The sequence below is a fragment of the Anser cygnoides genome, chromosome 3, assembly GCF_040182565.1.
Source record: "Anser cygnoides isolate HZ-2024a breed goose chromosome 3, Taihu_goose_T2T_genome, whole genome shotgun sequence".
Taxonomy (NCBI): Eukaryota; Metazoa; Chordata; class Aves; order Anseriformes; family Anatidae; genus Anser; species Anser cygnoides.
Window position 1 is genome coordinate 84,443,324 of NC_089875.1, and position 144,179 is coordinate 84,587,502.

General features: G+C 40.1%; 3 protein-coding genes and 2 long non-coding RNA genes across 11 annotated transcripts in view; 4 read left to right on the plus strand and 1 right to left on the minus strand.

Moving 5' to 3' along the window:
* The window catches only part of SYNCRIP (synaptotagmin binding cytoplasmic RNA interacting protein), a 25,708-nt gene extending 23,714 nt beyond the window's left edge, over positions 1-1,994 (plus strand). For all 4 annotated transcript variants that reach the window (XM_066994575.1, XM_066994576.1, XM_066994578.1 and 1 more), the window contains exon 12: positions 1-1,994. This exon is cut by the window's left edge. The gene's annotated coding sequence lies outside the window, so the exon portion shown is untranslated.
* A 15,064-nt stretch (positions 1,995-17,058) lies between these two features.
* Positions 17,059-73,036, plus strand: SNX14 (sorting nexin 14). Of its 2 annotated transcripts, XM_066994571.1 has the most exons (29): positions 17,059-17,367; positions 17,528-17,648; positions 18,410-18,486; positions 18,584-18,662; positions 25,494-25,537; positions 30,797-30,884; positions 34,823-34,907; positions 37,278-37,434; positions 37,723-37,798; positions 38,486-38,530; positions 38,621-38,701; positions 38,839-38,953; positions 40,976-41,131; positions 41,370-41,494; positions 43,250-43,308; positions 46,422-46,448; positions 50,118-50,250; positions 55,652-55,853; positions 56,830-56,913; positions 57,049-57,149; positions 57,520-57,631; positions 59,492-59,532; positions 59,721-59,840; positions 66,445-66,568; positions 67,028-67,192; positions 68,256-68,351; positions 69,126-69,217; positions 69,386-69,442; positions 72,395-73,036. In XM_066994571.1, exons 1-29 carry the CDS (start codon positions 17,228-17,230, stop codon positions 72,431-72,433), a joined length of 2,841 nt encoding a protein of 946 aa, XP_066850672.1. In that variant the 5' UTR covers positions 17,059-17,227; the 3' UTR covers positions 72,434-73,036. The 2 variants fall into 2 exon arrangements, with proteins under 2 accessions (XP_066850672.1, XP_066850673.1); XM_066994572.1 differs by lacking the exon at positions 46,422-46,448.
* A 1,691-nt stretch (positions 73,037-74,727) lies between these two features.
* Positions 74,728-97,810, minus strand: NT5E (5'-nucleotidase ecto). The gene is made up of 9 exons (XM_048079886.2): positions 97,443-97,810; positions 92,997-93,219; positions 87,799-87,987; positions 84,133-84,330; positions 82,471-82,622; positions 79,336-79,444; positions 78,345-78,494; positions 76,592-76,792; positions 74,728-74,922 (listed from the first exon to the last, which is right to left on the minus strand). The coding sequence occupies exons 1-9, from the start codon at positions 97,770-97,772 to the stop codon at positions 74,765-74,767; spliced, it is 1,710 nt and encodes a 569-aa protein (XP_047935843.2). The 5' UTR covers positions 97,773-97,810; the 3' UTR covers positions 74,728-74,764.
* Positions 86,149-94,403, plus strand: LOC106035384 (uncharacterized). 3 transcript variants are annotated; one of them, XR_010830484.1, is made up of 5 exons: positions 86,149-86,445; positions 86,610-86,706; positions 86,824-86,909; positions 93,142-93,296; positions 94,170-94,403. It is a non-coding gene; the product is annotated as an uncharacterized lncRNA (long non-coding RNA). The 3 variants fall into 3 exon arrangements; XR_010830483.1 differs by lacking the exon at positions 94,170-94,403 and having other exon boundaries at positions 86,151-86,445; positions 93,142-93,377; XR_007169369.2 differs by lacking the exons at positions 93,142-93,296; positions 94,170-94,403 and adding an exon at positions 87,140-87,804 and having other exon boundaries at positions 86,152-86,445.
* A 43,347-nt stretch (positions 97,811-141,157) lies between the features above and the next one.
* Positions 141,158-144,179, plus strand: part of LOC106035368 (uncharacterized) — a 16,558-nt gene continuing 13,536 nt past the window's right edge. Inside the window, exons 1-2 of the long non-coding RNA XR_001206734.3 lie at positions 141,158-141,466; positions 143,707-143,842. This is a non-coding gene — a long non-coding RNA (uncharacterized lncRNA). The remainder of the gene's footprint in view (positions 141,467-143,706; positions 143,843-144,179) is intronic.

Consider the following 144,179-nt stretch of genomic DNA (forward strand, 5'->3'; position numbering starts at 1 on the left):
AGACTTCCTCATGACCATCATAACAGGCCTTGCTTTTGTCGTATTTTGTGGCTGAAAAAGCAGCCTTGCTTCTTCAGATATTGTAGTTATTTGGATGTATAATAGTTTAGCAAGATGTTACTTTTGTAAGACATCAGATGTTCAAAAAAGTGCATCAGCAACTTGTACTAAATACTGCAGTGTCCCTTTATAAAAGGTCAGACTAAAACTGACAACTGTACAGTGAAGCCTGACATTTGGATATTTTGAAGTTTTTCATAAATCATAGAATAGTATATGGCTGTAGTTTAGCTTTTTAGGTAAAAGGTATGTTTTCATTAGTGCATTTCTTATTGCTGATCACTGTAAAAACATGTGGATCAGCTTTCCATTTCTCTTATGCAGATCATGATAACCTGTAGAGTAGAGTAGAGTACAATCATTTGTGCTATGTTTTTAATTTTCTAAAGCACCTTGATGACAGTGAGTGTTCAGTGGTGAAGCATCCTCTATTGAACCACCCTTAAAAAAAAAAAAAACAAAAATGAAACAAAAACAACAAAAAAAGAACCTTGCCAAGTCCAACTTCATATAGGTAAAAGGTAGATAAAATTATGGCTTACTTTGGACTTGGCATAAAGAGCTTCCCTTAACCCCCTGCCCAAAGGGATACTGCAGTTATACTACATACCCATAGGCACCACAAGGAAAATTGAAGCTTATACCTAATTTAGGTTTTATACACACCAGTTCCCCCAGTAAATGCAAATTTTGACAAAATTAGACATGTCATATGTTGAAAATGCTCATGGCAAACAATCATTTTGCATTCCTGCAAATAAAATTGTTTTATACTGTAAGCTGGAGGCGAGTGTAACTTATTTTTGTAATAAAGTTTTTATTTTTTTTATGTGTCATTAATATAAATGTGTGTTAGTACAGAGATCTTCTGGTTTAAAAACTTAGAATCGCACACATTTCAGTATGTTTACTTGTATTTACATAATTTTTAGAATAGTGGTTGCCAATAGCCTGTATGTTTCACATTAATTGATTTTTTTTTTTTGTTATCTTAATAAACCATTTTAGTATGTTGTATGTCAATTACTGGGATAGCTGGGACATGAAGTGTAATTTAAAATTGTCAAGTATTCATTGGAATATGTAAATGTGCCTTGCCAGTTTTGAACTTTAAGACAAAGTAAGTGAATGATGGTGAAATGAGTAGTCAATGCATAAGAGACTTGCTACCACAGTTTCATATACTGCCCTTGCTAAAAAAAAAAAAAAAAAAAAAAGTAACTTTTTCCTCAGATTTGAGCATAAAAGTATGCAGTTGCATTAGCTTCTGAATTTTCAAATCTAGTGATAGAATATTAGGCTTATGGAAAGTGGGTTTGCTAATTGTAGCCTTAAGTATAATTTTGAATTTCAATGTAATCCTTGGTGCTGGCATTCCCAGTGCCAAGGAGTTTAAATGCTCCCTTCAAAGAGGTTGCCATGCCTACTGGCACTTTTACTGTCATATGGTTTTATAAGGAACACTGTCAAGGTATGGAAAGCAATTCTGAACTTGCTAGAAAATGAAAACACTGGGGGCTGTAGGAGAGGGGAAGTCCTCAGATTTCTTAATCTTGAAATCTCTCCATTGCTGGAAAACTTTAAACACTTGTGGGATCACAAGTGCTAGTGACCAGTTCTTAGTCTGGAAATGTGTTTAGGGGTGGGGGGGGTAATATATTTATGGAATTCTAACAGTTGATGGAAGTGCATAAAAACATTGCTGTTAAGGCACTACATGTGTTGAAATTGAGGATGATACCCTTAATTTCAGCTCTGATAAAAGCACGGGGAACTATTGCAAAAATGTCAAAATTGACAGGAAAGTGTTTGTTTTCAGTGGAATGCAAGCAATGGTGAGTGAGCAAAATATCAAGATCTTGACAGTGTTCCCTCTAATTATGAACTCAAGCCATTATAACTTTTAAAATTAAATATGATTTGCACTGTTCTGATATTGGTGCAGTTTTTTAGCAAAATGATCAGAAAACTAAATTGCATGTGGTGATTAATATTGTGGAAAACTAAAATCAAATAATGTTGTTTTCAAAGCTTTAAATTTGGTTGTGTAAAGAAAAACCCTTCATTATTAAGTGTGGAAAGACTGGTGAGAGTGGGCAAGTGCATTATCTACAGCATCGGTTCAGTTGCGCTGGGTGTTGGTAAACTTGAAATGTTCTCCAGTAACACATCTCTTGCAAGGTGCTTCAGCGACAAATGGGCACCTAACACGCAGTTCTTTTTGGCATGTTAAAGGCAAGTTTTGACCTACTGGATATGACCTATATCTGGATTATGCTGCCTCTGATTATTCTCATAGGAGGCCTTCTACACTGAAACACCTGCGAAGGTTTGAGCATAGCTAGCAAGAGTTCCACATTGATTTGTAATGCTTTCGTAAATTTGAAGCCTAATTGAGTTTAGTAAGAAATTAGAAACTGCTGCTTAACACTTCTGGTTTGTAAACACTCCGATACACTTCTTGAATTATACTTCTGTTTTAACATTTGTTTGTTTGAAGGGGTTTCATCCAGGTCGTACCACTGTACTTTTTTTTGCAGAGGAAAAGTGTTAGAACGTAAAACTTAGGTTTGTTTTTAGTGTTTGGAGAAAGGCTGTTAATACAGATACTAAGACCAGCTTCTGAAATTCTGCACAGTACAACTCATACCTAAATGCTGTCTTAAAATCTAAAATAAGGAATACAAATTCTTTTGTTGGCAGGGTTGTGGGTATGACAGTCTAAAATAAGCTTAGCCTCCTCTGAAGGTAGGATTCCCAACTTCGCGTTTTGTTCTAAAAATGTTTTATGTGGCTGCAACTTACTTTCCTTTGTGTCTTTGATAATTCTTCAGAGGCATCACACTTCTCGTTCAGCCTGGCAGTTTTGTCTTGTTGGTGCTTCTCTATGTCAGTGGCAACAGGTACAAAACCACTTATAAAATTTTCTGAAAAGCGTGTGCTCAAATTGATACATTCCACAAAATTACTACTGCTTGCTCCTTGCATTAGTGAAAGCTAAGTGGAAAATATTAGCCGTTTAAAATGGAGTGGCAAGGTTTGGAAGTAGGTAATAAGGCAGTAAATTTTGCAACGTAGTGCTTGGAGAACTGAAATCAGCAAAGCTGGAGTTTGTGTTTGTAGCTTGAAGCTTATGAATCCAAATTTCATGACTGGCTTTGATGGACTTAGTCTGTCTTCACTGAGTGTCTTGCCGAATTAACTCCTAGCGCTAGTGCATGACATCCCCAGGCTGGGACTAGCTGGTTGTGTTAGTTGGGCAGAGGAAACGCCAGACTGTACTTTCTGCACTTGCTTAGTCAGATTAAAATAAGTAAATGTGTTGTAACAGGAGGAAGAAGCCTAGCTGAAGATACTTGGATACCTGATACAGGTGTTGGTGGAAGAAGGAATAAACTATTAGGTGTTACTTTAGGGCAATTAGTGCAAACAAACAAAGCTTCCCAGAAAGTGATATTAAACTTTTTTTCTGGGAAACTGATTTTCACACAGTCATCTGATTGATTGATCAACACTTTCAAGTATTTAGTTTCACTTGTGTTATAAAATCCACAGGATGGAAGTGTAACTTTTGTGGTCCTGTTTTGTCTTGATGGTTACAATAGATAAATATGCTGAAAAGTAAATCTAGGGCTAGCTTGTAAGCTTACTTGGAATTTGGAGAGAGGGGTGATCGTCTCATGTAATGTCTCTTTCTTGCCAAGATATAACTGGTTAGATTTTTTTTCTACAGACTTAATCTGAAATGGCCAGTTCTCGAGTGGACGTTGCATAGCTGAGGCTATCTGAGAGCATTGGGTTAAATTTGTTTAAGGCTATCTTCGTGAGATCTTCTTTAGACTGTCAGGCTTCCAGGTACATGGTAAAAGCTTAAAGCATCTGTGACAATGTGGAAATAAGTCATGGGAGGTAGGGAGGTAAATACAGTTTTAAATTTTAAGTTTGAAGAATTAAATTGTTCTCTCACAAGATATATTCTATTTCCAAGTGTTGCTTTATACCTGAATGTTCATTATACTATCTGCTCCAAAGTCAGCACTTATCTTCTGACAGTCATTTAGGTAAAACAGCCATGTCAGAGATCTGGGTTCCTTCTTGTCTGAGACCGATCCAATTGTCTTGATGAATGGGAATAGTTCATGATCTCTGTTTGTACAGTTGGTATGGCAAAGAAGACCATTTTGCTTGTTTTGGCCACTTTTGCAGAAGAAAAAACATGGAATCTTACTCCTTAGTTTCCTTGCACTAAGGAAGTTACAAGCACATTCATAGTACTGCTACACACCCAATAGAGTAGCCTAAGCTGTTGGACTGCAGAGATGATAATGGTAAATAAAAATAGACATTCCAGTACTTAAATGACTTTCGGGACCTAAAATCTAGCTTCAGTACACTAATTGACTTCTTATCTGCAGGGATTAGGAAGGTTTTATGGTTTTTAACTTAAACTTTTGAGTGTTTACTTCAATGCTAAGTGAACATTGAGTGTAATCTCATACTGTTAAATACTTTCAAGCTAAGAATCTCTAGAAGGCTTCATATATATCCAGTAGATATTGTTGAACTGATGAGTTAGCAGTCATAGTTTCAAGGGAATTACCCATGAACACGTCATAGAAGAGCCAGGAACGTCAGGTACTGAGTTACTGGTTCCAAGGGTAGCATTTCCAGTATTGTTCTGCTATCTAAAGTAACTTTCTTTGAGGTTTCTTTTCTTCAGGGGAATGAAAAATGCACCTGTGATGAGCGTTGGTTATTTAAAAACTGTTTTATTAAACATAGCTAATTTGGGATAAAAAAAAAAGATTCTTCTGTGAGAATTGAACAAAGGAACTGAACTACATAGATACCAGTAAATTACTGCTTTTTCTAAGTGCTATTTCAGTATACTTAAGAATGGAGCTCTCTTATAAAATGCTAGTGAGAGCTAGTCCAAATAAAGAAGAATTCTATCATTCTCATAATACAAATATATCAGAAGCTGAAGGTGATTTTAATACTACAGCATTTAAGCTGACAAAAACATACCTGATCTCTGAATGTGGAAAAACTGGCTACCGAAGCACTGTTCCTATTTTAGGTTATGGCCAAAGGGTTCCATTACACTGTGCAATGAAACCTTTTTTTCTAGTTCAAACCTGTTTCTGATCCACCATTTTCAACAAAATTTCAAAATTTTGTGCACTTAAATTTATGCTTTGGGGGAAGACAAAACCTGCAGTAACAGTCGTTGGGGTATTCATGAGTAGTAGTTTCACCAGAAGCGCACAAGTTGACTTAAACTAGCCTAGTGAAACTGCTCTTAATTCATATTAACATACTTCTGTAAAAGTGTAGGCGATTTACTCTTGCTTTTGAATTAAAAGCTACTCTGAGAAAACTACAGCAAGGTACATTTTTTGAAATTGTCAAAATCTAAATGAAGCATGCTGCAGCTTTTGTGGTATCAGAATTAATATAAAGGGAAAAAACTGTCATAACTTGACTCACTGAAGGTACTGTAAACTTTGGATGGATTTAAGCTTTACCAGTGAGAATGGTGGAATCTGGCTCTGGCTTCATAATGCTAACAGAGAACCTCTTAAAAAGTGTTTTTTTTTTAAACAAACAAACTCATAATGGTTTAAATCCATTGAGTTTGATCCCCAAGTTAAATTTAGGAAGAACATGGAAGGTCTTAAATCCATTGGATTTAAAGCGGCTGTTCTGTTTGTGGAGTTTGCAACTTGGTTTTACCTATCGTTGTGATCTTACAATAGGAATGGTGTAATAAATGGTACTTCTTTTTAATGGCATGCTAATCTGATAAATACTGCGTTTGGTTTACTGGTCTTCTGAGCCATTTAGGTTGCCATGTTTCTATGTTAAAAAAAATCTTAATACTTCTATGGTGTTAGCTGATCAGTAAGTTTCAGGCCTAATAGCTGCTGCTTTCTGGCATACTCAGTCTTTTCTTAGGTTAACTGTTGAAAATAGTACAGATATATGATGGGAAGTATGGAGGCTTGTTTTTTGTAATGCTAGTGGGTAAACTGTTAGCCTGTTGCTCTCAGTGTAACGTTTCTAGGAGTAGTGCTTTTACTGAGTGATAAAATGAGAGAAGTACACAGATGAACTGTGAAAAAGCATTGCTGGTTAAGCATTTCAAAAGTGAAGCCTCCCAGTTTGTAACTGCACTCAGAGGTGCATTAAGGTGTACCCACCACACAGGTATAAATTGCACGGAAGTAAATTGGGTAGCAGTCACAGCTCAGCAAGGTTGGCACAAATTGCCCTCAATGATAGCTTATGTTAAAGTGGCTGATTTGGTACTGAATTATGCTGAAGTACTTGTGTAGTTCTGTTGTGCAGCCAGTAAAGAACAGCTGGGTTTGTAACTCCAGTGCAGCAGCAGGTAGAGGATCATCCACTTGTAGTCTTGGAGAAACAATAGATAGTTGTGATGCATAGTGTGTTTTAAACATCTTTTAAATTTCTGTGTCCCTTTGAAGCAGCCTTTTTTGACTTTAAAGCATGAAGATACAAAATTGTAAGGTTCAAATTCTGAACTCAAAGATTGAACGCAACTTAAAGATAGAAGGAAACGTTCGCAATTCTGGTGTTAAGAGCAGACAGTTTGGTGAAGTTAGAGCCCAGTAATCAAAGCACATATTTTAAAATTGTGTGGTAACTCTGTAAAGAAAGGACCTGTTATTAAACAGGTATTCACTTAGTCTATCTTAGAATGTCTGTATCTAGCACAAATGCACATATTGGGTAAGGAAGAGAAAAGCCAAAACCACAAAACAAAAACCTGTCTCTGAGAAGCGTGTAGGAGAGGACTTGAACATGCGTTACTTTCCAAAGGCGTGCAGGTTACTAGGTGATAGGTACTGAATTCTTGGATATGGGGTAAGTGAGATGGATGTGATAATGTTGGAACCTCTACCCATCAACCACATGAAAGAGATTACAAAGATATTTTAGGTTTCACAAATAAAATGAAATCATATTAGTCTCTAGTTTAAAAAAAAAAAATGTGGATTTGACTTGGACATCTTAAACAGGGAAAAATGTCCCTGTGAAAATTGAAACTTAGTCACCTGTAAATGCTTTTTTCCTTTTTTTTTTTTTTTTCCCCCCTACCCTTGAAGCAGTGATCGAAAGCCAGGTAGACTCCCCTCAGAGAAATACAAAGGAGTATGTTTGTCTGGTATTTAGATGGTTGATCTCTAGGAGTGATAAAATCACTAATAATTCCCTGCTTTGGAGAGTCCTCAACAAAACACGTTCTTGTCTGACTCAAGAGAAAACTTCAGGTCATGTAACAGCTGGAGAAAGAAATCATCCATCCACGGGCACAAGAATACTATTAAATGTGCCTCGACTACTGGCAAGTTTGTAGTCTAGGGTTAAAAACAAAATAGCCAGGTAAATAACCTGGCAAACCACGAGGTAGAAGGACTTCACTTAGTTGTGTTACAGCTTTGTGGAATCATTCTTGCTATTAATCAGTCTGTCCTTTTCCTGTGAAAGGTAGGTACACTCTAAAGCAGGCATCATCTAGCAGCCACAGCAAGATGTGAAGGGAAGGTCAGGTGATGGATCTTGCCCAGGTGCAAACATCAGGTTGAGAGCAGACACAGGGCCTTGGACTTCATGTGAAAAGGTAAGGAGATTCTGTCTGGGCTGGTGTAACCATTGGGGCCTCTTACCTCGGTAGAAGTTTGGGAAGAATGGCAGGAAGGTTGTGGGAACGTGTCCAAGAGAACCAGGGAATTCTGTCTGAAAGTATTCCTGTAACAAAGGAGGTTTCGAATACAGCAAAACAGAAAACCAGCAGAGAAAAACTCTTGCCATGCCTCAATTATGCTACTATTTCAAATGCCCTGTTTGGAGAGGTGAGTGATAGTCCTGTGGCTGGTAATCGTAAACCTGCTGTTTTGAAGTGATGGGCTAATAGCCTCAGCATCAGCGAGCAAGAGACCCTCCTGAATATCTGATGTACCTGTGCCAATGGCTGACTTGTTTTGTGGTATAGGTGAGGAGTTCTTCCATTTCTTTTTACTGGTATTAAAATTAAATTAATACCTTTAGTAATACTTTAAAGTGTAGTTAAAAGTAGGGTAATAAGAAAAACTTTTTAATAGGGCCTGACAAGACCTCCATATTGAGTGGTGCTTAGGGAAGGAATGTCGTGTTCATAGTGAAGCCTCATGTACCATCTTGATTTGAATGTCTTTTAATCCAGGGGACAAAGTGAGCGAATAGGTGTTCTGCTTGGGAAGCTGCGGCAAATCAAAGCCAACTCAACAGCCCCTTTAGAGGTATTCAAATTGAGGATGGGCCAAATGGGCTCCCAGGTACACCACCAGGTTTTTGCATGGGGTTGTTTTTTTTTCGGGATAAGTATCCAATACAAGCCCAGCATCCCGAGGGAGAGAAGCGGCTGGTAATTTCTCAGGACTCAGTCAGGACTTTGTTAAAGACTGGGTGGTGCAGGTAGATGAGCTGGGTATTTTCTACAGTGGAGGTGGTCTTCATGCTCAGAAATGAAGGTACATACAGGGATCGATACGTGCTTGAAAGCAGGAGCTCAAGAGATGATAAGGATGTTACCAATATGGAGGTTGCTAAACTTTGAAGATGTTCCAAGTCATGATAGAGCTTACATCTTTTGATACCAGAAAATACACTTTGTTAATGAAGAAAAGGGATTTTATTCTAAGCCTGTCAGATGCAAAACCTTGCATCAGGTAAGAAGGTAGGGGGAGGCTGGAAAAGGAGTAGGGCTAAGGCAGAATATATTTGCCCGATTTTGGTTTGCTCTCCTTACTAAGAAAAGCAGGTCAAGAATAGATAAGACTGTGCTGATGAACAAGGTACAGAAGTGGGCAGCTTGCAATAGGGGAAAGCTGTCATTTTCTCTGCAGGTGAGCAGCATCTTTGAAGACTCAGTGGGAGATAGGAACATTCCTGACTGTAGAAGTAATGGGAATTGAAGCGTCCAGTGGAGACCGGTGTGCATGTTCTAAGTTCTTGGTGAAACTCAGGTGAGCAGCTTTGAACTAAGAAACCTTGGGCTATGTTCAGCACTTCTGTGTCCCCTCACAGCCAGAACTGCTCCTCCATATAATCCATGACCTTGTTCCTTTCTTTGTTCTGGCTTTTAACTGTTGCCTGTGGGCTTCAGGGAAGGAGAGGAGAGAGCCGTTAAGACTTTTCCAGACCTAATGAACAGGTAAAGGAAAAAAAAGGAGAAGGAAGCAGAGCTGTGCATTGGTTCCTACCATTGTGGTCCAGGAGAATCTCCAGATAGACTTGTCAGAGTTGAGACTGACTGGTATTCCAAGTTTCCTGAACATAGCATATCCCCAAAATAACACTGGATGCAGACAGTACACCACAGTATGATGATAGGTTAGAACTCGATCTACAATTTGCTGTGTCCAAAGTGGACGATAATGTTCAGTGGAGAACTTACTGCTATTCCTAAACAAACGATGCTTTTGAGGGTCTTATACAGGCCCCTAGGAAACCTATATGGTATTAAAGCATCCTTTCTCTGTTTTCTTATGAAGCAAAATCTACTTTTTTGAGGGGAAAAAAAAAGTTCCTTCCCTCTTGTATCTGAAATGCACTGAACCCAACTTCGGGTTTACCTGATGCCACCCAGGTCCACGTGCAGTGTTGAGAGCTATCTTACATGCATCTGTTGAAATTCCAAATCTCGATCATTGTAATTCCTGGTGGGGGTGCAGAAACTGGATGTACAGAGAATACTCTGAAGTCCGGAGATAAGACTGGAAGACATGCAGCTTCTTGAGGAGAAGAGAACATCATTCCTTGCAGTTTGGTACGAAAGATGGTAAGCTGATTTTCATATTAAGAAGCCCATATATTAGTATATATTTACAGATATTTATATATCTGTGAAAGGGGGAGCCTCATGCCTACCTAGCATTTAAAACATTTTTATACTTCAGTAGAAAAATACAGATAAACCAGGTAGATGATGTAGTAGTAAATCATTTGGTCACATATCAGAAACAGAAAGTTGCAGATTTATACTGAATGATGATAATGTTCCCTCATACAATCTCAGTTCCTAATAGCTCCAATGCCTTTCCCAGCTAGAATACTAGTTACTTAAATAAAATAAAAAGCAAAGCAAGACTTTAATTAGTGCAGAACTTTGATGCTTAACTAGTAAATAGATCAGGCTCAGATCTAGATGAAATGTTCAGTTGGTCTGAATTCATTTATCCAGAGGAAATTTGTCTATCCTATGAACTTCAGAGAAACTATTCTATAACTTGTTCAGGTAGTCACATAAATTCCACTACAGAAAACCTACTGATAGTACAGATAGCTCTTCCAAATAGTCTTCATTTCTTGATTTTACAATTTGTCCTGAAAATACAGTTCAGAGTCCTCTTGTCTGCCTAAGCATGCACGCTCCCTTCCCAAAGGACTATTTAGGGAAAACCACTGTGCAGGTGGCAAGCGTGCACCAGGAACTGCATTGCAGAATATCAGGGAGGAATCGCAAGCAGCTGTTCTTCACTGTTCTGGAAGAGAGACTCTTGAGTTTCTATCCTACTAAGGTATGTCTGCTAATAGGCCCCTGGAGGGATCATCTGCTTCCACAGAAGCACCAGTGATACCAGGGCTAGAAGTGAAGTGGTACATAGCAATACACCATAGTACCACTTTTCTATTAAATGAGACAGCATTTTGGGGGAAGAATGGTTTGGCGTACCTTCAGGAACGCGAGTAGCAGCTGTCTGGTAAAGGTGGCGTTGATCAGTTGTGAACTGTAAAGAAGCTTGGCCTTGCAGAGCTCACTACTGAATCCTAAAATTATCTAATTAAAATCATATTCCTCTTACAGTGGAGCTTTACCATAGGGCTGTGTGCTCAAGTTATACCGCAAAATGTCATACTAGCAAGCTGCCCATATGCTTCAAGAAGTTCCTACAAAAATCTTCAGAACTCATCCTCACATATGAAGAGGAATAACACTCTGTTCTGAGTCTCTTTCTCTGGAGATATTCAAGGCCCGTCTGGACGCCTACCTGGGCAGCCTGCTCTAAGGAACCTGCTTTGGCAGGGGGGTTGGACCTGATGATCTCTGGAGGTCTCTTCCAACCCCTGCAATTCTGTGATTCTGTGTGATTCTGTTCATGCTCTCTCCCAGTATCATCCTGTGCATCAGTCTGCTAGCATAGAATTATTTTGCTTTTGTCATGTATCCCATATTCTTTCAGGGAAACTTAACGTATATGTCCCATTGTTTTTTTCTGAAAACATTTTTTTGCTGTGCATAGAATCATAGATTTATGATTCATCATACATAATGATTCTACATCATTTAAATGAAGGGAAAATGTCCATTGTATACACCCTCAGCCAACAAATGATAAATAAAACAACCTTAGTTATACAGCTCATTCTGTAACAATTTCTGTAACGTGGTGGTTGAAAGACTTAACTGAAGCACAAATAACTTTCTGAGGGTGATAATTGATGTTGTTTAGCTCTTAACCTATACCACTTTTAAATACTTCTTGTTCTCGGAGAAACTGGTTGCTCAAACTAAAAATATCTCTGTGGAATTCTGACCTGACAAAAACACTCAAGGCATTTACTGCTGTACCTACAGAAGCTAAAGCAGCGGAGTTCAGGATACCAGCTTGCCTGTCACCATTTAAAAAGGAAAAAAAAACTAATTTCTGCATGTGAGTTTACACGATCAGTATCAGGAGGCGCAACAGATGTTAGTATCATTAGAAAGCTTTTTCTGATACAAGCTGGCTTACAACAGCAATCTTCAGTTATAATCAGGCTTTTTTTCTAGTTTTGGGAAGTTCTGAGCGTTGACCAGAAGTTATTGATTATGTGATGACTTGAAGTTGGGGGAATTTTTGTCGCTGTTCTGCTCCTAAGGTGGAAATTGTGCCCAAAGGAGGCAAGAGGATCATAAATCTTTGTAAAAGGCAGACTGTTCAGGTGGTCAAAGTCATTTGATACAATGATAAGCAGAGTAAGGAATGAGTTTTCACCATCTCTTTATAAAATAGTCAGTGAAAGTTCTTTGTGAGATTGAAGGTACATATGAATATTCAAGGAGGATAAAGTGGTGGAACTCCTTGCAGTTCAAAAAGCAACTTGAAACTCAGGGAAAAAAATTCCTTCTCAGGATATCCCCAAGATGCAAATCGGAGTCAAAGAATGTTCTGGGAAAGTATTATATTCCTGCTGTGCTTTTAGAGCTCTTTCTTCTAGGTATCCCCTGTTGGCCGTTGTCACAAACAGGATGTTCACCTGGCTGAAGAGCTGCTGACCCAACACAGCTGTTCTGCGTATCCATCAAGTGTCTGTGGTGGAAAAACTTGCACTACCTTTGAATCCTCCAGGTCTCATCATAGTTATGAAAGGCACAGGTGCTGCACCGCTTTGCAGCTTTTACCAGAAACACATCTTACAAGTATTTTCTTGGCACTTTCTAATTCAGCTGAATCAAGGGAAACTGGCTCACGTTCCTCCTCAAACTCCCTACTTGAGAATTTCCCCCATTAACCACAAAGTTGTCTGGAAACTCCCTCAGGACCTGACATAGCTATTTTCACAAAGTGTGTATCCAGGGCAAGGTTTTCTTTATGCCCACTGTAAACATCTTAATTTTCATTTAGACTGAGCTCTTAAGCTGTGCTGTGGCGTTCACTTAACTATTTGCATTGGTACAGCTCCTTATTTCTTTCACAAACTTTTTCTTACATTTTCTTACAAATTCTCAAATCCAGCCACCATGAAAATCTTCCTCCTTGATCAGCCCAGGTTTATGGAAGGAATTTACGGCTTCAGATAAGTAACTTTCCAAGTCTTCCCCACGCATACCAACCAACTCAGCTATCTCAATACTAAGTTAAATCTCACATCCAAAGAGCCTCTCTCTTGCTCTGGTGGAGGAAAAAAAAATTACAAAAATTCTGTAGACTATAATTTTGCCAAATGTTTACCACACACCTAATGTTCATATCTTTAAGCATTTCTCCAGTGTGTCCTGTATAGGTCTAATGCCTCCCTTTATGCATATTCTTTAAATTTTTTGGCCTCTGTCTTCTGCACCCACCTTGCAATTTTCCTTTCAATATCTTTCTCCCTTAGTTTGTCCTGTACAAATGGTAATTTATGGGACATTATTTTCATCTCTAATATCTTAATGCTCTCCATTATCTAGTCTTTAAAAGAATGCATTCAGAACAGTCCTCTTCATGCAAACAATTTGGAGAAACACTCTAATGTTGCTCTGACCCTTTTCATTTTTTCTCCTTGAGAGTTACAAGTTCCTCAAGACAAAACTGCCTCTATTATCTAGCCATTTTTTTCTTCTTCCCAATGGTACATTTTCCAAAATGAACCTTGTTTGTCCTGGTGAAATTCCAACGTGTTCAGTATTTCCTCAATGTCTGTGCACCTTTGTTTTCCCAAGCATCAGTCCTGTTGCACATAATAAACTGACCTTCTGGACATTCACTCAAAGTAGGTTCTTTCACTTGAATTTCCTTACCAGAGCAGTCTCTGTGCCTTTTTTCCGGGCCAGTCTTTATTCTGCCTGGTACTTATCTGTGGTTTCATGACCTCAGTTCTTCTATACCACAGCTTGGTATAGGTATTTTCAGTTCATTTACATGAATTTTATTTTATACTTAAAGGAATGATGAATTTTGGGTGGCCTGTTACAACTGATATCCCTTAGCCACCCAATTCAATTTCCTGCTGAATCTTTTTATTTAAAACAAAACATTAAATCTCTAACATCGTTGGTCTCCACGCTTAGGGAAAAAATGAATTGCCAGCTGATTTTTTGAGAAGCATCATCTATATATTTTTTTTAAGATGATTTTTCCTTTCATTCTACTGTTATGCTCCTCATTCTCCTGGAGCAGCTGACCTCCCCTGTTCTTCTAAAAAACAACTTGTGTGCGATTTTACCCAGTAATCCAAAGCCTCTGTTGCTGTGTCCAGCGGGTACTTTTAACCCCAGCTTATCATTTCCCATCCACTTTGCTTTAATCTTGTAATACCGTGGATCAGCTCATGGTCCATAATGTGGTGGTCCAGGAAGCAAATGTAAGAACCTAGAACCACCACTGGCAGCACGCATTCCCATGCAACTGAGAAGCGCAGGTCTGTGAGTCTCAAATACAGTGAAACTCATTATTAGCAGACTATTAACTCGCTAACAGACTAATGAACATTACTGCATTTGTAACAGTAAAAACAGTTTTGTTTACCTAAATGCTAATAATTATCATCCTACCCAAATCAATGAAAACTGGAAATAGTCAGCCTCTGCTTTCCCCTAAAGCTCGAGTGTTCTTTCAAGAGAGAGGCCAACAAGCCTGTGCTAATAAAAAATTTCACTTCGTTTTTGAATGCAGCTGAATTACCTGAGTTCATCAGCTGAAACTGGTAACTGTTGGTGTATGCCCTTTAAGTTTTAAATTGAAAAGTTGAGCCTAAGTTGCCTACTAAAGCTTAATTTTCTTGGGATTTGAGTCCACATTCACTTCTTTATTTCTTACCTGTTCCCTAAGTATTTGCTTAAAATTAATTTCAGAGATTGCTTAGGAGAAAGCTGTTGAAGTTAAAAGTTAATATGATTCCTTTGGATTAAACTTCTGGAAAGGACCCACAAAAATGATAAGGGACTTGTGGGGAATGATTTATAAAGGAAAACTAATTCCTGATTGGGTAAAGATGAAGGATTATATTATGGAAGTTAGCCTAGAACAACCATATCCTTGAGGAAAATAAGTAACTTGAAGAAGGAGGCATTATAGACTGGCAACTTTTTTTTTTTTTTTTAAGATACTGGAGAGTAAAAGCAGACTGCTTGCAGAATAAACTAAATGCAATCAGCCTGTGTGAATCTGTATTACAGTTCACTGCCTAAAGAAACAACTGAGTTTAAGCTTAAAAAAAAAAACCACAAAAACAGTTAAATAGAATTTCAGCCTTATGACTGACATTTTTCAGTCAACAAGCATCTTTTTTTTTATTTCAAGTTATGCTGGAAAATCTCCACTGGTGTATTTTGTTGTTAGAATATGCGATCTTTGGTTGTAGTTTTTAAAAGAATAAAAAATGGAGAACTGTTTCCTTTCTGTGAAAAGGGAGACTTGCTATTGCCGGTGAATGGTTGAAGTTTTCATTTCTCACGTAAATCTCACTGGAATTTTGAAAAGCTTGGTTTTGTCAATATTTCCCTTTTGTTTTTCCATCTTCTTTTGCTAGAAGACAAACCTCAACTACGTCTTTCAGTGTAGCAGAACAATCCAAGTAGTTGTAGAGCAATGGGCTGCAGAGGGTGGTGATCTGTGGTGCTAGCACTGCTATGTCTGTGGCAGAGGAGGTTGGGACAAAACAGGTTGTTGTAGAGTCTGGCCAGCACAGCTAAACTTTGTGAACTGAAGGAAATCACAGGGCTTCTCAGATGATGAGGTACAATTATTGCCAAATGGGAATGTGGCACTTTCATGCTAAATAAACATAACCCTGAACAATGAAGCTATAATTTAAGAAACTTTACCCAGAGTAGAGAACTCAAATAGAAGCAGAAGTTGAACTTCTGTTCTTGCATGCTCCTGGTCTGCTCTGCAAGTCACTTCCACTGTTCCAGATACATGATGCTGGTCACAACATCTCTATGAAATATTTTAAGCATTACACATAAAAAAAAAGTTATTATTAAAAACATTACAAAATAAATGACTAAAAATTGTAAGCAGTAAAGCTGAGGAGTAAGTAATAAAAATGCGTCTTCTGAGGAAAATTAATTTCCTCTGAATATACTGTATGGAGCTTTGCTGTGAATGTGTACCTTATTTGTTGTTTTTTTTTCCTAATAGAAATCATGTGGACTGACATGAAATAACACTGTGCAGGCGCTCTTAAGGAAATTCAATCCTACCCTGGGCTTTTGCCAAGCTCTCTGAGAAAGGTCAACATACTGAAGTCGAACTGCAGCATTTCACCTGATCTAGAGGTCAAGGGAAGTGTTGCATAAAATGACAAACATCTGAGAGAAGTGTCTGAAAGCTATTTTTGGCTTTTGATTTCTAGATACCGACTCATATTCCAAATACTATATTTTCCTTCATGGGATAGTCGCAGGGTTTGCACTATAGCTTTGTAAACACGATTCTTTTCTCAATAGACATAGTCTCTGTACGCTTATGTATCTGCTTCCCAAATATGCCTGTGTGGGGCTGGTGCAAATTAGTATAAAAGGCAACACTAACTTCTCAATGCAACTCAAAAATGAAGGAAGGCAGTTGTACTTGAGAAGATATCTTTTATATCTGCAACTCAGAAGCCCCCCTCTCAATAAGGTTTCCTAGGAGCAGTCACTTAAGCGCTTTTATTTTGCCCACTGAGCTAATCTTCCCCTAACCAGCGGTGTTACATTAACAAAACTTCTGAGCTTCCTGGGACTGAACAACCTCGGAGTTGCTCAGAGCATTGGAGCAATTTGACGTGGCTTAGGCAGTACCTGAAGGCTGTTCCTAATGTGCAGTTGGCTTTAAGCCTTCCTCACTAGCAGTAAACTACATTCCGGGCAGCGCTTTGGCAGCCTGCTGTAACCCTGTGTGTATACTTTGTGATTTTAAGGGGGGGAGAGGCTCTCATCCCTTTTTCTACCCTGCTCCGTTTGCTTCGCGATGCCCTATGAAGCACTGAGGAGTGTTTGCACAGCTTTATACTCCCGATTCCTGAACGCTTTAGTTCAGTCATCAGCTAAATATAGGGCGTTTTAGCCAGGTGCAGCAGCTCCTGGGCGCCGGCTGTCCCGACCCCGAGCGTTTATGTAAGCGCCCTGTCACCGGAGATCAGCGTAACGGGGTGCCGCTGGAAAACCCACCCCAGCCTTCCCAACGCCTTCTCCCCGGCCCCCCTCGGCACCTCTCCTCCCTCCCACCCTTCCGCCGCTCCGCCCCGTCGCGGCGGCCGGCGGAGAGCCGCCTCCTCCCGGCGAGAGGCAGGCGAGGAGGGAGCGCCCGGCGCCGCCAACAAGATGGCGGCCGCCCCCTGACGCCGCCCGCCATTCCCGGAAGCGGCGCGGCCTGCCCGGGTCGGCTCCCTGCGGGCCGGCTGAGGCGGCTCCGGCTCGGCGGGGGCCATGGGCTGGGCGCGGGCGGCCGCCGAGCGGCTGCGGCAGCGGGCGAGGGGCGCTGAGGTGCTGCGGGAGACCTGCCGCCAGTACCCGCTCTTCTGCTGCCTCCTGCTGGGGCTGGCCGCGGCCACCCTCCTCCTCAACCGGTAACCCCGCTGCGGGGGGGGGGGGGGGGGGGGGCGAGGGGGGGACCGGGGGGCAGCCTCGAGGCAGGGGGTGGCTGCGGGGTGGTCGTCGTGGGGGAAAAAAAAAAAAAAAAAAGTGAGATCTACGAGCGGTGACCCCCTTTTTCTGCTTGCTCGGAAGGTACCTCCACGTCCTGATGGTCTTCTGGTCGTTTGTGGCCGGCGTCGTCACCTTCTACTGCTCGCTGGGACCGGATTCCCTCCTGCCCAATATTCTGTTCACCATAAAATATAAACCCAAGGTAAGCGCGGCTCTCCGTAGGCTGCCCTGAAGTTCAGTAGCGATAGACAGAGATAGTAATTCTGGTGGGATTCTTGCTGTTTTCAAAACACTATACAGTTTGTATCTATTTACTGATAGATACCTTGTGGCAAATATAATGATTACAGCCTTGGGTTCTTCCTGTATCTGTGCATAGGCCCATCAAATCTACGTATTCATGTAAAGCTGCTGTTGGGAGAGTTCATGGATGTTTTCTAACCGTTTCACCTACTTTTCACTTAGGGCATTTCACTTGCAAGTAGCCTAGAAACTATTTAACTGTGTTCTCTTTTATTAAGACTCTTTAAAATGCCTTGCCTTTTGTACGCTACTCCTAACTCTTCTTTATTGATTGTAGTCAAGCTTCCTTAAGTGGTACTGAACTTCAAAGGAAAAAGCATTCCCAAAGGAAATTGCTGTTTTCTATCTTTTGAGGCTATAGCAAGGCAAGGTTTGTAGAGAAGCTAGTTGATCTGATCACAGGCCAAATGATGTCTGGGGAGATGGGTAGAGATGTACAAGGCTATCTACTTAAGTTTTGTTTTAGTGGAAGTGATTTTCCTGATCAGTTCGGTTGTTTCTCATGCCGTGCCTTGTTATTTTGCTTTCCTGCTGGGAAAACACCTTTGCCTGTCTACTGTTCAGTTCTCTGTAATTGTATACTCTAGAAGGAAATTTACTGATGTCTTAACAGAGTCATCATTTTGAAGAATATAAACTTGTCCAAATGTTTTCTCCTAGCAATTGGAATTGCCGGAGCTATTTCCCCATGGTCACAGTTGTGCTGTGTGTGGCAAAGTCAAATGCAAGAGGCACAGGTAAATTAAATGTGACACTGGTAATGATAGTATTTTTGTACGCTTCAGTAGGGAACTTGCATTGTTGTTACATCTACTTTTTCGTGCTCTCCTACAGACCTGCTTTGCTCCTAGAAAACTATCAGCCATGGCTGGATCTAAAAGTGCCTTCCAAGGTTGATGCGTCCCTCTCAGAGGTAATTGCTGCTTTATTTCTTTATTTCCTTGAAATTCAATGATTTTTTTTTAATTTCATATTTCTTAGACCTGCTAATTCCAGTTGAGTAGATGAGTCAGATATATGTGCCATTTATGTTAACTTTTCATGTAAAACTCAAATCAAAAGAATATATGGCAGGTGCAGAGAGGCAAGGTGGCTGTTCGTTAATGCAGATGTGACTGTCCCTGCAGTAGTGTGCCTAGAACTCGAGAAACATCTATGCAAATTGGAAAATATATAGGAATGAACAGCTCTAAACAGGTGACTGTGAAACATGTCAGATTCTTGAAAGGTTGCGGATTTCAGCCTACTTGGTTTGCTGAAGCAGAGGCTAAAGGATGATTTGCTCTAGCTACAAAAATTATGTGATGGAAGATAAGCATGTGATTGTACCTATTTAAAGTCATCAGACAAAGCTGTAACACAAATGGTCAAAATAAGTTAGTCAGTGGAATTACTGAAAGAAGGATAGCATAAATACATCTTTCTGATAAGACTGTAAATCAGGAATTTTGTTTTATTCTTTTCTCTTTAGAAAATATCAAAAGAGCTATTTTGGTTTAGGTTTGTTTCCTACCAACCCCCTCCCCTTGGTTGGTACTTGATAAAATATATCGGCAGCTAAGAAAATAACTTTCAGTCCATTTTAAAAGCTAGGAAAATAAGCAAACATTTGTGTAGCTTAATCTCTATTTAGAATTCCACCTTTGGAGTTCTATGGTATAGGGAAAAATAAATGGCATGTCAGAGATGAGCAGATTCTTACGTGTCAGCTCTCATAATTACCAGCCTGATGTATGAAGTCAATGCTGTGTGTGCTTGAGGTATAAGCTAATTCTTTAATTCAGCTGTGTGTGATGCTGTTCAGGGCATGCCCCATAACAAGCGTAGCAAAAGGACAAAAACCTTAAGGGAAGGGAGGGATGGATAGTTGAAGATTTTGAAAAAACAAAAACCAACCAACCAAAAAACCCGTGGAGATAACTTGTTGACTTCCTTCAGTTTAATATAGTGACTTCCTTTGCAATTTCGGAAGCAAACATTTGTTGTTTTAAAATTACACAATCTATTAAAATTATTGACTTTTTTAGAGTAAGTTTAGGCCCAAGTATATTAAAAGAGCAGTACCACTGAGTGTCATACAGATAGGCTTATTTTTTGAGCCTCTTGTTTTAATACTAGAATACGAAATAAATACTTTTGTGTCCCATTTTTTCTAGAACTTTGGGCAGCAGATAGTTGTGACAGTTTACCAAAGGATGTGTAAGTGCTGAAGGACTGGAGGTTGTCCTGTTCAGCTTAAAATGCAATTTTATGCTGAGGAAGTTCTTTGTAGTCCATTACTAGTAAGAGAGCTGAGTAGATACTATGGTTATCTTTTAACACTGCTTCTTGAAATATGTTGCTACACAATGGTATTTTGTATTTGCTTGTTGTTACTGTAGTTCTGCTTTTACCGAAGTGGTGTGGGTGTTTTTGTTGGTGGTTTTTTATTTTCTTCCTTCACTGTTGCGTCCCCCCAGGCCTGCTTTATTTAGCAGCATCCACGTGGCTGTTGTATATCTATGCTGTGTTTCTCGTTCCTTTCTATTCTTTGTGTGCTTCACTGGAGGGAAGTGTCAGACCTGGGTTCTGTGTGTTCCTGGCACAGTGTGCCGGGGTTATAACCTTTGATGGACCCAGGCAGACTTCTGTTCCCACACTGAAGTCGCCTTTTCACACGTTTAGGATACTAGCTGGAATGAGAAATTCCACTGCATTGTTGCCTGTTGCAACTCTTCTGTACCTGTTAAGAAGGCAGCAGAGGTTCTGCCCATGCCATATTGCTCTTCATCTGCGCTGGGGATCTGCAGCATTTAACGTGTGACTGGAATTGGATAGCCTGCTCAGGGCTGGAAGGAGGGACTGCTCTTATTTTTTGTGGGTTAGTCATGCAATAGGGGGAAGCTGATACACTGAGAAGTGAATTAAGATTAATGAGATTCCGAAGGAGTATGGAGCGTAGCCTGCTTCTGAAAGGCAGATTCTTCAAATAATTAAAAGAATTCTGGGATTTTTTTTTGATTCTGAATTAGTTTTCATAGTAGTTCTTCTGTGGGTTGAAAAATTTTAGAATCATTCTCATTTCCTAGTGTTTCTAATTTGAATCAGTTACATAGTCTTTAAGCATAGGTTTTCTAGTGGTTAAAGAATAATTTAATTCCCATTTGAATCTGAACGAATGCAATTTTTTCTCACAAATATGGATTTTTCACTCTTGGGTTATGTAGACAGTTTGTCTCACTTTGCAGATTCTTATTTTTTTGCATCCTTGTTTTGCTTATTTAGCTGTTGTACGTGGTTTAGAACAATAAAATTCAAGAACAGGATTTTCTTCTTTCCCCCTGCATCTATTATTTTTTTATAGTTAAACTGTAAACTGCTTTGACCATACAGCTATCAATATTACGTAGCTTGGGTTGTATCTTGTACAAAAATAATGTAATGACCTAAATGTAATTTTGTTTGTGGGTTTTTTAGTCCATTGTGCTTTATGGTAGTTTTCCTCATGCTTTCTTCCTTTTTGAGTTAAGATATGATTTCTGTTGGTCAGCTTTACATTAAGTAAAATTAAGGTGTTACAGGTTGTGTAAAGGAAAATCAAATTTTATTATTCAGTTAATGAACTCATCTCTACTTACAATCTCATTTTGCTGTGTAAGGTATGGTTGCAAATCAAATTTACAGAAAGCTGCTCACCTACTCTTGATCAGCATCAAGGAAGAAATGGGTTACTGGATCAGGGTGCTGTCTGTTGACTTCACCAATTTTTCATTAATTTTTAGGATCTCAGGTTCTTGCTTTTAGTATGGGACCAGAATTTTTTTTTTTTCTTTTTCTTTTAAAAGTTGTTAATGGACAAATGAATGGCAAGAAGTTGGTTACTGCCTGAGCGTGCTCCTCGCCAGTCCAGAACTCTTGTGGCACAGTGACCTGCATGGTTTGTGTTGGGAATTGCTTGTTCTGCCCTCAGGAAGTGGCCTCAGCTATTTAGTTGCACAGTCTTTAAAGGCTTTTTATATCATCTCTGTGGTTTACTATCAAATTCTTGCTGCTTTCCAATCTAATTTGGCCTGGTACTTCTGTCCTGCTACTGAATCGTTTATCACTTAGCTCTTACAGCTCTTCCTCCTGGCAACTGGAGTCTGTTTGATGGCAATCCTCAGAAAGCTTGGCTCAGCAGCAACAGACTGACTAGCTTGCAATGTTTTTGTGCTTGCTAGAAATGAATTTCTCCACTTTTTTTTTTTCCTTCAGCTGCTTCCTATACTGAACCTGCTGCATTTGGTTGTATGCTTTTCATCACTTTCCAATTCAAAACTTCACACACAGAACCAGTCATTTTGCAAAATGCTTGAAAAATAGGTAGGCTTTAAATGAAATGACTCATCATTTAAATTTAGAGCTGGAGAATAATACTTTCTATAAGGTGTAATTGCTTATCATTATCTAGCATTCTTTGAAGTGTCCTATCTACTCTATTGGCACGTGTGTGTAGTGTGAATAATTGAGCTTGAATGATATTTTTGGTGCTGCTGCACTAGAAGTGGGTACACATCTCCTGCTTTCTTTGTGCTTTATGAAAATGCAGTGAATGATGTGACATTTTTTTTCCTTGAGTCAGTTTCCTGTGATTGCTTGAGTGCTTGTATTTTGCAGTATGGGTGGTTTCACACTGTATCTCTCTTTTAGCTTCGTTATGCCACCTTGGTGCAAGGGAGCATTGTGCGTAACTGTCTCTGCCATGCTGTGTATTTAGCAAAGATATAAATAGGGATTGCCTTCTGTGTGTCTGGGGTCAAGGCATTTTTTATTAAGGTCATGTAGATAACTTGAGTTCTACTGGGGTGTGTCTTGACCTCTGATATCAGGACCACCAACATATGGACTTCAGGTGTCTTTTGATTTAGTTGTCTGCCTGGTCTGTCTCTGTGCATACAGTCTTTGGCTTAGTGGGACAGTCTGCTTGGCATTTTCCTGTGTAATTATTAACATGGAGCCCTTGCTTACAATGTGGATCTTGAAGCAAAAGATACCAAGAGGAAGACAGACAAGTGCGTGCCATGGTTCAAGTGGAAGTCAGTTACTACAAATATGGAGTGAATCTCAAGAAGACTTTATCCAGAGGGTGCGATGAGCCATTGTGTCTAGCATTTTTCCTGCTTTCTTTGTTGATTTAGTAACCAAAGGATGATTTATTGATTTATTTTTTTCCTCAGAACCATGCATGTTTGGTTTAGTAATCAAGTAAGAACAAAACTTCTCACTGTTGGAAATGATTCTCCTGGTAGCTTTAGAAGCCTCCAGACTGTAGGCTGAGAGAGTGTCGATAAACTGTGCTAGCAGCTGATGAACAGCTGATGAACTGAAGTTGTGGTGATGTGGACAGGTTTTCAGTTTCAAAATAGTAGTCACACACAAAGAAAGCTCAAGAGGAGAGCACTGTAATCTCTTTGAGTACATCGTCTTATGCTTGAAGGCTGTCCGAATGCACTTTCTACTCCAACGGGAAGATGATCTGCTATAGTTGTTCTTGATGGGGGGTTGCATAGCAAAAGTGGAGGAAGAAAGAAAAAGGATCTTTTAACAGATAGATGCATAGCATGTGTTGTTCTGCAGGTCTTTCCTTTTGACAGGCACTTCTTTGAAAGAGTCTGTGGTTTGACCCCTGAAAGAGGTTTTTTTAGAAACTCTGCATGAACAAAAATAACGCTGCAGTACCTGTGAGACTGAGGTTTCTGGAGTAAATTGGTGGTTTATGTACTGGTAGTATTACAGAAGGCATCAGTAAAATTGTCTTGAGTGCTCTGATCTATTGCTGTTAAGGCCAGTCATCTGTGTTCGCCGGCTGGAGCGGGATTTGATTTCCTTCCTGTTGACTGAAGATTAACTTCCAAAGAAGATTCTTAGGAATTTCTTGATCTTTCCTGTCCTGGGAAGTAAGGCATCTGTCATGTTGTCTCTTCTTCCCTTTTTAATGGAAACATGAGGTAGGGGTGAAAGAAGTTTTTTGGCTTATCTGTCCATCATCAACACATGATCATGTTGCAATTTCATGATTTCAGAAAAGCTTTGGTTCTGGGATTGCATGATAAAAGTTTTAGACTGGATGGGGAAGCCTGGAACAAAAATCCTGCTCTAACAAGAGAAAAAAAAAAAACAAACACTAAAAATATATTCTTCATATAGCACACGGTGGTAGGAGAAAAGACATTGACCACTTTGTGTTGTCCACAACACAGACACCTAAAATTATCCCAAGCCGGGAAGCATCCCTTCAGAGAAGGTAAAGGAACAAGATTTCTCCTTCACTCTTAAAAACAAAGGGAGGAAAATCCCTGAAATGAAACAGTTGCAAAAGGGAATGTTTCTTATCAAACTTGAGTAGACAGTATTCTTAGTAGGGAGGACAGTGCTCATCAACTGCTCAAGCCTGAAGAACTGAGAGGAATTAGAAAGGCCACAGTGTGCATATTACTGAGCGTACTTACACAATTGTGAGTAGAGCAGAGGCACGTCGTGCCCTAAAGAGAGCATAAATTTAGTAAGTCTTGAATTCTTGTAGTGCATACGTACACGGTGTGAATGAGAATAGCAGCAAATCTTCTAAGAAGAGTAATGCTTATTCTCATAAATCAGCCTTTTATACCAGCTGTTAAATTCAGCTTCCCTTTCAAACAGATCTTAGGTTTTTCTCTGAACGCAGTGACTTCTTTTCAGAACCTCCCCTTCTGTAGAATATGGCCTAAGGGCCTCACGTAGCAACAGACACATTCTGTCTTACTGCCCTTATCAGCATTGATGCTGCTGATCTCTGAAGCAGTCCTAGAATCACAGAATGGCTTGGGTTGGAAGGGACCTTAAAGACCATGTAGTTCCACCACCTCTGCCATTTTTTCCCTTGTCACTTTTTCTCATTCCTTTCCAGACCTTTTTGCTAATTGCGTTGCAGTGGCTGTACCAGTGACTTGAAATGTTTGTGTGGGTGTGAGGAGGGGTGCCAGAGCTGCATTTTGGCTAGCAGTACACCTTCTGTATGTGGTGGTGGCAGCCTGCTGACTGAACAGGCACTGTCACCTTCCCTGCCTGCCTTCCTTCCGTGATGTTGAAAACGAAGCTGAACGTGGGTGCAGCAGCACTGAGAAGCATGGAAAGGCAACTATGGGACTGGCCTGTGAGGAAGAGGTCTGGTGGAAAGGGTGGAAAAGATTCTCCCATGGAGATCCATGTAGCTGGGATATACAGGGGCTAGGAACAGGTACAAGAAAGCCATGAGGATATACATGTAGGATGTGTCACTCTTCTTCAGCACTTCTGCAGGAGGTGGCTGGACCGTAAGGTGGGTTTTGTTGAAAGCTGTGGTGCAGGATTTGGTGAAAGGAGAACAGCGTTCCTAGATGCTGCTTTTTAGGATTCTTCTTTTACTGTCTCTGAGAGGTGAGCATGCAGTAAGGACCGTCCCTCTTTCTGTTCTTCAGAGCACTTGTGTCACAGAGCAGCCACAGTACCGTGCTTTGTGTTGTCCGTAATGGCAGCTGTTTCGTATTGAGATCACATGAAAACATCAATTAATTAATGTTTCCCCAAAGTACTGATTATTATGCAAAATGATCAATCTCACAATAGGACTGCAACGTATGTATTTGTACATTGAAGTTCTATGATATAGGAGATCACATTCTGTGAGTTTTGGAGGATGCTTGTGTTTCTAACTCTTCTAACAACGACTTACTTTATTTCGTAATGCCTTTGTCTTTATTCCACACAGGTGCTCGAATTGGTGCTGGAAAACTTTATTTATCCATGGTACAGGTATGAGCTTTACCTAAAAGTTCCTATTGTTGAATAACATAAATATCAGCAAGCTGTTTAATAGAAACATTTTTGTTTCTTTAATAAAATACAAAGCATGCTTTTAAGTGCTACAATTTCATTATGTTGGTGTCTCTATGTGCAGGGTAGAACAGGTCTTTTAATAATTTAGAAGTGATAGGGATTGTTCTGAAATTTGTATTTCATCCTAAAATCACATTTTTAGATTATTCCTCTTTATATATTAATTTTCTAATAACTCTCACTTGGAAACATGGCTTGTTTAAAACCTTGTAAGAATGTGTGTAGGTATATGGGGTTAAAAAAAAGTATTTCCAGACTAGAGGTATTGTCATCTTTCGTGTCACTTAAAAAAAAATAAATCTTAAAATATTTTACTTCATAGATTTTTTTTTTTTTAATAAAAACTACAGGGTTAGTTAATATAGAGAAGTTATTCTAAATATGTTGTGGCCACCTTCTTGCAGAGTATCTGCTCATTTGAGATTTAAGGTTGTGAGTGGCTGTGCTGAGCTGAATAGAGTAGTACTGTTTAAATAACTTTAAAATAGTACATAAAGAAAAGACTACAGCTGTAATTTATATTTAAATCAGTGCTTCAGAGTACTTTGTAGGAAGATATTAAAAGAAGTTAAAATTTTAACTGATCATGCTATCGTTAATGTATTAAAACAGCATTTTACCTTAATTCTGAATTTGACTTTTCCTTTAGATTGAGAGGTTGTTTTGTGCTAAAGGCAATTTATGCTTTTGTATTTTACTCTCCGCATTTTTTTTCTGCCTGTCTGGGATCCAAAATTTCTGGGCAGACTTTTTTGCCTGATTGGTTTTTAATTGTGGCTGATGTCTGCACGTCTCGCATCTGTCTGTTGTGTGATGAATACATTTCAGTATAAAACTCAGCTGCCTACGCAAACAGCAGAGGGAGCCTGAGCACCACGTATTGTCAGTGATCGAGCTGGAAAACTCAAGGGTTTTAACCTTCAAGTTCAGAAAACTAGAGGGTGTTCTGCTGAGTTTGATAAAATAATGGATGCAAGGGGACCATCTTCTATCTAATTTTGATTTATGATAAAGAGGATTTTTTGGCTGGTGGAATGCCACTTCCCACTTTCCCTTGTTTTGGACTGACAAGGCAGTTTGCATTCCACATATGACTTGCATGCCTCTCCAATACCCAAGGTGACTGAAGTCTGGAATATGTTGCATAGTGGGCATAGGAATATGTCCAGTTAGACGTGTGGTGCAAAATATACTTGGTCCAGAGCCAGCCAGCTTGGACCTTGTTCCTTCTTGCCTCCTGGTGAGCTGTGGGGGTGTTTCTGGACTGTCTTTGGTTTTACATGGCTACACCTCTGAATTTAGAACTAGCTCCATGAAGTCACAGCGTGCTGATCAGACCTAATGAGCTTTCCATGAACCTGAAGTAGTGGGAGTTCAGTGAGCTGTGGGGCAGCGGTATCTGTAATTCTTCAGGCAAAGAGCTTGGTCCTGAAAGGTTTGCTGGTTTCAGCCCAGTAATAGTATTGTTAACTGTTGTCTCATTCTCTGTGTTCTCATTCAGGTGTTTCTGTGCTTTTCTGTGTTGCCAGCAGCAGTCACGCAGGGATGTCTGAACTGTGTCTGTGTGCTGCCATTTGAGGTCTCTCTTGTAGAGCATGTTAGTTCTGGCTTTTCCTGCTTAGATCTACCTTTGCTGTTTGTATAGCTCAGCTGATCCTGGAGGAAGGACTCCTGAATTCATTAAATATTTTTCCTGAGCTGCCACTCCTCAGTAACCCCAGCTAATTCTTCATAGAGCCAAATCAGAGGCTTTCACCTCTAGGCTGGGCTTGTTTAGCAATGTGGGTAACCACCAGCAGGCAATTCAGGCTTGCCAGCTGAGGTTGATAAAGCAGTCTGCTGCTTTCCTTGGGAGAAAAGTCTGGGCACAACTCCTTATGCCAGCTGACCCCCTTTCAAATGAATGGAGTTTATGCAGACGATACCTCTTTTTTTTTTTTTTTTTTTTTCTCTCTCCCACTTTCCACTGCCAGCTGATGCTGCTTGCAGCACCTTGCATGCCCTGGGCATTAGACGAGTAATGCGATGCATCCCACTCAGAAGCTGGGGCAATATAATGCTTACCAGAAATGTGTGTTGTAAGATAAAACCATAGATTTGTTGCTTCAGAAATAAAGTCCTCTAATCAGGGAAAAGCTGTGTTTTATGCTTATATCATTAATTAGCAATGTAATAATTTGTAATATTTTATTAGCAAGTTAAAATTTAGAGGTAAACATCCGTAAACTAGGATCAATTTAGGAGAAAGAAAATTAGTGCTTAAAATCCTATGAACTCTACTGAAATAGGTAGTTGCACCTATATGAATTGTTTGGGATTTCTCAAGGTATTTATACCGGTCATATTCCAATATTTTTTTTGAGTTATTTTTCAAGTATATGGGAATAGAGCATAGTTGTAAGTAATCCAAGTTTAAACTACAAAACACCAGTCTGAGTCTACTTCTTATGCAGTATGCTGTTCAATAAGACTATGTCATGTCTTGCTTTTACCAGCTTATTCCTCATTTTAAATAGTAGACTTCATGGTTATCACATTCAAACTTTATACTTACTGTATTTTTTGGTCATTGATTCCAGTTCTCTGGATTCTAATCTAATCTGAGTAATTACTGCATTTTTGTAATATGTTACCATGAAAACTTTTTTCCTTGATAGTGACTAAAATCAGCATTTTCACGTACGGAGCTGCTTCTATTCCAAGTGTAAACAATGCAGTAAAAATTTGGGATTTTCATTGAATTACAAATCATAGTCTTAGTTTTATCAGCTTGCAATGTATTTCCTTTGTCCTTTTTTATAAGAGTTGGTTAAATTTCATAAGAATAATTGACAATCAGGAAAAAAAAATCACTTCAGTATTTGTATGTGGTTTTCATTTATCAGTGGATCCCATAGAGCTTTGCATGCAAGTTGCGTGTATCTCTTTTGGGATGTTTGACTCAGTAACTGTTTACAATTAGCAGACAAGGCTTTTTTCTTTTAGCAAATCTCTCCATTATACTGGTAGTTGTGTTTTTAAGTTTTTCCTCAAATTCTGGGAAAATGCAGCCAATTTTAAAAATGCTTCTAAGCAAGTTATTTGGATCTTCCACTGTGTCACTGGAGACTTGGTTTTACAAGTTCTTGATGTTCTTTTAACCATTCTTCAGCCCACTGATGATTAAAAGAATGTCTCTGTTAACCTATGGCACGGCATGAAAGTACGTGGCATAAAGCTGTGTCCAAGTAGAATTAGCCAGAATACTGGTTAGCCAAGTGTCAATAAAATAGCAATGTCTTGGTCCAAATTACTTCATCTATCTTTTTGTCCGTAGAATATTAGTAGTACAGTCAGAAAATCTGTTTGCTAATCCCTTGGCTTCCTTACACAGCGTAGCTATTTGCTAACCATATTGCTTCCAACATGTCAGCTGGTGACAAACCAAGCCTTCCCCTACAGTTTTCTTATCTGCACATGATTAGCTGAGGATTGCTGTATTCCTCATGCCAGGCTGCTTTCTCTGAGGTGCCTTTTCATGCAGTGAGTTATATACTTTATATACTATGGTCAACCATATCTGCTGCTAACAGCTCACATTCAAGATGCATTTGGATGCTGTAACTTGGGCTCACATTGCTTTAAAAATCAGATGCTGAATAATGTAAAATGATGCTGTAGGCATAACATACTTGTTTTTCAAACATCCTGTTGAGGCTATTTTTTAATACAAAAGATATTTGCTTTTAATACAAAAGATATTTGCGTTTAATACGTATGCAGAACCATTTGGGGGTTTGCATATGCATTATGCAAACTGAAAGCTTTGATGGCTTTTCCATATGCTCATTAGCTAAAGCAGGAGGTAGCTTTCTTTGTTGTGCCATTGCTCAGCTATTACAATGCAGTTTTACCAACAGCTTTACTAATACTGTAGTGTCCATATATGCTTAAATGTTGGTATGTTTTTAACCATTTTGTTGCATTTTGCAAAGTGCTGCTGTTATGGTCCCTTTTTCCACTTAATTTAGTTGCAGTTTCTGCATTTACGACTTACCGTAGTCCTCGTTTTCATCCAGTTTCCCAAAAAAAGATATGGAATTAGGTATTTTTCTCTTGTAATCAACGTCAAATGGTTTTAACGTGATTTTTCACTCAGCATACTGTATTGCAGCAGATAGAAACTGGCAAACCGGATTAAAGTTTAGCTGATATTTTGGCACAGTGATATGCAAGTCTGTTTTAAGTTCTTTATTTCTTTGTTTCCAAACAGGAACCATGTTAAATAATTTCAGTTGTTTCAAGCGGCTGTAGGTTGAGGTTCTTGTTTTGTTCTCTTTATAATTGATAGACTTTCACATGTCATGCTACATCTAAGGTAGATCAATTTTTAAATAAGTTCTCTCTTGATTTCCTGTGCTATGCTTCCTTTTTTTCTTCTAGGAAATGATTATCTCTATTTAGACCAGAAATAGTCTCAATTCTATATTTTTAAAAGGGAATACTATTGAATTAAATGACATCTAAGTATTAGACTTTTGGAAAAATTTCTGGTGAAATTTTTCTATTGGATGAGGCTCAGCTGAAATACCAGGAATGTATCTATGTCATTAAAAGCTACATGAGAAGCTACCAACTTTATAATAAAACTTCAAAAGGTAACAAAGCCACATCTGTACTGAACCAGAAGATGATTTGAAATTGTGTAGTATAGAAGTTTTTGGAGTAGCCAGTATGGAAAATACAGTTTTGACTAGTTTAACTGGAATGGGTGCTTGCAGTACCCTTATTCTAAAAGTTTTGCAGATGTTAATTCAGACTCATTCAGACTTCACATCAATGAACTAGGAAACAGTCACTGTTTTCAGATATGTGGAAACTAGGTTAGATTTTACTTGGCCAAAGTCACGCAGACAATATATTAAAGCAGACGTTGGTGTATAATTCCAGTTTACTCTGAGACATTTTTCTTAAGTCGTTGTGTGCACAAACATACTGGGAATGTTATGTATTTTACTCAAATAGAAGGCAGCTCACTCTGCCCACACTTCTTAGCTTTCATTTCAGTCATTGTCTGTTGAAGCATCACTGACTGTCTTTATTCCAGTTTTTAGTAGTATCATATGCATTGTGGTTGGATTAATATACATGTATTTTCTTCCTTTTTCTTATATGACGTGTTTTACAATACTGCAGAAATATTACTGATGATGAATCCTCAGTGGATGAGCTGAGAGGCACGCTGCGGTTTTTTGCATCTGTATTAGTTCGGAGAATCCACAAGGTAAGGTGACTTAAAGGTGTGAACATTGTTTTTTTCATCTGAAATAACTGATATCCATATGTAGTTAGTTCTTTAATTTTTGTTAAATGTCAATTCCAAAGTCAGTCTTACAGATAGTATAGGTAGTTTCCATGTCTGTTTTTTCTTTCTATTACCTATTTCCTCCTTCTGGAGCTTATTCTGTGCCTAGTTATAAACCACCTTGGAAGATTCTTGCAAGTTAATGTCTTTTTGACACCAGTGTAAGGCATTATTAAAACCTTGGGATGATCTTTTAGTGACTTAATCTAAGTGGGAAAAAATTGAGAATTATTGAGAAAACTAGTAGAAAATGGTTGATGGTGTACCTGTGTCACGGCTTCTCTTTCCTTGGCTCTTTAAATGCAGACAAGGTCCTTATGTTGTCTGTGGATAATAGAACGTGAGTAGCTTACTGTAAGAATTAAAATAATATCATTCTTATCTTAATGGAGTTCTTCAGAAACATTGTGCAGAGTAAACATTCAAGTCATTTGTTAGCTACACTTAATACATTAGCACATATACCCAGTATTCTCATAAAGTGCTTCAAGCCTGTTCTACAGGAACTGCTTCTAAATTTCTGGCTGTGCTAAGCAGGAAGAGATGCTAACTCAGCCTCCAGATTTGTTCAGTGCTGGCCGTGCTGTTGGAGCAGCTACCATAAATATGTGTCTTTCCCCCTCCATAGTAACAGCAATATTTTCTGAACTACAACTGGTACATGTACTCAGTCATGTCTGATGAACAGCCTGATTCTGTCCTTGTTATATATCAAATCCAGATGACTTTCTTGTTTACTTGAACTCTAGTATGTTGCTTTTAAAGTGATCGTGGGGGAAAATTAGAAAACGATCATTGTAGTGCAGACGTGTAGTTGTGTGAAAGTAAGTAAATCTTCCAAAGTGAAAATCTAGAGCAGGGTCTTAAAATTTAATCTATCTGATGTTAGAATTAAAGGTCTCACATGCAGGTATTACTTGCATTGTTTGTAGTTCCACTGTTGATTCGTAAAATAGTTGTCTCCTCTATTGATCTTGTAATAAGGTATTATTTGTATTAGATCAGCTGTAGCGGCTTTTGCCATCAAGTTTGAATTTCAGTAATAATTTATCCTATCTGTCAGTAATAAAGTAATTACAATTTATTACATTCTATGTGACTGATTAGACGATATATGCAACAAAAACTCAAACATGTATAAGTCTTAAGAAATGTCAGGGGAACTACAAAGCAGAAAGGCCGTTACAGAAATGCATTTCACTTTATAAATGTTTATATTTACTTTATAAATGTTTATATTTATTTGCTTCCATCCTATAGAATAATATGATTTGTCTCTTTGTATGAAGTGTTACAGATATCTCAAGCAAAATGATGTTAATAATAACTCTGTGGTTTGGAACAAAATTGAAACTTGGCATGTTCAGTCATGCAGGGGAGCTTGATATCTGGTGCTATACCATTTTTTCCAGTCTATACTGTTTTTCTGCTGAACAAGTGTTTCTGTGTGCGCACACCCACATACAGATGCAGACAGCCTGAACTAATAATGATTGTGATGCGTATAAAGCTGAAAACGTTGTGCGTAGAAATAAGAGTTGATATGCAAGTTGCAAATAAAATACTATTTTTCTTTTTCATCTTTGGAATATGAGTTTAAAACTGCAGTAATTAGCTGAAAAGGGTTATGACAGAATGTTTTATAACCTTTCATCTGCAGTACAATGTCATTTATAACTTAATTTCAGGAGAAATTCAACACAGATTGCAAAATAAGCCTTTGCCAAACAGCTGTACTTTGATTTGAATTTATTATTAAACGCTTGAAAGCCATAGCTCTGGCTAATGGAGATATTAATCCCAGAATTTAAGATTTTATGTATAAGTAAAAAGCAAAAACAACAAAACTTTGTTTCCTTTTTCAGTTTAGATCTTTATTTTTGTTGCTGAGGAATCTTTTGCTTTTGAATTATGGCTTAAAATTACAAATTGCTGCAGTTAATTGAATTTGTGTTCTGTTTAAGGTTGCCTAGGTGGAGTTTTTGAGGTGTGGCTGTTGGAACAAAGCAGCAGACGCTAGTAACAAAGCTAGTCAGCTCTTAACTGGTGAAAAACATTTATTTATTAATTTTGACTTCAGCTTGATCTGGGTTTTCCTTGTTTGGGCCGTTTCTGTGTTAGTTTTTTAGTGTTTAAGGGAAAGTGAAGGGCTTTGCTTTGTATGTTGTGATGTAGCAGACCTGCATTTGATTGTTGTTGATGCTGAAGTAAAACCTATCTTTTGACAAAAATTTCAGTTTGCTTGCTGTGATCTTTGCCTTATCTGTGCAGAAGTAAGCACTCTGTCCCTGTGTTCCATAGGAAGCTTTTTGAAATATGACTGAAATGCAAGTCCTTAATAACAGGGTTTTACATGGATGAGCAGAAGCTTGAGCTGTGCACCTCAAGTATTACAGAGGAGTATGCAGGAATACATGCTATTCTTATGTGAAAGAATAAGAAACAACTTTCTTCTCAGATCTAGGGGCCTTTGCAATTTTAGGCTCCTTCCTTGTCTGGCAAGAAGCACTCTATGCTTCTGTTTTATTATTTAAGGCCTTTATTTGACTTAGTTTTGAGGAGGGCCAAACTCCAGTAGGACTTCTGAACGTGTATTTCTGCTTCTCTGAGGTGTCATTTGTTCTGGCTTGAAATAGCGGGCATGCAGCATGTAAATCAGTTTCTAGATAAGTTTCTGTACAGCTGAAATGGCTGAATCCCTTGGATTGGGAATGACTGGCAGTGGAGAGCAGCTCTGCTGCGAAGGACCTGGGGCTCATTGTAGAGAGTTGGCTGAATATGAGCCAGAGCATGTAATGGCAGCAAAGAAGATCAACAGCATCATGGGCTGTCTTTACAGGAGCAGAGCCAGTCGGTCAAGGGAAATAGTTATCTCCCTTTCCATGGTGCTCTTTAGGCAGCAATATTTTGGCGCAGTATCTAGGATATCACATCCATTTTAGGGCTCCACAGTACAAAAGAGGCATTGATAGAGTGGAGCAAGTTCAGCCAAAGGACGCCGAGATCATCGGGGCAGGAGCACTTGACCTGTGAGGAGGTGACTGTCTTCATCTCTGGAAGTCTTCAGCGCTCAGATGGATACAGCCATGAGCACCCTAATCTGAGCCTCCTTTGGGCTAAGACATCCAGAGGTCTATTTGTGCCTGAATTATTCAGTAGTCTATACATATTCTCTCTATATATTTCATTCTCATAACTGTCAAAGAAAGTATAAATGCAGGACTGACTAATAAAATCTTTTATTAAATCACATAGGCAGAATTACTGCTTTTTGCTTGGCTTATAAACAGGATTACGCAATACATAGTTGTTGGCACTAAAAGTGGTCTTGACTCAGGAACTCAAATTCTCTTTTGGTTCTGCCATCATCTGAGCTTAAATGGTTTTTGTGCGTGTACATAGGGAGGAGTGTTTCACTTTGCTTTTAGATCTTGTGGACTTAAGATTGACGAAGGTTAAAGTACACAAGTACTAGAAGCAGGATGTGATTTACTTACCTTTGGTGGTAGTCAAATCTTCATGTAGAACTAGGCTTCATTTACAGTGACTTGGAAGTCAAGCTATGTTACTACAATTATTGCAGTGGAAGAATCACAGTGAGAACAAGTTGAAAATAAATGTTAGTATTGTTTATGGCATTTAGTTCTACGTGATGTTGTGTGCTTTTCCCACAAGAACGAGCGTAGTCTCAGTTTATCTAGAGAATTCATTGGTTGTTTCTGAAGGACTCTTTTTATGGTTACAGTGGAGAAACAAGAGCAAATTAATATGTTTAATAGTTGTCCTTAATATATTTTGGGGAAGAAACTGGAATAATTCTGGTTTGTTTTTTTTTTTTTTTTGAAACTACTCTTTAGGTGGATATTCCAACTGTTGTAACGAAGAAAATGCTCAAGGCAGCAATGAAACACATAGAAGTGATAGCCAAAGCCAGGCAGAAAGGTACTGTAAATACTTGATGTGTTGTCAGCTTCAAATAGCAAGTATAAAAGTTTAATTTTGCATGTTTCATTATATTTGCTAAATCTTTCCACCATCGTTACCTTTTTAAAACAACAACAACAAAAAAGAACAAAAAAACCTAATCCTTTCACATTTTACTTCTGGAGGTTGCAAAGACAAATAAGGAAAATCTTATGGTACAAGTAATCTCTCAGTTCTGAATTCCAGAATTCATGTATCCCCATAACTTTGGAGTACTAAACTTCTTTATCTGTATGGTAAACGAGAATGTGTTTGTCTGTTCAGAGCAATCAAGATCATCTAACAGTGGTTCTTGAAGTTTTTCTTGCGTTACAGCTAAGCCATTATGAATGAAAGGAGTTGCATGTCTGTGCAGTATAACTGTAGCTCTTACATTGTAACTCTTACAGCTAGAATGAGTTCACACCTAACACTGATTTCATACCTGCATCTGGTGGTGAGTAGTTAGTGGAGTTGTTCATTATGTTGAAAAGCTATAGTTATGTTTATAAACTATAGATTTAGACAAGTAGCATATTTAATCATTATCCAAATACAAATATCTTCAATAGCCTAGTATAAAAATTACTAAAACTGCTTATTGAAGGAATATTTGAAAAATACAATGCTTGCTGTTGGAAAATAGTTATCTTTACTTCTTTTTTACTGGCTGTGTTCCACAGTACTGTATCTACTAAATGTGGTTTCATTCAGCTGTTAAGCGTAGATGTTTACTTTCACTGAAGTCACAAACTTTCCTCCCTTCCCTCAAAACATGTGCTTGATATCCATAAATACATACTGTTATTTGAACTTTGGAAGTTCTTATTGAACGTGTGAGTAGTAGGCATGAATAACATGAGATACAGCGTGACTGAATTAGATGTTTTTCAAAGCACAGCAAAAGTTTCAAATGCTAGATTATCTTGCAGTGACTTTTACACCAAATTTCATGTTTCCTTTGATTTCTATGAAGAAGTTGAAAATGCTTTTCTTTAGCAGCAAAGAACTGGATTTTAGATGTACAGCATTGAAAACAGTCGTTTTCTTCAGTTGTTCAATGGAGAAGCCTCTGAGGGCAGATACATGAAGTAGCACCTGAAAATGACTTTTAGCAACACTTCCTAGTAGACGCTGCTGAACCAGCCACCTATCGCACGTTGTTTGGAGGCAGCTCTCTGGCCTTGCTTTGGTGGCTAGTTGAGCTTAGGTTTTTCTGTTAGTTTATTTTCTATATCCTTCTTAAAATTATTGTTCTAGGGAGCATTTCCTTTCTTCCTACTCTTCTTACCTTTACCTCTCCTAATAATTCCTCACTATATACACAGGCACCTCTGTGATTCTCACCTGTCTCTACCAGAATACACGTTCCTCCTCTCTGCTTTTACTGATGCCAAACAGGCAGATTTATCAGGCAACATACATTCCCGCAGCCCCTGTATCAGCTGATAGAATAGAATGGTTGGAGGGACCTGCAAGGATCCTTAAATCCAACTCACAGCTCTTTTTGGTAAAGGACAAGCTATCAGGCTTCTGTGCTAAATTCAATACGCTGAGAACAATCTTTAACCATCCAGATAACAGGTATGTATTCCGTGCCCAACCTAGTACGGTTCTTGCCATCAGTCTGTACTGGATTGATAGTACAAGGAGATGTAAGTTACTGCAGCTCAGTTCTTGCCTTTTGAAGTAATTTGAAGGAATATAACGTTGTTGCTGCAAATTAGCGTGTATGGTTTTTTAACCAGATAAAGCAGGTACTCTTTCAACTCCAGCTGCTTACATGAGGCAGGGTTCTTGCACGTCCCATGCTTGTTTTTGGAACGATTTATGCTGGTTTTATGTATGGTGATATATGTCCCTTCATGTTCGTTTCTAAGTGTTCTAAGGAGGAAATAGATATAACAGTATTGAATAAACGTTTGTTTACATTGATTTTGAATTGTATTGTAGGCAAGTCAGTAGGTAGAAGCCCAGTAAATTAGAGACCAAGAAGGAAGTCAGGAAAAAGCATATAGAGGTGTACTTTGGGCAGTGCAATTTTTTTAGAAGAATCAAAATGTTGAATTCTTCAATAATCATGGATGAAAAAAATCATTCTGGAAATCATGTAAGCTGCAGTTATTTGGTGTAGAAATCCTTATTTTTATGTGAAATTTTTGTTTTTACATAGCCAGACTTCCGAGTCCAAGCCAAGGTTCTTTTTTAAAGTTACAACACTGTATCCCTTTGGCAGTAGTACATTTACTGAAAGTATTAATCTTTAGCTCAAATGAAAAGTGATCACCTCTTTTTTCGCAATAACAAAAAGCTGGAACAACTTGTAATACTTATTTATTTTACTTGCAGTAAAAAATGCAGAATTTCTACAGCAAGCTGCTTTAGAAGAGTATGGACCAGAACTACACGTTGCTTTGAGAAGCCGAAGAGATGAACTTCACTACTTAAGAAAACTTACTGAACTTCTTTTTCCGTATATTTTACCCCCCAAATCAACAGAATGCAGGTATAAAAAGCATTTAGAGTTGTATATCTGCATTACAATATAGTACTGTAATTTTGGGGACTGAAAGAATGAATTCTAGAGGCATCTTCCATATCACTCCTTGTTATGCTTTCGCTTGCATGTTCAAGGCTGGTGTTAGCTCTTTGCTTTTTAAGACTGATTTTTTGATCAGTCTTAAAGTAATTCTAGCACACTTAAAATGCATTTTTAAGTACTAAAATATTTACAAGTAAAATATAGTGTTATGTAATCTAGTATGGGTACTGATTTTTTTCTTTTTCTTTTCAGATCCCTGGCACTTCTTATAAGAGAGATTCTGCCTGGTTCTGTTTTCCTTCCCTCTATGGATTTCTTAGCTGATCCTGTAAGACTTTGGAACATGTGAATGATCTTTATTTAATATAACTGTTTTCCTCCTAAGTATATTGTGGTAAAACAAACGATGCACAATAGTTTAGTTGCTATGGGTTTTGACTGGGTAAAAGGAAAAAGTTTCTGGCCAACATTTTTGTTCATTATAACTCATTTGAATGATTAACTGACTGAAATTGATTAAAATCCAATATTGTCATGATCTCTTAAGAATGTAATTTTAATGAAGTACTACAATTCTTGTCAAACAGGAGAGTGCTATGCTAGTATAAACACCCTCAAATTGATGTATCCACATTTCAACAGGGGCTCAATTACTTGAACTTGAGCTGTATGCATCTTCATAGCAGTTCAAGTAAACCATTCTTTTTGCAGTTGTATTATTTTGTCTTCAATTCTGCAGATAATAATGCATTTATTTCTGAAGATGGAATGCTGCCATCTTCAATTTTATTTATGTATATATATAAATAGGCAAAATTGCAGTGCTTATAAATGTATCACGTAAGTGCAAGTAGAAGGTACTGTAGTTGTGGAGGCATAGCTCATTTTTTGTTGTTTTTTCCCCTAAGTATTAATATATTCATAGGTTGGAACTTGGGTATAACATGATAGTGAAACAATTTTCATCTAGTTTGTTATTTCTTTAATATTAATTTTGTACTGTGTTTTCTTGCAGGACACTGTCAACCATTTGCTGCTGATTTTCATTGATGATAGTCCAGTGAGTAATGACAGAATTAAAACTAGCCATTTTTTTCCTTCGTTAAAGCAGCTTTCTTACCCAGTTGTGTTTTGTCATTTTTTTCTACAGCCTGAGAAAGCAACTGAACCTACTTCTTCATTGGTTCCGTTCCTTCAGAAATTTGCAGAGCCAAGAAATAAAAAACCATCTGTAAGCAAAGGCAATATTTATTTGTTTTCCTGTTCTGCCGAAGTACTTTACCTGATATATCTATCTACAGCTTTTTGCTTTATGTTCTCACTGAAAATTTGGAAATTGGCTGACCGTGTTTTTAATCTCCTATTAAGGTCCTGAAACTGGAGTTAAAGGAGATCCGAGATCAGCAAGACCTTTTATTTCGGTTTATGAACTTCCTGAAACAGGAAGGGGCAGTCCATGTGCTGCAGTTCTGCCTGACTGTAGGTAAGATTATATGTGTGCTGAGGTGTATTTGATGATCTTTAAAAGGTTTAAGCATTTGTACGTTTAAGTGAATGAGCCTAAGAACAAGGCAGCGTTGTTAAGCAAGAGATTGTGTTTCAGGATTTGTGTTCATTTAATTATGTACTGATTTTTCGAACGCTAATCTTGGCAACGTTAATGTCAGTGTGGACTCTAGGTTGTAATTTTAATTCTGTTTATTGATAAAGTTTGTACGTTTTAAAATAGAATATCCTTGTAAGGAGAAAATTCTGGCCGTAGGTACAAGGTACAGCTGTATCTTTAAAACATATGATTACTAAAGTATTCTTAAAATGAGCCATACATTGTGAAAAGATTCTCATGTTCTTTTATCTCTAAAACCTCTATAAAGAGCAGAAGTGTAACAGGAACAGTAAAGCTGTTGAAACCTCCTCCTATTCAGTAACCTGTGCCTTGCTTATGATGCACGCATTTGGTTTTACCTTTACATAAGTGTTGTCTGAAAAGCCTTCTGCTTTCCAATGATTTTGGAAAGTTTTTTGGTCAACTAGTGGTTAATTATTGGTGTACCAAAAGAATACTTTTTTTTTTGTAAACAAGTATTTCCGTGTTGCATAGGAAATAATGGTTCTGCCTTCATATCCCAAGCTCATACGTACAGCAGCAAAAGATGTTTATTTAAATTAGACAGGCTTTATCCCTGAAACATTGCAGAAATCATTAGTTATTATATAAAAGAAATATAAGTCATCTCTGTGCATGCGCTTTCTTATGGGCTCAGTATCCTTCAAACATGTTGGCTTTTTGTCAAGAAAATCTCAGCAAAGTGATTACTAGTTTAATGCTGGTGATATGTGTAGAGGTTTCTAAGCCAACACAATTCTCTAGAGCTACTTCCTCTAGCGGGAAGGTTACTCAGACTCTGGCTATTGCTAATGATCAATCTTTTTTCTGACTAAGCTTCAGAATTTTCTTCCTTCTAAACTTCTCTTGCTCAATCAGATAATGACAGGACAAGGGGGAATGGTTTTAAACTAAAAGAGGGGAGATTTAGATTAGACGTTAGGAGGAAATTCTTCACTCAGAGAGTGGTGAGGCACTGGAACAGGTTGCCCAGAGAAGCTGTGGATGCCCCATGCCTGGAAGTGTTCAAGACCAGGTTGGATGGGGCTTTGAGCAACCTGATCTAGTGGCTGGCATCCCTGCCCATGGCAGAAGGGGGGGGTTGGAACTAGATGATCTTCAAGGTCCCTTCCAACCCTAGCAATTCTATGATGTTTAAAGATGGCGAGTTTGTAGATTACCTTTTAAAACTGAGAGTGAGATTTATGTCTCTCAAATTATGCTATTTCAACTAAATGCCTACTGTAGGTGATTTTTCACTTGATAGAAATATTGTGGACTCACAAAGGAAACTAAATGTCCAAAAAACAGAAGGATCTTGAAAGACTTTCTCTGAAGAAGCTTATTACTGTCCATTAATTGAAAAACAAAGTGAATGCTACCATATTTTCCCTTCTTTTTGGATAGCATTCATGCCATTAATGTGACAAGCAATAAATCAAGTAGGATTGCACAATGATTGTGCTGAATATATTTTTATTTTTTTTTTGTCAGGGGAAGTGTATTCTGAAGTTATCCTGATACTAAAGATATTATTGATGCATTGGATATTAGGAATGAAATAGCAGCAGAATAGGCAGATGACTAGTTTAAATGGCTGTTAAGGTTCTTCCTGTGCAATTATAGCTTCATGGATGTATCCTCACTATGATAAGAAGAAATTAGTTTTAATGGCAATATACTTTTAGTAATTATATAAACAAATTTAAATTTTAAGAAGAATGCAGCTACCTTGATATTTTGAGATGTCTTCTGTTTGTTTTCTTTGTTTTGTTTTGTTTTAAAGTTTTCTGAATTACTCTATCTGTTGGAAAATGAGTTGATATTGTATGTTGCTTCAAGATGATACTTGTTTGCCAAGTTCATCAACAAATGCATTTTCTCTCCATTAATTCTCAGAGGAATTCAATGACCGAATTTTGCGACCAGAACTATCAGACACTGAAAAAATGGCTCTTCATGAGGAAGTCCAGAAAATTTACAAAACCTATTGTTTGGATGAAAGCATTGACAAGATTAGATTTGACCCATTTATTGTGGAAGAGATTCAAAGAAGTAAGTTTGAATTTGAAAGAAATCATTTACACTGAAAATTGAACAGAATTCTGTAATAAAGTGATTGTGTTAGATGAGTTAGTCTTTAATCTTTACTTTTGTTGTAGCTTTTAAGATGTTACCCCTATACTGTGCTTAAGCCTTGCTTTGTCAGTTTATTTCTATTTTTGTCAGGCTTGTATTAGACTTTGTATTAGCTTGCAAAGAAAAGCTGATTTTTTCTCCAAATTTTCTGTAGTTGCTGTAGGTCCATATGAGGATGTTGTGAAACTTCAAACTATGAGGTGTCTTTTTGAAGCTTATGAGCATGTACTTTCTCTCCTTGAGAATGTTTTTACTCCTATGTTCTGTCACAGTGATGAGGTAAGTCTGACAGATTTGAAATGTTAGTCCTAAAGCAAGACTGTATTTTTTTTTTCCTAAGATATACTATTTACAAGTCACGTACCTGAGAAAATGTCTTAATTTTCCAATTGGTTTTCAGCTCTGGCATTTAACTAAATCTCAGTAAGAAAAATGAATTTATTTTAGCTCAACGCCACATCAACAGAATAAAAAGAACCAATGTCTATTCATTTTTGATGTAATAATTTGTGTATAGCACTGCTATTGCAAAATCCCACTCTCCCCACACTTTCCCTTCTTTTACGATTGCAATTTTGGTGCAAAAGTAATCTTCATGATAAACCTAAAGCACTTAAGAATATCTTTATTTACTTTTTAAAACAAAATGGTACTTACAGTTACAAAGATTTTATATAGGCTCCTTCAATGTTACTTCTTCCAGCACTTGAAAGTCAAGCGCATGTTCTCAGGAAGATCATTCAAAGTGATGTGTTAGGAATTTGAGATGGTTCTATGATTAGTGATGAAAACTGGGTTCTGAATGCACATTTCAAATTCCTCAAGTTGGCTGCACAGCTGTTTAAAGCCTTCTAATAGGAAACACTTTAAACGCAGTAGTTGATTGAGTTCTTGCCCCTTTTAGAATTTGTTTGTATAAATCAGGCTGCATGCTAAGCTTCTCACGTTTGAGGCAGATTACATTGACTGCACTGCAGAGAAGGAACTGGGGGTTCTGGCGGACAAAAATCTCAACGTGAGCCAGCAGTGTGTGCTTGCAGCCCAGAAGGCCAACAGCACCCTGGGCTGCATCAACAGAGGAGTGGCCAGCAGGTGGAGGGAGGGGATTGTGTCCCTCTGCTCTGCCCTCGGGGGACCCCACCTGGAGCACTGTGTCCAGCTCTGGGGCCCCCAGCACAAGAAGGATGTGGGGCTGTTAGAGTGGGTCCAGAGGAGGGCCATGAAGCTGATCAAGGGGCTGGAGCACCTCTCCTGTGAAGAGAGGCTGAGAGAGCTGGGGCTGTTCAGCCTGAAGAGAAGGCTCCGGAGTGACCTCATTACAGCTTTTCAGTACTTAAAGGGGGCTTGTAAAACAGATGGAGAGCAACTTTTTGCTCAGTCATACAATGACAGGACAAGGGGGAATGGTTTTAAACTATTAGAGGGGAGATTTAAATAGTATAGAAGGAAGAAGCGCTTCAGTCAGAGGGTGGTGAGGCCCTGGCACAGGTTGCCCAGAGAAGCTGTGGATGCCCCATCCCTGGAGGTGCTCAAGGCCAGGCTGGATGGGGCTTTGGGCAACCTGGAATGGTGGGAGGTGTCCCTGCCCATGGCAGGGGGGTTGGAAATAAATGATCTTTAAGATCACTTCCAACCTGAGCTGTTCTATGGTTCTCTGACTTACCCTGGAAATGGGTACTTGCCTCATGTGGTGTTACGCTTCATAAAGTGTATCTCTCAAAAATGATATTGATGGTCACCTTTTCAGTAATAGCTATAGTGCTTCAAATGCTTGATTTTAGCAAGGAGAGACATGGATTACAGTGCTTTGTTTTAGTTTGTTTGAATTACAAGGCTATGTAAACTAAAATAAGTAGTACTGGGAGCATTTACTACAATTGCAGTCTGTCCTTTTCTGGATGAATGTTCTCCTCCTCAATTATGGTCAGCTTGCCTTTTACTTCTGATTCTTTTTTCGGAATTCTGCAATGTTATTGCATAGGAGCCCTTACCTCAGTCCAGTGTTTTCTTTGATACCTTATTTTTCTGTTGTAGTACTTCAGGCACCTTTTAAGAGGAGCAGAGTCACCGACGCGCAATTCAAAGTTTAACAGGTAGGTGTGGTAGAATCTTTAAGGTTTTTTTCTTTGTTTTGTAGCTGAAAGTTTCAAAATATTAAACTATGGAAATTTTGCTACTGCCTGATACTAACCAGTGGTACTTCTCTTAAATTGACAGGTTACATGTCAAAGGAGTAAGCAAAATTATACAGGCTGTTTCTTTGATTTGAAGCATTTTATAGAAAAGAATTTAAAATGTAATTTTAGACCTCGATGTTTGGGAAGGGGAAAAATAAATGTACAATGAGGAAAAAATAAGAAAATCAACACTTTACTTCCATTTTACAAGTGACTAATTATGAGTACCATTTTGCTGTGAAATTCTGGGTCACCTTGGATTTCAGGTCTTAAAGAGATGCGTGTAGCCAACTCGTTCATGCTATGACAATTCTCTCTTGCTGTGACAAGTAAGATTTGCTATTTCTCCTAGCTCAAATGTATTTTCTGTTCCCTTGATTATCCACATTCATTGCAGAAATGTAGTGTCAGAAGCCTTGTTTCTGGGTTAGGGCTATATACTTGCATACCACCTTTAGGGTCCAGGAGTCTGTGGACAAGAAAAGTAAGCGTCTCTTGTGGCATGAGTGAGAGCTCTTCCACTGTGGGCTTGGGACAAGTAGGTGTCAGAACTCTCTTCATCTCTTTTCTCCTATTCTGGATGTCTCAGTCATTAAAAAAAAAATCAATTACTTTTACATTCTAGCCAAAAGAAGGAAAACTTAAGTGAGATGGTTTTTAATTTGGGTAGGCTTTTTTTCTTGGTATGAAGTAAGATCAACAGTAAACATATGTTCTGGAGGAGTAACAGCAAATTATTTAACTTTTTCTGCATAGACACATACTGAGCAGCAGCCCTCTTGACTCACGGCCTACTATGAGTTTTAAGTGATGTGAGATCCCTTTCTCCTCTGCTGATGTTCTTCAAAAACTGCACTGTTTTTCTCTTGTGTCTCTGGCTGTAACATCAATATCTAGTCCTTGTAGTTCTCGTGGATCCAAGGCTTCAGCTTAAGAGTAGTGCTTTCTCAGATTGGTGCTGACAAACTTCTGTTCCTTAGCAAAGAGGTGTAGAAGGCAGCTTGGCCAAACTGTATTTCTCCCTTACTTGATATTCCACTATGAATGGTGACCTTAAACCATGCTCCAGTTTTTGTGGAAGATGGCTATAGGGTTTCATCCAGACCTAAAAATCTGCCTTCTGGTATCTTTTCCAAAGTAATTCATGTTAATGGTGAAAGTATCCTATCACACGTCTTAAATCTAGTTAAACTGTGAAAACATTTAGGCTACCTTCTTGGTTCTTTGCTTTCCAAAAAAGAAAGGGTGAAAGTACAGGCAGTCTGTAGGTGGAGTTTTGAAAATAAATCTTTGCAAAATAAGCAAATCTTATGTCTGGGGACTGTCGTCATATGTTTCCTTGGAGTTCAAGCAGCATCTACAGTGTTACAGCTAAAATTAATCTGTTTTACATTTTAGAATGATTTGAATGCCCTGAGTCAACACTATGGCTAGCTATGTGAGATACTGTATATTCCTGAAGTGGTGCCTCTGTGAATATTCCCATGAAAGAGAGGTCCTATATGAAAGTAGTTGCTTGTTGCTTTGGAGTGTCTGCCTGCAGAATCTGTTATGGAGTCACTGCCAGAAAAAATAAATTACTTATGGGATTATTCCAAATGTTATCCATATGCATATACCTCATCCTGCCGTTTCTTCCTTCTTCTAGCATCAGTTCCAGTTCAGAGAAATTGCAGGCAAAGAGATTAGTTTTGTTTTCCACATCTTTGATTTGATGCTTTGCTTTGCATGTATTGCATAGATAATGCTGGTTAAAAAGTCTGAGGTCAAGTAGTTGACTGGAAATCCCAGTGGAATGGACATGCAGGCAATGTGTTGAAATGTGTAAAACAATGTCATCTGTGTAGAGCTGTTTCTAGAGAATACAGTGTGTAAGTAGGAGGATGGGAACTATCAATGTATAATTTCCATTTTTAATCATTTTTTTTAACTGTACAAAGCAATCATAATTTTTTGTGTATGGATCAGAGAGACAACATCTGATGAAAACTGTTGAGTTGATAAATAACTACCCTCACAGTAAAGAAATTTTTCTTGATATCTAGTTTGAGAAGAAGCATTCTGATTTGTCATCATTGGGTTAGCAGTAAAAGTAAAACAGTTTTCAAGTAAAGGTCCAAGTAGAAGAAGTTATTAACAATTTTGGGGAGTGGTTAGGAATAAAATGCTCAGAATTAAGTAATTGTATGTAATGTAATTGTTTCTGTTAGTCATCATCAGTTCCAGTTTGCTAGGATATGTTTCCACTTTCACAGTTACCATGACTTAAGACAGTGCAAGATGCCTTGGAAAGCAGTTCGTATTGTAAAACATCTGAAATTTGAGTATTCTGATCCAGTAAACTATATAATATTGTGTCAGTTTGTCCAGAGTTCAGTAGCTCCAGTGAATTAAAAATGAATCGTGTGCAGTGGCTGTATGTATGGTTAAGTTTGAACATTTTGGTTGAAACTACTGAGGTATTGGTTCCATGTACCAAGTTATGCAGGATGTCCAAAATAGGTGACAGTTCTTAAAATATGTGAAATTAAAAAAAAATAATAGTAATACAATGTTTTCTACTATTATCTAACACAGATGACTTTACTATGTAAAATAAGTCCACAGGCTTTTCTTCATATTGGCCAAATGAACTAGATTCCTACATGACTTGCCAACATAGATTACAGAAGTTTGCTACCTGCTTGGCACCTTGTGGAAGGTAACTTGAACAATGAAAGTCAACACAAGCAGCTACTGATTTAAAAAGAATGAATGCCAGTGAACGCTCGAAAGTTTTAATAACTAAGGTTTTAAATTCAAAGGCGATGGTGCTGACGACATGTGCAGGCACCTGTTCTTATTTCACTCTGTAAAGATTTTAGTTCAGAAACTCTATTCTACCATGGTTTTGATTAATCTGCGGTGATGGTCCAAGCCTAGTCTGTTCTGTTGAGATAGGTCTGTCAGGGTTTTTTTTTTTTTTTTTTTTTTCTTTTAACATTATTTTCTCCTGGGCTCTGGGGTAATTTTTGTGCCTGTTGTTGCAGAAGTAGCCTGAGTTTGGATGACTTCCGGTAAGTCTATCTAACACTCAATAAATGTTGTCTGCTAGTTGTGCTCCATCTATCATCGCTACATCACACAGCCTTTATAACAGCAATTAATCATCCATTTTACTTTTAAAAACATGCAAATGTCATCTTTTTAACTGCATTTCTCCCCATGTTGTCTTCACATTTGTTTAGAAATTGCTTAATTACTAATTTTCATAAGTTTGCAAAATATTAATATTCTTTGTTGTTAACTATTTGTCTGTTGTTAATTTGGAAATGTATTTGCATAACTTGAAGCGGTTTTTTTGCCTGTGATTTCTAGCTCTTCCAAAGTTTTCCACAGTTTTCTTCCCTGCCTATCGTATTTCCAGATTGTGTTTGAGGTTTCATCCACTTAACTGCTTGTTTTACCTTGTACAACTGTGTCTAGTAGAATTGCCTTGGCATTGCATGCAAACATAACTGCTTTATGAGTATTATGTTTAAAGTCAAGTACTCAAAGACAGCAATTTCCCAAATTAATCATCTATTCAGCCTTTCTCATGACTGTCAAAGGTTTGATTACAACATATGCTTTTTTTATATAATTTTCTTTATTCATGCTCTAGGTAGTCTGTGGTTGCTCATTAACGTCTTAATAGCTGTTCAGTGGTTTTTCTCATTATTCGTGCTGCTTCAAATACATTCTATCCAAACTCAGAAAGAAATCTTTTCATTATGGGCTTTTCCTTTGAATTGTCAGTTGTAGCATCAGTATTTATGTATTACTCATAGCATTCTTGAGTCTCAAGGGAACATTAGCAACTTCGTTTTACAGATTAGGAATCAAGTTAATGGAAACTTTTAATCTTTTATGTGCCAATTCAGTGCATGGAGTTATAATTTGCTAGTGTGCTGGGCAAGAAATAGCATTAATATAATTTAGTTTGTTGATTTTAAGTGCAGCTCTGCACACTCAGCATTTTGCCTAATCAGGTGTAGGGATTTTGGCCAAAAGAAAGTGATACTCTGATTTCATGTACATCTATCAGTTTGTCTGATAGATTCAACCTATCTAGTGGTACTCTACCCAGCAGAGGTTCACAGCAGTTTTCTTCAACTGCATAGCCCTGACTGACCATTTGAGATCTGTTCTGTGCGCTGAACGAGCCAGGGATCCTATAAGAAAATTATTTGGTGACCATCCATGATTAAGGAATGCCACAGTGCTCAGTGGCACTAATACAATCTGTGTTCTGCAATTCCTAGCTCTTGAGCGATTAACAACTGCAATTTTGTATGTTACACTTATGTGAATTCTGCAACTTTAAATAAATAAATAAATCTGACCTACTGTCATCACATCGTTCGTCAGGAATGTTGGAACTTGCAGACTCTCCCTCTCAGAGCCTTGCCAAGAAAGTATCCATAGATCGATGGTCTAACGTTGCTGTTTTGTGGATCAGCACTAGAGGGAGTGGGATATTTTCCCAATAAAAGTTTTGTTGACAGTAGCAGACTGGCAAGTTTTGGCAGACTTGGTTCCTCTTCCAAACAGGCCACTGCGTCTCCTCTTTCTTCTTCTGTGCTTTGAACCTGGCCGTGTCTTAATCCCATCTGTTCCCTTTCACCTAGCCTCAGGTTCTTTCTCCTATTTCTACCTGGCCAGTGAATCTATTAATTTCTATCCTGATTCTTGGGTGTTTTTTTAATCTTGCTCAGCTTCTTCAAAAGCTTGAACGTGCTGTTATCTTCATGTCCCTACTAACTTCCCCAGATTTTGTCCATGCTCATCTAATCTGGTTTATGCTCTGTGTGCTTGCTCAAATATTTCTACCAAACCAGTCCTATGTTTTTACCATATTTTGCCCACTATGTGTCTGTGTAGCCTCTGAGTCACCAGTTTGTGTTCTTAATTTGTGTCTATCGCTGTGAAGAGAAGGCCATCCTAGGTTGTCAACTTATAACTGTTCCAGCGTAGTACTATTCGTGAGGCATGGTCTTACAGGCACAGCTGTATTCTGCCTACTGCTAGAGCATTAGCAGAGTGAAAACAAACCTTCACCAATCCAAGCCTGGGATACTCTACTAAATCTGTAATCTTGCACAAATTTGCAGTTCTCAAGACTTTGAATATTAGAGTTTTCACAGGAATGACAAAAACTTCTAAAAAATTAAGTCAAGTCAGAAGTATAAAGCATTCACCTTCTTCTAAAGCTGTTTAGCTTTGAATACAGTTTGTACATTGCTAGCCTTATGTTTAAGCTCTTGCACAAGCTTCAGGTAGATCCCAGATGTGGAAGAAGTTCAGCTCAGCTCAATAGCACGTAGTTGTTTTAAATCGAGTAGGACTGTTTGAGCATGGATTAATGCTGCAGTCAGGACCTTATCTTTGGTTAGCAGAGATGGAAAAGAGAGATGGTGCCTCTGTTGGAGCTGGTTATGGTAAGAGATAGCAAAAGACTTGAAAGAACAGTGGATAATCATTTTTGCAGTTTTAGTCATGTGTGCAGTCTGGGTAAACTTGTAAACAGGAAGATAGTTTTTGTTAGTAACACGCAGGTGCTTTGAGTCAGCAGTTGGTGATGGCAGCATGGTTTTATGAGAGATGGAGACATCTTACCTGCTTTTTTTGTTACTAACTACTAAAAAGTAGTATTGACATTTTTCGTTTAAAGGAAAACCAAATTTATTTAGGATATTTTTGGTACTGTAAAATATTAATTGGCCTTTGAGTCTTAGTAATCTATAATGTTCTTTTGAGTCTTTGATTCTGCAGTTCACCGTATTGATTTTTTTTTTTTTTAAACTTACCTGTTAACTGTATGTATTGAATCGCTCGCTGTAAGTAACCTCAGGTTGATTCCACACACAATAAACATTTTTCTTCCCAGAGTTAGTCATGACTTGCATTTCTACTTAAGAAATAGTCTCCTCTATTAGGCCTTCTGTAAGGGCATAAGAATGCTGTGAAATCTGTGTGCAGAGCGCTATTCCTGCCCAAACTGTCTTTCTTTTTCCGTAACTTGTTGCTTCTTGGACTCATTATTCTAAGTTGCTTTATTTTTTAAGAAAACGTTACGTCTTCGTCTTTCATTCAGGCTGACTCTTCAAGATTTTTCAGTTGCATCTGTTTTGTCTCATGCTCAGTCTTGTTCCTTGTGCATTCCTTTTGTCTGTCCCTAATGCTTAAAAGTCAAGATCTATCTTGAATCATACGTACTTGTAAAATTCTGGGATGTTTATGTGAAAAGTGCATCTAACTACACCATTTATAGTACTTGGCAACAGTAGATAAATGTTTAAATAAGAGTACATGGAAAAGGACAGAGTTAGTGACCTTCTTGGTCTGCATGCCCGTAGGAATACCAGAGTTTCTGCTGTCATAACAAAATTGTTTTGCATAGTTAATTGTTTATTCTATGTACTGCATTACTGTGATGTTGTTATAAGAGTGCTAATGTTAGCTCATGGCTAAGCAGATGGGAAATCCAAATCTCTAGTAAGAGTAATCAAGAAATTCTGATGATGATTGATCAATGAACAAGCTTGCCATAAATTAATTTTAAGCTAGGTGGAATTGTATTGACTATGTAGGTTTGCTTTTTTTTTTTTTTCTATATCCTCTTAATCTGCAAATTCTGTGCAATGACCTGCTGAGCTGCTGTGTAATATGCCTTGTACTGTGAACTCTGGCTTCTGTAATCCTAGGACCACACAGAAAAGAGGAGAATCATTTGGAATCAGCAGAATAGGCAACAAAATAAAAGGTGTATTCAAGAGTTCTGCAATGGAAGGAGCTATGCTGCCTAATTATAACTTAAATGAAGGAGAAGATGACTTTGTGAGTAAAAGCTCTACATTTGTTGGTAGACCTTTATCATTTATTTCCCTTCATTCTTGAAAATGTTAAGTGTGTCTTTTCTGCTGTCTTCATTGCAGGTATAACTTAACTTAATCAGAAACCAGCAACTTACCCTCATTTTCCATGTATTTGCTCATAAGTCAAGGCTACATCCCCAGTTACCTTTTGAGCTTTAGTAGAGAGAAATAGTAAAAGTAGTATTGTCAGATTGTTTTGTAAGCAATTAATTTTTCTCTAAAAAACATACTGTACCATTTTATAATTCTGGGTGATAAGATATTCATGGGACATGGCTTTTATTTTGAAATTTGCCACAAGACCTTAAAAACATTAAATAAATTAATGGAGAAATTGCTATGAAGTTGGTCCGTGATCCATTGTATTCTCTCAAGATCGTGAACCAAGTAGTTGTTTCTAATTCATTTTGGGTGTCATCTTCAACTAATGTTTTTCTTTCATGCAAACAGCAATTAATAGAGCCACTGGTAGAATTATTGCTTGAGATGTTGCTGTCTGAAGCACAGTTGAGGGACAAATGGAAAACTGTAAAAGAAGAAGTGGGAGAATTGGTCAGATGTTGGTAGTAATGTTTTTTTTTTAAGAACGTGTCTTCAGCCTATTGTACCTGTTGCTCACCAAATAAGATGTGTTTATCACCTTGATAAACTGCTAGCTCATTTTCCACAACCTAAAGATAAGTTTAAATACAAATTTATGTTATTCGCCTTGTTCAGAACCGTGTTCAGAGGAAGGTGGGAAAGAATCAGCAATGTAGGACTCTAAATGTTTCTTTCTTTAAATTGAGAATTTTCTACAGTCTAAATCTTCATATAAGTCATGTCTTTAAATTGTTGCAATTAATTTCTTGGACACTTAAGTTCTTGTTGATGTCATTTATCTTGTTACTCTTGGGAGGCCAGATTCTGATGAAAATGGGTTAATTTTCCAACATTGCTTTTACAGGGTCTACTAGCCAAAGGGTGTAGAAGTAAAATTTCCCTATAGTAAGTGAATTATTATTAGTAGAAGTATAATTGAAGCAGTTGTACTAGAGCTCAGAGAGGGAACATGTTTTTGTTTCAGAGCACAAGAAATTACTTGTGAGAAGTTCCTGAATTCAGTGAGAGACAGACAATGTAGAGTTTAATCCTTACTGAGGAAACTGACAATGGTTTTAACTTAGGCAAGAATAGAAGGTTTTAAGTGCAGCATCGTTTCAAATTCTTTTTTCAAATATTCAAATTCTTTTATTAAATACAGGAGAAGGGAGGATACTACACTTTTACTAAAATCACTTTCTCTAAACTGAGGGAAATACCTCACCCCCTTCACTTGGTAATTGTGTGTGGGATGAAGAGTAGGGGAAAGAAAACACCTAAACTATGGAAAGGTTACTATACATACAATGAACTGGACGGACCTGTAGCTTCACTTCCTGAGTGAATATTGAATATACAGAATTTAATAGTTTAATAATATCACAGTAAGAGCTGAAGTGTAGTTTCCTGGCGGGTGTCACATAGGGGAAGAGCTGTCCTAGTCAAAACATGATCTGGCAAGTGCTTCAGACAGTATAATTGTAAAATAGCAGCAGTGCAATATACAGACTTAGCAACTTTTGATTAGTGCATGCGCAGAACAAATGGGAGTTATTTCTTACCATAGAGTTTGATCTTGATTTGGTATTGAAGTAATTGGTGTTAATGTAAGTTGGGTTGGATTCAAGGTAAATAGGTGAAGAATGGTAGTGAAATGGAGCTCTGTGCATTATGAGAAAAACCAGAACAATGTCTCAGCTTCATTTTTTTCTTTTTTTGACAAAGTCATGTTGGCTACAGTTAAAAGCCTGTATGAAAAATCATGTGGTTTAAGGAAATCACGTACAGATAGAAGTAGGTACTCGCATCCTTCTGTGGCTCTGAGCGATAGCTTTGTAAGCTGCTAATGTGATAACAGTAATTCCATGAAACCAGACTCAATCTTTTGTAAACTAAATTTAAATATAACAAGATGTTGTGTGTATTGCATCATGGGTATTGTTCCCACATTGGCAAGAAGACCTGTAGGCTTGGATTTGTGTCTCTGCTGGATAAAATAAACAGAGACTGAGCCAAGTGATAACTATTATAGATTGGTGGTCTGATTAGAAAGGATTAAAACCTTCAGAAATTCATGCTTCCTGGCTTACAGTTAATGTAAGTGCCATGGTTCCCATAGTGGGAATGCCTGGGAATTTGCATAGCGTTAGTGCCAAAACCAGGCTGGAAGTCAGGTGATGGATCGGGGGAAGTTACAAGCGTGTGGAACTGCTGCTGATGGATTACAGTCTCATAAGGGTCAAGTGAACAAGACAGCGAGGTTATGGCCCCTGTATAAGCATCTCAGAAGACCTCTGACCGCTTTATCCGGTCCTTATGCTACCTCTGTGCAGTGGTGTCAGTGTAATCTCTGTGTCAGCCACTAGGGTAATACAATGCATAAAACTAAATGAGAAGTAAGAGTTGCAAGCAATGGTAAATTAAAGGAAGAAAGAAATTACAAAGTGTAGACAAGAGCTGAGTTTTGCTGAAGTCCATACCTAAGCAAGTAGTCGCTCAGAGAGCATCTGTCCCGTTTATTCCATTCTTTGGTGTAAATTGGTCCTGCAGTTGTACTGTGTAATTTGTTCATTTCAGGTTTGGTTTATTTTTGATTAATTACTGTGAAAGAGCACAGGCTGTGATTTAGCCCTCAAATTGTGAACTGTCTTAGCAGAATGTGTTCTATGCAGATTGGCAATTGAGACTGCACTTTGCCTGTCACAACTTCACTTTTAATTGAATAAATTGGGTAAGTGGAAGCAAAAAGGCACGTTGAAAAGAGGAGATTAATGTAGTGAATCTACAGAGATCTGTTGTGGAAGACAGTGGTCCGCAGTAATCAGACTGAGGATCATTTCAGCACTGTGCAAAGGCAAAACAGAACTGGACAAAGATTGCTCGTGTATGTGTATTGGGCTTATGCAACAAGGTTCTGGTAGCAGGGGGGCTGCAGGGGTGGCCTCTGTGAGCAGAGCACAGCAGCTGCCCCATGTCAGATCAGAGCCGGCTCCAAAAGGGACACAGAGCCAAGCCAGGGAGCGAGGGCTGGTTGAGCCTTTGGGAGAGCAGATCTAAGGAAGGGACAAAAACTGCTGTGTGACAGCAGCTGGGAGAGGAGCAGGCCCCGGGCCGGAGCTGCTGCCCGTGGAGAGGAGCCCACGCAGGAGCAGGGGGTCTGGGGGGAGCTGCCGCCCGTGGGGGACCCGTGCTGGAGCAGTTTGCTCCTGGGGGATGGACCCCGTGGTACGGAGCCGTGTGGGAGCAGTTGTTGAAGAGCTGCTGCCTGTGGGCAGCCCCCGCAGGCTCAGTTCGGGCAGGACAGCATCCCGTGGGAGGGACCCCGCGTGGAGCAGGGGCAGAGAGGGACCGTGAGGGAGCAGCAGGGACGAAGCATCAGGGACTGACCGCAGGCCCTGTCCCCCTGCACTGCTCAGGGGGAGGAGGTGGAAGAGGGTGGATGGGGGGAAGGAGTTTTTAGTTTCCCTGTTCTAGTCCACTACTGATAGGCAATAAGTTATATTAATCTCCCTGCACTGAGTCTGTTTTATCCATGATGACAGTTGTTGAGTGATCTCCCTGTCCCCGTCTCAACCCATGGGTTTGCATCATATTTTCTCCCCCTGGCCTTTTGAGGAGGAGTGAGAGAGCAGCATGGTGGAGCTTAATTACCTGTAGGTATGAAACCACCTGAGTGAGTTGAACTATTTATGTTTCTGCTGCAGTTGAGTCATGGTTTTGTGAATATTGTAGCACAGCCAAAATGCATTTGTTAATACGTGGGGAGCCAAATCTGCAATTTATGAAATTATTTCAGGGATGTTGTAGTGCTGTAATGCATTAATTAGATTATCCCAATACAGGCAAAGCTTGTTAAGTCATCTAGGCTTGGTCTTTGTGGGGAATTCAGCTGTAAATTGTGAAGCTAAGGGAAAAGAACTTAAAATTAGATTCAGGTTTTTCAGTTTGCTTTAGTTTTGTGTTTTAAATTTATACGTTAAAATTTTCTATTTTCAATTTAACAATTGGCAGTATTCTCAAGTCTATGTAGCTGAGTCTAAGACCAGTCCTACCCTTCCTTTTCATAGGTGCTTTCTCATTTACAGAAATAATTTTAATTTCTTCTGGTCACTTTTCTATTATTCTTTGTTCCATCTGCTGAATGAGAATCAGCTTAACCATTGTTTATATAAATAAATTGCTTTCCAAGGATAGCTGCTTAAGCTTGGATTTTTTAATTTAAATGTTTAAGATAATCTTTCTGCTTGTGATCCTAAAAAAAAAAAAAAAAAAAAAAAAAAAAAAACCCACAAGGTACCAGAAAATAAAAATTTAGTGTGCTGTGTGGCAATTTGGTGATTCATTACCTGTGGGCAGTTTAGCATGTTTGTAATGAGCAGTATCAGGAACATAAAGCATGTCAGTATGGTGCTGGGATCACAGTTCCAGTCTGGGAGGATTTCTTCAGCGTTCACGTGGCACTGGCTCTAAGGCCTTCTTGCATATGGAAAAAACAGCTTCATATTTTATGATGTGGAGTCTGAGCCTATGAAGCTTCAGCATTGGAGCTGCCCTACCCACAGCCAGCAAGGGTTAGATCTATGTTGCTCCCTGATGCCTCTCTTTATGGGAATGTGATGCTGAAACTGGAACTGATGGGAAACGCAGTGATGCTGACGATGGCTTTGCATGAAACTATCTCTGGCCTGTGGAAATAATTCACTCCCAGTCTTGGCTGTGTTGCACCTTGAAGAGCGAGTCAAATTCGTGTGTCTGCAGCATACTCCAACACACTCAGCTTTTGGGTGGGAGCCCTGTTATATCGGTGTATTGTTGACTTCTGTCTCTTGTGTTTAGGTAGCTTCTTGGCCTGACTTAATAAGCTCAGGTCTTCAGTTTGAGTACCAGTATGATGGAAAATTCAGCGCAGCTAAGTCTGTGCTGTTCCTGTAGCACTCAGATGGTCTGTGTTGAAGACATTCTTCTAGCTGTCTCTTCCTGTGCGCTTTGCTTCTTTCTCCCCTCTCTCTCTTCTCTGAAGTATCAGATATGAAATTTGATAGCACTATAAAAGCTTTCAGATATTATTATTATTTGCCAACTTCAAATTAATCTGTAGCCATTCTACAAATAAAAAGTTATCTACCTGAAAACTCCATTAATGATATGGATTTTTGTTCTTTTTTCCCTAGTGATCTGGAGCGTGTACTTAAAGACTTGATTCTTTTGTTGTCGTATATGCTTTGCAAAGCTAGACTGAACCAATTAAAATAGAACTCTATTGAGTGTTTGAATCCTTACAGATTGAAGAAGGTGTTATGGTGATGGAAGATGATTCTCCCGAGGAAGCTGTTACTACCCCAAATACACCTCGCAACCTTTCTGCATGGAAAATTAGCATCCCATATGTAGACTTTTTTGATGATCCCTCCTTGGAAAGAAAAGACAGAAAGGAGAGAATTCCAGTGTTCTGCATTGATGTGGAGAGAAATGATAGAAGGGCAGGTATGTGGTGTTGTGGATAAATAAAACGTCATTTAAAAATTAACTCACAATACTGTTATGCTGTATCTGACAGCTGTTTCCAGTGTGTTAGGTGTACCTGTTTTTTTCTGATTTCAAAATAATGATTTGAAAATTCTGGGGAAGTGTGTTTGAAAGCTAAATGATTGCATTTACTATTTGCAAGTTGAGAATTGACTCCTCAGCATGAATCAGTTGCACTTAGACTTCACGCAAAAGTTTGAGAACTTCTTTTTCCAAAAGAGAAGGAAAAAATAGTTGATCCTATGATTCATAGTAATGAACACCTGGCATATTTTTCTTTCACCCTCTTTGAGCTTTGTAATAATGAATAATAAATGTTTTTTTCTGACCTTAAAATATAGCTTTTAGCAAAATAAGCTATTTTTATTGGGAACCACCCTGCCTTGCAGATAGTTCAGTATTTAGATAGCAAGACATCCATATTGAGTCAAAGAATTGCATCATACTTGGGAGTTCATGGATTTGTGTTAGTGAAACTAATACTTCCACAATAAGCAGGAAGTTTTTAAGAGTTGTTTAGTGATATCTTTCAGGAGGAAGAAGGGATAGAATCTGGTGGTGCAAAGGATGTATTCAGCAAGTAATATTTCTGTAAATTACTTGGTTAAAAGTTTGAAAAATAGATCTAACGTAGTCATAATACATTTTAAAGTTATGCAGTGCTCTATTGATTACTATTTAGGAATCCACTAAATGAGATAATTTCCTTCCTAGTACATTTTCTCTCTGTCTAGTATGCATTTTAATTTAATACTTTAATACCTAGCTGTATTTTTTTTAAGTTACTGCAATATGGGGGACTAATATTGAGGTCTTTCCTATAATAATCTAACTAATGTAAAAGTCCAACGTATACTTGCTGTTGCTTAATTTGTCTTTCAAGGGGTATAAAACCTGGTTTATCTTTACTATTGTATTTTTTTTATTTCCCCAGTTGGGCATGAGCCTGAACACTGGTCTGTCTACAGGAGATACCTTGAATTTTATGTGCTCGAGTCCAAGCTAACGGAGTTTCATGGTACGTTCTCTGTCACCTGGAAACCCACTTTCCCACTGGTGTGATTTTTTTCAGTATTGAGTTGGAATTTAAAATAAAGAAAATAACGTTTGCTCTGTTAAAGGAATACTTTAACATGCTCAATATCTTTATTAGGTACATTTCCTGATGCTCAGCTTCCGTCAAAGAGAATCATCGGCCCCAAGAACTATGAGTTCTTAAAATCCAAGAGGGAAGAGTTTCAGGAATATCTGCAGGTATCAAACTTTTGGAGGAGAGAATATTCTAAGCTAATAATACAAAACTAATAAATGAATATCTGCTAATTTTTTGTTTATTTCTAAATAATGGGTATATAAAGGGTTCAAGTGGTGAACTAAAACTTGCAGTTAAAGTTTCATGTGACTGAAAACAAATATTTTGGAGATGACAATATCTATGGTAATATAATGTAGTGGGTAGCACCCATGACCATGGCAGGGGTGTTAGAACTAGACAATCTTCGAGGTCCCTTCCAACCCAAACCAGTCTATGATAATGCTCTTTGAGTATATATTTTTTGCTATAGACAAACTGATTTTTTTAAAGATTAAAGTACTTATACTTCTCTTTCCTTCATTTTCAAAGAAACTTCTGCAACATCCAGAACTAAGTAACAGCCAGCTTTTAGCTGACTTCCTGTCCCCTAATGGAGGAGAGACTCAGTTTCTTGATAAAATGTTGCCTGATGTGAATCTTGGTATGTAATATGCAGTTGTTTGTACTAACAAATAATAATACTGTTGATACTGTGATTGAATACTAGTAGTAATGAATAGATACTCTTGTGTAAGGATGTGCATATGGGAAATAAGAACTCTGCTCCTTCACAGCTCTGTGATTATAGCTCACAAAGTAAGATATGCTGGTACTTTATCCTTGAAGAAAAAACACATCTTAAGATTATGGAAAAAAAAAAAAAACATTTAAGTGGTTGCTTTTGCACATTTGTGCCAACAAGCAAGGTGATAAGTTTTCTCTAACAAATTTCACAGGGCAAGAAGACTTATGTCATTGTCACAAGTTGCATCTCTACAAGTCAGTCATTTCTTACGGGTGTGATGGTATAAACTGTTTCTTAATACAATCTACCCTTGGGTGTTAGTTGATTAAAAACTGTTCATTTTAATCTGAAAAGTGCAATATTTAATAATTTTAATATTAATTAGTGTTCAGTTCCCTTTTAATGTGAGCTGCTTAATAGCATTTGAAGCAGGGGTATGTGTGATGTAGGCAGGCCAAGTGGAAATTGAGGTAGAGAAATTCTTGACATCTAATGGAAAATCCAGGAAGTGAACTACATTGAAACTTCACAACTTGGCCATAAATGTAGCTTCCTCACAGCAGTGTGCTGGAGCTGCTAAGTCTTACCATTGTGGCTTCTCTGTCTTCATATAATTGTAGCGCTTGTAGTTTTGGCACCAATGTAGTCCGGGTGAGTTGTGTCTGAACTGCACCGCTGCATTTCTGCTTCTCCCCCTCACTGTGTGAACTTGCTGGGGTGGCCGTGCTCTTAGCATGCTACAAAATTGTTGAATGAGTTTTGATAGTTGTCTTCTAGTAAAGGGTTTTATTTTGTTTCAGACAAAAAAAAAAAAGAAAAAAGAAAAAAATACCCTCCCCTCTAGATGAAACTGCATTGTTCAAACCAGCTTAGAGCGCTTACTGTAAGGCATCTCATGTCTGAGAGTATGCTTCCATTCCATAAACATTATTTTAACAAGTCATGGCATTTTGGTAGGGCTTTTAATGAGAATTAATAATTTTAATTATCATTTAATCCTTTTACGTACTTTCCAATGTAAGTTCCAAAATTCATGATATGTAGATAAGCACTACATTTAGAGCAATATTTTTCTTAAAATAAAGCTAATCCTAGACGCTGTAGTTTTTTCAGCATTTAAAGATACTATGCTGTATCCTGATATATCACCTTATCAGGACAGAAGAGCTGCTTTTTAAGACCACAGCTGTAGCCTATCCAATTTGTAAACCTTTTTCTCAGCAATATTTTCAAGACTGCATCCTTCCAGAATCTCTCCAGCCATAGCTGATCTTTTTAGGGCAAGAAGAGAATTTGAGTTTTTATGACTTCTTTTGTGATAAATGTTTATGAAGGTTTAAGAATTTAGATACTGAAAACTGTGATTACTTTTTTAAGAAATCAGATAATCATCTGTATATTTTTTTGTATGTTAAGCACCTTATCTTAAAGAGTACTAAGTACTAGGTTATAGGCTGAATGTGTGAAAGACTGTTTTCACAGCTTTTTGTACCAACTTGAAAAAAAAAGTTAAACTATAGTATTTTTAAATGAAATACCAGACACTGGCAGAGAAAAATGTCTTGTTTATTGTGGCTTAGTAATTTGTTGTCATATGTAGCTGTTATTAGGCAGTCTCAACAAATATTTTTAAAGTTTTATATAGCAAGATGCTATAAAGAGCTTGTGGTCTGAATGGGCAACATAAAGGATGTGAAAAATTGATAGGAAGATAGGAAAAGAGCTGTGTTCTGTTTAAGGTCAGGCAGTAATAATTTTTTTTTTTCCTAATTATAGGTAAGATTATAAAATCTGTTCCAGGAAAGCTGATGAAAGAGGTGAGTGAATCTTGCAGGTTGTCAGCATTTTAACTTCAATGACTAATTTTACCAACGCAGTAACTAATAGGCTAGTCAAAAACTTGTTTGGAAACTCATGTTTTGTGGGTTTTGTTGTTGTTTGTCTCACTCTCGTGCCCCCCCACTTCCAATTATTCAAGTGATTGGTCACTCATATCTGGTTTCAGAAAGGTCAGCATTTGGAGCCTTTCATCATGAATTTTATCAACTCCTGTGAATCTCCCAAGCCTAAACCAAGCAGGCCTGAACTTACAATTCTGAGTCCCACTTCTGAAAACAACAAGAAGGTACAGTAAGTCATCCTCCTCCTTCACTTTACAGGAATGGGGAAAATTTACCGTACTCTGAAAATGCAGAGAATGAACAGAAAAAGCATAAATAGAACAGCATACCTATTTTGTTTTGACTTTTCACGTGAGAGAGAATGGTAGTGCAGAGAGCTTTATCTCTTTCTGTCATGTATCTTACTCATTACACATTAGGGTAAATGACTTCTAAAGTTCTTTCTGGACTTGGAGATGAGGATATAGAGTAGAGAGCCTGGGAAGTCCTGAGAGAAGAGCGAAAATAGAGGTGTGAAGTGGGGAATATTTTAATGCTTCCTTTTTGAAGTGAAGAGCTTGAGTCTTTGGCAAAAGTACGGTGTGCCAAAGGATTCTAAGACCAAAATTGTCAAAGTGCTGATACGTGTTTATTTTGTGTTAGTATTCAGTTCATTAATGTCTAGCATGCATTATAGCTCTTAACTATCAGTTTTTCTCTCTAACATAACCACAGAGAAACCCCAGTGCTTCCATACTGAATTTTTCTTGACTCCAGGAAAAGATGGCAGGTTTCTTTTTTAACCTACTTGTATTTGTGGCTAGAGCCTAGTAAAACCAATTGGAAAGATTTCCATTAGCTTCAGCAGCTTTAAAAAAGCTGTGGAGGAGTATTAATGAAAAGTACTGTCTATGCGCCTTTTCTTCTTGCAAGAGCTAGAAGCCCAAGATCTGTTTATAGTTCTTGTTGGTGATGGGCCATTGTAAAAGTAGACCTTTTTAACTTCCCCTCAGTATGGATGTTTTTGTAGTATTATGACATTTACAGAATTTGCAGCTACAAAACTTCTATACTGATTAAGTGGAAAGTGCCCCTGCCCATGGCAGGGGGGTTGGAATTAAATCCTTTAAGGCTCCTTCCAACCCAAGGCAGTCTATGATTCTAGGTACAATGGCAGTTAAATCTATTAATTTGATTAGATTTCATCTTTTAAACCTGTCTGAATTAGTACAGCCAATGTTGTAGCATTAGCTCATATGCTTATGTAGAAAATTACTAGTTTTCATTTCAAGACTTTTTTTAAACCTTGGGCAGTATTTCCAAGGTTCAGATGTTTTGCTATCGCTGTCTATATAGCGAGGTATAAATCTATCAGCAGTTTTAAAAATCAGATGCAGAGTTTTTGACTTGTTCGAAACAGTACAGGCATAATACTTTAAATATTTTTCATAAACCAGCTGGCAGCATACTACAGCAAAGTATGAATAATCAGTTATTTTTTTACTGTACTTATAATCTGTCAAGAAGTACTGGTGTCAGTAATTTTGATATACTTAACATCCTTTAAAATATCTGAGGAACAAGCTTTGCACTCTGAAGTTTTCCAGTGAAGAAAAGATTCTTTGTGGTATGGTATTTAAAACCATTTTGGATTTGTAAAGAGCTTAAAATTAGCATATAACATTACCCAGTTAAAGTATAAACTAATTTCCTGAAGTGTGAGTGTGTCACTGTTGTAAAAGAACATGTGAAGAAATTCAGGCTTTGAAATGAGGTCTTGCCAATTCTTTTCAGCCATGGTGATCCCAGGAAAGTCAAGAGCTGGCGATACTGTGGTTTTCACTTTATAATACTGAAGTTTCCTTAGACAAGATGAAGATTTCTATTGCTGTGCTTTCTGTATGTCATTCTCAGAAATAATATTGTTGGGGAAATGTCCGTATCACCCCTGACTAATTGTGCATGTATGAACTCCGTTGGAGATACAAGTTGGTAGAGTGTGTCCGACTTGGTAGCAGTACTGCTGATAACCCTGTAGAAGGTGCTTTTGTCATGAGCAGGTGTGTTTCTGTGCAAAGAGCAAAAAATTGAGGCTAGTCCCAGCTCTCTGTTCCTTCTTACAACCTGTTGTGGGAGTGAGTTCACTGTTCCTCTACGCAACTTTTTTATAGCTATTATATGAGTAAGCAATTGGCTCAACATGTATTTTAGGTTTATTTATTTATTTATTCCCAAAAGAAATTGGTTTTGTTTTGGGAGCCACTTGGTGTAAATGCATGGGAAGTTTCAGACTGTAGTACATCTCTGGCAGAACTATGGTGTTGTTATTTAATGATGGGCACTCAAGGCACTTTGCTTTGAGGGGGGCTCGAAGACAGTGCTATGATAAGTTGTTCAGTATTCTTAGATCTGTTTGTGCTCGATTCATGCTACAAATTTTGACTAACATGTATGTATGAGCAATTTGTGTGCTGACTGCTTGCTCACTAACTTGCCTTCTACCAGTTTAGCCAGAGCACAGGTACTTCATCACACGGTCACTGCAGTTATTAGAGATCTGATATCGTAGGTTGTGCTGTGTTCTGGTCTCTGCTGAGTCTTTCCATGCACACCGAAATTCAGCCTTCCTCAGCTGATTTACTGTGCTGCTCATGCCTCATTTGGAAACCAGTTTCTCTTTCTTGAGTCAGCCCATGCTTGGGAAAAGCTTTGTGCCAGGTGCCAAGACGCTGTGCCATTTGCATTTTGTCCCTTCTTGGGTTTGATTTGTAAGCCACGCTGGTTTCATCTGCTGTATCACTTCAGTATGGACTACTTTTGGAAGCAAATCTCCTAATTGTCAATGCTTACCACCGTATTAGAGAACTATATTTGAACTTATTAACTGAATTTCTTTCAGATGAACATTAGCTGGAAAATGCTGTGTAGGAATGCAGGCACCAAGGGTTGCTCAGTCCGCAGGTAGAAGGTAGGCCAGCTCCAGTACATGTAGCATAGACTTGAGGTGTTCAGTTGTGTTGTTTCACATGACTTCTTCATGAAGATTATATGCACTGTGCAGCAGCCCTGTGCCCTTTCCCAACAGAAGCTGGCGATGGAGATGTATGCGAAATGTTTGTGCCAGGGTTGTGTGGGCTACCTGTATGGAGTCAACGAAGAGGTACAACAGGCCGTGGAAATGAGATGGAAGGCAGGTCAGGCTGCAGCACTCCTTTCTCTCTAAGCGCCCATCTGTGAGAAGAGCTTGTTATCTCATAGCAAGAAAGTTCTTCACCGTGCAGTTTTTGGTGAAAGCTAGGGCAGATTTTCAGTTGATGTTTGCGTTGCCACAGTGTTCCCATGTAACTTATCTGAAACGGATCTGTTTATTCTAGTGTCAGCCTGCTGGGATCTGCTGAGAGTACAAGAACGTGTTTCCGGGTGCTTGTGCTGCCAACTCCGATGCCATGAACAGGGCACACCCAGGCTTCCTCGTCATCAGCAGGCTGAACAGTCAGGCATGGCAGATGAAAGCTTGAGTTTAGTCAGAAATGTGCCTACTTCTCTGAAAGATCTGCGTGTGGCTTCATTCTGGTTGTTCCTGGTGTGTGCATACGTTTGCGTCTTTGAAGTGCCAGTGGAAAACTTTCCAGTTACGAATGCATAATGAAAATGGGTGGTCAGCTGCAGTACAGCCACTAGCAATTGGCTTTTATCCTGCATCAGACTCACCAGATCAAAAGAGTTAACAACCTTCCTGGTTAAAACAAAGATGCAAACAAAAAGCCCTGCACCCTTCTAAGGGCACCAAACAGGATTTTTAGCTTTCCCAGCTATGTTGCTATTCTGTATGTCTGTACCAGCTTGATAGTCTTCTGAACGCACTTTTGTCAGACCTGCTAGAATAGGTCAGGACTTCTCAGCTGATGCAGATTTTGAAAAACATGCCTACAAAGGCATTGTTCTGCTGGCTTGTGATGACCTGCCAACAGCAATAAGAACTGTTCTGAAACATCAGCAGTATAATCTATATTTATGCGTTGTTACTTGGAGGAAAACAGTTGCTTTTCTATACATTAACTGATGTGGTTTAGACACTACATACTCTTTATTCTATTTTATGATTCTTCTTTTTTGTTTGGGTACAGTCATCTGTATTTTGCAAATGAACAGGAAGAACAGTGGGGATGTTCATGCCTCTGGTTGTGGATATTGTTCATAATCAACGGTATTGTTTTTATAAACTTCACACCTGTACTGGAATGTATGGGTGTATGTGTGTGGATGCACTTACTAGCAGTTGAATAACTGTTCGTTTTGTTAGACACTTAATTTAAATACTCATTTTGTTAGCTTTTCCCATTGAAGTACAATAGATAGCCTATTGTATGGGAGATTACTTTGGTTGTTCTCAATACAAGCCTTTTATGTTTCACTCTCTTCAAGAGCTTGTACCATTATGTTGGAACTTCCCCCCGAAAGCACTTCAAGAATATTTCAGAGTTGTAATCACAGTTACTGTTTGATCTTAAAGATCTGAGTAAGGATAACACTGGAGTTTGTCTTGCTTGTCTTTTTTAGTGTAATTACAATAGAGAGCATTATATCATGTCTCAAATACTAAAATGAGCAGAAACATGAAAAAATAAAATCACATGCTTATCTAAATTAGGAATCTAATTTCCATATTTGTATTGGATATCCAGCTGTACATTTTTCACTTTGCTTTCCTTGGAGTCAAAATCCTGGGAAGGGCAAAATACATTCTGAGCAAAGATGTTATGGCTGCTGCATCCTTCAGGTGTGCATTGCTAAAGACTGTATAGTAAACAATTATCCTCAACTAATGCAAAGTATAATTTATAAAATCAGCTCATTGGCTCACTAACTTCAGTGTACACTGATCTGCTATTGCTTTCTAAAATGCCATTTACAAAAGCATGAGCTTTCAAAGCTTGGCAATGAACATAGAGCTGTTGTATTTACAGAGCAAGAAATATTATCTATGTGCAGAGGTACATACGGTATCTGAAATATATTGCTTTTGGGTTTGGGGTGAAAGTAAAAATAACTTCAGGAAGTCAGAAAGCTTTGCCCAAAGATAGCCTTTAAGTGTTTTGTTTTTTTTTTATTGTTTACCCACCAGAGTTAATCATTTAATTTGCCTTGTACACACTTCTCTGAAACTTTATCTGTGTTGCACAATGGGCTGCCATGAGTTGGTTCACTATGTATTGTCTCTGCTAGATTTTGGGGGATATCTAAAAAAATAAATGAAGTTCTTGTTTAAGTTGCAATAATTCAGCTAAGATTTTTTTCTGATGTAGTTTCAGTTTTGAAAAGGCATATAGACTTCAGTTTATATAGGGTTCTTTAAACAACATGCCAGGCATACTTTCATACAGTAGGCATGAATAATTATCTGCTGTTTTTAGGTTTGTTACTTTCTTGGATTCCAGTCGTCAAACATACATTAGCTGTATTTGCTCTTTCATGTAATTTATGTAACAAGTTAGTATTGTTTAATTTGAGTGAACTTTGGGAAAGTGATAATGCCAGCAAGTCAGCACTCATGAAAGAAAGAGCCTAAAGAAGTGCAAGTCAAAACCTGAATCTTGCCAAATTTCCTAGTGTATTTTTTCATAAGACTGCAGATTGTTCTGTTAAGAGACTTGCATGATTCACAGTCTGTTGGGATTTGTATGATTTATGGCCTTATCTACTACAGGGAGAACGATTTTCTAGAGAGTAAACCAAGTACAAGCAAATTGCTAACCATTGCTAACCGTTCTTTGGAACTATTTTTAATTTGGGAGTGCTACTAACAAATTTGTCAGTAGCAATCTTCTCAGTTCAGGCTATACTACGATTACACTGTATTTTCTTCTAATACTGAGATAGTTTTGTTAGAAGCTTGACAAAAACTTTGGAGCTTTCTTTTCATAATATAGTAGTATTTTGTATAATTTTTTTTACTGATCTTTGGTTCAACAGGTTTGGGGATAAAATAATTTTAAATAAACTCTTAATGATTATTGTGAGGTATTGTCAGATCTGAAGAGCCTCAGGTCTCAGAGGACTCTTTCCTTCCAACTGCTGGAGCCCACAGGCTTGGTGGGACTGGGAGGAAAGGATTAGTGCCTGGGTGGCATGGGACTACTTAAAGGTTGCAGGACAGAACATCTTTGGATTTTACAAGTATTATAATATGTTTTAGGGAAGAACCAAAGGCAAGAAAAAGGAGGGATCGTGGTGGGGAACATGGGAAAATAGAAGGATAAAGGAATAAAATAGGAAATGGGATAAATGGAAAGAAACCCAAACTTTGGTAACTTAAAAATACGTGAAGTTTCTCCTATAAGTAATCAAGCTGGCGAGGAAAAAAAAAAGTGTGTGTTTTGTCCAGAACCTGTTGTTTCAAAATACAAGGCAACAATATATTTTAGGAATGCTTGGATGTTGTACGTACTCCTGTGATTTATGGCTGACAAACTCATATCCTTTATGCCTCTCAGTGACAGAAGAGGGTGCATGAAAGGAGCAAGGCCTGTAATAAAGTCTGGATGTGTGAAGGTATTGGGAGCAAAAGGGCCTGTGATTTAATGTCTTGGTTGCACCGCTGCCGCATTTTGAATCATGGGGTTTTGGTTGTCGCATATCTTGGCAGCATGTGGTGTGCTTTTTATGTTTTCTCCCTTTGGAATGTGAACAGCTTTTTAAAAAACTTGATATAATGGAAAACTGATTAGTTCTTTGAAAGCTCTGGAAAACAAAGTTACTTCTAATGAAAAACAAACATGCTACAAAAACCTGATGGTTATCCTCTTATTTTTGAATGCAGTGTTTTCCAAGTTATATTTCTGTTTTTAGCTTTTCAATGATTTATTCAAGAATAATGCAAACCGGTCTGAGAATACAGAAAGACGACAAAATCAGAACTACTTCATGGAAATGCTGACTGTAGAAGGTGTCTATGACTACTTGATGTATATCGGTAAGAAGTGACTTCTTTTAGTTATTCTTCTACTTTGTATATATATACTTTCATTAAGAGGTTCAGTTTTTTTGGTAAGAAATAAAATTTGATTGTAGTAATAATTTAGGACTTGTGATGTTAACAATATACAGCTTAGGAACATAAACGCTCCAAAAAAAAGACATTACTGTGCTAAAATATTACATTTTATCTCATTATTGTTCAGTTTTTCTGTTTTTATCTTTCTGCATCTTGGACTAATTTTGTGGGAGTAGTGCCCTTTCTCAGACGTCTCTAAGCCGCTTTGTACACTCTGGGAATTAATTTATAGAAATAGTTTAAAGAATATTCGATAAGCAACATGGAGAATAGCAATTTCTCAGTGTTGCACTACCAAAACTAAAATATCTGCTAGTTTACAATCTTTTTTCTTCTTTTAGGAGAATCATATAAATATTTGTTACCGTAACTTTGCAGGTAGGGTAGTTTTCCACGTTCCTGACTGGCTGCATCATCTCTTGATGGGAGGAAGAATTCTCTTCAAAAATACCTTGGAACTGTACACAGACTATTACTTGCATTATAAGTTGGAACAGCTATTTCAGGAACACCGTTTGGTTTCTCTGATAACACTGCTGAGAGGTTAGTAACGGTTACGTCTTTGATGTAGAAGCGTTGCTTTAATTTGATGATAATTGAATTCTCTTCTGTTAAGTTACCACATACTAAACTTTGTAATTCCTGACTAAAGCAGTGGAACTTCAAAAAATCAAGTGGACCTATAAAAAGATTCCAAAAGTTTGTTGCTGAAAAATGTAAAGTTAGCCATGTTGCCTGTCAATCGTGATTACAGGGAAAAAAAAGTACTATGAATAGTTATTTGCTGAGGTGTGCAAAGAACAAGAAAAAGAGAAGAAAGGTGGGTTAATACGTCAGTATGCGAATGGTTCATGCTTCCTTTAAGTTAGTTTTTACTTGTGTTGCATTATCATTAATTTTTTTTGTTCCTTTTATTGTGGTGACTTTTGAGAGGGCTTGAGTGCTTTTGACTTTCAAATAAGGGAAGTGGAGGGAGATTTGAAAAATAAAAATAAAACAAAACAGCACACAAGCTCTCAAATGCAGAGAAGTGTAATCTGACCGCAGTCTGAGCTACATGAAATGTGGCCAAAGCTCTGGAATCAAGACCTGCCCTGTCCATATCAAACCAAGAAGAAATCTTGTGAAAGACAAAAAAGAAAAAGAGTAAGACTTTCAGAGTCTAAAACCAAAACTGAGTGCCAAATATTTCTGATGAACAATAATTATTTTCATTCTTAGGTAAATCTGAAATTTTGGACAGTTTGAGACAGTACCTTAGGTAAATACTGCTTATAATTTTGAAAGGGCAAGGAAGATTGTAAGTAAGGGGATTATAACTAACTTAAAGTAGAATTGATCCAAACCTAGAAGATAATGCTTTAAAAATTTGAAAAGAATGGAAACAAATAGGCAAAAGATTATTATCCTTCAAGCAGGTGGTTATTATGGATTTGATGAGGCTAATGTAATCAAAAGACTGTTATCTGGCAAGGCTTAGAATTCCCTTCCAGTTAAGATCATACAGAAAAGAAGTTCAACTTTGAAGCCATTATCCAAAACAATTTTTTATGCCAGTGATAAAAAGCTGCCTAAAGACAGTTTCTTCAATGTGTCTTTGCTGCAGATGCTGTGTTCTGTGAGAATACTGAACCTCGCTCTCTCCAGGATAAACAGAAGCGAGCAAAGCAGACTTTTGAAGAAATGATGAGATACATTCCAGGTTATTTATTTAACGGCTCTTTAGAAGAATATGGTTAACTGTTCAAACATACGTACAACCCGAATACAGTAACATTAGCTTTCAAAATTAAATAATTCCTCTGCTGCTGAGGTTTGAGTTGACTGGAATACTGTTAAAGAATTCAGTTTCATCACTTACCTCACTGTTACTGAGTAATGTTGTATGTAGTGTAGTCATTCGTAAAGACATAAATGAGAACTTTACAAATGTGCTTAAAACTGTAATTTCTTCATATTTAGAATGCTCGTGTGCTTTGTATTTTATCCAGATGAAGATCAGGTTAAAAAAGGGATACTGAGAAGCCATGAGATAAATCTGAACTCTACTTACACTGTATAAACTAGAGAAGAGGGGCCAATATTCTGGGTTATTCAGGAAGTAATTTAAAAGTTCCAGCTTGTGCATTAAACAAAGTGTTCGGACAATAGGTTGAAATTTTAAAAGTGTAATAATTATTTAAGTTTGCAGCACTGAAAATGGGGGTTAAGAAAAGGAGGAACCAGATAAGTGTTTTTTTCTGTTGACTACTTTAGAGGGATAAAACTTGAATTCTCTTTAATTAAAAACATTTTTTTTATATTGCTGAACTTCAAGAAAAATGCCCTCACATGGAATTAGGGAGTTATTTTTATGTCAGCTGAAACTAGTGCAGGGGATGTTACTTAACCAGGTGCTACACTACAAACTGCATAGTACAGCTGTTTTGCAGTGCTTTCCAGTGACTTGTGTATTTGTTGGTGGTATCTGGCCTAGATTTAATCGGCAAGTGCATTGGGGAAGAAGCTAAATACGAAGGCATCAGGCTTCTGTTTGATGGCATGCAACAACCAGTGCTCAACAAACAGGTAACTTGCAACACCTGAGAAACTTTCCATTGGGTAGAGCATTTCCTAAAATGAATGAATGGCTATGGCAGAGGACTGACTCATTCAGTGCAAAAGACAAAAAGCAGTAACGTTGCCTTGGCATATTCTTCATGGTTGGCTGAAGCTATTTGCTTTATTTTCTTTCAGTTAACTTACGTTCTGTTGGATATTGGGATTCAAGAACTCTTCCCAGAGCTAAGTAAGGTATGTACTAACTCTATTCAAGAATTGCAGATTTCTTCAAGCTACTATTGCTCATTGGTCATTGCTACATTTTTTCTGTTGTTCTCTTGTAATAAGTTTAAATATTTGGTGGAAAATATGTATTTTACTAATGCATTGAAATCATTGAAATTCGGATTACTTACATTTCTGATAATTAGGTCTCTGCAAATCTGTTTTGGCCCATTCACCTGGCATGCAGTAAGGGTGCCTTTCAGTACAATTGGGCAGAGTAATCACTTGCCAGGATCTCCATGCATTTCTTTTTGATTGCCTCCATTCTATTTCATGCATTTTCTGTCTTTAGGAAGTGAGTTCTGTATGCAGAGCTCAGATTGAGTTTCAGCATTTTTCTTGAGATTATTTAGTAGAAGGGTTTCTTACCCAAAGTTTGCTCACTGCAATGTCAACTTCCACTATCCAGATAAAGCAGAAAGCATCCTGTGTTGTGCAAATTCTATATAAATGCATATCACTAGGTTTGTGGTCCATCTCATTTAAAAAAACAATAAAACCCCACCTTATTTATCGTTCAGATTTTTGTTGCATGAACCCTGCGTCCGAGAACTGCAGGAGTGCCAGCAGTGATTTGTTTTGCATAGTAAACAGAAAGAAATGATAAATGTCAGAACAAGCTAGGGCACCTTCTGTTGTTTTCATTGAAAGGAGAGCAGCTTAGCCTGTTCAGCCTACTTTGTGCATCAGCTCTTAGCTGGCCTATTCATGGCTGTGTTCAAACAGTTAAGAACAAACAAAAGAAGATCCAACCAACCAGGCAAATAAGGAAGTAGCCTAGTGACTTGTGTGCTGCATTGGAAGGCCTGACTTAGCCTTGTTGTTTTACTGCAGTGAACTGGTTTTGTACCTCAGCAGCTAACAGTGTATCTATAGGAACGTTAATTTATTTTCAGTTAGTGCTGGAAAAAAGTTAAAGGCTTTGTGTTAGGTACTTAAATAATCTTTAAAGCATCGGTCATGCCTAGAAGGTGATGATCAGCAGTTTAATTGGAGGCCAGTAACCAGAAGGGTACTCCAGGGATCAATAGAGGAACAACCCCGTGCACAAGCACATGCTGGGGACTGCCGAGCTGGAAGGCAGCTTTGCAGAAAAGGACCCGGGAGTCCTGATGGGTGCCGACTGCAGCATGAACTGGCAGCGTGCCCTTGCTACAAAGAAGGCCAATGGTATTACAGGCCACATTAGGAGGAGCGTTGCCAGTAGGTCAAGGGAGGTGACCCTTCCCTTCTGCTTAGCACTGGTGAGGCCCCACCTGGAGTGCTGGGTCCAGGTCTGGACCCCCCAGTACAGGACAGACCTGGACAGACTGGAAGGAGTTGAGCAGAGGGCCACCAAGGTGCTGAAGGGACTGGAAGACCTCCAGAGGCCCCTTCCAACTTCAACCATTCTGTGATTCTGTAACAGTGTATATATTTAATGGGGGAAAATATTTTATTTTATTTGAAAACAAAACAAGAAAAGGTTATTCGATTTAAATGGGGATTAAGGTTTTTACAATTTCTTAATCCATCCTTTCGTTCCCAGTAACTGCGTGCCACTGCTTGATTGCTCTGCAGTGTTACAGAAAACCACCTGGCAAGGAGGGACTTCTGATGCTACCTTTGGTCCTAGTGAACCAGAAGTGTTGAGGCCTGGGCTCTGCATGTCCCGCCTCGCTGAAGCTGATGATGGGAGCAGGGAGAGTATTTGCTGGGCCAGATTTCAGTAGGGGGAAGGAAAAGAAGATACTCCAACCAGGAACTTCAGCAGTTTTCCATTTTGGATGTGCCAAGAGTAAAACAGAAGAAGGGTCATCACTTCCATGATGTTTGCCTGTGTAGTAGTGAGGGTTGTAGGACTGTGATGGACTAAGTGAGGCAGATGAGGGAGGATCAATATGAAAAGGGAAATGCAAGGGGGAGAGAAAGGATGGGTGGAGGGCAGTGCTTTTCATGTGAAGCCCTCAGTTCAAAATATAATTTCTCCCAAATCACTGCAAGCTGACTGTGAAGCCATTTAGAAAGAAAATAGTTTCCTCCAAACAGCTTTGATTGGCAAGTATAAAATTAATGGCTGGTTCTTATGGTTAAAATTAATGGCTGGTTCTTACTTAGTTATCAGTCCTATTGGGGAAAAAAATGACCCCAGTGACTTAGCTCTCTCTGTTGAGCAGATTGGTCCTTCTTGAGTTGCATGATTTCAATGTATGTTCATAGTTACAGTGAGGAACAGAAAATATTTGAACTCGGTAAGCATTTAAAGAGAAATTGGGGCATCCTGGAAGTTTTATTTTGAGCACTGCGCATTCAACAGGGGCAACAGCAACAGGAGAAATGGGAAGATTTCTGTTAAGGGGGGGATGTCAACCTACTTCCCGCTCTGGAGATTACATCTTGACTTCATCTTGAAGTCAAATCCTACTATATGTACGAACGCAGATATGAAGTGGATCACTACAGATACGCTGTGTTTAATGTCAGCATGCCTAAGTGTACCAGTTCTAACGATAAGAACTGAAAAGCACTTTTATGTTTTGCCTTTGATACAACAATACAGCCAGTCCCCTGGAAGTCTGTTCAGACAGGATATGAGATAAAGGGTAAGCTGAGACAGGAGAAGCTTTCCTAGCAGAGCAAGGAAAGAAATCCAGTTGCAAAAATGTGCCAGTGCCACTTCCAGAGCAGAAAATTGCTGCATTAGGAAAACTGTATTTAGCACTTAAGAATGGAGGAGGTAAGAAATTCCAGAGAAGGAATAACATCTCTCTTTCAAGTAATAGTAATAAAAACCTGAAAGCAGTAGCCTTCGTTTCTGTTATCTCTGATTTCTAGTGGTTGTTTTCAAATATCATTAATCATTGCACATCAGATCAGCCTTTCATATGTAAATATGCGTTATCATAGTTAACTCTTTTTGTTTTGATTACTGTTTAACAGGGTCTAAAGGAAGCTAGCTCTGTGTCATGTTGGATGTGAATGCAGGGACCTTGCTGGACACGTGGCGGAAGCATCTGCTGTGCACTAACATAACGGACATGTGATATTTTAACCTTGCATTGTATATTTTCTTGTAAATAACATAAAATCTAAGTTCTAAAAACCTCTTTATGCAATAAAGACATTAAAATTTAATAACAATTACAAGTAAATAATATATCTGTACTTTTTATTTAAATTTACTTAGCTGCTATCAGTAAGCAGATTTGTTTCCCCCCGAACCTCTGCATGTGAAAGTACAGGATGGTATAAAATAAGAGACCAGCCTACATTTTTAGCTTTGCTAAAAGTGTAATAATTGTTGCTTTCCTTTAGGGACATTTAGAAAAATGGATTAGGATCACAGGATTAGAAAAAGTATATATGAGTCTGTTCTTACTGTTTTCTAAACATTTATTAGCACAAAAATGTGTGGAAGATTTTTTCCTGTAAACCTTAATTGGTCGGCTCAGCCTTTATAAAAGACACTTTAAAAAGTACTTATACGTAGATTTTAAAGAAATTTTACTCACAGAACACCACAGAAATATGTTAGTAGACATTCCTTGAGATTTTTCTTTTCACACACTCCCTATTTTTTTTTTAACAAACAAGCCAAATTTATCTAATGCAGCATTAGTGTTCTTTGTCTATACAACTTGCATTAACTGTCTATACTGCTTTTGTGTACTTTTTCCTTCTGTTTGCCAAAAGAAGGTAGAGGTGTTATTTCCCTCTGCGTATACAAAAGGAGGAGTTGTAACTTTTTTTTAAACAAAACAAAAAACAAAATGTGCAGGTACAGCTCAGTCTATAAATGTAGTCTCTGTTACTGGTTTTATGTTGATTTAGGGAAGACCATTCTGTAAATTGATAACTTTAGGAGCTAGATTTGACAAATCATCAGTGCCGCGTTAGAACTGGTACTGTGTCAGGGTCAGCTGTTATTTGTTTCCCTGTTCTAATGAAGCTTATTTAATGCAACTGTGTAGCCCAAATCTTTTCATGCGCAACCCTTGAATTTATGTGAAAACTAATGATGTCTTGAAATTTTGCATTGAATTTAAGTGAGTAGCATGACTCTTGAAAAAAGTGTAATTTGCTTTCCAGAAAATCAAAGTAGGTTTATTCAAAATTATGCACATCGATTTAATACAGCAATAAACAATAGGGAGGTATGTTGATGTCAAAATTCTGAATGGAAATTATCTTTAAAAAATAGCATTGTTTATAGTAATTTATAAGCAATCATTCCTTGATAAAAGGTCAGAAATGTAGACTTAGCATTTCATCCTACTTCTGACTTTATGCTGATTAGCCTGCCTCTTACAACTGTGTGTTTTTTAAGCTTAGCCTCCCCATGTAGGATATAGGCTTTTGAATTACGATCACACTTATGATAAAGCCAGGTTATGCTGTAAAAAGCCTCATTACTGGCCAACTTTTAAAGGACTCCATAGTGCTGCAGGAATCAACGTGTGTATATCTGACATTCTCTGTGAACATTGCTGATACAGGGTAATGCTCAGGAGTCCTGTGCTTTGGTCTTTGGAATAAGGTGTAAATTTGAGCATCTTTTATATAAAACTGTCTTAAATACTGTCATCTTGCTCTAGCTACAGTCCCCATACTGGCCATATTAAATGCTGAAGTTACATACTTGTTTTGTCAACATTTATCAAAATCAAATCAAACTTTTGTTGTGTTCTTTATTAATGGGAAATACAAAAAGGGGCTGCTGTGTCTTAAAAAGTAAAATGCAAAAACTTTTAATTGCACAGAAACATGCTAGTGCTTTTCATGACAGTGAGTTTAATCCAGCTCTTTCAGGCATTGGTGTAGGTAAGATAACTGGAAGCAGCCAGACTTATTGGTTTGAAACCTTATACCCTGAGTGGAGATTAAATGGGAGGCGTATACACCTATAATGTATCTGTTTTTAGAAGCTTGTTTACATTACTGCTCTCAGATTCTTAATCAACTCATTGAAACAGCTAAAATAATTTGACAAATTAAGAATAGCCCATTTTGGTTAGTGGTTGTTTGGTGATGGAGGACTGATACTTTGCTTCTTGTAACCTCAACCTGAATCGTGGGTTATGCGCGTTTGTTTGTACCTGCTGCTTCAAAGTAAGCCATGAGTTCTGCCCACTCGTTCACTTCAATGACTATACCAGATCAAAGATAATCACTTGTGCTATTTACTGACTACATGCAGAAACCAAAACATTTGTTCATTTTAAGGTTTGAGAAAAGAGAGCAGTTCTTTTCCCTTCCTCAGCACCATTTCTATCCTTCTGTCTTCCTCTAAATGTAAACACTGAGCAAAAATCAGGTATGCAAGAACGTTACAGTGACCAGTACAGAAATCAGGGTAAGACTTCCTTGGATGAGACTTCCTGAAGAAAACTTTATTCGACCTTCAACTGCTGGGTAAACTCTCTTCATTCTATCGAGGTAACGGGAAACAACTTCTACATCAGGTTCACCTAAGCAGATAAGCAAAAAAAAAAAAAAAAAATTAATGTTCTCTGCAGCAGCCAAGCTCTGCACAAAATTTTAACTTACAATTGCAGTTTTAGCTCAAGCCTTAAAGCCAACAGTTTTCTGCTGTTTATGATCCTCATGATGAGAAGGCCTGCCATCAGGACAACGTGTGGGTGTGGAGAGTTGTGTTCTGTGCACAAATAAAATCTAAAACCACTGTGGTGGTTTGTAACCAAATTTTTTTTGTAATCTCATGTTTTACCAAAACAAAAAACACCTTTGCTTTGTCTGGCTTTCTTGTTTGTTTGCTTCTCTCTGTTACAACGGTAATTTCCAATCAGATGGTGGTAGATTGAGGTCTCTACCAGTTTTGGGTAGAGTGCCATGGATCTGGTGGAGTTCTCTCTTTTTTGAATTTAACTATTTTTATTTTTTTTAGGAAGAATCTCTAGCCAGTGTGCACACACAAATTTTCTGGAGTGGAAGACCCTCTTGAGTGACTGCAGCCAGCCATCTCATTTGAGCCCTTTCTGATCCATGATCGTGCAGTATTTCCATCTGAAAGCTTTTATTGTTTTGCCCCTCTCATATACTGAAAGATGCCACAAGAACCTTTCAGTCTGTTACCTTTCACTATTCCTAATTGTTTCTATGTGAATTTATTTCTGTGTAAACAGTTACTCTCTAAAAACCACACCACTGCCCGTAGGCTGAATTTGATTGTAAACATCACTCCCACTTGTGAGAATCAAATCTAAATTAAAACATCCTGAAGAACCAAGAAATAGTCTGTAAGGAAGGTCCAAAAGGAAGTGGTTTTTTGGTAGTACAAACATGCTTAACTAAATTATAACTATAATCAGTCTGGAATCAGAACATACCCAGGGTAAGTTCCAGATGATACAGACGTGCTCCTAGAAGAGACTTTTGTTTTTCTTTCTTTGTAATAGGGCATTACATCTTTTTTTTTTGTCTTCAGAAATAATTAATTTTAATCTCAAAAACTTTCTGAAGCTGTCCATTGTCCTACAAGATGTCTATGTTAACTGTGGGAATGCTGCATTTCTAATAGATTGCATACCACTATAAAGGATGTTAGAAAACACCCTGCGTGCTGCTGCCGTTGCTGTGTCGGGCTGCAGAACTCACGAGCAGTCTGATGCTTTTGAAGGCACAGGTTAAGGCCTGCAGAACAAGCTGTTGTCTTTTCCTCCCTCCACCTGTCATGCTCGCCTGAGCTGTATGTCCCTGAGTAGGACAAAGACAGTTCTGCCTTTGCAAATGCTTCCACAGAGCAGAATTTTGAGGTCTAACAGAAATAACACCTTTCCTTTACATCCATTGTTTAGTAATCGGTACAAGTGCAAGGCAGTGTGCATAATATTTAGTCTAGCGTGGTTTTTGCTTTTTCACTGGTTTACCATGATCTCAGAACCGCTCTCTTAAGCATTGACAAGGCTCAGTTGCTTTTTGAAACTTTCAAACTTCTTGAAACTTTATGATTTAACTGTGATTAAAAAAAAAAAAAGTTAACTAAAAGCAAAACTAGCACTCTAGAGCCATCAGCTTAGAAACAAATTTATCCAATAAAAGCAAAAAATCTGACACGTATATAGGAAGATCTTTTAGCTTTCAGGAATTGTCTGCTACCTTCTTAGAGCCTGTGCTTACCTTTCTCGTATGCCAGATGTTTCTCTTTGAGCATGCGATAGCCATCTCCACCAAAGAGCATATAGGACGGAAGAGTCACGTTGTATATTTCATCCATCTGCAGTGGGACGTAGGCTGGGACTCTGCAGGCTGTACAAAGCACTTCTATGCTAATAACTCTGTTTCCTGGGTCTCTGGAGAGATCATAGACTACGTGGATGCCTACGAAAAGAATACGTGTTTGAGTACCACTTCTTGCAGTGCCTCTCAAACACAAGGGGCTAGAAGCAGCATCCTCCATAATTTTTAAGATTCTTTACGTCAGCTTCTGTGACTGAGAGGTTATATTGTTCTGAGGGACACTGGTTAACGCTGTGTTTTCTTAGCACACAAATCAACTTTTATCCAAGAAAACCCACGAGTTAACAGAATTGCTGAAGTGCTGCCCCACCTCAGTTACCTGTCTGATCATCTGTTCGCTTCTTGTCACATTTTTCACAGAAACAAATTGGATTAGGATACTGCAAGATGAAAATACCTTCCCTGATTGCTGTCAGCATATGCCTTCTCTTTCCACGGTCCTCTTGGTAGAGATGACTTTTAAAGTCAGCCAGCCTAGTATGGATAATAAGCACTGTCCTGAAGGAAAGAAAGCTAAGCTAGGACTGAATGTTGTGGCTTCTACTCGCTGTAGAAGAATCAACATTTTTCATTGTGAACCTTCCTCGTTAAAAGCCCAGGGAGGGCTAGGCCCTGGGAACAGCACTGCCAAGAATTTGCTGCTCAGGAAGGCGCTGAAGCTAGCCCCAAGCACAGCGTCTCTTCCAGCTTTGGCTCTCCTCCTCTGCATCTTCTGTCCTGAACCCTTTCCAGAGCTACTAGGTGTCTTTTCTTCTTTCTTTCTATGAGAAGGCAGCAGAGGGGCTGCTGCCGCTGCTTTATCTTAGTGGTAACTTGCTGGTGAGAGCACTCGCTGCATGTGAGATGTGGGCTTGATGGGGGCACGTGGGGTTCTGGACCTTGCAGGGGATAAAGTGCCCCAACACCAGGCTATGTGGGGAGAGGCATGAATGGGGAAATCACTCAGCCCCTGCCTGTGGAGCCTAGCTTTTCTGCTAGATAAACAAGGGAACCCGCGCGGCATCACAGGGAGAGCAGGAATAAACATGACTGTAGCCTAGCGCACATCTGGATAAATATCTGGGGAGCTGTGATTCAAGAAACGTGTATGTTTTTAATATTAACTGGTCATCCCTAAACTATTTAGAAATTCACTGGAGCAATTCCATAGCCCTCTCAGACTAACTGAACACATCTCCAGCCGTTAGGCAATGGCACAAACTGATTTTGATAAACTGGAAGTTGGCAACGACTTGGCAGGGAAGCCTGGTCTGGGATTTCAGGCAGGCTTTCAGCGAAGAACTGAAAACAGGAGCTTGCTGCAGCGATAACTTACAGCTCTACTTGACCGTCTCTTCCTGTAGATAATTAAACTGCTACCGATCATGGGTTACTGAAACAACTGGGAATCCTGTCTCTGCCGAAGGAAACAGTGATGGCCTGTGTGCTGCAGGCGCTCCCGTGGCTCAGCGAAAACATATTCAGGATAAATAGTGTCAGCTGGCACGCGTGAGGCACAGAGCTGGGATGCGTTGCCAGCTTGCTTTCCATTCTTAAGGAGGCAACGCAAATGCCTTCCAGGTGTCATGCAAGCAAGGGCCACGGAGGGGCTGGCTGTTTTGGAAAACCAAGACGAGGAAGGAAGACAGCATACCTCCAACCTGCAGCAGCTCTCCTGTTCCTTTTCCGTACCTGTGCACACTGTGCTCAAAAGCTTCTTTCAGCGTGGAGCCTTTCAGCTTTACCAAATCGAAACGACCTCCAAATGGCAAAACAGAGAGCAAATCTTCCATAGTAATGCTACCTGGGGGAATGAGACTTTATTTACATTCATTAAAAAAAAAAAAAACAAAAACCATAAAGTTCCCAGTACTATTTTAGGACTGTTCAGCAGTATGTTTTTGACAAGGAAAATGGCAAATGCAGTATGAGAAACGGAGCACCAGTGTGCAGGTGAGGATCACGCGTATTGTCCCAGTCAATGAACCTTTGTCATTGTCATCCAGCTGAACAAGACAAATAAACCTGAGCGTGATGTAACTGCACATATTGTGTGCAATATTGTGTTCAAATACCTCTACTAAAAGAGATTACAAACCACCAACCTAAGATGAAGAAAACCAGAAATTCATACTACAAGTCAGGCAGTTTTTCCAATCGCTTAAGATTTACTCATGTAGTCCTAGAGAAGGATTTTGCTAAAAGGAAAAAATGTGTTTGTTTTTAGTTTTCATTTATCTGATATCAGGCAAATAAGAACTGTAAAACCTTAGCATTCAGAAGAAAAACAAATTCACTTATTCTGTGGCAGACTATAGAAAGCTTCCAGCCATTGTAGCATATGCCACTCTACAAAAGGAGGTAAAGAATAGCCACTGTCTTTCTTTGTTCCACAGCAGCAAGGAGAGAGAACAAAATGTTAAAAAGCATTATGTACAAACAATATTAAAAAATTCTAAGAATGTCAGCCTGAGTGCCATTGCACTCCTATGATGGGTAACTATTTCAGAGAGTTTGAAATAGCTGCCAAACACGATGCAAATCCCATCAAAACAAGCCCATACCTAACGCTGCGTTCAGGCTTGCATGATAACTTGATTGCTCCTTCCTGATAAAGTTGTCATTCAGCAGGCAACTTTACATACCATTAGCTCTCTGTTCATCAATGGACGACCGTATCCCACCTCCATTCAGGATGCACATCGAAACGTGGTTCCACGACTTCCTATCTGGATGTCTGACGTTCTCATAAAGCTGCCAAAGGAAAATGTTTAAATTGATTTTTTAATCTTCACTTACTCTAGGCTGCGGAAATTTGCACACAATACTGAGACTGAAAACAAAGATTTTCTCTCTTCTCTAATATTACCTTCACATCCAGTGTAAAATACTGATACAAAAAAAAAAAAAAGGCAAAACACATTAAAATATGTTTTTTTTTTTAACTTCTAAGAAGAAAACGTTTTGTCTTTTCCTGTAGAGAACTCTGAAACTTTCCCATAGTGTCTGTGTATATGACATTATCAGGGCACGCCAGCTGAAAAAAGGATTTGTTTTTACTATTTGGAACGCTCTTGGCAGACTAGAAAGATGTAGGCAAGTGGAGGAATATCAAACAGGCATACTAGGTCAGACCCCAATCCCTGCTTTGTGCAGGATCGTGTCTCCAACAGTGTCCAAACTCTGACAAAAGCAAAATGCAAGGACAAAATAATATTTATTTGCTTGAGACATGCTAAGTAGTAAAGAAAATGGAGGTGAGGGATTTACTCAGTCGCATGAGGATGACGAGCCTACAGCCCGCTGAAATACCTGAGTAGAACAGGAAAGGGTTCAGCGTAAGGAAATAAGGATAATGGAAGGGATGGGCTCGTTTCCATACAGGAATGGCTGTGGTTATGACTTGTCAGTCTCACAAAGAGATGAACTCACAAAGAGAGAACTACGGGAAGGGCACGACAGAAGCCAATAAAAATCAAGAAGAGCATGTGGAAGTTGGATAGGAGTCAGTCTGTTTTCTCGTCTCAAGAATAAAAAAATCTAGAAAAGATGCAGAAAGGGGTGACAAGGATGGTCAAAGACACAGGAAAGCATCTGATCATAGCACGCTGATGTAGGGTAGGACTCCGTTCTGGTAAAGAGAGGATGTAAGGAAAACATTTGACATCTATAAAATCATGAGTGGTGTGAAGAAGGTTCCAGTGCAAGGACGACTCCGTGGCCTCCAGCAGCATCCAGCCAGGGCGGAGCAGGATGCATCTGAAGAATAAGCATGGACCCTCCAGGTCCCCCTATTCCAGTTCAGCCCCTTCTCCCCTGCACCCCTAGGCTGAGGGTTTGCAGCCTCTAACTTGCAGGTGCGTAAATCCTTTGTGTGTCCAGCTTAGTGCTCACTGGTGTTCCCTGAGACCAGATCCATTCTTGAGTTCGTAATTCTTGTTTAATGAATGGATTTTTTTTTTTCTGTTTGCTGATTTTTCAGTCTGAGCTATACCCTCTAATTTAGCAATTGCCCTGGAACAGACATCAGGATTACAAATTGTAATTCCTCGGTATCCCACAAAAATATGCTTACTATGTGCTCCTACACTCACTACTCTCCAGCCCTGAGCATGGAGGCAGTTTGGAAACAAAAGCTTGCACACTGCAGTTAACAAGTCAGCAGTTTCTCATCTGAGTTCCTTTAAATTCCTTTGTAAATGCCATCTGCTCCTGTCAACCTGTTATCCTGAGATTTTGGGCTCCTGTTGGAGAAGCTCCACTGAACCTGGACACCTCTGTTTTGACTCAGCACAATTGTTCAGTCAATTTTTCACTTTTCTCAGTCTCCAGATTTCCCAGCACAGCTCTAAACATTCAAACCCGTGGTACAGAAAGGTCTGTTTTTTCCTTTAATACCCCTGGATGCACAGCACCAGACAGGAAAGCAAGCTTATAACTGGTATTGCAAAGAAAATATAGGGTGGTCCGTGTGGATTTATGATGAATGCAGACGGTTGTCTACAGATACTTACCTAACTAAAGTAGAATTCGACAGTCCAAGACAAAATGTGTATCAAGAAAGCCTACAGACTTATGAAGGACAACAAAGTGACTTCCTTTAAATTTAAAAAGTGAGGAAATATTTGATCACATTTTTTTTTTCCAAATAAACATACAAGAGTGGCTAGCAGGAAGAAAAAGCAAGGCAGTGACATGCAGAACCGAATGCAGAATTCCCAGATCTTAATCTAATCTGGAAATTAGCCCACAAACTAAGAATTATCATGAGGATTACAAGAAAAGCAGTAACATGGACTGGATAAACAGCTTTGGGGAAATATCTAAATGAAAGCTCATGATCATTAATTGGAGCTTGATTTAGTGGCAGTGCTGGAGGACATTTATGGCAATTCTCATTTTCTGGAAAGAGTTGTGCTGGTAAACCTTTCTGCCCGGAGCATGCAGGGGGGGATGGTGCTACAGCGGGATGGTAAAACAACCCAAACCATTTGTTTTTAAATGATAAGTGACTTCTCATGCAGAGATCTTCTGGTGTGATGTGACTGATGAAGCACCACGATGCTTGTTGGGGTGCAGTGGAGCTGGTAACTCCCTCCAGGCTGGGGTGCCGGGAGCACTGGTGTCTCCCCGTGGGGGTCCATCAGAGCAGGGCCACCAGCCAGGTCCTGTCCCACCACCCTGGCCAGGAGCGGGGCAGCTGGGGGCACTGGGGCAGCCCCAGACACCCGGCACCTCCCTGGGGATGGGCAGGGGCTGTGGGGAGCTGGCAACTGGCCCTGGGGCTGATGTGGGGTCCTGGGGCAGGTGGGCAGGGACAGTGAGGGCTGGCGGTGCCCTCAGGCCCTGACAATACCCTAAGATATTCCAGCCCCTGGGTCCTGGCTCTGTTTCACGAAAAGTCCGTAAAAGGGCACTGCCAGCACTGGCTGAGACAAAAGCGTTGGGCACGCTCACTTGTCAGAGCGAGAAGCGGGGCAGCAGCCTCACGGGCGACAGAGCTTAAAACTGCAGCCTCAGCACCTGCAGGAGCCAGCTGTGAACAAGCAGTTCTCTGTACCAGGATCTATGCAGAGAATAAACTGCTCCTCACTCTACAAAGCAAGACCTGCTGTAGCCTTGCTCCTGCCAGGCCTTTCTAAGGAATCACAAGACGTTATAGTGATGGAAAGCAGCAGAGAAGCTTACACAGAGCTAGTTCAGAGCCTGGGAGCCCTTCATCTGATAGCTCTTGAGTAATTACGTAGATGTGATTGCCACCTGTGGTGGCAACTCCTTACCACGGCATCACAGAGCAAGTTTCCCATGTTGCATTCTTGGAAGCGACATGCTTCGCTCGTACCGTTCAGGTAAACACTAGTTTTTCCAATCTCCTGAGAGTAATTCCCCAGGTTCTTCCTCCATTTTTCCACTTCTTCTTTAATGTGCTCATCTATAAAAAGTAGGATAAAAGTGTAAAATAAGCAGTGCGGTTATTTTTAATGTGCAAAGCATAGGAAAAAGCATGCTCTTTATGCTTCTAAAATGTCACACTTTCCCTAAGGGCTTTTCCAACAAGCTGGCATCTACTCTCGCTTTAAACAAAGCTTAGAGAGGGAGCCAGCGGAACCACACAATCCAGTGAAAATAAACTATTCCCTTGCCACAGCAAGGCTATCTTTCTATTACTCTTAAAGATATTTTTGCCCAGCCCCATTGTAATCTCTGACAGTTGGGGGTTTCTAGCCTCTGCCTTGATAGATGACAGCTACTGTACAAGAATTTTTAAAATATAAGTGAGCCTGGTTTTTATTTGGCATCATCCCTCTTTTTTTTCACCTCTAAATATAGCTTCCTACCCTTTAACACAGTACAAAAAGGAATACTAGCTCAAATATCAATGCCAAGGGGAAAAAGAAGCACATTATAAGAATTAATTCTATATGCATATCTGTGCAAATCTAGTTGAAAATAAACAGATACAAAGATACTTGCATATGCAGACAGATAACGTCACGACTGCTTTATGTCAGCTACTAATTTTAAGCAATCTGCCATGTAACTTTGTCAGCAACAGCAACATTTATAATGGTATAATGTTATGTTCAAATAATACATTTATAAAATCAGAGCACGTATATATCTGAATTTTTGCTCTTACTGTCATCAGAGCGCAAAGTCTCTTAACATCGTCTCATTAAATTAATATATCACTGAGAATAACGTATGATATCTCTGAAAACGTAATTTTAAAAATATTTACTTTGTTAATACTCTGGTAGAATCCAGAAAACCTGGTGAAAGATCAGAGCTTCATACAGTAAACACTAGTGAAGAAACAGAGAACAGAGCATCAGGCAGAGGCGATTGCAGAGCAGACAAGAAGTATGTGACGCAGCCTGGGCAGAATTAAGGACAGAAAGCAGCGAAGGGACTCTCCTTCCAGCTCAAGTGTTCCGGAGCTTAAACATCGAGCACCCTCAGCGCTGACAACAAGAAGCTGTGGGTTTTGTACATTATATTTGCACATTGTCAGAGTATTCCTTTTTTTTTTTTTTCAAAATACTTCAACGTTTCTCTCCTGCCCTGAACTCTGTTCTGAAGAACCCAGTCATCACAATATTTAAAATCATAATTACAGGGCTGCCTACCATGGGACCTGCTGAATGGTAAGGTATAGTATCACCTGACTTCCCACAAAGGGGCTATCAGTGACTTTAAACAGGCAGAGACATACACTGCATTTGTGCACATTCCAAGACCTTTATATTTCACTGTTTAGAAGAGGAAATATGTAAGACAATGGGTACAAGAGTTACACAACCTGAAACTTGCACCAAAGTGAGCTGCAAGTGCAGGAAGCAAGCTGAAATCTTCCGCAACGTTGTGCTGCATGTTTAACACAACAGCACTTGAACAGGAGTAGAGGGTTGCAGGCAGATTCAAGTTTCTAACTCACGTACCTTCAGGAACACTGTTGTCCAGCAGAATAGGGTTTCCAACGGCTTCAACCACATTTCCTTTCTCATCAAATGTAACATTTAAGTAACCGAGATATTTTCCGTAAGCGTAAGCTTGTACAACTGGCACCTTCCTCCCATCGTCTGAGTCAACCATGAATGGATATGGGCCATCTGGCCGTTCAGTAGAGGGTGGGGTGCCTGCAGGAAACAACCATGTAAAGAGGGTCTTCATCTTGTGTGACCTTCAAGGAATTTTTAGAATGACAATTCAAATGCCTCTCATCCTTAAAAAAAAAAATGACCAGGATATTAAACAGAACCAGCTACGAATGTATGAGAAGACAAGCACAAATTTAGTTGTTTTGTTATGTTAATTCATAAGAGAGGACGTTGTTTTCAGCTCCAATAACCACCACAGTGTTTTTTAAGTTGTGACAGCACACTCCTCCATGACACAATAGCAACAAAGGCACTTTTCATTCTGATTATCCCAATCTAAACCTCTAAGTAACGCACACATACAAGCCTCTGGCTGAAAAGCCCTCACACTACTTTATTGTGTATCAGATAGAAAACAAGAATGTTAGTAAAACATAGGGAAAAAAAGTGTGAACTTTTTTTTTTTTCTGATAATATGCAGTATAAGCAGTAAGAATATTTACAAACAGGTCTGTAAATTTTTATGTATACCCAACTGACTTTTTTTTTTTTTTAACTGTACCAGACTTAGCCTCCAAAATTTCAGGCAGGCTGTAAACCTTCTGCAAAAGCAAACTTAATTAACAAGAGAGTTAAGTAGTCATGGATTTAAAACCTGCGAAGTTTGAAGAGTGATTAGATGCAGGACTTGGAACAGATACATTCAAGCAAGATATTTCCAGAGAAGAGAGGTATTGGCTCAGTCGGCATAGGCTTCTGCAGGATTTAGAAGCTATGCAGAGGAGGAAAGTGGCAAAGGAATCCGTGCAGCTCTTGCCTCAGGGGTACAAGCCTCCTCTGTGCCCTTGATAACGTTATCTGAGAGGCATCACACCTCAGATATTCCCGTCAGCATTTCCACCCCTGTCAGCAAAGACCAAGGTCGGGCGGCTCTGAGAGGTCCTGCACGCCCCATGACAGAGCCCCACCAAATCCTGCAGCTCTTTTCCCATTTTCCTGTCCACGGGACTGTTGCAGTCTGATGGGCAAGAGCTGGGGTGCCCGTGGGCTGGGGCGTGTGAGAGCATGCGCACAGGACGTGAACTGGGAGGACAGCAGGATCCTGGCTTGCACTGCTCACCGCACAGCTGGTTTCCTCTCATTTAAGGTTGTTTATGTAACATGAAATCCAGGGATGATAAGCATGACAAATGTTCCTCCTAGAACACTAATGCAATTCATATTTATCTCTAATCCCTTCTCTTCCCCAGTGAGAATGGCTGTAACAAATGACAAACTGAACCAAACTCACCAGAGGACTATTTTTTTTCTACTTTTACCCCGGCCAACAGAGTTGGTTTCTTGGTAGTGCCCAGGCCTCTTCACTATGTGACGTTTATTTTGGGAAGAATTTAAGAAATCCTGCAACTATGCATGCAAACGTGACTTTGGGGTTTTGGAACTGAAAAAGGAATTGGTTTTGATCTCTTGCCCTTGTTTAGTCCTTGAATGAATGGAAACATTAGCAGGAGGAAGTTATGCTTTCTGGTCTTCATTTTAGTTTCTATCTATAGTTAGTTTCTATTAGTTTCAGTTGTGAACAGTGACATTTTGACTACTACGGCAAAGATTTGTTAGTCAATGCCCGTAGAGAGCTCGTGTCTCAAAGTGATGGCGGTGGTGGTCAAAGCACCTCACTGGGTGCGCCCCAAAGAGGTGCCACTGGTCACAGCTTGCAGCTGTGAGGTGCCCAAGGGGCTGAGATCTCCGGGTTCACATCCCATCTCCGTCTGTAAGAGTTCACAGGCACACCTCTTGTCATCCCAGGCAGTGCACCACTATCAGACTACGACAGCTGCAATTTTGAGGCACAAACTCTACAGGCATTGGCTAAACAGAGCTCCTCTTTGCAAAGGAGTCCGTGTTCTAGCATGTAAATCCATGATGAATGCACACTTTGAGTACTGTATACATCCTTTGTTTTTCCATCTCCCAAAGAGCTGAATAAAACTGCCAAAAAATGCCACCAGCGGGCAGCAGGCTGCAAACAGGGGAAAAAAAAAAAAAGAGCAAGGTCCCTGCAGGATGCACAGCTCAGTGCTGGAACACCCTGCCACCAGGTGCTGTGAATGCCAAAACGCTGCAAGGATTCAAGGGGAGCTGGGGCAAGTTCAGGTAAGAGAAGTTTCAGCAGGGACTAGGAAACACGAAAATGCTGCTTCTAGCTTGGGAAGCCCCTGAGCTGCAAGCTGCTGGGAGCATATTAGAGTACAGCATCCCCACAGGCTTGCCTGTGTGTATGCTTTTCCTTCACCATCACCACTTGGTCACTCCTGAAGACAAGACGTCGAGATGGATGGTCCTTTTCTCTGCTACGCTTCAGCCACTTGTCTCCTGCACCCCTTCACTGGATGTTTTGCAACGTCTAACTTGTAGGTGAGTAAATCCTTTGTGGCTCCAGCTTAGTGATCAAAGTTATTCCTGGAGGCCAAATTCAAGATGTATTTTGAACCCTGTAATGTGTAACTGTAACCTGCAATGATTTCTTTCTAGCAAATGGGATAATAAAAGGTGAGAGACCGAGGGAGACAAGATCTGCAGTAAACATGGGATAAATCTGCATGAGAAAGTGAAAGGAGGTGAGTGGGCAGAGGAGGGGATGAAATAGTGCAAATTCTTTTAAGTGGTGAAGTACCTGGGGTACATGGCACTACCCTATGACTGAGGCACAAGTGAAATTTTGCTGAAAATTATAGAAAATTCCAGTTATACTCTCAATCAGTTGATGAAGTTTCTGCTAAATTTAATGCTCTATCTTCTATGCTTTTAAAAAACAGTTTTTGTTGTTGTTTTTCCACTTGTGGCACAGAGAAGGAAGCAGCACTGGAGAAGGAATGAGCTGCTGATGGCAGGCTCTGCCTACAGTAGCAGAAGAAATTAAACCTTATTGACAATGTTCATCTCTGGAACAATGTTTATCTCTAGGGGAGAGAAGCATAAAGTCACGTGAAAAGAGAGACTGAACAAGATAGAGGAAACCTGGGAAAAGGGAGAAGCACAGGCGTTTTTTAGTGGCAAGCCTAAGATAAATTTATGAATGCAGAATCAGGCTCCACATAAGATCAATGTTGGTATCACTTCGGAAGTTTTATATGATTGATTTTCTTGGTTTTGTCACAAATAAAGTTAAATGTAAACATATTGTTTACTCTTTTATCTAGCTAAACTTGAAACACATACAGTATGCGTGGCCATGATTTACCAGTATTACCACCTGTGTGCTGCTTTGTCTAGGTCACCTTGCACATCTGCAGCAGTAAGGAACATTTCAGTGAGTTAGCGCACTTCTGGCTCAGTGACTGTTTAAATATTAGTTTCTTCTGTGGGAGCTATGGAGAGGTACCAGCAATGAAACTGGCCCAGCACTGCCAGCAGTAAACTACATCTGTGAAAGTATTCTGAGCTTAAGGAGAAACAATCAGTTTCAGCTTTGTTTTAGAAATAACATTTCAGTAAGTAGTAAAATACCTGTATAGAGAAATGTGTTTGTATGTCCTCCGACTACAACATCCACTCCTTTCACTTTTTGGGCGATATTTTGGTCCACAGTAAAACCAGAGTGTCCTAGTGCAATGATTTTGTTCACTCCCATTGCAGTAAGTTTGTTCACTTGTATTTGTAATGCTTCAATTTCATCTTCAAAGATTACATCATTACCTTAAAAAAAAAAAAAAGGAAGAAGCATGAATGTATTGACAAAGTACCTTAATTACTAGTTTTTCCAACAAATACTATGTGATAGTGCTATTATTTTATATAACTAATGAAACTTTGAATAGTAGTGGCTTTCAAAAGTCCTTAGCTGGCTCAAGCTCCTAACCTGATCTGATGTTCTCCAGTCTCTCAAGAGTCCCTGGGTGCTTAGACAAATTCATTATTTTTTTTTCCACTGAAATGTGTATACTTGCATATACTAATTGTTATAACTCCATTAAAAAGAAATCCAATTATGCCAATTGTGGCATCAAAAATTGAATGGCTTTTACTATTAATATGATGATGATGATGATTGTTATTAAGCTAGGAGAAAGGAGACTATATATGTCAGTAAGTGCTTGGGTATAAACACTAGTATAACACTATAAAATTTTTTTCTTCCCATATTATGTTTCTTTGAGATCTTCCACCTTCTCCTGGGTTCTCTCTCTCTCTTTGTACTGTAGACTCATCTCATTTTTCCCCCTCTTCTGAGGCTTTAAAAATCAACTTCTTCAAAGTCCTGCACTACACTCTGAACTGCCTTTTTATTAAATTATCTCACCTAATGAACCGCTGTCAGTAATACCAAATGGCAGCACAGAACACAACTGAGCTGCTGTCCCAAAATGAGAACATAAAGAATGGAAAGTCTGGAAAGGAGAAAGCTCCTCTGGACTACAATGTTGGGAAACTCAGTCTTTCCGAAATGTTTCTGTGCCTGCTGAAGTTACTCTAACATGACAAACGGTTACAAGAACGCTAGACAAACATGCACTTTCAACCTGGCCACAGTGTTTATGGTTGCGCAAAAGGACTTCCTATGTAAGAGGCTAATTTCTTTGACAAAGATTTAAGAACAAAGTTTAAGAACATAGTCAACAAACTGTAATCGCAAACTCTCCAGTGAAGACAGCTGAAAAACTGTTTCTACCAATTCTCCGTCTACCTAATGCCCCTCCTGCCTGCAGAGTTTTTTGATCAAACAGTTTTGAAATATGCCTTTAAAGTCAAAAGATTTACATTATTTCATAACAAAGGGAGGAGTGAAACTAATTCATGATTCAATGCAAAATGTCTCAGGAAATGAAGAGGAAACTGCCACAATTGAAGAGATAAAAGAGGGTTATATAAATTGGTTAACCACCACACCCACTGAATAGTTCTACAACTGCCAGAGGGAATCTCTGTACTGCACATTTCGGAGTAAATTGTGTAGAGCATCCCCACATTTTCTTCCTGTGGACCTCTTCTTAGGATCAAAGAGTCATAAACTAATTGAGGTTGGAACGGACCTCCGGGGGCCATCGACTCCAAAACCCACTTGGAGCAGGAACTCAAAGCCAGATGAGGCTGCTCAGGGCCCTGTCCAAGCCAGCTGAAAATCTGCAGCCTCGCTGGGCAACCTGTTTCAGGGCTTAACCGCTCTGACCGTGACAAATCTTTTCCTTACGTCCCGCCATAATTTCCTGTGGTGCTACTTGAGCCCATTGTCTTTTGTCCTTTCTCTGGGCCCTTCTCAAAAGAGTGTCTTCCTGTCTTCTCTAAGACAGTCAAAGACTGCAGTTAGATCCCCCCCTCAGCCTTCCTTCTCCAGGCTGCCAGCTTCAGCCCCTTTGTATTTCCTTGTGGTTGACAGAAGCTGGGCCTAGTTGATGGCTCCTGGCAGAAAACAAAGTGCAAGAAGCACACCTTGAGCGTAGGCCCGTCAAGGTGCTCATCTCACCACCTGTGGCCACACACATCACGGTGTGGGGATCGGTTCTGTAAAGACAGCTGAGATCTCCAAACAAAGGGCCAAACACGGACTGGCTGTGACAGCAGGCAATTCTTTGAACTTCTCCTCACCCTCAAAAAGGGATTCCTACTTTGAGGATGCAGGGACTGCCCTCATACCTTCCCCTTGACCTAGTCATGGCATGCCACACAACTTGGTGTCTCTGCCATTGCAGCACTTCATCAAACTTAGCTGAAATTGGCCAGCAGGTTCAAAAAATGTACAGTGAGGGACCACAAGAGCAATTTAATTCCTCATTTCTCTAGAAATCAGGCAAAAAACCAACATACGGCCTAGTACTCCATTGCCCATTTTTCTAAAACATCTGAATTGAAATATAGGCCTTAAATAAGAGTTACCTGTTGCTTGTGTCAGTATTTCACTTCTCTCTCAACTTATTAAATTGAGGTGACATCCTCTTTTCTTTCTAGCTGGAGGTAGAATTTCAGATAAAACATCCAAACAGAGCAGGAAAAAAGAACTGGCTGCACATTAAAAATGTTACGCAAGCCAGCCAGAACAAAGTGGGATAAATGGAATTTCAAATTCCATTTTAAGAAAACTGGCCAAGCTGATATTTTTAGTAAATATTTTGCTGCCCGTAGGGTTTTAGAGTAAGCTGTTTTGGGTTTCTACCTTACACAAAAAGACAGTGGACAAATCGAGATGTATTATTTCACAGCACCAAACACGTACAGGGCACCTCTCAGGACAGATAAATATTTGCTATTTTGGGGGTTTACAGCATAATGTCAGAACAAAAGCAAGTGAGCCAGTAGCAGCAAATATGAGAAAGACGGTCTTGGGAGGGATTACCAGAGCAAAGCAAGCACATAGACAACTCTGTCAGTGTACCAAGGTATGAACAGCTCTCGCAGGACACGTGGCTGGGCATTCAGCTGAGATAGCTGTATACAGCAACACAGAGGGGAACTTTAGAGAAACTGCCAATTGGCTGTAATCTATAAATTGTGCTAAGTGTTCCTCATCCCTATGGTTTCCAAACAGTAACATTAACAGTACCTTCAGCGGAGATTAATTGTTCCTTCATAATGGGAACACTGAGATTTAAGGACTTTTTAATTTTAGTATGTTGATAGATATTTTACACTATGAAAAGTACAAGCTGTAATTTCATAATTGTGTTGTAGTAATTGGGACTTAACAATGGAAGAAATCACACTCTCAACAAAATTTCCATGGAAAGTAGTCATGTAGAAATTCACGTTTCAGCAATTTCAAGCTTCCTATCTGAAGCCCTGAAAATGCCCTAAGAGCGTACAGTATGCCAAAGCAATTATTGCAGAGGCTGAGCAAACTGAATCATCTGGAAGAAGTGTGTAGAGATAAGCAAGGTGCTGAGCTTAAAATTCATTGAATATCTTATTCATTGGGCTAAGGAATTAGGTTGACAATTATTTTGCCACTGACCCACCTCTGCCATGATTTTATCCATCTGAACGACTGCTGGATCCTGGTGATATACTGTCACTGAGCTACACTAACATGTCCTGAACTCACATTTTCAAAGCTTCCAAATGTTCCTTCACACACAATGAGTAGGCAAAACAGAACACTGTAAAAACCCTGATTGCTATAAATGGTAGCTGTTAGATTTTGTCCTGCTGTTCAGTTACGCTGTGGAATAGAAGTATTCCACTTAGCTTAGGGCTGCTTTAGCTGCGTATATGGAGATAACCAGCCTTTCCTTCTAATACTGTTTTTTCTAGTTGTGGCCACTGTTAAAACGTCTCAGCATATTGAGACATTCAATATAATATTTAGATCTTACAGGAAAAGTATTTAAATGCTTCAGAAGATCACTCCAACACTATCTGGCTTTTGCTCTAGTATAGTTATTTGCAAGAAAGTTAACCTGATGATCTCGCGGCACCAGCACAATTGTTTGGAAGAAGAGCCAAGATCTACTTTATTAACTCTTAGTGAAGAACAATACTGGACAGATTGGCTATACATTCATTTCTCAAACTCAGTATGATGTCAGATGACACACTGTCATGCACAGGTGAAATTCTGTAGCCTACACAAAACACCAATCAATTTTCTTTTTCACTGGGGGACAAATAAGACAGGACTCCCCAAAACACAGCATTGTAAAATAGGAGTCAGATACAGAAGTCTGTTCTGACCTCCGACACCCACTTCCGAATAATTTAAACAAACAGGAATTAAACAGAACAGAAGGAACAGTTTTACATCATAACACCTCCTGTAAGTACTGAGTATTCCTTTTCTCAGGAACATTATACATTACTTATTTATTACTATGCAATGGAAAGAGATATAATAATATGAAGTTCTTTTTCAGTCTGGAAAATGTTTTAAATAAATGTTTAGGGCACTCCAGTTTCTTTTAGAACCTACTGCAAAAAAAGCAGGAAAGAAAGTCTGATTTTCTCAGAGGGGCACTGAACTGTGAGCAGGCAGTGACTCAGATCTGCTATGGTTGATTTAAATGTTTTCATTTTATTTTATTTATAATTATTTGTTTCCATTTCATTTTATTGAAAACAAAAACCCTTAAATGTTGGAATAAATAGTCAAAAATGGACAAGTCTCTTCCTCATCAACTTTAATTTTACTCATGAATGAAGCAATTGTCGTAAAAGTCGAATGGGTGTTCCTTCTGTAGTCTAAATTCTGGAAATATCCGAGAGGCCAAAATCATCTTGGGCAACTTCTGCTTCAAAAACACAGAAGCAGCTCTCCTTGCTTTTACTAGTGCTTAAGCACGGATGCATCCACGAGCAAAATTTCAACACAGTGATGTCTTTGTTTCAACACACATCACTCTAAAGGTAAGCTGTATTCATGACTTAAAACTTATTTAAATGGATAAATAGCAGAATGAATATAAATTAAAAACAAAACCACCAATAACACTCCCAAAGCACCCCCCCACCCAGGTTTCCCACAATCTCACTGGCCTTCTAAGAATATATTCTTAGATAATTCAGTGACACTAGATAATTCAGCTCTGTATGAAAAGATCTGTGACAACGAGCCTTCACCAGTTTAATTTCAGGCAGTTAAAAGGCTCAATCATACAGGGATATCCTGAGAAAACAACAAATTTTCAACTGAAAACATTCATCGTCTTTTGATTCAGACAAATAGGTAAGTAATACAATAGCAATAAAGGGTATAGATTTACATACTAAAGAAAACATACCTGGCTGTGAAAGAAAGGAAGTTTCCTTTGTTGTATAGCCAACGATGCCTATTTTTTCAGAGCCAATATGTATTATTTTATAAGGATAAACATATTTCATCATTTCATTTCCTAATGGGGTGTTTCCCTTAATGTTTGCACTCAGGATTGTAAAATTAGCATTTCGAAGTAGAGGATCCAATAATCCACTCACACCTTCATCAAACTCATGGTTGCCCAAAGCCTGTGGAAAAGCAAGAAGAAAATCTAAGACCCTACCTCCAATACTCAGTATAAGTACCATCATAGATGACATACGAGGTATGTTTGAGAAAACAAAGTCTGGGTTCTACTGAAGAATCACAGAATGCTTTGTGTTGGAAGGGACCTTAAAGCCCATCCAGTTCCACCCTCCCTGCCATGGGCAGGGACACCTCCCACCAGCCCAGGTTGCCCAAAGCCCCATCCAGCCTGGCCTTGAACACCTCCAGGGATGGGGCATCCACAGTTTCTCTGGGCAGCCTGTGCCAGGGCCTCGCCACCCTCTGAGTGAAGAATTTCTTCCTAAACTCTAATCCAAATCTCCCCTCTTTTACTTTAAAACCATTCCCCCTTGTCCTGTCATTCTCTGCCTGAGCAAAAAGTTGCTCTTCAAGAACACTGTAGCTTGTTAAAAACAGAACATTCCTGTTTCTCACAAACACAGAAATGTTACTTTTTTTAGGTTTTTGCTTTTCAGATGCTCTTATACCAATACAGATGTGAAAGTCAGAATGTAGAACTATCTAAACACAGGTCTGTATTCATACACCAAATTAGAACCCAGCAGTTTTTCATCCTGTAACTGCAAGACGGAGGTTTAACAATAACCATCAAGGAAAACATGCATTTTGTGCAAGAAAAACACATTGTTAAAAAAAAAAAAAAAAAAGAAAAGAAAAGAAAAAAAAGTGCTACATGCCAATGACAATATATTTTATCTCTAAATAAAACCTGTATTTTAAGAGCTTGTGCTTGGAGCACAGTTTATATTTACACTGACATTTAGCAAGAGTTTGTGTGCTCTAACACAACAGGAAAATGTAATTTTCTAGCTATCATCCATACGCAGAAGCTCTAACATGCAGAAGAAGATCTAATATCAGGCAGTGAGGGTCTCCGTAGGCAATCTGCAGTAGATGTGTGTGCCTACAGGTTTAGCCTCCTCAACACTGTGAAGTCTGAAGAGTATCACAGAAAATGAGCAGCCCAGCTTCTTCAGTAGCAAGATAATACTACCAAGAAGAGGATGTTCTGTTGGGTTAGGTTGCCAAACAGAAAATAATGGACTTACCTTAAAAGACCACAGAATCGCTCATCCCCGCCCTGTTTTCATGCTCAGCCCAAGTTGCCGCATGCCTGTGCCTGCAAGTTTGGCAACAGCCAGCAAATCCCTGCAGAGAGCAGCTACGCAGAAGCTCAACACACGCAAGAGCCTTGTAGCACATTTTGGTGTGAGGAAAGAAAAGGCTTTCTCTATGGAAATGTGGTCATGGAGTAAGTTGGCACATGTAACAATTTCCAGGTGGGAACTGGAGCAGAGCACGAAAGGGGTGCTAGAGTCAATTAGCCAGCTCTTCTAAACTAAAGCTTGCTTGTAATTTCATCCCGAAGATTAAGTTGGGAAAGCTGTATTCATCATCTAAGAAGACTGATATACCTCTCTGCTCTACTTAGACACACAATCCATGTATTTGTTCCAGTTTTTAGTCCCCAAACAGACTACATCGCGTGGCAGCCCAGGCAGGACCCTGAAGCCCCTACAAGCACGAAAGACCAGCAATTTTGATCACTGGTGTCTTTCTTTCAGGGGAGACAAAAACAAAACAAAACAAACAAACAAAAAAACAACAACCAACCAACCAACAAAAAACCAGAAGGAATAAAAAATGGAATTGAACCCTACAGAAACTTGTTTCAGTGCCAGTTGATGTTCCCAAAGGATGGCCACAGACTGATCGAGCGTCTCGGTACAGTAACAAGCCATTTTCTTTTGGCTGCTGCATATACCTTCCGTTTCTCCTAAATACACAATTATACCCCAAAACAACTGGTTGCGAATTAAGTAAGAATTTGAATTGTATGTAACTGCCACTAGCTCATCATGGAAAAAAAAGGAACGCGCTTATGAAACCTTGTTTCTCTTGGCTTTGTAGCTTGGGTTTGGATTATTTCATGTGCATTAGGATAAAAGCTTTGATCAAAACTTTTCCCATGGTAGGGGTGGTTATAAAGTCTCTTGTTCATGAGAAATCACTGCTGTCTAATAATATTTTTGATGAGGCTTTTCCTCTGGGGAGGAGGACGTGGATCATTTGGGGTTTCTTTACCCAACCACCCTTATGCACAGAGCTTCTGTGACTTTGTATCTTCGCGATAAACCTTCACCAAATCCAATTACGCTGGCCAATGTGAGTGTAAATCACAACAGGGAATAAACAGAAACATGCAGGCGCACAGCATGTGGTCATTTGATCCTCCTTTTCACAAGAAATCAGGCTAAAAATATTTCAGAAAATCACAATACAATTGACGATGAGAATTAATCTTATGACGATGAGAATTAACAGTAAAACTGGAACGCTTCTCTCATCCCACCAGTTACTGTCTTTGTTGTATTTACTGTGATGATTTTGGTGTGATTAACCCCAAAAGGCAAAGCTAGTGACAAGAAGATTTGGAAGGGGATGCCTAGCTAAACAGGAGAAAATAGGTTTGATGGAAAAACAGGCATAAATGGGAAAAGGAGAAACCTAAAAAAGGAAATTTGCCCACTTGTTGAGCAGACCTCTGATAACATTGCCAGGCTGCTCCAGACCCTCCCATGGCTCTCCTGGCCTCATCCTGTAACAACCTCTGTGACTCATGTTCCCTCCTTCATCCTGTTTGCAATCCTACTCCAGTGTTTTAGCTTCTAACCATTTCGGTAATCCCCACACACTTCTACAGCTGTAGCTTCCCAAATTCTGCTTAAAGAAACACTAGCTCATCTCTCCACAGCACAGCTCTTACCTCGCTCCCTGTGCAAGTGGTCGACTACTCCTCCTAAGGCATTAGCATCCAGCACAAGCCTCTGGATGTCCAGTAAGATCTGGATTTATTTTTTTTTATTTTTTTTTTAATTTTGTTATGACAAAAAAGCAAATGGAACCTCCTAACCAAACTGCTGATGCTTCTTCCTACATAACGTACTCCTAAAACTAGGCGCTAGCTGGACGCTGATGATTTTGCCTAAAGGAATTTCTTCTTGTGATATGACCAGGAACCAAACAAGCTCCTGGGTCATCCATGAGCCAGTCAAGCCAGCAAATTTTAAGGCTGAGAAAGAGCAGCCAGCAGCAAGCTTTGGGATGAAAGGTGAGCAAAACCATCCTGAGCTCTCTCGCTGCGCTGCAGAACCCCAAAGCACTTCCCAGCTCTCAGGAAAGACAAGTCCTGCAGGCACACATTCCTCCCCATCACCACTGGGAGGAAAACCCCTGGTGATGTTAGTTTTAGGATTAGGAAAAGGTTCATCAGGCCAAGCAAACAGAGCAGCATCCTCCCCAGAGCCGCCCATCTGGCATGAGGTGTGTTTAGCCCAGGAGAGCGTGCTGGGACAACACTTTCCCTTCTGTAGCTGCCCTGGGCCAGAGGAAAGAAGCGGCTGAAGCCATTTTTGCTGGAAAAGGAAAGTACAGTCCTTTCCTGAGAAAGCAAAAAGATAAAGACAGAGTACGTGATACGCCCAGAACAAGATTTTTCCCTCAAGCTCTCAGCCTGGATGAAATAAATACACAGCCACTCTCAAATGTAAGTTCCATCTCTCTCCTCCTTTCTGGGGTCGTACACAAGCAAAACAAGCCACAGTAATTCTTTACACAGGAACAGGCTCAGAAGCAGAGAGAAAGGACTTAAGCACCCCCCAGCCTCAGTCCCAGATTCCTCAGTCTTTCTCTCAGCACTCAGTAGAGCAGAAGAGGCAGTGTGAGGGCGCAGCACCCTCTGAAGCACACTGTGACGGTCACCGGGCTGTTCACACCCTACCGCAGCCACAGCCGCCTCATGCCCAGACCCTCACGTCTCCAAGCCTGGTGGCACCGGCCACAAGCACTGGCTTAGAGCCCCAAACCTTTTGGAGCAGCACCACCACTGTGCACCACCTGTCCCTTCCCACAGGACTGAAGCCGGCTGGGCTGCCAGCCGCGAGCCCCCTCGGCACGGCTTTGAACCCTTGGCAGGGCTTTGACCCCTCAGCAAGGCTTTGACCCCTCTGCTGCAGTCCAGGCTCCTCACCCGGTGCTGCTGGCCCCGCCGCTGTCCCTCCACCAGCACCCCGCTCCTCTCATCCCCGCAACACCGCGGGAGCGAGGAAGGCGATCCCCAACACCCCCAGGAGCGGGATGATCCCCCCCCCTCCCCTCCGCTCTGCTCGCCGCCCCTCTTTACCATGGCGTCGTAGCGCAGCAGGTTCATGAAGTGGACGGCCTCCCGGCCCTTGTAGCGGGAGAACCACACGGTGCCCTGGTACTGGTCCCCGGCGTCCAGCAGCAGCACCGCGCCTCCTCCCCTCGCCGCCCGCTCGGCCGCCACCCGCGCCGCCCGCCTCGCCACGCCGCCCTCCTCGCAGCCCCGCGGGCCCCCCGCGCAGCCCCGCGCCTCCACCCGCGCGTGGACGTCGTTGGTGTGCAGCACCGTGAGCCGCAGCCCCGCCGAGGACGGGCGGAGGGACAGGGACAGCCACAGGGACAGCCACAGCGCGGCCACCCGCCGCCCCATCCCCTCCCCGGTGTCCCCTCGGTCCCCCCCCGCGGTCCCCTCCCGGTGCCCCCCCCCCCGGTGCCCCCCCCCCCGGTTCTCCCTCCGAGCTCGCAGCCGGCTGCCCGAAGTGGTGGCACGGGAGGCAAAAAGTCAGCCGGCGGCGAGGGGACAAACTCCGGGAAGGCTCCTCGGTGAATGGTTAGCGTGCTGGAAGGGCTTTCTCAACCTTCGCGTGGAAGCGGTGGCTCTCAGCGTCCCACCCAGCCTTTCCCCTCCTCTTTCTCCGGCGGTGCTGAAAATAAAGAGCGCTGTTTCAGCCCTCGGGATGACTTAGGCAGCTTTAAAAGCTGGTTTAATTATAGTTTTAGTGTTTTCAGGGTAGGCTCGTGAATCGCTTTTGAGAGTGTTTCCGTGGTTAAACGCTAAGCTTACGGTTGCGGTTTGGCATATGCTTGCTGAGGGGAAAAAATAGGAACGCCGATGCCTTAAATAAACAACTCGCGAGGGGTCCTGTGCCATTGCGGTACATCAAAGCGGCCCCCACCTGCCCCTTTAAGCTGTGTACCCACAATGTGTTCTGCTACTAATAAACAACCAAATTATCCGGATAATGAAATTTTGGAAAGTGAGCTTTTGATGTGCTTTAACTTCCCAATAATTCCCTGCAACCTTTGGACAATCTCACGCTGTAAGCAGTGACCCACTGATCGATTTTTCACTTTTATTTATTTATTTTTTCTTAAAAGCAGAAGTTTCCCCATTGCAAGAGAAAGTGACGGTTTCCTACAGCATTACAGAAGCTGCACGAGTTGCTCTCTCCTTTCCGCCGGGTGATGTCATGCCACGGTTTCCTGGGCACCCAAAGTCCGTGGGATGGAATCTGAACTCATTTGGTCTGTTTGTTTCCTCAGATGGCTGGAAAGCGAATGAACCTGTATTTTCTTCCACGATGGCTCCGCTCCGCTGTCCCCATGCTCCCATGCGTGACGTGAATTAAAATAGCTCTGTGGTATCTTCTCATTTCCTTGGATGACTGTGTTGTGCCGTGCCGTGCCTATCCCGTCCCAGGAAAATCCTTAATGGCATGAGCCACGTCGGCAAAACCTGGAGCCGTACTTCCTCTCCTCCTTTTCACATCCCCCTCCCCTAGCTCTTGCAGACAGCCTGGCTGGGAGCCAGTTCAAAGCCAAGACATTTACACGTAGGTGTCCACAAGTAGGTGCCTACATCTGCTCCAGTTTGGCTGAACTTTCACTGTGGTCAATGGAAATCTGGTCAGGACAGTCACTGGTGCATAGGGAGTGTTCCAGTTGCCCTACAGTAGATGCACCAGCTGGAATTCGTTACCTAAACAAAGGCGCTGGTGCTGGTTGGTGGTCTCCAGGTGTCCCTCTAGAAAGGATCATAGATCATGGTTTGGGTTGGAAGGGACCTGTAAGGATCATCCAGTTCCAACCCCCTGCCACAGGCAGGGACACCTCCCACCAGAACAGATTGCTCAAAGCCCCATCCAGCCTGGCTTTGGACACCTGCAGGATGATCTCAGGTAGGTCTTGTGTCATATCGGCCAGCCTCATGTGTCTGTCTTGGATGTTTCGATGTCCCTGTTTGGGCAACTGAGTGCCCTGTTGTGGCTGGTCTGCTGTATTGCCCTTTAGGGTGCATTCCCTGTAGTGACTACATCTCCACTGAGATGTAGCTAGTCACTCTCCTGGATGGCCAGGCTTGCATGCATGTGTGCACCTAGCACCATTTTGTTTGTTGGCACCTTATCGTTCTTCACCAGTCATCATTCACAGCCGCATTATTTTTAAACAAATGCCTGTTCTGCCCACCACAGCTATGTGCAAACATGGAAACACAGGAAAAAAAAAATAATAATGAAAAAAAGAGGTGGGGAGCAGAACATCCTTGCACGCACAATATTGTCTTTGACTTGCCCAGCCCAGCCCAGTTCAACCACAAACTCCACCGACCTCTTCCGTGTCTGGAACAGGCATGCTTTAGTCTGGCCTGGGAGAGCACGTCAGAAACAGCCCGGGATGTCCTAGGGCACTGCTCCTTTTGTTTCAGGGGTGGACTTTGGACTGCTCGTGGAGGGCCACCCTGCCTCTTATGCCTGCCGGCTATGGCCATCCACAATGTCCCCCTTATCAAGCTTCCCTATTTGATTCTGCAAGGGTCTCAGCTCTTGTAACGTTCACGTATGGGATGGTTAGACACCCAGTAGGCACCCTCTTGCTGTAGGAAGGGCTGTCTGATGACAGTGCCTTTATCTTGAAAAACATCTTATTAGACATGAACTAAGGCAAGAAGAGGGAGCAGGTGGGGGACCAGCCTTGTGCTGAAAACTTCTACTCCAGAGCTATGCCTGGATGTGCAGAGCGGGGATATCTGAGCTAAGGGACATGTTACTGAAACAGGATGTCCACTAGATACCTTGTCCATCTGCTCCTATCACAGTCTCTCCAGCCTATCACTGATGTTTTAAGGAAAAGCATAATGTTGTGAAAATGCACAGAAGTGCATTTGACTTGGAGCTAGAGAAGACAAAAAGTGTACCAGAAAACATGTGTTTATGAGGAAGAGAGAAGGGCTAAAGGGAGGAAAAAAAAGTGTTGTGTGCATAACTGTTAGTTGACTCCTTTCTTTTTCCACTTCTGCTCCTCTGAAATAGGTGTGCTCCAGGATGAGTCAGTGGTGCATCCTGTGACACTGGAGGCTGGTCTTTGTATTCAGCCCAGGCATACGTCCCTGGAAAGTTCTTCCAGAGGTCCTTTAATCATTTCTCACCCAGGAGAAATGGCTCTGACACAGGCTAAAGATACTCACCACAAATGTCGCAAACCTTGGTTGAGCAAGGGTGAATTCCACACGCAGCCAGCAGTACCTCGAGAGAGCATGGGCATTGTCACTCCTTCGCTGTGGTTTCTCTCTAGGAAGTGGGTTGCTCTGTGTTGTTCCCCTAGGTCACTCGACAGACTTGTACGGGCAACGAGCTCTTGGTCTTATTGTGGAAGCCAGCACTGAACAAAGGATAATGCATATGTAACAACTTTGGGGATTAGACGTTACTAGAAGTAATTCCTGGAGCTTTTGACACTGTATTTCTTCCATGGCATCTCTGTCACAGGGCCCCAGCAGCTCACAGCAGACATTGCAACACAGTTGGTTTCAAAATATTCTGCAAGTGCCAAGAACGGGACGCCACTCAGCTGCACCGGATGGCTTCTAGAAGGAGTCCTTACACTGAGGCCAAAGCAACCCTCTCTTCAGGGACTGGCTTGGAGGTGACTAAGCGCTGTCACAGATGCTGGCAGCCAGCAGGGTACATGTCCCGCGTGGGTGGACCTTCTCATGCTTTGCCACAAACCTTCCAGGCTTGCATGGCTGAGCAATCAACCGAGCTGCAAGGAACGGTGTTTTCTGGTATTCCTCTGTTTAGAGGTGTTACAGGAACAGCCAGACTTCTCTTTGGCCTTTACGTAGAAAGGGGCTTTTTTTGTTACCTTAGCTGTGTGTTTGCAAGGCTGTAAACTGAGGTCAGCCGCTTCTTACCCAAGAGTGAGAGCCGAGAAACAATGAGCTGCCTCAGAGGAGCTCAGAAAACTGTCTGTGTCATAAAAAATGTTGTTGGTTTCTCACAAAGCTCATCACCTCCATGCATGGCTTCATTTTGTCCCAGATCACATAATCTGAGAGGCGTCCTCTCATCGATTCTCCAGGGCTGAACAAAACACACTTCCTTCTTGGGTACAATCCCACAGCTGTGGTGTTATCTCTGCCTCCCATGTCTTACAAGTCTGAATTTTCATTGCTATGCTCAGTCCAAACAGACTCGGTCTCTTTTGATGCTACTATCTTTCTCTCTTTTCATGTTATCAGTAATTGTTGTTGGAGTCATGGCACAAACCCAAGTAATCTACTGCTTTATCTCTGGTGTAGAGTGATTTTACGTTAGTAAAATCAGAAGGAGAAGTGTTTTGCTTTCATAGAGAAGAATTCACTAACTGCTCTGCGCATGTCACTGAGGTGATGAAGAAAAGGAGACAGTGGCTACCCACCACCTGTTAGTTTTGTAGGGGGAGTGTACACAGGGTTCTCAAGCAGTGTGGCCAGTCAGAAATGTGCAAAAACCCTCTCTAGAAAAAAGGCTCCTTCCTTCTCACAGTACAGCAGAGGTGGAGTGGGATGGGGCTAGTGGCGAATACCGCCCCTTCCAGCTGGGAAAGAGCAGTTGTTATGTTACCTCTTCCCTTGGCATGGAATAGCAACCTCATGTGGTTGTTTCAAGCCCCTGCTGATGCCGAAAGTGGATTTCAGTTCCTCGGTCTCTGTTCCCATTCCCATGGTGTCTGCACGCCATGGTGCACTGTGGTTAAAGTGCATTTCACCAGTACTGTTTACACCTTCTGGACACAATGTCTGGGTTCAGCTATGTATTTTTGGCATATGATGCTTCATTTCTACTTTACTGGGAACTGTTATGACATTGGTATTATGAGTATTTATTGCCTGCTCTTTAGAAGCATGCAGATTCCAGCCCCAGAAGTGTCTCAGATGTTAGGTGTTACTGAGACCAGACATAAAGAAGCCTTAGGCCAGAGTTTACAGTCCAGATTAAGAGTACATGGAGCAGGCTGTTAAGCTAAGAACTAGATACATGGGTAGGGAAAAGTATCAGATGGAAAAAAAGGTCTGGGAAAGATAATGTATAAATCTAAAATATAAGTTTTGAGATCATAGTTGGATTTTACTTATGCATTTATTGTTTGGTCAGAAAACACAGTTTGGAAATCTAATCCACTGACTAGTTTGGTCTCCTCTTGCCTGACCTGTTAAACTGTGTAGTTGTACATATTGTGCCTTCCATTAATAAAGCAGGTTGGTTGTTACTAGCAGTGTGAAATATCACCATATTTTTTAAGCTATGATGCATGATATCTAGTTCTTAAAAATATTTCCCATAAGGAAGCAACTACCAAGACTGGGTCTCACAGTAGTCAGTGTGAAGAGAGAGGCATCCTGCCTTTCATGGTCACCTACTTTAGAATAAAATTTCTACTGATGGGATCAAGTCTAGATGACTTTTGTTAGGTCAAATGAATCCCATGTGCACACAAGATACAAACATACAGTCACAATTTTATACGCGCATAAAACACATCAGGGTGATGTATGAAATTAAGATGAAGATAGATGTAAGATATTTTTAAAAGAAAGAATAACTCAGAGCCAGCATTGGCCATACAGTTTTAATTTGTTTTCATGTACATACGCATTACGGTAGGGTTTTCATTATAAGATCATACAATATGCTTCTTGGTTGGACTTCTGATTCATGTACTGTGCAGGATGGACTATGGAAGCCTTCACTACCGTACCTGAACATTACCAGAATGTTACTTAATTTCTAGAATGCCTCTTTGAGGCAAAGTAACGATGTCATCGCTGTTTTACAAATCAGAGGTTTATGATGCACAGAAGTTAAGATGAGAAGTGTCACCTCCCTCAGTCTCCTGAGACATGGCCTTTCAGAGCACTCGGGTGGGTATAGTCCTTTTCTCAAGCATGGTATAACTTCAGTTGTAGCTTTTGGTAGTCCTACACATTGCAGACCAGAGAGCCTCAAGTCACGTGTACAGATGATATGATCACCACTCATAAAACAAAAGTGAGCAGCGACTGTCTAGCAAAAGTTTCACCAAGTGAATTCCCAAATATCACGGTGAACCTACAAAGGTGCAAAGGTGTTGAAGTAAAGCACTGTTCTTTCTTCAGGGTTTGTCCAGTGGCTTTAACCATGACAACATTCTTTTTCTACAAACCTGTTCCTCATGCCTTGTGTCATTTGTACCTCTGCAACAGATGAAGTCTGAAGGAGGAAACGAATGAGGCCAGAAGGAGGAAAAACACCTTCCATCATTGTATAAACTTGATCATCTCCAAAGCATTTTTTTTTTCCATAAAAAGCATGAAAATGTCAGTGGACAAATAGTAGGTGGCCATATACTTTAAGATGCTGTCATTAATACATGGGGCTGGATAAAAACAATTTTAATGCTGGTATTGCCTGATTTATCTATATTTGACCTGGAGACCTTAACAAAGTTTTTTTTTTTTTTTTTTTAAACAATTTTCCTGCAATTCTGTAGGGTTTTTAAAAAGAAAATTTAAACAAAAATAAAACCCTCTTCCTGCTGTCTTCAGCCAAAATGACAGACAGCAATGGCATGTTTTCAGTCTTCATGGTACAATATTGTAGTTGGTCAGACAAGGGGTTTCACAGAGACTTGCGGGAAGCAGTACAGTGTCACATACACATCCCAAGGCCTGTAGAGAGAGATGGTCTTTACTGATAACAATACGCTCTTTCTGCTTGTTCCCTCCCTGTTTGAGTCCTCCTGTCTCATCTCTTCCATTTTATTTTATTTTATTTTATTTTATTTTATTTTATTTTATTTTATTTTATTTTATTTTATTTTATTTTATTTTATTTTATTTTATTTTATTTTATTTTATTTTATTTTTTAACTATTTTTATTTTTTTTTTCTAACTCTGGCTCCAGGTACTAGTCCCATTCTCTTTGCTTGTACTACTGCTTATTTCACTTTCTGGCCCATCAGTCCTACAAGTTCATTTGATTTCAATGCCCTGCACTGTCACCAGCTTACCAGTCAACTTACTACTTTTGGCTTGGGTTTTCCTGGCTCCCACTTCCACTTCACTTGCACTGTAAATCCCAGATTCTTTCTCCTTTCTGTCCCCAAAACATGTATGTTGAAAAATACAATTCATCACTTTGGAGTATCCAAGTATTATTCAAAATGCATAAACAGAAAGGTATCATTCTTTTTCTGGGCGAATTTGTTGTTTGCACCTGACACATTTAATCAGTGGGAAAATAGTTCGCTGCCGTTGCGCCCATGCACTGCTCGTCTAGTGTGATGCTGCACTCTGCTGGCTGTGGCTTGTACTGTCACTTGCATTTTTCAGTCTGCTCCTCTTTTTCTACAATTAGTTTGTATTAATCAATTTTCAGTATAAATGCAGGTTTAGCACAAATCATTCCTACTTCGCAGCACTGGTTTTCATGAAAGCTGATGGACAACCTTCTTTCTGATTTGGCTTCCATTATGCTCAAGTCTTACAAAAAAACAATTAGAAGAAGAAAAGATGAAGAAGTGGAAAAACGGCCGATCATCCAGGTGTTTCCTACATGTTTGCCAGACCTCAGTTTTGCAGGTGCCATCTCTTGTGAGAAAGGTCTCCATAGTCCATGCCCCTTTGACCAAACATCCCAACTATGATAGGCTCCAGGCATCTTTCTGTAGCTCCTCTTTCTTAGAAGCACCGCTAAGGAAAAGTCTGCATGGAATTTGCAAACAATCAAAGACTCAACTGGTCTAATTAAAACAGAATGTACTAAGAATGTACAGGAAAGCTGGAATGGACCAAAAGGAGCTGTGTGAGTAACTAACTCAGTTTACTCAGCAAATGTCAGGCCAGGGAGGTACATCTTGGATTCATTACAAAGGAAGCAATATCTTACTTGTCCTCTGCTCCTATCCTCGGGCAGCTGTCAGCAAGACAATCTTTTCCTTCCTCTCCTTTCTGATCCTCTTGACTATAGTGTCTCAGAGACACAGCCTCGAGTGTCTGACGTTTCTCGTCCCTACTGCTCCCGCAAACACTGTTCCTTTATAGCCTGTGACCACTTTTGATGTTCAAGTTGTGACAGATTTCATTACCTTATAAGATGGGCTGGTTGCAGTTTCGCAGTTATATTTCAACAACGAAATGTCTGCACCATCTGGGATAAGAGTCTCCTCTCTACAGTGGTTAACACCTTCTAACATGACCCTCATCCCTGCCCCCTCCAGCTAACTCTGGAGTTATATTTCCCAATTTCCTTTCTCAGAACTTGGCATTTCAAAAGCCTCTTTGATCTTGCCATCACCTCGGTATGCCTGAAGGGTAAAGATGTGTAGACCGTGGTTTGCATGTCAGTCTCCCCTCATTCAAGGTGTTGGACTGGCTAGGATGATTTGTCCAGAAAGCAGCAACACTGTTATTTTTGTACTTTTTTATTACTGATGCTTCTCCTCCATAACACTGATGAACTACTGACTCATTAAAGTCCATCCAACCCAGTGGCTAAGAATTCATTGTACCTTTTGCTCCACGGAGTCCTGTTCTTGGGTATTTAATTCTGTATTTTTCATATCTCACGTATTTGATTCATGTTTGACCTCAGTTGTCAGCAAAGCAAAAGAAAATTCCACCAGTGAAGTAAGGCGCAAAACTGAAGAATAATACTGTGCTGCTGACTCCTTTTGTACGGCAGAGACTGTGGTATCTGCATGGCCTCATCTATAAACAGGAAGTCCAGTCAAACTTTGGATTAAAAAGTTAAAACATGTTTCACAGAGGAATGGCATCATACTACCTGCCTGGTAATTTCCAGATTCCTTAGAAGTATAAGTGGCATAAATTTTGTTCCACCAATGCTATGCAGCAACAAAAGACATTATTTTATTCTTTACAAACCCACGACAATTTCAAGCTGTAAAGATTTCACTATAGAACAACTTGAAAACTCTGTAACTCTCTTTCATGAGCTCTAGCTCTGGTATTTTCCTTCTGATGTTGCCCATTTTAAAAGCATTTCTTGATCCTCAAAGGCCATGCACACAAGAAGGACCCAGCAGACCCTGCTCTTGTGCCTTATTATTTTGCACACTCATAAACCAGCTGCTGTTTCTGAGCTATTCCTATACAACCGAGTACATCTGCCAGAAGAGTCCTCTTAGAAAGTCAGAAGTATTTCCCCTTAGCTCATCCCTTCACCATCCATCTCATGGAAACAGTTTTTATTAAGCAGCTATGTGATTATTCTGCCTGTCGAAATGTTATCACCATAGCTGAACAGCAACAGTAGGTACTGCCAACTGATAGCCGTAGATACTAGAGGCACCAGGATCTCAAAAGACAGAAGAGAGCTAGAATCCCTTGGTACTTATGACACCAAATAGCGTTAGTGACATATTGTTATTCCACTATACAAAGTTGATTTTTGGAACAGAATGCCATGTTAAAAGGATCTGTTCCCATTAATATCCTGACTGAAAAGTGTCAGTCTTTAAAAGGTGCAAAGTTACAAACATAACCTGCTTTTTTTTTTTTTTTTTTTTTTTTTGTGTTGTATACCCATTTGGAATTTTAGCTCATTTACGCTGAAATGGGTGGAAAAGTGTTAAGGTCAAAATAAAGGTGTCTGTTACTTTTCTTTTTTTTTTTTTTTTTTTTTCTTTTCAATAGACCTAGTTTATTTTCTATTCAGATCATTGGCTTACAAACGTTTTTATTGTGTTGGCTTTTAGGATGGGTTGAGAGTAGGACTTCTTGTTTTACGCTAGAAACGTTTCCTGCACTGCTCCAGTGCCCCCCTCAAGGGATGGGTATTAAGCACCAAGACAACAGCAGGCCAAGGTCTGACAACCCGGCTTAGGACATGCACGAGGCAGAGTACGAAATAAACGTGGAGAAGCATTTAGGCTGTCAGGTTGGATGTGGACTCGTATGGGTTTAGAGCGAGTCTTGTGAGGAGCCAGTGCTTAAAGCCCGGAGGCTCGCCAGGTCACCTCAGCTTCTTCAAAATGGCGGCGGTGGCAGTCCCGCCGTGGCCGCTTTCCCGCCTTTTCTACCGGGCTTCGTGGCTGGAGCCTAGCCTGTAATGGCGGGCGCCCCTGGCCGTGCTGCCCGCTAGCCACCGCACTGTCGGTGCTCGCGTGGCGTGAGGCGCTGCTAGGGCTCGCCGCGAGAACCGACGCTGCCTCCGGCGTCCCCGCACAGCTCACCGCCCTCCTCCGTCCCCTGCACGGCCTGGCGAAGCGCCGCGTCGCCGTTCAAGGCAGTCGCTCCACGGCATGGGGCACAGCGCAGCCCAGAGCCGCGGCAGGGCGGATGGAGCCCGCCCCTGTGAGCGCCCTTCCCCCGGCCTCCATGAGAGGGGGCTCCGGCTCTGCTCATGGCTCGGTCGTCCGGCCTGCAGCCAGAGTGGTTGGGACGTGCTGACGGGCGGGAGCGTTAGTGTGAAGCTTCATTAGGAAGTATTTGGCTAATTAGGGGAGTCCTGGCGCTCGCCGCACCGAAGAAGAGGGCTTTGGGTATGGAGCGGACAGACCCAGGCAGGAACGCACCATAGCAGGGTCTCTGCCATCTCCTACCCCGGCACACTGTGCTCTTGGACTCCTGCTTGGAGAAATCCCACAGGTGCAAAAGGAGCGGTTTTTAGAACAGTTTTTTCCTTCAGAATGAGGTGAATCCAGCAACAGAATATTTCTGCTTCGAGACAGCCCTTGTGATAAGCAAAGGACGGTGGCAAGGCTACCTGAGCGGGGCAAAACCCCCTTGGAAGATGGCAGGCATCTCCCCTCAGAAGATGGCAGGCCAGGGGTTAGGGCTAGGGAAGGTCCCCAGAGTGTGTGCTCTCATCTGGGGTTTGGGCTGCTTAGACTGGCTGCACACGGTGGAGCCAGAGATCTCCTGGAGCAGATATTGCTGAGGAGATGCCTCATATGCCCCATCACAGACAGGAGTGATGCAATGGCCTCTCTCTCCACCCTGGTAGTACTAGCTGAGCCTCAGTTGATGGCAATCCCAGGTGGAAAAGGATTACTCAAATAGTAATTCCTAAGTATTGCTGTGTTTCAAAATTATTGGGTTCTGCAGTAGACCTGAAACCAAAGTAAAGGGTGGCATGGAAAAGGCATGTCTCAGGTCTCTTTCATCAGAAACTGTTATCTTCTACTTTCACTATCAGAGAGAAAACCTAACAATGACACTTCGTTCAGATTTAAAAAAAAAAAAAAAAAAATTAGCCCTGGGAGAGCAGAGCTTTGCTAACAGTTAAGCAGATCTAGGTGCAAAATGGCTGCTGCCTTTGCCTATCAGCAGAGTTGACAGGGAAAGTGCACGCAGCTGTCTGCTCCCCAGCATCACCCCTTCCTTGATGCTATCCTTCTCCTCAAGCCTGAGAAATTGGTTTTGCTCTGAAATTTGTGGGTATTTGCATTTGTAACTTTGTATTTGCGATTCTTCATATATTGCCTGACTATTTTTAGGGGTCTTCAGGCAGTCAGACTAGTATTAAACTCTTACATAAAATTTATGAATATTGCAAGGGTTTGGATATTACACAGTTATGTTTCTTTTTTCCAGTGTATAGTGTGTGGTTGATACGAGTTTGGTGAGATTTTGTTTCACCAGAGATGTTAGCTCCACTCCTGATACCTCTTCAATTGAAAGGAAAGTCTTGTGTCTATTTTTTGTAGTGGTCATAGTGGCTGACTTAACAAAAAGCTCCAAGTATGTGACTATATCAGCTCTTAACTATGTTTTGAGAGGACAGTTGATATTCTAAACGATAAAATTGAAAATGGTAAATAACACTGAGATGCTGAACACCTGAAGGACAGGTAAAGTCAAAGGTGGGGGAAACAAGTCATTGATTTCCTGTTTTCTTACAGTTCTGTTCTGTATGTAATGTTCTAAGAATATGTGAAGCAGGGTTTGCTGAGAGAGTTAACGTGTTTTATTGGACTAGCTTATATAGCTGGAAAAATAAGTGCAAGCACTTGGGCACATAAGTGCTTCTTCAGAGAGCTTGCCTGTTTTTTCCAGTTGTATCCTGTTTTCTGACATTTAGCTGAATATCTGAGTTTCCAGGTGTCTGAATTTGTCAGAGTCTTTAAAGACCTTTTTCAGTGCCTGCTATAGAAATTCTCTAATTTGCGTGAAACTTCTTTCAACTCATTTCTTTTAGAACTGTATGCATAAATATTTTTCTCATGCATCCCGAATGCGTGTATGTGCACCCTTTAATATCAATAACTGAAATGGAAAGAAATCTACAAAAAAAAAAAGGTTATTAAAACATTTAAGCATACAGAAGGCCGAAAATTTATAATGCAGGAGCTGAGAACATTCTGTATTGAATACACAATTTAGGATGTGCTACTTTCCATATTCAACTCTTCTGTCTCAATAATAGATAGCAACCATCAGAGGGCACTCCTGATCCTACAAAGAAATAATGTGGTTTGCTAGAACAATAGTGAACAGTCAGACTTTCCTAATCTGGAAACATGCTTTACATGATTTATATCCCATTGGCATCTGGATTATGAGTCAACAGATGATAAAGTCAGATATTTATGACACCTCCATTTACCACCCTTTACAGCACAGTGCTAAATACCGTATAACTGATGCACTTGATTTAAAAGTGACTTGCAGCATAGTAGTTCTAGTTATTTCTTCACAATTTAATATGGTGCTTAGCTAGGCTGCGAAGGAAGTTTGCTAAAAGAAATGATTAACAATAGGGTCTGTGTTTCTTTAGCAATGTCCTTAGCGTCCATATAAGAGTGTTATTTTGGGTCAAGATGCTGTGTCTGGTATAGTGTAGTATGTTCTAACTCACAGTTGCATAAGGATAGCTTATTTGGATATATGTGAGAGAAGAGGCAGTCAGATAGCTTAGGTTTGTGCTTAGCAGAGAAGTGTGGTAAGCTTTAATATTTCCTTTCATATGATCTTACACCTCTGCAAATTCTACCTTGTACGTCTTTTTGTAGTTGTCTTTTTTTTTTTTTTTTTTTTTTTTTTTCTGATGAGAAACACTTCCGAAGTACAAATTTCTTTGTTTTCATTGCGCTTCTATCTACTGGAAGGGAGCACTTTTTTCTCCTTGCAAAAGCAAAAACTTGAAAACAGTGCAATTTCTGAGTTTATAACAGAACACTCACAAAAAACAGCAAATCAACTACCATTTTTTTTTCCTGTTAGGAGCTTTGTATGTTTTTTAAAAAGTTCTGGTGGCAATCCCTGACTCTATGACAGGCACGGAAAGTAGGAGTAACCTTGTCATACTTTTTTTTTTTTTTTTTTCCAAGCATCTGAGCCACAACTTTATTAGTGTTTATTCCTTGAGAAGAGGGAACTTCATGCAATTGATTATAGGACTCCACTTGTAACACTATCAAGATCGCATGGAGAGAGATTCAGGAAAAAGGAACATATCCAAGCCAAGGGAACAGCAGGCACTGCTACATGTATGCTCCAATACCTCAGGAGTAGGATTCTTGTTTGGTGTCTGGTCTGGGCTACCTATTCTTCCCAGTGTTCCCATCTGTGTTTATCTTGCACTCCTTCCTGGGTTCATGCACCAGCATCAGTGACATTTTAACAGGTAGATCCCTTTGCCTGTTTTTAGGGGAGACAGATTTGGACTGGGTGCGCTGTTCAGTTTAGCTCCAGTACGCTACTGTTAGAATGAGTTGCAGTGACCGTGTGAAATGGTTTCTGCGGTGTTGAAATTGCTCCATGCTTCTGTGTTGGTATGAACTCTGTTGACATCTAACTTGACCCAAAATCCCAAATCCCAGCCCTAATCTGTGGTTCTCCAGAAGAGTTCTGGGGAGAATTTGCTGTCCTTTGCCACTAATGTCCCGTGTCGGCTGATGGCTGAAAAGCTAACACTTGTAGGCAGTTTCAGAGATAGTCTAAGTTGCCCGGATCACAAGAGGGAAGGTTGTTTCCTTTACATTGTCATAATAGGCATAGGCTTATTAACGTAGATTTTACTTTTCTAGAATTTGCCTGCATACTATTTGCAAGGGCAAATAAGACAAAAGACATTACCGTATCTCATGTAGATGACAGAAATACCCAGATGACAGTAAAGATTTTTTTTAGACTACGACTCTCTTTTTTCTTGGATGCAGATTGCTGTTGTGTACTTGGGGTTTTAGGAGGTACTGCTGAATGTTGACTCATTTCTCTGTTTACAATGTAGATTCAGAAATGCTTTTAACCAACCAAACGCATCCAGACCTTTTCTGTGGCTTGTTAAAATGTCTCCACTGATAGCAAAGAGTATGAAAACAAACTGTGGGTTGTGAGGATTCAAGTGAGGACATGCCAAAAGTTGATTTGTCTTCATCAGGTCAAATGTTTCTATGCTGGGAACAAGAAACATTTTTAATGGCCTGGCATACCCAGCAAGAACTGTCTGACAAGAGGGCGTGTGGTGTATGTGATGTGCTCCTAAAGGTTTACGGGAAGCTTGTAGGCACAGATAGTCCCTTGGCTGGATCCATGGTGCTGAGGTGAGCAGAGCTGAGCAGTTGTCACCTGCTGCAGGACATGTGGACACTCAGATACTTAAATCCCATCTCAGTCCCTTTGCCTAGCCTGTGGAGGAAGCTGGGCAGCGCTGGCAGCTTCTGGACAACGATCCAACGAACAAGACACTGAGCCTGGAACTACCTAAAGGAATAGGAAAGACAAATTGCTTCCAGTCAATAGGAAATACTGAGTGAACGTTCCTATGCTCAGAGGACTGAGATTTGGGTGGAAATGAGGCTATTAGAGTAAGGCTATTCCATTCTGTAATTCTCTCTGCCTCCTTAAGAAGGGAAGTACACGCTGAACTAATGATGAAAAGGCCAAAACTGGTCATGCTCTTAAGAGGGTCAATAGCCACGTGTCTTAGGATCTTTGTGGTCAGAGGCCAAGAACCAATGTGGATCGTTAAGCGTTTTGTGTGCTTAGAAAAGCACAGACCTCCTGTTTTGACATCACTTCTAACCCTCCTGGAGAAGGACTGTACAGCAGGTTTTCTGGGGTTCAGACTAGCAGATTAGTACATATTTGTTTTTTGCCTTTTTTTTTTTTTTCTTCTTACACATGGGAAATTATGACAGAACAATTGTAACTACTTGGCTAGAACATTGCTTTAAACTGTCTGGTGTTGACTGTCTGTTTCAAAAGTACTTTATCTTATCAGTGTCCCTTTTTTCATGAGCTCACACTTTCACAAAAACCATTAAATGCCCGCCTGCTGGAAAGACTTCTGCAGGGATTTCTGCTCCTCTTAAATCAAGGGCAGCAGTCATGCGGCTTACGCTGCATCTGATCATAGGACTGTTTTTCATATTTTCCTGAAATGATCTGTTCCTGGGGAAAAATGATGGAGTAATGAGATGCTGTGAAATTCAGAGATAGCATCTATCTGGAAATGGACTTCAAGGGGCTTAGGTATGGTGGCGGCAGGCTTTATAGCCCCAACTGTCTGCCACCTGCTGTGGCTGGAAGCGACTGACCCCATGGTGAAGGAGATAAGAGGGGTGTTGAGGCACCAGTTTCTGCCATCCCTGCCGTGAGGGTGGTCGCCTCTGGGACAGGGGAAGGCACACGGTGGGGTGCTGCTGTCTTAGGCTGGCCCAGCTCTGCCAGCTGATCCAGAGAGCCCAAGGAAAGGAAGGGTTTGTTCTTGACAGTTTCAAGTGGCAAAACAAGGGGCTACAACAACAAATGGTGGCTTAGGAGGTTAGAGTGGAAGTTAGGGAAAGCTTTTCTCTTTGGAGGGCAGTGCAACGCTGGAGCAGGCTGCCCAGGGAGGAGGTGCAATACCTCCCTGGAGATTTTCAGGACTTGGTTAAACAAAACCATGGCTGACTTGATCTGGTGCAGTAGTCCTGCTCTGGGCAGGCAGTTGGATTATATGACCTCTAGAAGCATTCCCAATAACAACATTTCTGTGATTATGTGAAAAAAATATAAAGATTTTGACTTCAAATAACATACGGTTTTCAAGCAGCTTAGAAGAGGTGATTTCTTTTTTTTTTTTTTCAAAATGGTAGGCAAGAGTATTCGCAGAAAGCTTTTACCACCACTTCTCAGTGTTTTAAGCAATGCTAGTCCAGCTATAGGCTTTGCTTAAAAGTTATTTTCTATTTGAACACTCTTAAAAACGAAGCTTGCGTCACTTAACTTGCACAAAATAAAGAACTCCTTTTCTTTTCTTACCACCGAGTAAGCACTGTAGTTGATTAGGTACATCTCCTTATCCAGTATGAATAGCTGTTGCACGTATGTGTGTGTGTGTGTGTGTGAGTATATATAGGATATCTCTAAGAGGGATAAATGCAAACATTTTTTCACTCAGCAGACTGCTAGCTCTCAGTTGTCACCTCATAACTATAAATAATAGTTTTGGAGCTAGGTATATTTCAGACAGGGGCACAGAAAGAGCGAGCAAATAGAGTTATTTTTTTCCATATCATTGGCACACCATTGTTCCGCTGTGGTCAGTGGTAGGATGTACAAACAGTATTTGAGATTCCGTAGGAACCTGTTTTGTATTTATGCTAGGCCAGCATCATGTGGTATTCAACCAGCGGGAGGGATGGGAATGATAACCAGGAGCTTGCTTGGGCAAGAAAGGAGAGGTGCTCTTCCATAGTTAGTAAGGAGGCAGAAACTCGAAACGAAGTCGCACTAACGTGCATGGGCTTAGAATGCAAATTCGCCTACGTCAGCTAAGTTTTGTCATGGCAAAAGCGCAAAGAGGAATGTGGGAACGCTTTCAACAGGTTGTCTTCATCTGAAAAAACAAAGCAAAAACGTGAGCAAATTTTAACCAGAAACTGAATGTTAGCCGCTTTTGTGAGTCTTTCAAATGCTAACATCCATGGAAGAAATACTATATTGCTGTGGCTTTTCCTCGGTGTTTTTGCAGGAAATGCCAAACGGCAATGCTCTCCAGTTTAAAACATGACACAAGGAAGACGCACGTGCAAAGCTGATTACTGGACTTTTACAGTATCTTTTCTGCCTGCTTTAATAAATTTTAATGAGGAAGTTAGCCTTTTGGGGTTGTTGAAGTCAGCTTTTTGTTACGGTGGAGGCGGGGAGGTAACTGCTACTGTAGCAACGCTGGGTGGCACTCAGCAGTACTCTGGCCCAGTCCGGCCGCTCAGATGCACCCCGGTTTGCTCCTGTCACATGGAGGGTGCTTTAAAAACGGCCATCGCTTACAGATTCCACCTACAGGAGTTTTCAGCTGGCCCTATAGCACGTCTTTATGACCATTTCCTTCACTGCTTATTTATCCTCAGAGAATTGTGAAATGTAGAGACCAAGTGGTTGTTCAGGTTCACTGAAATGCACAGGAAGGATTTTTACTGATCATTTCAAATCCTCTATTTAGCTGCATGGAAAAAATACTTAATATCATTAGTAATCTAACCATATAAACCCCCTTGCCACTTTAAGGTATACTTTCATGCAGTTTTAAAGAAGGAGAAAGAAAGAGAAGCCATGTTGGAATCTAATCTCTAAAATTTGTGGAGATTCCTTCATAATTCTATTCTGTCGTCTCAGGTTCAGGGAACAACTGTTGCATATTTATAAATCTGCATCAGCGCAGATTAATTCTTTGCAATCTGCCTTCATAAAACTGGCTTGGCAAAGAAGCAGTGTGGCTGTTTAATTGTACAGTGATGCCCAGCCAGCTAAGCAATTGTTAAGTGGGCTATTCAGGCAGCGAAGGTCACAAGGAAATACATATCCATCGGTTGAAACAAAAATTAAAAAATAAAAATGAATCATTTGATTCAGTTTTATCTTTAAATTCATTCCTGCGGAAGTTTTCTGACATCAGTAATGGAAATACTAAATGACCTTCCCCAAAGTCGCATTTCTGTTTATTTTATGCTTTCATTTTTATCACTAAGAGAATTATTTGGGCAAATTACAATAAAAGTTACTGGCGTTTTATAAGTTTATCTGTACTCTACTATTTATTTCAGTACCAAAGGGCCAATGGCAGTTATGTACAGTAATGCAAGTTCTTACACGCTTAAGTCTGGTCCTGCGAGTATAATAAATGAGATCTACTCTGAAGAATTTGGAAAGCCAGGAGGTTGCAGGGTTAGCCTGCAATGAAATACCAGGGGACTGAGGCCCTGATCCCCAGTCCATTCTTATTTGTAAAAGCACTTCAGCACACATGTATCTCTAGGCATGTGTTTAAGACCCATTGACATCAATGAGACTTTAGCTGATGCTTAACCTCTGAGCATATGCTTAAGTTTCCTGCTGAATAAGGAGGGCCTTGAGCATATGCTTAAAAATACCCTGCTGAATTGCTGATCTCTCTCAGGCCTCTAGCCTGCCCTAAATACAAACCTTTACTTGCTTCTCTAGGTCACTTGTTTTGGCTTGGACTTCAGATTTTTTCTTCTTTAGCATTTCCTTTTCACTCAGCTGGCCAGATCTATTTTCTGCAGCCCCCATTATCACACACACATGGTGTTCATTATCACTCCACATTGCTCCACATTACAAAGTTGAGTACCCCGTTGGCTAATTTAATGCTTTCAGTGAAAGTGCTATCTATTTATAGTTTTCTGCAAATTTAAAATCGTGTATGGGGAAGCTGTTGTCAGTTAAACAAACACGTTGTTTATATTCAGGTGCTGTCGGGATACAGCCCTTTCACCGTAATCCTTTCACACTCTTTCGCTGTACAACATTATTACCGTATTTGCTGGGATATTTAAAAGGTTCCAAAATTCACCGTAGCTCTCACAGACTTTTGGAAAAGTTGTATTAGCTGTTGGCCACAGTATTTAGCGCAGAATATTTTCTCACCAAAAATGCTGTTTTGTTGAAGCTGAATTTTTATAGCATTATTTCCAGTGGAAAATTTCAATTTCCCTGCAACAAATTACATCTAATGGCGTTTTTCATATCGAATCAATGTTTCCGAATTAAATATTTTTTGAATTATTTTATTTTTTGGTGTAAAAAGAATAAAACACTCCTTTAAAATTGTTAAAAATTTAAAACATTTAAAACCTACAATTTCAAAGGAAAATGCAAATAAAGGTTTTCTTCCATAGAACACTTCCCACATGAAAAAGAGGGTTTCCATTTAGTTCTAGTTAATAATGTAGAATTTACCTGGCATCTTTTATTACTACCATGAGAAGCATGTGAAAGAATTACCTCAGTGTAGGCTCTCTGCTCTGAACCTTCGCTGCAGTGTTTGTTGTGTTAGAAAACTGACTGCGCTGATCCAAGTAATGGATGTGGAAACCCCCCCAGATTCAATGGTCACAAGGTAAATGTTTTTCTGGTTTAGTAACACAAACGATAGTTCTTGAAAGTGCCTACAGCTGCTGGATTTCTGTTAGAACATAAAATAATCTTAGTAGATACCTAGCCACATGTGAAAGGATAAGCATCTTCCAGATACAATGTCCACCTCTTTGGAAATTATAAAGAGCTGCTTAAATGTTGGTTTTATTATCCGATGCCCACTTCCAGACGTTTGCCGTTGAAGGTTCATGACTGAAAAGGGTTTCCGCTGCACATGCTGTTTAAATACATTTCTTGGACTAATCCAAGAAACCACCAATCAGTGAACTGAAACTCAAGCTTGTACTCGTCAAGAGATTTGAGATCCTCATGTTACACCAAAACATAACAGACTGTTAAGACTATTTCATGCTTTGTTGGCATCAAATAAACCAGAAGTACGCAGGAAAAGGTTTCCTCCAACTTTGATTTGTCTGAATTTGCCAAAATTGAGATGTTCCGCATGCTTTGCTCTTTGCTTCAATCACTGCATCGTACTGGTAGGGTGGTGGATTTTGCTTTCTCTGCAGGTAAGGAACAGAAACAACATTTTTTTCACCGAGGCATTATGGTTCGGGCACGAGGGGGCATTTTTTATTTTACTGGCAATGCAGGACTGCATCTTGAGCTTGCAAGGTGTTGCTGGTGGGTGATGGATCCCTGTTCCTCCTTGCAGAGTGGAGGTTGCAACATCGCTATAGGCTCACGGGTCCCATGCGAGTGCCAGTAGTTGGCACAACCAGCGCGATGATCCCCTGGGGCCATTGGAATCCAGTGTGTATTTTAAGATTTGAGGACAGACCAGATTCTTAATTCAATGAGAAATTCCTTTTTGCTTCCTTTTTTTGCTGACTCAGCATATTGTTTGCAGCTGGACCAGAATGTGAATGCCTCTGTAGAAGAGTTATATGACTTTCTGGCAAAACTAACTAGTATGGAACTAATTGCAGCCCACCCAAACCTAGCAGGAGGCAGGGTTTTCCTTTCAATTAAAAGCATTCTGCTAGAAGGCAGCGCACAAGATGTAATATGTGTGTTCAGATGAACATTTAATAATAGCTTTCGTGGGATTTTTTGAAAAAAAAAAAAAGAAAAAAGTATTCAGGAATGAAAACAGGCGGTGGAATTTAAAGAAAAATATTAACTACAGGGTCCAACTCAAAACCAAAACCTGGGAGTATCTTTCCTGACAAATATTTCTCATCTACTAAAGGGATAGATCTGAAAGAATAATTGGAAAGGCCAGTATTAATTGGACTGATCTCATTTGTTCAGGTGGTACCAGTCTTCTTTGCAACCACTCTCTGGTTCTTACAATGTCCTGTCTGTTTGGCAGGTGTAAGGTACTGACTCCATCCTGGTTGTAAGGAGGGGAGGCAGTTAGCTCCAAAACAAAGGGAGCTGTGATTTAGGACAGCAATTTAACCTCTGGAGCAGCTTGACTCAGTTGACATTTATGTTTGTGCTCTTACTGCTCAAACTACCCACAAAACCAACTCATCCCCAGAAGGCTAAAGGGTCTGGATTAAATATGGTGGAGGGACACTCTTCAAAGCAAGCTGCCTTGTCTGCCAGGGGCTAAAAATGAGGTTTCGAGCTGCCTGCTCTACAGAAACAATTGTGAGCAGGGAAGAAGGGAATGGAAATGAGGCTGTGGAAGAGCAGGGGGAGGTGACTTCATCTCTAGTGATGGATAGGCTAGAGACAGTGCTGACTGGATTATTTACTTACATGAAGTAGTACAGGGATCTTTCAGAAAGTGGCAGAGGAAAGGGAAGGGTAAGAAGGGCTGAGGGAGTCTGAGTAGAGCTGGCCTCTGATGGGAAGGGAGCTAAGGAAGGCCCGCGGTGCTATGAGGTGCTACGGGGGAAGAGCATGGGCCACATGCACAATGCTGGCCAGGGTGAAAGCTAAGGTGTGAGGAGTCCTGGTGCCAGGGGTTTGGGGGAGGGAGGCAGAAGTGGTGAGGGCCAGAGGCAATGAGGCATTCCCTGGTTCCTCTTTTCCCTCTGTCTGTGGTGAGATGCTACTCAAATGTAGGTAACAGGAGAAGAAAGGGGCCTGTATTCAGGGAAAGGACGGCAGGAACCTGGTGATGGGTTAAAGACAGAGGCCCACAGTACTACTGCTGGTCAGGAGGGTGGTGGGGAAGGGAACCCAGGAGATCCTACTGTATTTTGGATCCTACTGTATTTTTTGTGGTCCCTCTGGAAGTAGCTGGGCTATTCTGCCATCATATAAAGTCACTCACCCGTTCCTATGTCACTCATTATTTGGGGCATTGCATGGAGAATCCTTCCCCCTCTTTTAGAAATTTACCCAGTAGTTTTCTTTTTTTCCAATGTTTTTGGGTGCTAACTGAAAACACCCTGTTATCTACTAGGGACCTCTGGCCGCCTGTCTTTGAAGATCACTATTTGAATGAAGACTGTTTTCCATCCAGGAATAATGGAGAAAGACGTGATCTTGGTATTGTGGCACAAGTTGCAAAAATAATTTCTGCTTGCTTGGTAACTTCATCCTTTGAAGTATCCAGATGCTCTCAAGGGTGTATGTGACCTCACCTTCTAGTTACCAAACTTTTCCAAATGTCGGATTACACTCAACACCAGATTAGGAATGTGCTTGACATTTCTTTATAAAGTGCAGGAAAATATCTGGGTAGAGATGAAAGCAGATACAAGTGTAACTGGGATACTGGAATAAATTATATATTGCTACTATTACACTTCTCTTCCTGTGCTTCAGCCTACCTTCGTGCTGGAGCTTTGGCTACCATTCAGTTGTCTACATACTTTCTGAGAACTCATGAAAAATTGGTTCATTTTAAGTCCAAATCACCTCGGCAAAGGAACTGCAGCAGTGCGCTCTGTAGCATTTATATTCAGAAACAATCTGACAGTCTACTTTTACACCCTTGACTACTTACATCCACATCTTAAATTATAGGACACAAAAACCTGCCATTGCTGGTCCAGTAGAGTTGGCAGTTACGTGATCATGGACTAATGGAAATGCCAGTACGGTGTTTGATCCTGCTGCTATTTGTATCCAGAATTTATGTGCAGAAAGCCGTAGACCAGCACCTGAAAATGTTCCAAAACAATTTTGTTATAAAAGCATAAATATGATGAATATTTTACAGATGAGTGAAAGACTGTTCATATAACTCAGGAAGATGCATCATCTGTCTTTTATGGATAAACATTTTAAAAATACTGAGACAAAGCTTCACAATTTGGAATAGGAAAGAAACAGAAATTTGCTGGGAGGTACGCGGGGATATTCCATAGGAATGTTCAGCTCTGGTCATGACATGAATAATAGAGGCATCAGCAAGATAACAATCTCTGAGCATTCAATATTTCTTATTCATTCTTATTCAATAGCATTCCTATGGAGCATTCAGTATTCTTTTGGCATGGTTTATGTTAATACATTGTTGGTTTTCTTAGGCAGAATGGGTCTTAGTATTTATCATGATTTTAACTTGTGTAAATTAGTTCAAATCAATGTGTAGAAAAATAAACTAGGTGTGTCTAGTCTGTTTGCTTTTCTCAGTATGTTTCAAACCTACTTACTGCTTTTACTTTTTCCCTGAACAGTCATCCATTTCCAGCTGACTTTTCTTGGGGATAAAATGACCATTTCATTCACCTCTTGCTTCTTGACCTCTCTTCCTTATGTCATCTTTAGTTCTGGCACTAAGAAAAAGGGCCATTGCCTGTACCTTCTCTTCACCAAGTGCTGCTCCACTCTTCTCTCTTAGCAAGTTCCTGTTCTCTGGCCACTATCTCAGTACTTTCAGAAAGCCATCACTCCTGATTTTCACACTGCTCTTTATACAGAGCAAGGCCTATGTTCTCTCTGCCATTCTCAGGCGCCTTTTTCCTTTTCTTATGTTATGGAAGGATTGTCTGATTGTGAGCAGGTATGCTGTTGAGAATAATGTCTTACTGAGAATTAATGTCCCTGTGTGGGTGAGTTTGTAGCTGCCCATTTGCTCGGTTCTGTCACAGTTCTTGAATTGCTGCATCCCTCTGCCAGGCCTCAAAGTCCACTGGTCTGCCTTGGCTTGAAACTGCTTCGTATCTCTCAGGGAAGACCTCATGGTCCGTGGACTTCTTTGACTCTTCAGAGAACTTTGTTGCTTACTTCTCGATCATTACACTCCCCACTGGTATATTCAGAGCCTATCTTGCCCTCCAGCAGACTAGGGGTGATGTTATGGCAAATCAACTGTATTCTGTTTGTGGCCTTGTCTTATCGCTTCATCTGCTGCTGCTCACCCAGGGACTCCCAGCATGGTGGTTTACACGGCAGAATGGTGGAGAGAACCTGAAGCTGAGTAACACCGTGATATGAAAGGCTGAGCAGTACTTTTTATTTGAATGTTAACTCTTCATGTTAACTCATTTTGAAACCAGCATGTTTCTTTGGATTGCCTTGTGCTATACTACATACCATGAGGCTTTAGATAGAATCTTGATTTCTGAACCAGGGCTTGTTTGGGCAAGGGGTTCCCTAGAGCTTCTTAGCAAGTGAAAGCAATTTATGAAATGAACAGGTGGCCACAGTGTTTTTTCTTTAATTTGATTTTAGGGGAAGTGATGGGGGTTGCGTGTGTGCATCTGAGATTCAGGCAGTGCCTGTGCTCTCACCCTGAATGACCTCTGTCACGTGTCAGTCAGTCCTGCACATGCCATAGGGACTGAAGCATGTGCACAGGATAGGAGCAGGAGAAAGGGTTTGCAGCCAGTCCACTCTTAGGAAAGTTGGTGGCTCAGGGGCATGTTCTGTGGTCACTGAACCCACAAGCAACTCGTACAGTGAAAGCTGAACCCTGTCCCTGGCAGAAACCTGAGAGTGGCTGTGGGCCTGTTGTTATTGTTGACCTCTGTCTGTCAGAGATCATGTTTTGTTTTGTTTTGTTTTTACTATTGGGCGATGTGCCCTATTAATCTATACCTAATTTAGAAGAGACTCTGAGGCTTTTTTGGAAGGCGAAGAGACCACATGTTTTCTGTGCAAGTATTTGAGAATGACTGCTGGCTTGTGGCTACTTTTCAAACCTGAGGGAATGTTGCAGAGAGCACCGGTATCTGCCAATCAGTTAATGCTGATTAAAAAAATTGGAGACGAAGGACACTTGTGATACTGTAATTGCACTTTCTGAATAATGGATCTGGCTGTAATTAAGGCCATGGCATTCCTCATACACAACCCTGCCAGTCAGAGGTTTTGTAAAAATTCTTGATAAATTGCTCCGGTTCAGAACTAGGAAATACAGAGCAAGGATAACAGTGAGAAAGAATGTGAATTTGTATGGGATTCACAGGCTGAGGTCTGGCATTTGAAGAGATAAGGAAGGGGAGATCATAAGCGTATTGGAAGGAGCATGAAGCTATTTATAGCAGTAGTGGAGAGATCAGGATGGGTATGCTCAGCTTTGGGGAACTATTGGGACTATCCACACGAGTTAAACTAGTGAGGCTACTCTTGTTCTGAATCTGCCTCTAAAGGAGCTGTTCTCTACTGACAGTGGAGAGAGTCAAGAGGAATTAACATCTCTGGGCTAAAATTACCCTTCTTTAGTTGTGAAGTAAGACTGCTATGGGAAATGACTGAAAGAGCTCATCTACTCCAGTCAATTATATACAAACGTTCATTGCAGGCATTGATTCTTTTCTTAAAATTCTCTGTTAATAGATTGGGACTGTTGAGTTTCCACTGCACCGCCTCACCAACCTTGCCAGAGAAAGAAGTCTGTAACATCTGAAAAACTAAACCTCCTGTAAATACAGAACATTTTTGGCCAATTCAAAATGAGCTACGTTCGTGATAACTGGTTAATTTCTTTACTTTGTGCTACCTTATCTTTAAAGAACTGCCATGATTTTGCAGATCAGTCTGTTCTTTTCTAGACATCAATAACTTGAGGTCTTTCAATATTTCCTCATTTTCCTTCTATTTCTAGACTTCTTCTCCAGACTCCCTGAAGGATGCTCACATCTTTACTGAAGGTCTATGCCACCATCTGATGATGAGACATGGAGTGGAAGAATTACTGCAGATGTGGAGATACTTTTTGATAGTGTCCTTGTCATTGCTTCTTTAAAGAGCTGCCAGTTCTCCAGGACTCTTTATTTTCCTTATCTGTTAAAATGGCATTTCTTGATGGCCATTTCCCTGAAGTTCTTTATGCACTTTGCCTCTTCTTCTAAAGAATCCACAGTCAAAATTACACTCCTTTCTTCCTTATCTTGTTCCTCCCTACTCCTTGGAGTGGAGTCCAGACAACTTCTCTTCTTTTCATCCCAGGGCAGACACGTTCCAAGAACTTCCTGGGGAGGAGTCTGCTCATGTATTGTAGACATCGAGATACTCAGTGCCCAGTCCAGATGTCCAGGCTATCTCTCTGGTCAGGGGGCCACATCCAGGAATGATCCACTCCATTCTATGATATCAGTCTTGGATTAATAGCTCTTGCCAAGTACTTATGTCTCTTCAGTGAGTATGGAAGTATTGAGTATTTGACTAACTTAGATGAGACAGGTCTTGTAATGTTCCTTTTCCAACTAAAGCTTGGGAAATAAAAGTCTCCTGTTAGCACCAAATTGTACAGGTGAGGTCATTTTGATTATGATCACCTCAAGGCTTGCCATGTGGATTTCCCTGTGTGATATTATGCTGTGTTCTGATCAAGGACAGCCCCACTAGCCCTCTATCCTTTTTAACATTGTCTGAAGACCTTAAAGCAACAGATCTCTCTCTGTTTGGATCTTGGAGAAAGTATATATGTGCTTCCCTGTCCCTTCTGCTTGAACAAACTACAGCCTCCTATAAATATGTCAATTCTCTTATGCCAATGAAGTCATAAGTCTGATCTTATGATAAAACTTCCAACATAGTGTTCTTTTTCCCATTACTTCCTTCCTGGAAAAGACACAATTAATTGACCACCATCCTACTTTAGCGTTCTAAAACTTTATTACAGTTTTATCTTTGATGATTTTAAGCCTCTCCTGCTGGTTGTTCTTGCTTAATGCTTCCTTGAGGACTTCAACTTCTGGTCTCCACCAGTACTGATTTAAAACTCTCGTTACATTAGCAAGCCAGTGTGCAAAGATATTCATCTTTGTTAATAGAAAGTTTAGGATGTGAGGAAAGATACTGGAATGGTGGACTACTGGGGAGAAAGCCTGTGGAAACAGTCAAAACACAAAACTAAACTCATTTGATTTGAAATTTATCACCATAAATTTGAAGGATAGAATTAAAAATCTGTTTTCTAGTTTGCAGTTCTGGCAAAACTTCTCAATAAGGTAAAGTATTTTTTAATTTTTAAAATGTTAGTCAGCTCACAGGAATGATAATAGAAACAGGATCAACTTCATGTTAGCAAAACTGTTTTTTTTTTTTCTTGCGTGGCTTGTTCCCATTTTCTTTCACAGTGCATTGATGCTTTGAGAACTTGACTTAGTGTAGCAGTGAGGAGCTTGAAAGTGTATGTGAAGTATAAAAGAAGTATAAAAGAGGAAAGTAGAAGATTTTCACTGGAAATTCTGTACTGCAGAGTAGTTTGAAGCAGGCTTTTTCTTCATTCTAAAATTAGTTTGAGTATGAGAGATCTTTTAAGAACAAGCTTGCATGCTTGGCAGTGATCTACGTGATTTCCATCCTGCTCCAGTGTGAAATGTCACATTCTAGACGGGCAATGAAGTTCCCTAATGTGCTCATTTTTTCCACTGGCCACAGAAAAATAGCAAACCTGGTTGTGATTGTACTTTGTTTAATAAAATGGCTGTTAAACAGTGTTTCAATATATTTCAGTCAATATTCAGTTACTAGAGAACGGGCCCCACCTAATGCATCCCATCAAACTTAAACAGCTTAGCAGGTTTAGCGTTCGGCATCAATTTCAGATTTTCCAGAATACCAGAATTACAAGTAAGATATTTGACTATAGGGGACTCTTCTTGCAAAGAAGCAAGAGCCATTTGGAGCAGTAGCCTAAATATCACGTCAAGCTCTTTGTTCCTGTTTATGTTGCTTTCCGAGTTCTTTTAGAGATGATCCATCGTACTACCCAAACCAGGTCTAAACTCAGATTGTGAGTGCCTTTCACTCAAAACTCCTGGTGGATATGCTGCTGGTCTCTGTTTACAGAATAATGATTTGCCATAACTTCTCTACCCTGTAATGGTGGTGGCCAGGGTGTTCTAGACCCTCTCTATGCCTGAAAAATTGCTGGACCTGCTGAGAAATTCTGCCAGTGCTTTGGTACAATGCAAAGAATGGGGTGTGTATATATGTGGCAAGGACGGAGAGGTTACTGATGGCAATTGTAAAGTGATGAACCTATTTGCTTAAGAAATGAGCTTTTAAGAACCCAAATTCATGTGTACAAAGTAACAGTGCTTCAGAAAGTAAAGTAAAATTCACACATTGGTTTCCATGCTCCAGATGTTATTGTTGTGTCTCTGTAATTTGTGGATGTCAGATTTGTGGATATTCAAACATGAAGTCTAGTCTTTGTCTGTGTGAGGATACTTCTACAGAGTGGTCTTATACAGATCTTGGCTGATTATTTTGTGAAGCAAGAAAACATATTATTTCATACAGATAGTCCATAGGTGTATTCTCTAGTCACAGGATAGCAAAGAGTGGTCATTTTTGTGAACTGGGGGAGGTTGGACTTCTTGAAGAACAAGCCCTGATTTGAAACTAGGACTCAAAATAAAGCTCCTTAAAAGAGTTAACTCTAGGAGCATGAGGACCGGATCCTCTGCAAATTTGAAAGGTAAGTTAATGTGGCTTCACTGATGTCAGAGAAACTGCATCCATTTATACCAGTTGAGGATGACAAATTTCCAGGGTCTGTATTAATAAGAAGCCTGAAAGTGGGTGGAGGCATGGAATTACTTCAGTATTATTACTTCAGCAAGGCCTTCTGCACATGTTCCTACCATGGGACCACCACGGAGCGTTTGTCTGAGGAGAAGTTTTGTCACATCAAACTAAATGAGTTTCTGTTTCTGCTCTCAGCACTCATTCCCATCAAGGGCCCTCACATGGCTATTCCAGCACACAAGAATGCATTCAGGAAGGAGCTGTGATCAAAGCTTCCTGGCTCCACTGAAAATTGGAGGCTAACAACAGGACCAAAGCACTTCTGCAGAGCAACACACCACTGGTGTGTGCTCGCTAAGGTGAGCAAAGAACAGCAGGCGGGCGTGGATTTCAGTTCTGCTCCAAGTCGCATGTCTTGGCTTACATTTCTTCAGTGGGAAGTTACGTTTATATGTATTTACTTTAATGATTTACTCTAGTTTGTCTTTCTCTAATAGACTTTATAGAAAAATCCTATTCTGTATATCAAAGAAAAAGCCAAGCCAACTGAACTATATTGCCTGATGTTGGGTTTCCAAGAGTCAGTGACTGCCGTTAGCTATAGCCCTGGCTTTAGTTCATTTTTCAGGTTTTGCTGGGGCTAGAGGTAGATCCTGGGTTGTCTTCTACTTGCAGGTTTGCAGCAGATGTCTCAGCTGAAATAAGCTCGCCTCTCCCCAGAAGCAGAGCTTCTCAAACACGGATTGGCAGCTGAGCAACCAGCTTCATGAGGGAAAAGGGTAGGTGCTCCCAGAAGAGTGGTCTCACTCCCTGTCTCCATGCTCCAGCCACTTATTTTGGCTTGGCTGTGGGACTGAGACCCCTGTGGGAGCTGACTCAACTCGCTAAAGTGGCAGAAGACGAGCCCAGCAAAGAAGCGTGTGATTTTCTGCTTTGTTGTGAGCAGTGGCACACAAACAAGGGTCCCAGGAACATCACAATGCATGGCTGGGAGTAAGAGAGGAGGGAGGAGGAATGAGACACCCTCTCTAACTCCTTTTGGGAGTGAACCTGTGACTGTAAATTAGTTGTCTGGGGAGTATTCGGGCGGAGGAGGGAAGTGCCTGACGAATTGAGGCGCCTAAATGGTTAGGCTGCTCTGGAAAGCAAGCGAAGCGGATCACTGCTGGTGTACGTCGGGTTTAGATGCTGAAGTTCCAACTTTGGCAGCGTTTGAGCAAGCCGGATCCCACCCTGAAGGATTTGCTTATAAAACAAACAAACAAAAGAGTTGTTCTGTGTTTTTCACTGGAATGCCACTAACTGTGTTAATGACAATGGGGACCACCAATAGTGTGAACTCCCTGTTCTAATGCAATACTTCCAGGCTTCTTTAAACTGCATTTTATAAGAAGCATCAAAGGAGAAAAAATTCTGCATTAGCTCTACGGGAGCTGCGTGCATACATCAGAGGGCAAATTTGGCCCCCAGTGTTCTCCCTGCAGTGAATTTGAGTCTCTGATAGCATCAGTGCAAGAAGAATAGAGCAGTAGCTTAGGAGGCATGTGGCATTTCCTGGCTGGGTGCAATGGATTCCCCAGCTGAAACCAATAAAAATCAGTTCAGGAAGAATTTTTCAGAAAATCAGTGGTGAAATTGACAGTCTTGAAATGCTCACACAATTCTTGCAGCTGTGGAGTCCTTAAAGTCAATGAGTTCCAGGAAAAATGACAATAGTTCTGGAAACTTTCCCATGACTGCCTCTGGGCAGCATTCAGAATAGCTCGTTTACTCAACGATGCTAATTCATTAATCATTAGAGATACTTTTGTTCAGTTTCCTTTGAAGTTAGCCACAACTTTTCTTTTCTCCTAAGATGAAATGTGGTCAATTATATCCATACATAGATTTAACACGGGGCAGGTTCTTCTCTCTGACAAATTATTTACTTGCTTTGTCAACCCAGACTTCTAGCTCTCTGATGTTTCTCGGTTGTATATACTGATCAGAAAATGTTGCAACTCTTCCAGTTTTACCGCATTAGATTGGCTTTCCTTTTGGCTCAGCCCTTAATGCCCTCAACGGCTGTGGCAAACTTTGATGTGATTGCTCCTTAATTTTCTTATTGCAGGACAAATCAGTTTTGTGCTCACTGCCAGCTACAGCATCGTTATCCTTTAAAAGACATGACTTGTCCAGCCCCTTCTCCAGTAACTGATTTTTGGCAACCTCTTTGCCTGTCTTGCCCTTCCTTCCATGTCTGAGCTGGTGGGTGATCAGACTTGAAGCCAGTTGGTGTCTCAACCTTCCTCTAGGCAGGCTTATCCTCAACCAGTTCTTTTCTGGTGGCCTGGGCCCTCCAGCACTGCAGCAAGACTGGAAAGAGCCCACGCTATCTCCCCTGCTCCTCTAGTTTATCTGGCCTCTGACAGGCTTTCTCCTCTCCTGCGGGTGAGGTTTCATGAGGCGGGTGAGTCAGCCCACGGGCTTGCTGCTGGTGAAAGGGGCAAGCCCATTCCTGGGCACATGCTCCATTTGTCTCCCTTCTGTCATCTCTGGGATGTGTCTGATCCATTAGTTCACTTAAGTGGTGAAAACTATTCACTTTTTCTTGATTTGTTTTGTTTTGTTGGGTTAGGTTTCTGCCAGTTTAGTGAGCTAAATTCACTTTCTAAAGGGGTCAAATGAATGCCAGAGCTGGTGAAAGGGAAGGGTAGGTCTCCGTAGCCAGCAGCAAGAGGGGGAGAGGAAATGCTCTTGGTTAAACAGAGCTGTTTTGAAAGAGGATGGCAGCTGCTGCTGCATTTTTAGAGTTTTTGAGAACACTTGGTGGATTGAGTTGTCTCTGGAGAGATTGACAAGCAGTGCTTGGTTTGTGGATCTGCACAGGGTTCAGGCCTAAGGTGTATGTTGAGCTGCTCAGGCTCTTCATCCTGGGCTGCTACCCAGGGCTTGTCCAGAAATGAAGTCTAGAGGACACAGGGGACTGTGGATTTTGGGGATGGGGTCTCAGTGGGGAAGTAAGCATGCGTGGCGATGGGCACGAAGTACTACATGTTGCAATTTTGGATATTAGTGCCTAAATTTTACCTGAGCTCTCTTTTGGCTGTGTGCATCTCTTCTTTCTTTTTTGCCAAGAAAATTGTGGTGGTGAGGACGACTGTTACTGTAGGACATCCTACTACTGGTAGGTGGAGGCTATATTTGGGCTTGCAGTTTCAGCATGTAGTGTTGAAAATTATCTACAAGGGATACTCAACAACTTCTGCAGTAGGCAAGGGAGCTCTCTACTGTTGCTCTGAAATATGGCAGAGCAGATGAGCCAACTTTCACGTTGCTGTAATGTTAGAGATGTCAGAGCAGGACTTGCTGCCCACTGCTTTGGAGGAGGTAGGAAAATGGCAGTGGGAGCTCCAAGAAAATATGCCATCGGATGGTGTCCGAAGCTCTGAAGATGTCTGCATTGTGTTTTCAGGTGGTTCTAGATGCCTGCATCCCAACTAGTCACTCTAAGTCAAGATTGCATGAGTCATTCCTTATTTTAAGTGCTTATCCTACAAGACAGATTTTGCCCAAGAAATACTTGCTTTTCTCCAGTGTCTAGAAAACCTAGCTTGGACGTAAAATTTCCATATAGATGCCCACATCTGATCAGCTGAATCGGGGTTTGGGTAACCACAATGAACTGTCATCATCAGCAAGGGCAGTACTGTCATCAGTTTCTGTATGATCAACAGTGTTCTCTACATGTATAGGACTGCTATTTGTGTGTCGGATGACTGTACTCAGCTGATTTCTGGGCAAATTTGTGGCTGTAGGAAAGCTGTTTCAGTCCTCACCTGAGTAGAAGGGATGAGAGTCTGGAGTGAGCTACAGGCAACCATAGCCATGCCAGAATTACAGTCTGAAGAGGACACTTAACTGAGGAGGAAACACAGAGATCTGTAGCAGATAAAAAGAAAAGCAGCAATAGGTCATATTTTCAGTAATCTGCTCTGGAAGAAGTCACACACATTCATTTACTTTAAACCCTTTAGATGAGCAGTTGAAATGCCAAAGCTTTCTCTCCTGAAACAACATCTTTCTCTAGGGAACCTGCTCTTCTCTAGGGAACCTGCTCTGGAAGGGGGGTTGGACACAGTGATCTCTTGAGGTCCCTTCCAACCTCTACAATTCTGCGATTTCTGTGATTCTGTGATCTTCAGGACTGAAAAGCTACTGAATTCTGACAGATTTTTGCAAGGGAAAGTTTGCGACCCAATAGATTTTCAGAGTTTGTAGACTCAGGAATTAGCTATATAGTTAAGTCTAGTAAGTCCTAATATCTGTTTTCTTTCTTAATTTTGCCAATTAAATTGAGGTCCAGACTTGCGCCTGTGGAAGGTTTGACATTTTTTGATAGGTGTATCAGTTATAGTTCGCTATTTACATCTCTTTTAATTTATGGGAAGTTGCAAGGTTAATTCCTGTATAAGTCCTGGTGAATTGCTTATACTTTAAGTGAACAGGAATTCCTTTGTCTTTCTGGAGTCCTGCCCTGTTCTTTTCCGGTAGGTGGATTTTTTTTCACTTTTTTTTTTTTTTCATAGTCTTTTAACACAGCAAGAACTGTTGAACAAACTGAATTGGTGGTCACTTTGTCTTCTGGATGCATGACTGCTAATTGTGATAATACACAGATCTGTCAGAATGACACATGTATAAAAATTATAGTGCCAAGTATGCTTCTCAACATTCATATAATACAGAGCGCTAAGAACCTTCCACATGTCCCAATGTTAAATAGACCCTGTGAAGACATTGGCCAAATACAAGTCCTGAGTAGGCAAATGCAGTTCTGCTAAATGTCTCTCACATTATTTGAGGTGGTGGAGTGGATGTTGTGAAATTTTTGTGGAAGAATGAGCAGCTCTGCTGGACATTAACATGTAAAAATATGTGACACACATTTGGTGGAGGGTGGAGAGGGAAAGGAAGTAAGCAAGAAGTACCAGGCAGAGAGTGAAAGAGAAAGCAGGCCTCTTTTGTATGTAGTTTGAAGTCATGGGATACTTGGGCCTCTTGGGGACCATATTTACGCACCTGATGCAATCAGCCACTCCTACTGCTGTCTTCAAGTCTGAGAGTTACACCCATCTACATCAGGGGATGGAAATGTTCCTCAACGAATGCTTGACTCTTAGGGGTTTTGACCTTTAAGCTACTTCGTTATTTGTTTTCTGACCTATCCCATATCTGTGATTTAATTCTAACTGCTGTTCAACTTGGCTTGTAGTCCACAGAACCACAGAGACAAAGCAGAGGTAACTGTGAAACTAATTATTTAAGGAAGCACCTCTTTTAGTTACAAAATCAAGCTGATTTTGCTCCAAATCTTAATTCTGAGCTTCCCATGTTATTTCTAACTGATAAAATAGCACAGGCAAGCTTTTGGGCATACAAGCTCTCTTTCAGATATGAAGCAGAAAGAGTAAACTTCAAGTTAAGGGCATAATTTATTGCATGCTTCTCGAGAGTCTGTGCCCCATGCCATGAACACTTGTGCTTCAGGCCAGTCTGCTGACTCCTGTGTTATGCTGACAGATCATGAAAACAATACAGGTGAGAAATGGCTGTGTTTTGCATACTTATTTTTCAGCCAGATGAGCTCTTAGGTGCATTGCTGCCTCAATGCTTGTGTTGGCACAAGGGAGAGGAGAACTGAGAGTGGAGAAAAGAGGTTGATGCTGGGCAAGGGCAGGGTCTGGGTAGGCCACCTTTTAGCATTCGGCTGTGGTCAACACAAAATGAGGATTTATCAATGTGATGCAGAACTTGAATTTAGGAATACTGATCTCAGCTTATATTAGAATGTAAACATGTCCTTTGAAACTATTTTCTGTCTCCCCTCTCTGTTTCTGTTCAACCTACTTATACTGGCAATTTCAGATGTCTGTGTTATGATACATCCCCTGTGTCCTAGTTGTCCTTTCCCCTCTGTTTCCAGTCTGTCATGCATGTTTTTATGAGGTACAACCATATTGAGAACTTGGAAATACATGTATCTCACCATTCTTGCCTTACTATTGCTCTAAGTCATTTCTCGTTGCTTTTGCACATTATCTGCCATTCCATCCATACCTCTTAAAATTCTTTTCCATTCTCTGCAAAAATTTCTTCTTGAGTTACTCTTCTGCAGATTCTTTCTGTGATATCAACCTATGTCTCCCGTTGATTCTAAGAGGACCTGAGGTTATTCAGAACTTTTGAAAACACCAGGAAATTTTAAAGTAGATACTTGAAAATGGATTTAAGTCAAGGTGAGAAAAACTTGTTGAAGCTCATTTAATGAACAACTCGGCACAGTGGTCACTATCTCCACCTCGGTGTCCTGTCACAAACTCAAAGGGCTATTGCATAAAGAATGAGAGCTGTGGTGTGATAGAATTTATCCCTGTGCAGTAATTCTCAGTTTAATTGTGTCCCTGTCTCTAAAACGATGCAAAGTATATTCCCAGGAATTATGTTCCTGAGAAATAGCGGCAGCACAAAATGGCATGTAGCTCTATGCTGCGCTGCAGAGAGTGACCCTTTGAAATAAAATGAATGTTCTCTGACATTCTTTCTCTCTTCATTGTAGCTTAACTGGCATCAATACAAAGGTTTACATCTGTATTAAAGATGTTGGTGATTGCTGAATGCATGATACATGGATGGCCATTATCATCTGCAGAGAGTTAGTGTACTATGCATATAATCAATCAGTTTCTGTTCTTGTCAGGAGCTGGCCAGCTTGTTACAGCCCGTATCACATTAACCCTTGCAGTGAAGTGATAGAAAGCAGAAATATTGTGGAACATACCATGAGCCCCAAGTAGTGAGCCAGCCTACCTGCTTCTTGCTTGCCAATCCCATAGGTATGTAGATTCATTAGACACCAGCCCAGCTAGCCACTCTTGTCTAGTCTGAGCCTATTTCTGACCAATGAGAGAGTTCATTTCCTGCTTAGAATTGGGCTGATACCCAACTTCTACACAGATTGGTACTGGCTGAAGCCTCCAAGATGGGTTTGAAAACTAGATCTGGCCAGGAAAGCAACTGCCATCATCTGACATGCTGAGATTTGCCTTTTGCAAGGTGGACAAGAGGGAAAAGCCTGTGAGTTTGGAGGTGCTGAGCAGGAGGCAGGAGGTTCCTGACTCTGGTGCTGTACTGCACACTGTGCCCAGACCGAGGGCAGAATTTGGATTGCAGACCATGGTCCCAGGCCTCTGTTGTTTTATCCAATGGCAAATCATTGAATTAAAGTACAAAACACAATTGACAGCATGGCCTGAAAGGCCAGGTTTGTAATGTGCACATTCCAGGAAAATGAGCTAGTAAAATAATAGAGGAAATAATGCACTTGCTGGAAGAGATAAATAACTCTAATAAAGCCAGTTCAGCTGCAAGATATATAGATTTAAGGACATTTATTGGCTGTATTTAAAGGAAATCAGATAATCTATCTGGCCTCATAATCTAGGAAAAGCCTTGATCCCTGGCTTTGCTGCTCTACTGATGCTTTATGGCCATGATGTTGGCTTAACTGGCCATAACAAGCATGGGGTGAGAGAGAGAGCTTCAACAACAGCTGGAGAGAGATTAGCTATCTGGAAATCAGTCATTTAGCCATGACCTTTTCAAGGAACAGGAAAAAAACACAAAGAACCTCATGTTTCAACCGTTGTGGCAGAGTTAGGTTAGCATGACTGTGGCTTTCTATGCTCAAGTAATTGCTAATTTCCATGATGACTCTCAGGCTTTACAGGATGCTGAAGTTGCACTGAGGGACAGCCCAGCCCACATCTGAGAAGTCCAAAGATGTCCTCAGACGTGTGCTCCCACCTCTTGAAATGATTGTGCTGAGATCTGAAACCCTACAAACAGCCGGGGAACATCTTAAAATAGCCTGAGTGTTTGTAGTGAGATGATGACATCTTTGAAACTGAGTCAGGCTTTGAAATAGACAGTAGCAAAACTGAAGCTTCTGGAAATGCAGTCCCAGACCCTGGCACAGATAAATGCTCTTCACCCTGCATTGGTTTACAATCGTTGGCATAATTTTGGAGTCACTGGAATTTCAAGAATAAGAAATTCTTCTAATCTAAACAAGTAAAATAACACTATAAATAACATTTAATCTTCATTGTGACTAAATTAAGTGAAGCAAGAAGTTATTAAACATATTTCAATTCATTGCTATAGCTTCTCTTAAATTTTATGTGAAGCAGGAAGCTGCAGTTGAAAGCAGTAGAAGACAAAAGTCTCTGACTGAGCCAAGGATGTGGCACAGCTGGGAAAAATAGTAAATATAAATCTCAGGCAAGATACTGTTAGCAGAGGCATTAAATAAAAAAAAAAAAAAAAAAGAGATTTTCTGTGTGGTACTGATATGACCTTAGCTGAATTCTTACACTATTTTATCTGCCTGTTTTCAAAAAACCCCAAACAATTCAAACTGGAACAGGTGCAGGACATGATGACTAGACAACCAATGGAAGAGGAACCTGGTTTGAGGAGAGCAGACTCAAAAAAAATGGTATTTAGCCTTACTGATAAAGGTTGAGAAGGGATGTGAAAAGCTTTTATAAATACATTTTGTGGTTTATGAGAATGACAGTAAACATGAGTGGGTGTCTAACTCTGGAAGGCAAGCACAGCTCAAAACTGATACAGCTACATTTAGGCTGTATCTATAGCATCTATATCACTGAAGTACCAAAACTGTGGTTATTTTGTTCTTTTTCTTTCAGGGCTAATGCCTAGCCATAACCAGGGTCAAATCTTCACCAATTGGGAACGAGACCAAAAAAAAAAAAATAAAACCAAACCAACCAACCAACCAACAACAAAAAACAACAAATCAGCCAGCCAACCAACCAAAAAAAAAAAACAACAACCAAGCAGGAAACAGAAGGAGAAGAATTAAGTCAGGAGGAGATCTGATGAAAGATGGAAGGACGTGGTGTGAGCATTGGGAAGGAGGTCACTGAGGGGCGAGGTGGGGGGCACTGAGTGCCCAGGGCACTGGTGGGTGCTGCCTGGTGTGCTGGGCTCTGCTCAGAAATGTGAGCAGAGGAGGGAGTGGACATGTCGCCCTCTGCCCTCTGTGCTTCTGGGACCCTCCTTGCTATCACGTATCCTCCTCCTGGGGACATAGGAGGCCAGCTTGACCAGGTCCAGGAGGATACTGTTGAGGAGAGGTCCCATGACTTGGTGGAAACCACCTCCTAGTAGGGCCCCCAGGGGAGAAAAAGTAAGATTTAAGTTGGGACCTTTCTATACAGGTATACTTTCTTAAATAAAATGCTCAGAGGAAAAATAACTCTTCTTCCAGTCAACAATGTGACTGCTACAATCTGAAGCCTTGTTTTGCCTCACTGATTAACTATGTATATGGTTCGTTAGAAACCTGCTGAGTAGCATTACCCTGCAATTATATCTTTGATAAAACTAAGTCTCTTTTTGTATATATATGTATTTCCTAATCTTTTCTAGAGAAGTATGTCAAAAAGCTTCACGTTTTGTATCAAAGTCCAATCGCAGTAATGAGGCTGAGCAGGGCTGTTTGTAATGACAGCTGCCTGTGTGATATTTACATTCAGCAGGGTTCGTGCACAGGGTTCTTTTAACCTAAAAGTGGAAAAATGCTTCTCGGATTAATGTTTTTACAAGTCGGTATTCCATTCACTGTGCAGAGATAGATGAGAGAAAAGACAGTCTTGATGATGTTATGTGCCAGAATCTGTCTTGTAAAGACATCTTTCAAACATTTGGCGTTGCAAAGCTTTTAATGTCTCTAAGAATCAGATAAGAATAGAGAGAAACTGAGGACATTGCAGCAAGAGCCAAATGCAAAATTGCTGAGGTTACTTCAGTAGGAGTGGAAAAGAAATGATTTCCCATTTTCTTCGGGAAACTTCATAGTTCACAACAGATTCATACTGGAAGCATAATTCCAACAGCATTCCTCAAAGATGTTTTATAATTACCCTTTTATCTTTCCTTCCCAGCTCTACAGCTATTTCCAGTCCCTGTGAATTTACTGGAAAAATGAATGCTGCTACAGCTACAGCAGCTTACATGTCCTGAGGATCTCTTGTAGTTTTCTCACCAAAGTTTCTTTAGATTCCAATTGATATGAAATAATTTATTGCTGTGATATGACAAAATAACATATATTTAATATGCAAGTAAATACGTCATTGCTGTTGTTGGATGACCTTCTGGAAATAGTATGAGACACTGGAGAGACTCTGGTTTATCCCTGTTTTACCTGAACTGCTTTTTCAAGCCCTAATCATTAAAAAACTTGTTGTATATCCCTGGGAAGGCACAATTACATGTAGAATAACCCAGAGTGAAAGTGATAATTTTAAATGAGCTTTTAGCTACCAATTATTCAAAAAGGAAAGCTAAGAAAGCCACTCAGAACTCTCCAAACCCAACCCTTGTTTAAACTTTTGCATTTTAACTGCCCAAGGAAAAAGCTCATCAATACTGTGAAAATAAAATAATGCTCAGAGTATAAGGTGCAGTACCATGACTCAGTATCGGAAATGATTTAGATGTAGCCACCTTTGCTAACTACAGTGCAGAAACTTGTATTCAGTCCTGAAAGAAGGCAGTTCTCGGAAGGGCAAGAAAGATAGCAGCAGTAATAGCAGAGCAAAAGGACAGGGCAGTGCGTCCCCTCTCTCTCACTGTGCCCTAAATCAGCTAATTGTGCCGCAGCACTTCAGACTCCTGCATCTTAAGGGCTTCTAGCTCTGCAGTCTCTCTGGGAACATTTTTCTAACTCTTCTCTGCCTGTCTTTACTATTGGAAGGGTTTTCATTTCTGTATTTGCCTTACTGTCATTCTCTTCCTGTCCTAACACTCCCAGAGATGGAGAACAGATTTGCTTTCCCCTCTGCCTTTTACCTGTTTGAACACTTACTTTTATGAGTAACAGTGACTAAAGGTAAATTACAGCCTCTTGCTCTGCATCTTTTACACCCAGTAAATGTGCTGTTAAGGCGCTCAGGTAGCTTCAGCTATCATGTGGAGTAGACATTGAGGAAGACAGCACCAGGAAGACTTTCTTTACAAGCATATAAGCTGAGTGACATACAGTGTGGTAACAGTTGGGGCTGACTACAGGAACTGACACTGGGAAGCACGGAGCACCTCAGGAAAAATGGCTGTAATGATGTCTGCTGGGACAGCAAGTTTCATGGGGCTGTCTTAAGTCTGCAGTCTCTAATGAATGTTTCTCTGACATTAACGTAAATAGTACTAATCTGCACTGACCAGAGGTCACACCAGTTATGGAATAGCGCTCCTCCTGAGTTGGAAGTTCAGTGTTTTCTCTACCCTGTTTTGCTCATTGTCTCTTTCAACACTGCCCTTTTTACAATAGAACTTCTGGACAAGTGTTGAAGCATATTTTGTCTCCATTTTCTTTTATAGTGTTGCAATTATATAAAACATATGCTTTTTGATATTAGTTAAATACAAAGCTTATAATTTTATAATGCTGCAAAGCCCTTTCTTCCAAGAAATAATGACCAAGCAATGCATCTAAAAGAAGTACTTTGGTGTCAGAAAGTCTTGTTGGCTTTGATTCATTTTTATATGGTTTGTCTGGCCCTATTAAAAAGACTGTCCTCCTTTTGGCTGGGATTTGTCTCACCTGAATTTAAGTGTTCGACATACAAATTCAACAAAGGGTTTAGTCTGGGCTGCCTCTAGCACTTGGACAGGCACTGCCATGATTCATCTTGCTTGTTCAAAGCAGCAGGTCTAGGGTGAGATGTCCCACCATCGGAAGCACTTCCCTCCCTCCTTTCACCACACCTACGATTTAAGATGAGCTTTGAATAAGTATTTCACTTCTGAATAATCACCTTGAGATGTCTGAATGAATCTGCAGTGTTCAGATTAAGGTAATTTTAACTCCAAGATGTTCGAATGCTGTGATGTATTTAGTGTTAGCTATGGCTAGGCCTATGTTAAGTAACAAGCTTTAATAATGATGCTCTCCATAATTAATATTTTACTTACTGGTGTTGCAGGTTTCATTACTTGCTCATGAGAAACCAGTGTTTCATTTCTCTTGCTCAACAGTCTGTGTCGATAGGCCATTTAGAAGTATTTGCTTAGCTTGTATTAGTTATGGTATCTCTTGGACGCCATTCGCTTGAGATAAATAAAATGTGGGCAGTTTACACAGATTAAAAACATGTGATTTGAAACAAACATGCATTTAAGGAAAGGAAACATTTGGAACTTGTTAGCTTTGTGAGCATTTCTTGCAAATAGATGTAATTCTAATGGTCCTGAGGATCTATGCAAGGAAAAGAAGGACTTTATCTTCCTTGACCTCTGAAGCAGAATGATTGGCAAGTATTGGGACTTAATTTGTTGGAAAACAAGTGATCTCATGGTTTAAATGACTTTGTCAGTGAGTGCAGTAAGAATTATGAAGATGCAAATCACAGGGTATGAAAGAAATTTGGTTCCACATCGTTTCGTTATCATGAGTGTTTTCAGTAATGCGTTTACTCTAGCATTCTCTGTGCTGATGTACAGTAACATCTGTTAGTCAGAGAAGTCCAATTTTTAATAATTGTCTTGACAAGGCACAAAAAGATCAAGTAGCTTGCTCAAGGTCACACAGAGAGTGAGATTTAGTTTGTGTTTGCAAAGAAATATTGCCTGGATCCCAGCCTTTTTTTTTTTTTTAAGCTGGCAGAGCTCATTCTCCTTAATATTTAGAACTTGTTCCATATAACACATGATTAAAGCACTTACAGCTACAGCTTTGAGAGATGCTGTTATTTGAGTTGGAACCTAAAGCACTTCTATTCAGAGTGCCAATTAAAGATATGAGATAGAAAAGTAAACAATGCATAATTTGGTAATATATAGCTCTAATCATATGGAAAAGCTAAACTTGCAGAGGATAGTGCAGCTGCTAGCAGCATAATAACTAATGTGCAGTATTTTAATCCAGCGTTTTCACATTTCTTTCATTCAACCTGGAACAGAAAAAAAGCCTGTTCTTACGTATCTGTTATTTAACACACCGAGCTGGTGATGTTTAAAATATGATACTTCTCATTTCTTAAATTTGCTCTTTACTTATAGAAGGATGTTTCACTTTGAGGTCTTTTGCTAATTAAAATAAATGTTCTCTTAAAGGAAAGTTTTGGGATTTTTTTTTTTTTAAGTAGAATCTTAAAAATGTGATAGAATCTTCCATGGGAATAATAATAATTTCAGTCTTCTAATGTAAATTTAGGCATGTGACACTGCAGAATCTAAAACTTGTTGGGTGTTCATTCCCATTGCAAGTCCTTTGGCAAGATCACTGCTCAGGGGTCCAGCAGGTTGAAACAAATTTGTAACATCTGCGGTCACTTCAGAAAAGCCTTAGAATGGTGGTTGTAGTTCAGATTAAGGGTCCCTTTTACCATCTCCCAGCCCCAACAGTGGCCGAAAGCAGATGCTAGGACTGAGCAAGAGCAGGACAAGCCCGTGTTGGTACAGCCCCAACACCTCTGTACTCTCCCAGCTCCCCTGTCAGCTCAGGAGCTATTCTATTTTGTGATCTTCAGTGGTTGTCTCCAGTGAGTATGTGGCACACCTTCCCTTGTGATGATGCATGCAGACCTCATCTGCAACACCGCTTGGCAAGGAGCTGCACAAGTTTAGTGGCTGCCACCACCTCCACCTTCATGCTGAATGTGGCTCTTCCTTGCTTCGTGTGATGGCTCCTGGCTCTGCGTAGTGGAAGAGACTGTGCGTAGTTGATCCTGTCATCATGTTACGCAGAATTATAGAGTCACCAAAGTTTTCGGGATAAATGGTCCTAGCCTAGCCTGCAAATCTCTGCAATGATGCCCAATTATCTTCAGGGTGTATTTCAAAATGTTATTTACAGTCTTATCCCGGAGATAATTTCATGCTTTCTGGCTTGCACTGTTTTCAGTGTTTCACAACCCAGCTTTCCACCCTTCAGGTCTGTCTAGAGTTATTTCCATTTGGAAGCCCTACAACACACTGGAGTTTTCTGCCTATGCAGTAATCTCTAGGCTATGTCAGCAGGAAGATTCCATTTGAATTATATTTGATTAACTGATTTTCATTGTTTTAGTGTCCATAATTTAATCTTATGTTGAATCTCCTTAATTAAAAGGAAGTATGCTATGAATATAAAAACTTGGGTCCTCAAATATTACAGTGACAGGACTGAAAAAGTGTAGATATTTTTAGTAAGCTACTATTCCAAATACAAACAATTGTAGTTCCTTGCTGTATTTCTGTGCGCCGTATCAATTCCTGTTCCCTGCAATTGGAGCAGATACATCTGAAAAATTAAATTATAGTGGAAGTTCCAATAACAAAGAATCTATTATAGTCATAAATCTTATCATGTGTGAATCACTTATTTCCTCAATATTCAGCTTTGTGACATTTCAGGCTGTGGGGAGGAATTTGGCTCCAGTGCCAAATAAGTTGGCAGAAACAGCCCCTAAGTGACCTTGGGCGTTCATCGTCGCATTGTGTCTGGGCACCAGGCTGACTGATGTGCTTCTCCATGAGTAGAAGCAGAGAGCACTGTTACAGGATGGGGCATGTAGGAGAGGTTGAGTGAGAGAGGGGTGGCTTAATCCAGCGCTGCCGCTGAAGAGATGCTTGTAGATGTGTAAATGTGACCTTGGCATTGCAGAACATGCGTTTATAAATGTTTAAAAATGTTGCCTGCTTAACTTTATCCATTTGTACACTTGGATGCTGAAGAAAAAATGGAAAAGGACTGGGAATACTGTGTAAGAGCCTCTTACATCAGAAAGGAAGAGAAGGGAAGAAGGTAGGTTGATAAGTAAGTGCTGCTGGGGAAGGTGATTGGCTCAAGCAGTGCAATGCAAGATGACTCTTGTCCAGAACTCTCCTGAGATGGTCAGCTGGCCAAAAAGAAAATTGTACTTTGTTGTTTGAAAATGCGTTGTGCTTTTGGTAACAAATAGTACTGCCAATCTGAAGTGTTCCAAAATTGTGAATCAGGCTCCAGAAATCACAAGATTAAGAGGAAAAGGAGAATTTTTAGAAACAGTATGCAGCTGAAGCTCTTCGCTTCCTGTTTTTCAAATCTTTACTGTGCATTACGGACATATTTTCAGCTTTCTTCCACATCCTTGAGGAATAACAGGTACCCTTAAAAATTGAGATTTTCTTCATATAACATGACTTGAAGAACTTGGGCTTTGTGGAAACTACTGGATATCAGAAACCTTGATAATACATTCAAAAGGTTTAACAATAATGAATAAAAGAAAACAGAAAGGCCTCAGAAAGATTATACTGCCTGTCTTAGTGAGTTGACTCACATTGTTACTGAAATTAAAGTGAGGCTAGCCAGATGAGAAGAGATTGCAAAGATTTTATTGATTAACCTTTTGCAGGGAATATACATCTCATTTTTCCTGGTAAAACAGAACAGGCTCCAAAGGCTGAAACGTGGTGATTTTGAAAACGCTCAAAGGAGAATCAATGACAGGATTTATGGCATTCCTAAAAATGCAGAAAATAACAAAAATGTGGGAATGTTGCCTCTGTCACTTACACAATACTTGCATTTTAATAGTATTATATAAAGAACTTATAGGGTAGGAGCACGAAATTCCCCAGATCCAGCTAAGATACATAGTTTTCTGTTTCCAGAATTATCAAACTCAGCAATATTTCTTACAGACAGCCTGGCAGAACAATGAAGAGCTGTATAAGGATAAAATTATCTATTTTGATGACAATTACTACCCTGAAGTTCAGAAAATTTGGAGGCACATTGGAGCTAAGCAAAACCAGCTTAGGAAAAGGGGTAAGGTCCTTCATTTCATAATCCTCACAACTAAGATGGGTATTATTCTATAAGAACAAAAGGTTCTGGAGAAATATTGCCAACACTTGACAGTTCAGGCATTGTAATCCTTGAAACAGAAGCAGCAGAAAGATTAAACATCCCATTAGACTTCTTAAAGCAAATTCACCTGTATTTTGCAAAAAGGCAGGATGCTTGAGGTACCTCAGGACTGCAGAAAGGGAGAAACAGAAAGAAATGAAATACAAAGTCTGGATGCTCCACTGTGTCTGAGGAACAAAAAAAGGACACCCAGAAGAGGATGTATAAAGCTGCTTTTTTCTAGGATACAGTGTTTCTGCATCCAGACCCTTGGAGGAACTTCCAGCAAACTTCAGGCTGTTTGGCATTATCTGGCAATAGACTCAAGGGACCACTTAAGCAGCTGGGGATCACCTCAGAGAAATACTGTCTCCTGGGGAAGCAGTAAGAAGAAGGGGAGATTCTTAACCCAAATTCTCATTTTCTAGTGAGTACAAGAGCACTTCTTTATAGCCATGCTATTTCCTTGCAGGCTGGCTATGTTGGGCTTAAAAGCAAAATTTATGGGTCATGGAGCCATACTGAAAATGTGGGCAAAAAGCTTTACAAACATGATGTTCTTCATTGTGCTACCACAGCAGGTTTAATAGCCAGATGTTAGGGAGGAGTATTATGGATAGTAGGAAGGGAAATAACTGACAGGGTGAAGGTATTAAAAAGACAAGGCTGTATTTTGGGTAGGATGTGCAAGGAGCTACTGATAGAAGGGGAAAGAGGCAAAGGAAAATAGGGGGTGGATAAATCAACCCCAGCTATTTCAGATTTGCTGTCTTCTTCCCCCTTTAGTTCTTATTTTGAAAAACAAAGGAGAAAACATCAGCAAAAAAATGTAAAATATATTGCAACATTCTGAGCTGTTTCCTTTTCCCATATTCTTTTACTACAAAGCAAAACTTGTTCAGGGAACTTTCTGGGAAGGTAATTCTTTGCCTACTTTACTGTCAAAAATAGTAGTTGCAGCTCTCAGCCTACTAATCTCTCTGAAGCCAGAGAGATTTTCTGCCCAAATGAATTTTAGCTCATGAACAAGTGATTTAAGTTACTTGTTGATCCTAGCTGAGAGTTTTCACCAGGTCTGGATGGCTCCATATCTGGAAAAAAACCCATAGCCCTTCCGTCCTTCATGTGGGAAAGCAGTTGTGGTGCTTTATGTCCTTTAAATTAGTTTATTTTGGGGAATGTTAATATGAATATATAGATTTGTAGAAGATTTTGTGACTCAATAATGAAACACAAGTATTGATCATTAAAAAGAGTGAACTTAAATCTTTGTAGGGCTATGGTGAAAGAAGCTGTGGATAGTATTCGCATACAAACAATTTAAAGGGCTGAACATCATAGAGCAGCTACAAGATTAAGTGCTGATTAACCTCTCCAGGTGTGGACTTCTAAAACTCAGATGCCAGGAAAGAGGAAAAATGCATGAGATTTAGGCAGCAGGTTGTGGGCTAAAACTTCTGAAAATCCTCAGCCATGCTGTAACTATTTACAGTGGTATGAATGCCAAATTAGCCATGCACTGAGCTTAAGACACAGCCAAGCAGCCATAGGGACTTTAGGGCTGAATAGATTCGGCTTTGTTCAAATATAGCTAATACAAGCAACACATCTGTTGATGGTTAAGGAAGCCTCAATGTGGCTGGAAGACAATATATTGTAAATTGTATGAGCAAATTATTGTTGGCTCTGTCTGTTACTATGACAGTAATGGTGTGTAAAATATGAAGCTATATCCAAGGTCAGGATGGACGGTATCTCACTAAGATACTAAGGTTTAACTTTCAGTGTCATTCTGTCCAAATATAAATTCATGCTTACTGCATTGCTTAATGTGGCACAGTTTAGGTCTCTGAAGACAGAACAGAAAATCATGCTGTGTTTAATTCTCAGTTGATTTATTTGAAGATAAGAATAGATGCAAGTAGCCCTGTATAGACAACAGTTTCATATGGAATATTTACCCCTGCTCTGTATGATCTTGACATAACAGTGCAAAATGTACAGAGGCATTCTGCTTATGTGAATTTAATAGATGACATAACTTATTGATGCTAAGATTCACTTGTATCTGAACTGTCAGAAATATGAGATCATCCTTCTTTCTTACTTAAGCTGACCTTTTCCTCTAGAAACTATTTTAATCATAATTTCCATTACAGTTCTGCTTTAGGCATTATGTACATGCACAAAAAAGAACATCTCAAAAGAAGTATTCTCATCTCCTTTCCAAACCTGAAAACACCACATATCCTGGGACACGTCAGGTGGAAAAGTAAAGAAAGAAGTGGGAACGAGGTAAGCTGGCAACTGGTTGTGAACACTGTAATAAGTAACAGTCTTAGCACCCCAGCTGAGAATTGTCAAGCATACTTGACCTAACTTGCTCCATAAATTATTGACCTTACTTTGGAAGATATGCTCAGTTGCTTTTAATTTCACTACCACAGCCTAACAGTTGTTTCAGTTTATTTTCAACTGTAATATGTTTGGTAACACATCCAAGGAAACCAAAGCAGAAGGGTGAAAGCTTGAACAACTTGATCACATAAACATGTTTTCATTTTGAAGCTATTATTTATGGAAATCCAGGGAATATTTTGGGTGCCATATTCACCCTTCATGGGACTTCCTT

Coding starts and splice junctions, on each gene's coding strand:
- SNX14 (XM_066994571.1), top strand. CDS start 17,228: ATGGGCTGGGCGCGGGCGGCCGCCGAGCGGCTGCGGCAGCGGGCGAGG. Junction 17,368..17,527: donor GCCACCCTCCTCCTCAACCG/GTAACCCCGCTG, acceptor CTTGCTCGGAAG/GTACCTCCACGTCCTGATGG. Junction 43,309..46,421: donor CGCAATTCAAAGTTTAACAG/GTAGGTGTGGTA, acceptor CTGTTGTTGCAG/AAGTAGCCTGAGTTTGGATG.
- NT5E (XM_048079886.2), bottom strand. CDS start 97,772: ATGGGGCGGCGGGTGGCCGCGCTGTGGCTGTCCCTGTGGCTGTCCCTG. Junction 84,331..87,798: donor AAACACATTTCTCTATACAG/GTATTTTACTAC, acceptor TGTTTCCTGCAG/GCACCCCACCCTCTACTGAA. Junction 82,623..84,132: donor GGACAACAGTGTTCCTGAAG/GTACGTGAGTTA, acceptor TACTTTTTATAG/ATGAGCACATTAAAGAAGAA.